Here is a 141,592-nt window from a genome sequence, read left to right on the forward strand (position 1 = left end):
CCCGTTTCCCTTTGTTTAACTACTTGCTAATGCAGGCCAGAGGCTGCCGAGGCTCCCGGCTCCTTCCTGGCCTGGCACGTTAGGGTTCCTGCAGTCACTGAGCTTCAGCACCGAGAGCGTGGACAGCTCCAGGACTCACAGCTCAGGGATCTGATCTGCAAGAAGAGAACCTGGCAGGAGTCTCCCTCAAGGTTTCATTCAGAAACCATTCTGCAGTTGGAGATGGTTTGTGAGGAAGGAATTCTCTGTTGTGGGGTACTGTGTGTCTCTGAAGTAGCCTCTGTGTTGTGTCTCAGGCGTCCTGGTCCTGTCCTGGTACCCACCTGGCATGGCTGATGATAATGGGGAACCCTCAGATGACCTGGTGCCCGCCATTCTGGACACTGCCCATCAGTACAACATCCAGGTGAGTCTCCAAGAAGATGTCAAATGCTCTCTGGCTGATTCTGGAGATGTCCCCTCCTCCGCCCACAGGGATAGTGCCTCTACCAAAGTTCTTGGCGTTAGCCCAGGTATACAAATACGTAGCAAGTGTGGTGTTGGGGGTAGGGGTCTAATAAATAATGCCTATGTCACTTTTTTTTTTGAATTTTATTTTATTTTTTATAGAGCAGGTTCTTCTTAGTTATCTTTTTTTTTTGTGTGTGGTACGCGGGCCTCTCACTGTTGTGGCCTCTCCCGTCGCGGAGCACAGGCTCCAGACGCGCAGGCTCAGCGGCCATGGCTCACGGGCCCAGCTGCTCCACGGCATGTGGGGGTCTTCCCGGACCGGGGCACGAACCCGTGTCCCCTGCATCGGCAGGCGGACTCTCAACCACTGCGCCACCAGGGAAGCCCAGTTATCTATTTGATACATATTAGTGTATATATGTCAATCCCAATCTCCCAATTCATCCCACCACCACCACCCCGCCACTTTCCCCCCTTGGTGTCCATACGTTTGTTCTCTACATCTGTGTCTCTATTTCTGCCCTGCAAACCGGTTCATCTGTACCATTTCTCTAGGTGCCTATGTCACTCATTTTTTGAGTTCTGAAAAAAATTTTTGGGAAAAATATAGGATAAATGGGAGACTAAATTAATATCACGGTGATAGAGGTTAGGTTGGAGACCCTGATCCTGGAGAGAGGGCAGGCAAGGGCCAAATAGGCCCACAGACTGAACTCCAGCCTCAACTCCCTAGGGGGAGGCAGTGCTGGGCCTCAAGGAGTAAAGCACAACACGTGCTCTCATCAGGCAGGCTCTTTCAAGAGGAAGGATGGAGCTGGCCAGTTACTTTTACCAATCAAGTAAGTCACTGCCCTTACCTGTGTGTGGCAAAAGAAGAAAAACGATGAAAACGAGCCCCACTGCTGTTCCTGAGCCCATCACTGGCACATTAAACAGATCATGGCACGTTTTCCTATGGACACGTCTTCCCACAGTTTCAGGCAGCTAGTGCCAACCACTGGGAGCTGGCCCATAAGTTGAAACCTATTGGCCAGCCTGCAACAGCCCATCAGAATGATTCCCAGAGGCCCTGCTGTGGGAGGTGGGAAAACTCACCCCTGTTTTTCGGGCCCTGAGGGCAGTGGTTGCTTTTATTTACACTGTGCCCGTGACTGCCAGGCCTCTCCTGAACTCAGCCTCTTCTCCAACCCGTAGTTGAAGCACGAGCCTTATGGCTTGTGGCCTCTGGACAGATACTCACCTGACCAATATCTCCTGTTTGTGGCAGGTGGCCTTCCACATCCAACCCTACAAGGGCCGAGATGACATCACTCTGCATGACAACATCAAGTATATCATTGACACGTAAGGCTGCTCTGGGACCTGGATTTTGGTGGGGATCTAAATGGGGGTAGGGCTAGAAGGCTTGGAGGCGCAGGTCAAGAGACAAAAGGGCAGAATGCCCGTGTCCCCAGCATCTAAAAAGAGTAAAAGAGTACTGGGCTTGGAGACGGCAACCTGGGTTTGAATCCTGGTTCTGCGGCCTCCATTCTGTGATCAGAGACTGGCAGTCCTCTTAACCTTTGAGTCTTGTGGCAGTTAACAGGAGCTAATATACGTGGAAAGTGGCTTGCAAATGGCTTGCATATATCATTCATTCGAGAAGTATTTATTGAGTGCCTTCAGGTGTCGAGGCACCGTCTGTCCTACGTCCCAGTTGTACAGCAGTGGGTAGGGCTACCAAAGTTTACATGCTCGGGCGGGTGTGCAGTGAGCAGATAGTGGTTATAGATGACAGATCAAATGGCGATCCATACTATGAAGAAGTAATAAGAGAATAAAGCAGGGTGTTAAGAGTGTGCCCAAGAAACAACTTCAGAATGGGTGGTCCAGTGAGCTTCTCTGAGGTGACATGTAAGCCAGCGCCTAAAGGAAGAGTCAGCTCTGCAGAGATCTGGGGCAGGCAGAAAACTCCAGGCAGAGGGCTGTCAGATCCAAAGGCCGTCTGATGGGACAAGCTTGACGGAAGCCAGTGTAGCCGGAGTGAAGCGACAGACGGGGTAATAGCAGGAATGGCGGTGGGCAGGGCCAGATCAAGTAGGTGGGGCCTTGCTGGTCTCAGTAAGGAGCAGTCAGATCTGATTTATGCTTTAAAAAGAGACTGGGTTATAGGGAGGTGGAAGTGGGAGCCTGGAGACCAGTTAGGTGGCTGTCGGTGCAGTCCAGATAGAAGATGGTGGTGGCTCGGCCTGGGGCAGGGAAGTGAGGCTTAAACAGAGGAATGACAAGGCTCGGATTAGAGGCATGACGAGTCCAACTGTGGAGTCCAACTGGATTCAAAATCGTGCTTGGACATCAGGAAAGATCTCACTCGTGGCCAGCCCTCCGGCTGTGCTGGCTTCTTTTCTCCTAGGCTGCTGGCTCAGCCTTTTCTTCCTCCTGCTCCTCAGGTATGGCTCCCATGGTGCATTTTACCGCTATAAGAACAGCATGGGTAAGAGCCTCCCACTCTTTTATATCTATGACTCCTACCTGACATCCCCTGAGGCCTGGGCCCACCTCCTGACACCGAACGGGCCCCACTCAATCCGCAACACCCCCTACGATGGGGTCTTCATAGCGCTGCTGGTGGAGGAGGGCCACACCCATGACATCCTGGCCGCCGGATTTGATGGCATGTACACCTACTTTGCCTCCAATGGTTTCTCCTTCGGCTCCTCCCATCAGAACTGGAAAGCTGTGAAGAACTTTTGCGATGCCAACAACCTCATGTTCATTCCCAGCGTGGGGCCCGGCTACATTGACACCAGCATCCGGCCCTGGAACAACCACAGTACGCGGAACAGGGTCAACGGCAAGTACTATGAGACGGCCCTGCAGGCAGCCCTGACCGTGAGGCCCGAGATCGTCTCCATCACCTCCTTCAACGAGTGGCACGAGGGCACCCAGATTGAGAAGGCCATTCCCAAGAAGACGCCGACTCGGCTGTATCTGGACTACCTGCCTCACCAGCCCAGCCTGTACCTAGAGCTGACGCGCCGCTGGGCGGAGCACTTCATCAAGGAGAAGGAGCAGTGGCTGATGTGAGGGGCCTGCAGGCAGGGGCGGGAGGTGCTGACGTCCCAGCCTCACTGGAAGATGTCACCACGTGGGGCTCGGCTGAGGTTGTGGGCACTCGCTCCCAAGTCAGCGGCTGAGTGCTTCTGAGGTAGGTGGGTGCCGGAGTGCCCTGCAGGGACAGGAAACTAGGTGGTGTTCCAGAGAGGGAACCCCAGGGGCTGGCCGGTGGCTGGGCTTAGCCCAAGGCAGCTCCACATCCTCAGTCAGAACACTTTAAGACAAGCCCTTCTAGCTTGGAACTCAGCTGGTTCGTGTTCTGGAGTCGCCAAGTCACTGGTCTTAGAAGGGTGTCAGGGCTCTGGGCTAGCATGCACCCTGCTCTCTGCCAACCTGCGTCCTCTCCAGGCCTCCTTCCCACGTCATCTGTCTTCCCCAAGTTAGGGAACCACATTTAAGACTTTCTAAAAGGGAACATTCTCAGTTTAAGCTCTTCCCAGTAGATTCCCGAACCCAGTTATCAGGAAATAATCCTGAGCATTCACACATTCATTCAACACATACTCTGCGAGCACCTTACCGCGTGCCAGGTGCTGGGGGAAAACTTGACCAGGAATGGCTCCTGTCTTCCGAAGCTTACAGGAGCCTGTTTTCCTAATTTGGTGTGGCCTTGTAGCTAGTGCCTAAGCACAGCTATAAGTTTTTCCTTTTTGCTGTTTTGCCCAGTGCTGGGAGTTCAGTTCTTTTTCCTCGAAAATACCTCTGCGCTCCAGAGCCTCCGTTTTCCTAGGTAAACATTTAGCTCCAGGGGGAGGACTAGGACACCCCCCTCCCTTTAGCTGCCTGAACTGAATGAGGCCCACTCACTAGAGCCATTTTCAGTGCGACTGTGATTTGTATTAAAAATGACTTGTTGTTCCTATTCTCAAATCAGCTTTCCTTTTGATCCCTTCAGGACCACAAACTCTTAACTCCTCAGATTCTGTGACAAATTGACACATGGGATGGGCTGGCTACAGTGTTAGCACAACGAAGAGTCGAGTTTGCTTAAGAAATGAGTTTCAACAAGATTTCTAGAGGGAATATTTAACAAACCAGTGCTTATTTACAAATAAACAAATATGCTAATTGCAGGGACCCTCAAAGCAGGCCCTGGGATACCCTCTTGGCAAAATTCTTAGGATCTACTTGAAAATATGTGCATTGGAAACGACAGTATTAAGAAGTTTATGGGCTCAGACTGAATCCTAGTTCTGAGAACTGGGGTGTGAGGGGAGAGGGGAGGACGTGAGCCCTACTGGTCACAAGGACTCCCAGCTCTAGTTAGGTTAACAGGTACTAAATCCCACCAACGGATGGGGCAGGCCTGGTCCCCTTGCTGTGACTCAGTTGAGGAAACCAAGGCAGGCAGGGACAGGTGAAAAGGGCTAGATGATGACCTGGAATAATTTACAAGGGAGTGACACTGAGGCTTCAGTTCACATATGCATATTTTTAAAAGTAGTAAAAGTATGGCCAGACCTGGGGGGCAGGGGCAGTAATTCTCACACACTGCTGATGGCAATGCAACTTGATTCAGTTCTTTTGAAGGCTAACCTCTATCAAGAGCCAAGAAAATGGCCATACACTTGGACCCAGTAATCCTACCCCAAGGAAATAATTCAAAAGAAGGAAAATAAAACCTTCACAAAGATGTTTAACAGCATTTTTTCTATTAAAGAAAAAACAAAGTTCAAATGCCCAACAGTAAGTATGTTTTTAACACTTGTATACATATGAATAAAGATAAAGGCTGCTGAGTAGACACTGCATTTAAATAAAGGTGTTGCAGGTATAATTCATTATAATTTGTATTACGAATAAATAAGAAAAAAGTGGCTGGACAGGACAGTAGAGATTTATTTTCCAATATTCCTTAATTTGGACCCCACCCCCAACCCCTGTGCCAGCTGAGCTTACTTCCCACCATTAGACCAAAATGGTGACTCTCCGCCAGGCAATTACAGCAAAGAACCAGCCCCCTGGTTCAGAGGAAGCAGTGTTTGGTCGATGGCTCTACAGTTTTTATTTTTATCCCAAACTGGTTCCAGCTTCAGAAGCATAAAACTCATGCACTTGGTCACTTGAGACTTTTGAAAAGCACCAACCAATGTGTTAGTTGATTTGGACCTTAAGTGCCACTACCCACCAGAGAAGCTCTCACTAGATTCCAAATCTGTTATTTATTTTTCAAAGATCAAAAAAAGAAAAAACTTATCAGAACAAGGCCATCCTCGGAATACTCTTAAAACCTCTATTCAGCTTTTGGCTCATATATGAAATTATAAATAAATATAACCTCCCCAACCAGGTGTGAGGCTTAGCCAGCAGCTTCTGAGGCCTGGTCTGTAGTGTTCAGAAAGAAACTTTGCCTTAAAAGGTCAGACTAGTAACACTGTAGCCCCAGCGGCCTCTGCCAATGAGGCCTTGCCAGCCACCAGCAGTCGGACACATAGTGTCCAGCACCAGTCCTTGGGCCCTCCCTCCTCCGGAGTTTCACAAGCAGGATCCACGTAAGGGGAGCAGCCCATACTTCTGGAGGATGGCCGAAGTACTTTCTAGGGCACTGGGGAGGAAATGGAGGACAGTTAGGGTTTGACTTCTCAAAGCCCCGAGCCCACCAGATTCTGGAGATCAGGGACCTCTAAACTCTTCGATCATACTATGCTCTGTTCATCAAACCCTTGATGAATCCTTTTGAATCCTGAAAAAGCCAGCGAACACTAGCAAACTGAGTTCCACTCCACCCACCACATCTCCAAACCTGCCCGCTCCCCTCAGGGCAAGACAGGAGTGACCACCTTTTTTTGTTTGCATCTCCCAACCTCCCTCAAATCCTATCCCTGTGCCACAGCAAAGAGACTCACCAACCCGGACGAATGATGCCAAACTCTCCAGGCACAGACAAGTCAACCACAGTTGAGCCTAGTCGACACTCAGGGCTCTGGTCGTCCCCAATTGGTCCCCCATCAATGACCAAGGACAAGCGAGGCCAGAGGTCCTGAAATTCCTGAGAAGAGGGAGAGGAAGAGCATGGACACCACCTCTGGCATCTGCAATGATGTCATACCGCACACAGGGCACCTAAGACAGAGATCACACAGCTCTAAACCAGCAGGCATCTTCCTCTAAGCAGGGTAAGGAACCTCATTTAAACTCTGGATCAGGGCAGGAGAGATGGGGGGGACTCTGCAACTGCAGGCCATTGGCACTCAATCCTTGGGCTATGGAAAGGAGTTCCCCCTCAGAACTGTGGCCTGAATTGTTACCTGAGCCAGAGCACCACTCTCCACCCTCACCCCACATGAAGGCACTGCAGTGGCAGTTAGGCCTGGGAATTTGCGATGGGGGATCATAAACACCAGTTACTGTGCTGGATAGGTAAGCTGCTTGCCAAAAAGGTAAGAATCCCCATCACCAATGCCTAAGATATAGCCACCAGGATCAAGTAAAGCCTGAGAATAAGAAGGGGTGCTGGGATCTCACTTTCCAAAGCCCCTGAACCCACTCTCTACGTCTGGGCATGGAAACACTTTACTATGAAAGTAAAATCACTTTGCTATGGTCTGCATTTAAGACCAGAAAGGAGAAAAGAAGTATGCTCAGTCAAATTTCCTTGTGTCCTCATTTGTTCTAAGCTACTCAGCCGAGACAGGATTAGGACGATCCTTCCTGTCTTTTTTTTTTTTTTTTTGGCCACACTGTGCGGCTTCCAGGATCTTAGTTCCCCAACTAGGGATTGAACCTGGGCCCTCAGCAATGAAAGCGCGGAATCCTAACCACTGGATGGCCAGGGAATTCCCGTGGGTGATCCCTTCTTTGACCTGGCTTGTGACAGAGGTAAGAGAACAGGACCAGGAGTCCCTGGGATAAGTGATTTAACTTTTCAGAGTCTTAACTTTCTTTACAGTAAGTTGTAAAGATTTATCACCCAACTGTATTCTCCAACGACTGCTATCCCAACAGAATGAGAAAAACATGTACTTATGATGTCTCTTACTGTTAAAAAGACAGCAGGAAAACAACACCAATTCTCCCCCTCGCCTCTCAAACTTTAAAATAAACCTTTTCCGAGATCATTCTGTATTCCCCCACCCCGGCCACCTAGGCAGACTTCCCACCAGCAGACCAAAAGGGCAGCTCCCCTGCCAGGCAATTCCAGTGAACCATCAGCCCCTCTGGTTCAGAGGAAACTGTGGCCTGGTGACATTTCCGGGGGGAGGACTGGGTAACTCACCTCAACATTCAGAGAGCTGGTCTGGGAGCTGAGGTTGGCGCTGGTGAGCGCAAGCGGTCCCCCAAACACCTGGGCCAAGTCCTGCATGAAGGCGTGGTCAGGAATCCGGATGCCTACAAGCTATGAGGCAAAGAGAAAGGGGATCATCAGGAAGGTTGAAGGGGTGGGAGATGGCTCTGGCCTGGATCCTAGCGAAAGCCAAACGGCAGAAGTCTGGGGACACAAGAGAAAATCTGACTCACAGGAGTGAAGGGGTTCAGGTCCTTGTTGAGCTCCTCCGAGCGTTCCATCACCAGGGTCACTGGTCCTGGCAGCAGGTCGTTCAGGAGCCCCTCAGGTACTCTCACACGGCAGTACCTGGGAAACAGAGGGGACACAAATCCAACCAAATGAAAGGCACCGCTGGTCCTATTCCAGACTCTAGGCAGACTTAGGAAAGGTGACCCGAGGGACTACAATGGGATCCGCCTGTCTTCCCTGTTCACCCCCAAGAGCTTGAGCAGAAAGCAGGGCTCCAGAGGACCGCCCTAGGCTTGGACCCGCAGGCTACAACAGCTGCACCGCTTTCACGCTCCACGTTTTACTTTCTTCAAAGCACTCCCTACTAACTTAAGCTACCGTGGTCCCCCCCTTTTCTCTTAAACCGTGGGCGTGCCCACCCCCCGCCCATTATCACAAAAACGCCAGAAGAATAGGGACCCCGCCTGCCTCGTTCATCGCTGCGCCCCCCATCTCGTTCAAGGCCTGGCAGACGCTAAGCGCTCCATACACGTTTCCAGTTCCGGATTCCCGGGTGAGCCTGGACAAGCCCCTCCCGCTCTCCGCGCCTCAGTCTCCCAAGCCTGTCACCGGAAACCCCTCCCGCGGTGCCGCCCCCAACAGGGCCGGGTCGGGGCGTCCTCACCTGTAGACGTCGGCCACGCGGCCCAGGCACACGGCCAGCGGCTTGGTCTCGCTGCGGCCCTTGACGCGGTACACGACGCCCAGTGCCTCCGAGCAGCTCGCCGAGCAGGCCAGGCCGTACAGCGTATCGGTGGGGACGGCCACCACGGCGCCGGCGCGCAACTCCGGGCGGAGCCCGCCGGCCCCTCGCTCAACCCTATGCTGGCAGCCACCGCGGCCCTCAGCCCCGTGCACGGACCCGCCGGAGACATCCGCCCAGGCCTGCTTCCGGGAGGAAGTGACGCGCCCAGTCATCTTCCGGTCTGGGAGGCTCCGCCCCACCACCGTGCTGGGCAACTTAAAGGGACCGCGACCCCCAGGAGGATTGAAGGAGACCGGTGGGGACGGGGCGGGGCGCAGCTTTGCGGAGCCTTAGCGCAGGGCTGGGGAGGGGGGGCGGCCGAAAGGGGGGCGGTGGTCGGGCCGCGCAGGCGGAGATGGAATGGGGCCCGGGCTCAGACTGGTCACGGGGGTGAGAGGGGGCCCGTTGGGGCGGGGGGAAAGGGGCTCTGACCCCGCGCAAGCGCCGGCCCTGACCGTCTGTCTCGCTCTCTCCCGGGCAGGGAGGCTGCCGGCGTGGACCGTGGGAAGGCGGGGCTGGGGCTCGGCGGGAGGCCACCCCCGCAGCCGCCCCGGGATGAGCGCGCCCAGCAGCTGCTGGATGCGGTGGAGCAGCGGCAGCGGCAGCTCCTGGACACCATCGCCGCCTGCGAGGAGATGCTGCGGCAGCTGGGCCGCCGGCGCCCGGAGCCGGCTGGTGGCGGGGTCAGTGCCCACCCCGGGCTGGGCCTGGGAGGTGGGGACTGCCCACTGGCCGCACTTGCTAAGTTCTGGCTTCCCCTGGAGGGTGGAAGAGTGTCCCCACCGCTTTATCCCCCACTGCCTTTCAGTTGGGCGAGAGGCTTTGAAAAAGTTAAGTGCTATCCAGATGCCAAGTGGCCATCTCTTGCAGGGCCTAATCGAAGGCCTTTCCTCCCAGCCTCACTTTTTTTTTCTTTCTTCTGTTCCAATCAGAACGTCTCAGCCAAACCTGGAGCACCCTCCCAGACAGCTGTCTCCGCCAGAGGTGGCTTTCCAAAGGATGCCGGCGATGGAGCTATGGAGCCCTGACCATCCCCGAGCCGGGCGCCCTGACTTCTCTCCCTCCCCAGGGCTGGTAGCTGGACTGTGAACAACTCCCTTTCAATAAAGGGGCCAGTCTTCACTGGCAGTGGCTGGTACTTGGCTCTCAGCCGGGGTGGCAGCTCTGCTAGCAGCTGGGTTCACTCCCACTTCATCCTGGCTGAAGGCAGTGCTGAGCTCTGAAATGTAGCCAACGAATACCGTCTGATTACCCAGATTTGGGCAGACCAGCAGTGCTCGCCAGAGTGGTTTGGCCTGCTTTGGGGGATCCAGGTCGTGTTACATGTCCATTTCATGCTTTGGGGGCTCCTAGCCCCACAGAACACTTTTAGCAGAGCCTTGATTAAAAGGAAACCTGCAGACTCTCCTGGTGACCGACCTTTCCTTTCTGTCCCCTCTCTAAAACTCTGATGGCTGGGGAGGGGTGAAGTGGTTGAAAATTGTCAACCATGGGTAGGGTTGGGAAGAAATGCCACAGATACTACCAGATTTAAATAAGCATTTAATTAGGATTTCATTAGTATTTAATATTGCTTTTTCAATTCCAAAAAGTTAAATTTTCACTTCTTAGCAGATATTTTAAAGTACAATATTAAGTTTATACAAAATGAGCAATTAAGCAAACACCATTATTTCACATTCTTCAAAAATACAAATTCATATTTATTCTTTTTTGGGTTTGGAGGTTTCTTCCTTTGGAAGTACTGAACCTGTAACGTTTTCATATCGCTCAGTGGAAGTCTGTTGTTCCCATGTTTCACACTTAAATAAATTTGATAGGCTTTTACATAATCCAAATAAAACTATTTGGGATTTAACCAAGACCTCTGGCCAATGACTAGTGTGTGTCAAAAAAAAGAAGGCTCTCGTGGGTCTTGCTTCTCCTGGCCAGAAGATCTGAGCCAGAGAGTCAGCAAAAACCTGTTTCCAGCCACCTTCCCCAAACAGGGACTAGGAGTTTACGGGGAAAGAGAACAGCTACCTTGAACTCTGACCCCTCCCCACCCGCACATTCTCCAAAACACAACAAAGGATGTAGACTGTTGAGTCAAAGAGCGCCCTGGGGAGGCCTGAGGACACAGGGGAAAAGGGCAAGAGAGGCCTCTCTGACTTGGCACCAGTATAAGGATAATAAGAATATTGCAGAAAACACCCCTGGGTTTTGGTGAAAAAAAAAAAAAAAAAAAGGTTTTATGAAAAATTTCCCCGTAAGAAAAAGTAGAACCTGCATTGAGCTGAGAAAGTGACACGACATCATCACCCAATTTGGGGCCCAGCAGGCACACCACCAAAAGGGCAGTGTGTGGTTTTAAACTTTGCTTCCAGTAAAAAAAGCTTTTACTATGTACACACAGACATAAAGATCCAGTTTAACTTGCATTTCTCAGTGCAGACTGAGAAGCCCTCTCTTGAACACGAGTAACAATGAGAAATGCCCAAACAGTGATCATCAGCTTCCCCAAAGGGTGTGAGAAGAGACAGGGGACCCTTTCTCTAGCCTCGCCCCCAACGTATGCCAGAGGAAACGGGCTAAACTGACTACCAATCAGAAATACGCATGATTCAGTTTTGTTGCCTCTCCCTCCCCAATATTTAGGAATGGTCAATTTCGGATCTATGTCACAGCAGAACCATTTGCATATTGGATCTATGGAAATCTTTCTGCTTTGGCTGAAGTATATTTTAAAACTCAGTTCTTCAGTAGCCTGAGAATTGGAGATAAAATGGGGAGGGGGAGAGGGGAGTGAGGGTCAAGGAAGAAAGTTGATAAAGCAGATTATTAACAGCTTATTGTTAATTGTTTACTGGATTCAATGAGGGCTGGAGGCTTTTGCTTAAAGAGCCAACAGGGGCGGTAGGGGGAGCAGTATGGAAATGGCTCATGTTGTCCCCGCCCCCCTCCGGCCCCACCCACGACTGCCACAACCTTCCCCAAACATATTTCTGATTGGTGGTATAGGAAAATTGTAAACTCATTAGCAATACTGTTGCAGTTCCACAAATCAATGGTTTCAGTGACTCTGGAGAAGTCTTTAGGATTAAGGACAATGAACGTGATTACAAATATAAAAGTCTAGAAGGTGCCAGGTGTCTACCTAGGAACAACCAGTTTCTTCCTTTCAGGCATCACTTTGTAATGGTGAAGAAGGGGGAAAAGATGGCAAGGGACCAAGAAGAAGTGATGAAAAAGGGCCTCAACAGCAGAAAACAGGACCCGCAGCAGTTCTTCAGAGAGCCTGAGGAGGCGCCCTTGGGCACACAGGGAAGGCTTGCATAGATTGAGCAGTTGCTGAGAATGCATAATAGTGTTTCCCTATGGACAGCCTCACGGCACAGGGCTGATGGAGTGGAAAAACGCAGCCAGGCCAGGGCCACATGGGACAACAACCATCAAGCTACACATATTGCACCAAGGTAAGTGCTTTTCTTTTCACACCTCAATTTAACTTTTTTTCTGAGCAAAAAATAAAACTTTGTGGAAAGTATGTGTGTGTGTGTGTGTGTGTGTGTGTGTGTGTGTATACACACACACACGAAAGAAATTGCAGCAATTGGGTTAAAGATAAAATAACGTAAAGTGCTTTTTTATTATTTCTTTAATATACCAATATGAGGTTCTGCAAACTTGTCCCTCTGGACACATTCAGCACATTATACGAAGTCTCTCAGGAAAACCCACCCACCCGTTATCCCCATCAGTCCGCTGCCTTGACCCTGAAAGTAAACTCTCCAATCTACTGACTCTCCCAGAGGTGGTGAAGAGAAGTCCCTTGCTTCTGCCCAGAGAAGCCTTCACACCTTAAGCCCCTCCTGGACTTTGTACCATGATCTCCTTCTGCGAGGGCGGAGGGGTAGGGGTGGAATTCAATGAATGACACCAATTCCTGTCATCAAACTAGTGATACCCCCACGAAGTTGGCCATACTGCCAGGAAAGGCAGGGCCACTTTCCCCTCAATGCCTCACCCACCTGCCTGGGAAGGACCAAATTCCCTAAGGCAGTTTGGCGGTGCCAGCCAAAGTTTCCTGCCACCTGCCAGGCCCGTGAACTCCACAATTCCCTAGGCTGACTAGCATTCTGTAAAGGGGCAGTATAACTGGAGATGCTAGTGGGAGCTGGAAGTCTCAATCTACAGGGTGAAAATGATTAAGGTTACCATGGGAAGAAAAAAGGCGTGATTTTACCTGAAGTCTGCACACCTTCCCTAGCCTCACCCTAGGTTCATTCGTGGGTTTGAAAACCACTCTCTGTGAAGGCTCTTTGTGGCTCCACTTTAGCCAGCGCCCTCTCTTCTCCAAGATCCTTGACACTAGGGGCCAGGCTGATAGAAGGGACAGGGGCGGGGAAGAGTGCTAGAAGAAGAAGGAAAGGAGAGACTGCCTATCCTGTGGAGTAAACGTACTCTTCACAACCACTCACTAGCATTTTAAGCACATTCTTGATGTTTTCAAAAGCTGATTGGATCTGATGGTCCCCCTTGTAATCTCTAGTACCCTCAAAAGGCAGATACTTCAACTAGGAAAATCTGTCAGCCCAAACACAGTTTCTTCATCACCCCTGATCTTTGGAGCAGAAAAGCCACTGACCTGGGTGGACCCCCAACACAAGCACAGCCCGGGCTGGCCGGAGGGAAGCAATATTTCAACCACGGCACTTCCGACGGCCTTCCCTAGGCTCCTGCTTTCCACCTCAGCTCCCAGGGAACCGAATCTCAAGTGAGCCTAGGACGGGCACGTGGGGAGGTCATTTGGGACCCACATGCTGCTCTCTATCTCGGAAGGTGTGGAGAAAACAGCCAGGGTCCTACCGCAAACCTTCCTATGGGTGCAAGGCCCGGAGACGGCCAAGAACAACCCATGCTCAGCAGCTGGTTTTCCAGGAAGATGAACCACTGCGGTAACAGAAGGTTCCTCCTGCCTTATCAACTTCTGCTGAGGCCAGTGGCCGCCAGAACCCACCAGCCTTTTGGACAGGAGAGTGCAGAGGGTCAAAAAAACCCCGATTCTCGTGACTAGACTCCTGCAATGAGAAACCACCAGCTGCCTGTAGATAAGCCCATTTCTCCTCAAGGCAGTAACATTTACCACCACTGCCCTCTTCTCCAAATCTGCCCCTGAACATCCTGTTAAAGGCAGGGCCTCTGGCTCCCAGGTAGATGATCTGCTCTGGATACTGTCTTGGCTGGCCCTGAGTAATGGCGCAGAGAACAGGAGAGTGACAGATCTCTCCACCTTAGGGACTGCAAAAGGAAGGCAAGTTACGGCTGCTTTCTGCCCGACAGCGTTGACTCAGAAGGGCAGCCCTGTTTGAGGCACCCTGCCCCTCGCTCAAGGCAGGGAAGGGGCCCTTGGGAGGCAGAGGCCCAGTCTTGACATTGGGCCATGCCTAGTTTCTGAGCTCAGTGAGTGGGGGGAGCACTCATGACTACACTGACATAGGCAGTTAAGAGAAACTTTCCATTTTAGTATGGATTGTATTTTATGTTTTATTTTAAGAGGCAATGACTGACTCAGAGCCAAAGGCAGAGAGATGGATATAATTCTATACACAAATCAAAAAAAATTTTTTTCCTATAATACAACTTAATGAAACATTCCAAATGAGATAACTTATTGCAACATTTCAGGCTTTTTGGTGGAAGGGGAATTTTTTTGTTTTACCCTGAGTAGAAGATCATCGCTTTGTGTTTTTTTTTTTTTCTTTTTTTGTTTTTTGTTTAGAAATCATATGACTAAGCTGAGCAAGTCACATCCTTCTTTGCACTGTACTAGGCTGTATGCAAAATCCAGAGGGGTGAGAGGCGGAGATGGGAGGGGCAACCAAAGGCCTGGCTGGAACCCGGAACCAGGACACCCGGCCTGCCGATGACACGCCACCTGAACAGAACTCCTGTAAAGCTGCACCTTCTGATCGGCAAAATGCAGCTCTTCTGCTCTGAGGAAGAAGATGCCCTTCAAGGAAGGCAGACCACCAGCCAGCGACTGGCCATAAACCACATGTCCACTCTAGGACAACGCAGGGATGTTCCCCGAGAAAAGTTCACTGTGATCTGCAAGCCCTGGCAACCAACGGAGAAAGAGAGAACCCGAAGGCAAAGACTGTGATCACATCACTAGAGCCTGTTCTGCACATGTGTCATGGACAGAGAGCAGTCAACAACTTGCCTGGGGTCCCTGCGGAAGCGGACCGTCCCCACGGCCTCGGGCCAGGCTTTCAGCTGCCCCTTTGGGCTGCAGGATGACACCTGCCATAGTCACCCTGAGCTCCACCAACACCAAGCGCAGACAATGAAACCGTCTCACGTGATCCCTGTGCAGCTCACGGCTGTCTGACCTGCCTTTGCCACTTCCCTCTCTGATGGAGTGAGGGTCTGGCCTTCCAAGCAAGGTTCAGCCTCAGACTCAAAAGACACAGGAGCGGCAACACCCGACACACTGAACGCTACTGCCCGGACTACAAAGACCCCAGTGCAAGTGATGGGCAGCATCAGATTGATGGAAACCACACCCTTTCATTCAGAATCTTTATGCATACGAGTAACCTTAATTTCCAAGTTCACATGACAATAAGCGAAAGTGACATACAGTGCAGCCAACAGTTCATTTATAACTTAGCTTTTTTTTTTGTTTTGTTCCGTTTTTGTCTGTTTTTCTCCAAAGATCAGTTCCTTAAAAATGGATGCTCCTGGGATATGAATAAAGAAAATTATGTCTGAAAGGTGAGGATTTCAAACAGTAGATTTCTTCCTCCTTCACACTGCTGACCCCACGATGGTAGGCATCGCACCTTCTGCCTCCTGTTCGGCCTCTGTTCCCGGAGGTGAGCACATCCGGCCAGGCCTTTCACTTGGAGAAGCTGCTGGTCAGGCCCATCTCCTCCTCCTCCTGCAGTAGTGCTTCAATGGGAATCAGATTAGACGGCGTGTCCAGGTTCTGGAGGGACAGAAACTCTGACATATCCATGGCACGTAACGTTTCTGTCTGAGGGTCTGAAGGAGTCACTGCTTGTCTGCTTCGCTCACAGGAAGAGGAGGCGGCAGAGGACGACAGGGGGATCGGGGGCGGGGAAAAAGTCTGCGGTGGTAGCTTCAGGCTGGGCTCATCAGGAGGCTGGGCGCTCAGCGCTGGAGCGGGAGGGGAAGGACAGCCCTTCCTCCTGCCGGCCGCCCGCTCCTTGGCGGAGTCCCGGCACGCACACTGACACTGACAGGCCTCCTCTTGTTTGATGATGATCACAGGGACGCTGAGGCCAATCTGCTGTACTGCGCTCCCTGCGAGAGGGCGAGAAAGACTGCTCTTCAAGTAGCCGCAGGGCAAGGGCAAGAAGGACAGAAGGGTGTAGGACTAGCTCAGCACCACGGAGGCGGGAACGACGGAAAGGGTGGATGCCGTGCCATGCTCCAGGGTTGGTTCTGCTTTAAACTGGACCACGTTCCTCCTCAAGTTAAGAAGGCTCTGACACTCCCCATCCCCTCCAAGACAGAAAAGCCACACACCATCTAGATGCACCCTGTATTTCCAGCTTCATTTCCGGCCCCTCTCGCAGGCACCCTCCACGCCAGCCACGGTGGATGCCTCCCTTTTCCTGCACGTTCTTCATAGCTCTGGGCTCAGGGGCTCTTCTTCCTCCCTAAACTCTTCTGGAGAACTTACTCTTACTTCTGAGCACCCAGCTCACCGCCCTCCTCTCCTAGCGTCTCCAGGCAGTGTTTGCGCACGTTTGTGCCTCAGGGCTGGCCCAAGGGGAGCTGCTGTGTGCACAGCTATTCCACACTGTACCGGGCCATTTGGTCCCGCCTGCCCCAGAGGCTCCGACCTCCTTTGGGACACCCCGCGCGCCTTCGCAGCCCCGCCTCAGACACACGGCCAGCCTTGCGCACGCGCATCCCTTCTCTTTTGCGTGTGTGTGCTGTACAGATGCACACCCTGAATTCACACAGGCTTTGTGTGTCTCAGAAGAGCTAGAGACCAAGGGGCTAAGAGAACAGAATAGGAGGGAGTCAGGAGGCCCAAGAACCAGTGCTTTGGCTTTGCCACAAACTCACTTATGAATTTGGGGGACTCATTTAACCTTTCAGGGCCTGAGTTTCTTAATCTATAAAACAAAGAGCTTGAGAGAAAGGACCCTTTAGCCCTATAAGAGTCTCTGACCCAGATGCTGTTTCTTCATTACTGTAATTAGAAGAGTCCAGTGAATTAACAGCTGCTCTCTTCAGCATTAACTGTGATGCAGACTTTTTTCTGGCTACATTAAAGCCTATATCTGTTTTTTTTATTATTTTATTTTTTTGGCCGTGCAGTGTGGCTTGCAGGATCTTAGATCCCCGGCCAGCGATGGATCCCAGGCCCCCTGCAGTGGAAGCACAGAGTCCTAACCACTGGACCACCAGGGAATTCCCTAAAGGCTATCTCTGAAAGGGAAAGAACCATTACTAGTTAAAGAATGTTAAATGTGGTATTTATGCTATAAGTCCAGTAACTTTCAATAGTTGTAAGAATATTAAATACTCTAATAATACAAATGTGATCAATTTAATTTAAAAAATGTCTGAATCCCGGGCAAAGCAACAATTAACTAACTGTGCCTCAAGGGGCCCAGAGAGTTGCCATCCTTTTAAAGCTAACACAGAATCTCATACCTGTGCTACTGGCTACTGGTACTGCCGTGGTAAAGTACACCTTCTCAACTTTAGATGCTTGCTGCTGGAAAAAAAAAAAAAAAATCACATTTATGGCTACTCAGATATGGCAGATCTCCAAGGGCCTAAAGCCTCCCCAGTTGTAATGGTCATCCAAGAGGACAGAAACCCCTCCGTGTTCAGGGATTTTTGTACTGAGCGATGTTTTTGTTTGTGCTCTGACATGAGGTCACTGCACTGTTTGACATTCAGTGCTGAAAATGTAGCCGGCTTTGTCCTCTCCCTACTCCTTGGCTGTCTCCCAGCTGCCTAATCCAGTAGGTTCTGTGCACCCAAAGGCTCCTCCAAGGTTGCTTTTCTCACGTGGATGGTCTTCTCAGACGGAGCCCCAGGGCTAGCTTCCCCTCTAAGCCCTCCACTCCCTGCCAGCCCCCAATACTTCCATGAGACTGGAAAGTTCTTTTTTCCCCTCAAGGACTAAGCTGCATGCTAAGAACAGGCTAAGACTCCCTCTCACAGGCAGAAGACCTCCTGTGAAGGCCCTGGGCAGTGTGCTGTAAGCTGCATGGGTCACGTGCTCAGGGTAGGCCCTGGACTCAGTCACACATGGATTCAAGTCCAAGCTCGGCCACTTAGTTGTTGAGGTCACGCAAGTAATTTAACCTCTTAGAGTCGCAGTTTCCTCATCTGTAAAAACAGGGACGCCAACCAAAGACTCTCCCAAAGGCCCCCAAAAGGATGAAATGAGATGATGTGTGTGGAGCCCAGGGCACACCGTGAGCATTCAGCAAACACTAGCTATTTATATGATTACCAAGTAGGACTATCGGGTCATGCCCAGAAATCACCCCTCACTTTATTACACTTCCGATTCAACTGGCTATAGGGTTTCTGCTTTCTTCAAGTCTTATATTAAGAAGGGCTTTATCTTTCATCCTTTCAAGGAACAAAAAGTGCCTCTAAGATGAGTCTAGGAGGAACGTGAAAGCCTCTGGCTAAGTTATAGGAGAGGACACTATAAAATAATGATGGAGAAATGAGACCCATGCTTAAATACATGAAAATGAATTGGGTGGAAAAGGAATGAGCTGTTCCATGCAGTTCCCCAGGGCAGACCCAGGAAAAGAAGATTAGAAACTACATGGAGGCATGTGGTTGCCAGAGGGGAGGAGGGAAACAGGTGAAGCAGAGTAAGAAGTGCAAAAACCCAGTTGCAAAATAAATGAGTCATGGGTAGGAAATGTACAGCGCGGGGAATACAGTCAATAAGTATGTAAATCTTAGGAGGGTGACATATCGTAACTAGACTTAACGTGGTGATCATTTTGAAATGTACAGAAATATCACTATGTCGTGTAGCAGGAACTAACAGAGGTAGGTCAATCATACTTCAAAACAAACAAACAAATTCATTGAAAAAGAGATCAGATATGTGGTTAGCAGAGGCAGGGGTAGGGTGGGGAGAGGGGGAATTGGATGAGGGCAGTCGAAAGATCCAAATTTCCAGTTATAAGATAAAGAAATACTAGGGATGTAATGAGCAATGTGATAAACATGATTAACACTGCTGTAGGTTAATATGAAAGTTGTTAGAAGAGTAAATCCTAAAAGTTCTCATCACACGCACACATTTTTTTCTATTTCTTTAATTCTGTGTCTGTATGAGATGATGGGTGCTCACAAAACTTGTGTCATTGTGCTGTACACCTTAAACTTATACACTGCTGTATGTCAATTATATCTCAATAAAACTGGAAGAAAAAAGAAAAAAATACCACTATCATAAATGAGAAAGTACGATCACTTTCTGTACATAGCCATCAGCAAATATATGAACAATAAAAATAATGAAAATAATTTTCTTTCGTTTTTTTTTGGCCTCGCCGCACAGCATGCGGGATCTTAGCTCCCCGACCAGGGACTGAACCCGCGCCCCCTGCAGCGGAAGCATGGAGTCTTCACCACTGGACCGCCGGGGAAGTCCCTGAAAATAATTTTGAATAATGAAAACAACAGTACCAACCAGAAAACCCAAATACATGGAGGCAGATTGATTGGGTCATAATGCCGAAAAGACCCTTCCAGTGACTCTGGCCACCTGAGACTGGAACTAGGCTGCCTGCAGAGGTGGTTGGCACCCACCCCATTTATGGAATTTGAGTACTCACTATTTAGCTCTAACCTACCTTTCCAGTTTGTTTGATTGCATCATACATCCACCCAGACTTTCTCCCACTTAGTATATCCTTTTATCCATCTAAATCCTACTCATACTTCAAGGCTCACCTGACCTGTATGCCCAACTAACAAGCCTTTAGTCTCTAAACCCCTCATCTGGCAGCACGATGTAGCAGTCAAGAGCATGGGCTCTGGGAATGGTCTGTCTGTAAGCTGTGCCACTTGTAAGCTGTGTGACCTTGGGCTAGTCAATTAACTTCTCTGGGCCTCAGCTCTGCACTGGTAAAATCATTACCTACTTCCTAGGCCTGTGGTGATTAAATCATTAAAAAGTACTTAGCATGGTGAGTGACATCTAGAGATACAGACATATAGAGACAATAAAAAGATCAGTGGCTGCTTAGGGAGAGGGGGAGAGGGAGATGGGATGAAGAAGTGAAGCAGAGGAGATTTTTAGGGTGGTGAAGCTATTCTGGATACTGTAATGGTAGATATATGACATCATGCATTTGTCAAAACCCACAGAACCATACTATACCAAGAGTGAACCCTAAGGTAAGCTATGAGCTTTAGTTAATAGTAATGCATCGATATTAATTCACCAATTATAACAAATGTACCACACTGATGCAAGATGTTAGTAAAAGGGAAAACTAGGCTGGCGGGGGCAGGGAGCAGGAAGTGTATGGAAATTCTCTGTCCTACCTGTTCAATAAAACCTAAAAGAACCATAATCTAAAAATAAGGTACCTAAGGTAATGACTGGCACGTTAGACCCCCGATTTTAAAAAGTGCTTAGTTAGCGCACTAAGCCTATACACATTAGTAAGGGCCCAATAAATTACAGCTATTGTTATTTTTTATTACCATTATTTTTATTTGACACTTTACCTACTGGTAGTGTTAACTTTCTTTTAGGCATTTTAGCCTTTTTAACTAGAATATAGGTTTTTATGAAAAAGAGATCGTGGTTTTTTCACTTTTCCATATCCCCAAGAGTATCCTGTGTGGTATCTGATAAATAGCAGGCCCTCAAAATATATTCAATTGAACGACCAAGTCATTTCCTTAGTCATCAAGACCAACACTTTGGTAGAAAATGGCACTACGGTGTGCTCCGGGAGCACAGATCACTTCTCTGACTTGGCTACTGCTGTCTGCTTCCATCTGATGGGGTCACATCAGTCCCTCATCCCAGTCTGGACTCTGCCTTGGATAAAAACCCGCTTTCCTGAAATGTTCTCAGGCTCCCCTGTCCTAGCTGACAGGATTAGACCACAGCTGAAATATCCAGGTAAACTTGAAGGCTGTTTCTCTGCCCCGACCCCTCCACTGCAGGTACTGACTGCAGCATTCCTGGGTTTATACTTGATTATGGGGAAATGACTAAGTGTTAGAATGACATGTTTCAGGGTGGATGTGACAGCCATTTTCCTTTTTGAAGTAAAAGCCTCTGAACATGTCACCCATGGAAATACACTTCACCCCACGGGATCCATTTCCACATAATACTTACAATTTGTTCTTGGGTGTGTGGTGAGCTGGTGGCACCATTCAGTATCCACTGTAAGTTCTGTTCTCCCATGACGAGGCTGGGCTGCAGGAGAGCCGTGCTGGGAGTCGGGGTGATGGTTATAGTGGGATTACTAGTCAGGACGGAGTTGGCATCCAGGGGCAGAGTCTGGACCATGGCCGGCAGGGGCTCAGTAGTACTCTGTGGTTGAGGCGGTGCTGCCATGGCTGACGCCACTGCCGCTGCTGACGCCAAAGCCCCAGCGACAACAGAAAGTCCCGGCACGATGGGCTGCGGTGCCTGGGGGTGCGGAAGAAACTCTTGATGATTAGCAGCGAACTGTGTGCTGTGGGGAACAGGCACTTCTGGAGGTTGTAAGAGAGCAGGGGGGTTGCCAAATGCAGCTTGCTGGGAACCAGTTCCTAGGGAGGGAGCAGGCAGAGGAGCAGACGGTGCTGAGGCTGGTAGTAGAGGCTGGGGTGGCTCGGAGATGCCAGGCTGCAGTATAAGTGGAAGAGATAAAGATGCTGAATGTCTTGTGGATGGCGGAACATCACTGACTGACTCTGCATCACCATTAAAGTTTTCAATCAAGGCAGCTGGCAAGAAAAAGAAATAGAAATATATATACATATTCCAAGACTTATATGAGCCACAAAAACACAGTCATTATGGGCTACACCAAAGACAGCTGAAGTCTGTTACAGTTGATTCCTCCAAGGCTGGCAGGCTGGCTTTCTGCTTTTCATTTAACAACCCCTCTGCTCAAAGCACCAGGCTTCACGATCAACCTCACTTTCTAAACGTGAAGACCTAGTATCGGTCTAACCGTAAAAAAATGTGTCCTACAGCTTTTCTGGAAAAGAGCTTAGACATCCTTTTCTTGGCATATGATCAGTGAACACACTTTCTGACTACTGAAAGTGAAGCTTCACCGACAGATTTTCATTCAAACACAATCTGATCTACACATCTGAAGTTTGGTTTGTGGATCCTGCCCACTCATGAACGGAGGTGTCACATCAGGAGAAAGAGCTCACAACTCCTCTCACTTTTTAAAGCCAACAAGAGCTTTTGGAAAAGGGGACCCTCTTCTTTTGAGGGTCCAGGAAAAGTAGATCCTCAAGTAAACCCTTGATGAGGGAAGTAGGGGAAAAAAAGATGGAATTGAACTGAAAAGCCCATCCTTTTCTGACCCCTCACTGAAAGTACACTTCATTAAAGGAACTGAAATATTTCACTGTGCTTGACATCTACACTGTGTCAACAAGTGTGAATTCCCATTCCCAGTGCAGAGATTTGGGCAGGAAGAGAGTCTGTATAACAAACCTGTCTGTTGAGGATCTTCCTGAATTGCTGGATCATCTGACTTCTGGAACATTGGTTCAAAGATGATTGCTGGTGAAAGTGTGCTGAAAGTGTTCTGGCCCTGTGTCAGAGACAGAGACAAAGGTGTAAGGCTCGCCATCCGAAAGCAGGTCTTCACCACGAGAGCACACAGAGCAGCAGAACTAGAATAATCTCTGGGGCTTCCCTGGTGGCGCAGTGGTTAAGAATCCGACTGCCAATGCAGGGGACATGGGTTCGAGCCCTGGTCCAGGAAGATCCCACATGCCGCGGAGCAACTAAGCCTGTGCGCCACAACTACTGAGCCTGCGCTCTAGAACCCGTGCGCCACAACTACTGAGACTGTGTGCCACAACTACTGAAGCTTGCGCACCTATAGTCCGTGCTCTGCAAGGAGAAGCCACCGCAATGAGAAGCCCGCGCACCGCAACGAAGAGTAGCCCCCGCTTGCCGCAACTAGAGAAAGCCTGCGCACAGCAACAAAGACCCAACACAGCCAAAAATAAATAAATAAAAAAATCTATTTAAAAAAAAAACTAAATTACGAGAATGATCTCTGGATATGCTTCTTGTTTCTAACTTCTCCTTTCCCAAGGTGACATTTATTTCCCTAAGCCTCAGATGCTGAAGATCTGGGTCCTCAAACACTCTAAAGCAGGAGTCGGCAAACTGACTTGCTGGCTGAACGTCTGTTTCTGTAAATAAAGTTGTATTGGAACAGGTACTTTCTGTTCCTTTCTGGATTGTCTAGGTTGCTTTTGCACTGCAGTGGCAGATTTGAGGAGTTGTGACAGGGGATGTATGGGCCGCAAAGCCGAAAATATCTGGCGCTTTACAAAAATTTTGTTAACCCCTGCTCTAAAAGACCAAATTCTACATAAAAATGGGGTTGTATAACTTTTATTACTTGGAACTTGCTTTTCTCATGTAATAACATAATAATAACACAATAATAACATATTGTGAATATCTTCCAAGGATACTACACAATGTCTATGCTATTCTAATATGTACACATGGTAGTGAATCAAACAATATAAGGAAACTTACAATGACAGACAATAGCCATGGCCTTAGACTCACTACTGTTTGTCACTGCAAGTTTCTTTGTAACTTACAACTAAGAAAAGGTCAGAGGCATTTATGAAAAAGTAAGACATGAGAAAACAAAAGAGAGCACCTAGTGACCCGAGGGCCTGACTGCTGACAGGCACCACCTCCAGGCTTACCTTCAGCTAAGGGAAGGGGGAAAACAGCAATTCTTTTCTCTGCAGCCCACCACCACTTCGCATTTTGTGCCGCAAGGGTGGCAAAGGCGACCACGTTCAAGAGCCCAGGGAGCAACAGAAAGAAGTGAAGCAGAGGGCAGGGGCTGTGGCAAAGCCTCGGCCACACTTGCGGGCTCAGCTGAGGGCGGCCACGGGCCACACACACGGGGCCACCAGAGCTCGCGGCCAGTTCAAAACCTGGACTTTTACATGAAACCTACTGATTTATAATTGAAAACAAGCAACGGAAACAATTTCAAAGCACGGTACAGACCGCACAAAACCTGTCTTCAGGCTAGACTCTGACCTGGTGCCAGCCTGAGCTTTAAGGACATTTTGCATCAGCTTTGCTTCTGGGAGGGGGAAGGATCTCTTTGGGGCTGGGCGGAAGCACGGCGAGTGGAGCTGTCCACCAATCTAGAGGGCCTCTGAGATGAACTGCCCACTTGAGCCGAGAGGGTCCAATTATTCCACCATGACTCCACAACTGGCAGAATGAGAGGGGCAGTTCAGTGAAGCTGATGGCCAGCATGGTAGAAGCTGAAGGCAGAAACCTATGTAAGGCTTCCAGCTTCTAGTCCAGAGGGAGTTAAGAATCACAGGCCAAAACAGTGCCTTCAAACTTTTCATCATGACACAAAGTAGGAAATATATTATATATAGTACGACTGAAACAAAACCCTGTGAAACAGATCCTATCCTTACTACGTGCAATGTCTTCTGATATTTTCTATTCTACTGATGTCCTTAAAGTGTTGATTATAAGCCACTATTTTATAACCCAATAAAGATGTGCCACCCACTTTGAAAAATGGTGAGCTAATGACTACCACTAAGCTATAATTACAGCTTTGCAACTCCTTTACGGTTGTTTTTTTTGTTCTACCTGTTTACGAATCATTATCAGGAACAACACTGTTAAAAAAAGGAATGAGTCCGTGTGACTTCAAAAGATTATGCGCAAGAATGTTTACAGCAGCACTCTCAGTGGCTCCAAACTAGAAACTATCCAAATGCCCAAGGGCAGTCGACCGAACGAGCCCTATTATATTCATTTCGTGTAATACTGTTCAACAATGAGAATGAATGATCTACTACTAAACGCAACAACGTGGATTAATTTCTCAAACAAAACGTTGCAAGAAAGAAGCCAGCACAAACGAGTATATACCACATGACTCTGATTACACAAATCACAAAAACAGAGCAAACTCATCTTAGGTTGTGAGAGGTATGACAGTCGTTATCCTTAGGGAGAGGTAATGGCTGTTAGGGGGACTGAGGGGGGTCTTCTGGGGTGCTGGGAATGTTCTGTTTCTTGATTTGGGTGCTGGTTACCTGGATATGATGAACTGTGATGATTCATCAAGGTGTACCTGATAGGTGTACTTTTCAGCATGTATATTATACCTCAATAAAAAGTTTTTCTTACTTAAAGGAAAAAAGGAAGGTGCTGAGGGGACTGTGACTCAGCCACTACCAGGCTTTAGGGCAACAACCCCGGGGGCAGAGTGGGAACTGCCCCCCAAAGTAGAGGAGACAGAACAGGCTAAGCCTCTGGGGCCTGGAGCAAAGAGACACAAGAACACTGAGCCGTCTGAGAACAGGATGGGCCGCTCCCCAGCACTTCAGCCCAAGTTCACTCCTAGGACACAAGCACGTGGCTGCCCAGGAAGCTGTAAAATGATGATCTCATAAAAATATATCATTTGATTTTAACAATTCATCATCTTTTTTTTTTTTTTTAAGCAAGCAGAGCAAAATTAATCCTATTACTTCAAGGAACTGTGGTCTTAGTTGAAAGACTAAAAATGAGCCTATTTCCAATTCTGGGATAAATGCTGGGTGACAAGGAGACAACATATAATTTGATTCCAAGGGAGAAGAGCAGGCCTCTCTCTTGCTGCTGTAAATTATGGCAGAAAAAGCTTTCCTTTTTTTTTTTTTTTAAACAAGTACTCAATGTCCCCTCATATGATTCCTCACCTGGTGACCCCAGGGCTTCAGAAAGCTCCTCAGTCATATGTCACAGCCCCAGCCAGGGAGTGGATGCCTAAACCATTTCATATGATCTCTTGAAATTAAGGAGATATTATACCCAGAAATTTTAGGTTGTGTGGCTTAGAGGGCAATCCTGGCCACACAGTGCATCAGTTTCATTTAGAGCATTAGCTCTGAAATGTGAATATGTCAAACAATCATATGAAGTGCTCCTTTAACGTTTTTCTTTGTTCTTCAGATTGGCTAATTTCTACTGATCTCTCTTCAACTTAACTGATTCTTTCTTCTGTCATTTCCAACCTGCTGTTGAGTCCATCCGGTGAATTTTAAAATTTCAATATATTTTCAGTTCCAGAATTTCCATTTGGAACATATTTTTTTTTTATAGTTTCTATTTCTCTGCTGAGATTTCCTATTTATTAAATCATTACAGGCATATTCCTTTATGTGCTTGAGTGTTTAAGAGCTACTTAGAAATGTCTGCCCACTAATTCTAATTTCTAGCTCATCTTGGGGTCAGTCTCCATAGATTACCTTTTCTCTGGAGTGGGGGTAATGTTTTCCCATGTCTTTTTTTTTTTTTTTAAACATCTTTATTGGGGTATAATTGCTTTACTAATTTCTAGCTCATCTTGGGGTCAGATTACCTTTTCTCTGGAGTGGGGGTAATGTTTTCCCATGTCTTTTTTTTTTTTTTTTTTAGTATTTATTTATTTATTTGGCTGCACCAGGTCTTAGTTGCAGCACGTGGGATCTTCGCTGTGGCATGTGGGATTTAGTTCCCTGACCAGGGATCGAACCTGGGCCCCCTGCACTGGGAGGGTGGAGTCTTAGCCACTGGACCACCAGGGAAGTCCCTTCCCGTGTCTTCTTATGTTCACAAATTTTGCATAACCCTGGACACTGCAAATGATATGTTGTAGAGACTAAGGATTCTGTTATACTTCTTGGAAGAGTATTTGGTGTTTGCTTTAACATTCCGGTGACTTGGCTATGCTCCAACTCCAAGCTCTGTCTTCCCTGCAGTGGATGGCAGCTGTAATCTTTGTCCAGCTCTTTAGCCTCAGCTGGGCTGCTTAAGTGTCTGCCCCACACACCCACAGTTCAGGGGTCAACTAGAGATTTGGACACAGCTTATACACAGAACTCAGGACGCCCCCCGTTGTGGCTCTCTCCTTTCCAGGCCAACCCCCCGACTTTCCAGGTGCTGTGGTAGCCCTGAACTCTGTCCTCTGGTTAGTCAAGCCAGTAAGAGGGAGTGTTTACTGAGCCTGGGCCATCTTGCTTGGTATCAACCAGGACTTGCCCTGAGATGGATAAACCATAAAGCCTGAAGACCCATCCAGTGCCTTTGCTGTCTTGCCAGTGGCCCCTTCTTCCAAGCGTTACCTCTGCCTGTTTGGGTTGCTCTCTGGTGCCTTCAAGTAGTTGTTTTTATATTTTGTCCAGCATGTACAGTTGTTTTCTGTGGGAGGGCAGGTCTGATAAGAGCAGTTCTGTCATTACCGGGAGAACCCAGGCCTTGGTGTGCTAATATAAAATTGCAGTGTCGGGTGCCCCTTCCAGAGGATACTCAGTTGGTTTGGGAGAGGCCCAAGAACCTACGTCGCAGAAGAGGCGCAGAGGACTCCATCATTCACAATTTGAGAAATACTTTTTCACAGCATTCCTGAGTCACTCAGTCTCTGTTCAAATCCTTCCTATCACATGGATTCCTCCTTATTTATTGTGCATATACTCACAGAAAATCTGACCTAAGCTATATTTACTTACCAGAGAGAAACAACAAAAAATGCACACTTAACCACCAGTGTCGGTGACCCAGTAAAGCTCACAGATCCTCTTGAAGGAGCATAAGCTCAGGACTGATGCGGCAGTTTGCAAGATACATCGTGGAGTCATGGCAATGGCAGAGGGAACCGAAGCAGGCAGATCAAGAAACACTGGTGTGGTCCCCTAGCAGAGGGCCTGTAGAGGAGGTCCTCCGCAGAACCCCCGTGCAGTGAGCTCAAAGAAAGGAAAAAACTGACTTCGGTCAGACTGGCAGGGCTTGAGAAAAGTCTGGAAACGGAATCCTGGCTCCCCCTTACAGTGGATGAATTTTAAGCTCCTCAAGGACAGACCACAGCTACTTCACCACCACCACAAGCTCAGCACCAGCACTCTGCCCGACGGAGTAGCCACTCAAGAAATATTTGCTAGATGAATAAAGACAGACATTTTCTGGGGCAGGAGGTTATCAAGTGAGTGATCTAGGTCAAAAGGCACTACACGTCAGAGAGAACAACCTCTCCAATGAGAGCTCCTACCAGGAAACAAGAGCAAAACACCCTGAATGGTTAGTAACTGAACACAACTCAATCTGAAAGACTTCAAAGACTGGCCCTCCTCAATTTTCCCACCAAAGGGAGGGCTCAATTCTTGCACTTATTTTAATGGCACCCATAATCACAGGTACACTTACTGTATTGGAATTTTCTTGAAATTCGGAATCTGTGGACAGAAGGCTTAAATTCCTCAGACAAAGTGAGTGATTTGTATCCTGTGAAAGAAAAAAAAAAATCTAATTAAGTAACAAAAAAAATCAGGATTTATAGTAGCCTATCAGGTAATAAAACACTTGATTAGAGTGTCCCTAAGGTTCCAAATGTCTAGAGAGTAAAAAACCATTCAAAGCAAGGGCTATGTGAATTATTTCCATTTTTAAAATCCTGATATTCTTAAGAAGAAATCTCTTACACTCTTAAAGATAGTTAATAGAGTTTAAGAATTATCTCATGACTCAGGCTCCAGAGTAACAAAAGCTATAATAACATGAAATGGATAGTATTTGTATAATTGGTCCTACCACTGATAAAGCAACTTCACATGACCTCATTTACTATTCATATAAACCTTCGAAGTATTACTTCACATTCCCATTTTAAGTATGAGAAAATTAATGCTAAGACTAGCAGTGAACTGTCCAAAATCACACAGCTAATTAGCATAACACAAACCCAGTGCTTCTGACTGAAAGTCCATCTTCCTTCCATTACATCACTGTGTCCCCAACATGGGCATCTCGGGGACCCTTACTCAGAGTGGTACTGAGGGGTTATTATTCATATATGGCTGTCTGGGCTAACTCTGAATTCTGGATTCCTAGACAGTTGGAATTCACATACTTCATGTGGTAACCCTGCTTTACCTCGTGGATCAGCTGTTCCCATCCACGCGTGCATTCAACAAATACTCACTGAGCATCTACTATGTATTAGGCACTGTTCCAGGCCCAGGGATACAATAATAAAGAAAACAAAGTCCCCGCCACCAGAGAGCTTACATTCTAGTGTGGGGAGGGGGTACAGACAAAAAAACCAAATACATATACAGTACACAAGATGATGATACGTGCTACGGAGGGTAAGCGGAGTAGGGAAGGCCAGGGTCAAGAGCTGCCCTTTTATTAGATTAGGGAAGGCCTCATAGATAAGGTGGCCTTTGATCAGATACTGAAGGAAAGAGGGCATGGGCCATGCACATACGTGGGAGAAGTGTTTCACACAGAGTATAGCAAGTACAAAGGCTTGGAGGCAAGAGTGGGCTTCCCTTGTTCAAGGAACCACAAGGTGGACGGTATGGCTAAAGTGAAAGGAAGTGATGTAAATGAGGTGAGAGAAGTGACCAGGACAGAGTGTCTAGGGCCTTCTGGACCACTGTAAAGATTCTTTTACTTTAAGTGATACAAGAAGCTACTGAAGGGTTACGAGCAGAGGACAGACATGGACAGAGTAGCAGTGGGGAGAAGAGTGGGAAACGTGCTAAGAAAACCACTTAGCAGGTGACTGCAACAATCAGGCCAAAAAATGACAGTGGTTTGAATGAAGTAATCACATCAGATTCTAGATATATTCTCAAGGTAGGGTTGATAGACTTTGCTGGTGGGTAGGGGGTATGAGGGAAGAAAAGGAGTCAAGAATGACTCTAAGATTTTTGGCCTGCTCCACTAGAAAAACAGAGGTGCCATTTACTAAGATGGGGTAGACTACAGGAGGAAGGCTTGACATGGGACATGTCAAGACTGGGAAACCTAGGTGACAGCTGGGTGGAGACATCAAGTGGAAGGTTAATCTGGGCTAGAGATACAAACTTAGGACTCAAAGGCAATCTCGATGACATTGAAAGACTGAGACTAGAGGAGATTCCCTCCCCTGGGGAGCGAACAGCCATCCAGAGTAGGTGAGGTCTGGGCGATGTGCCCTAGGGTCCTCCAATGCATAGAGACTGTGGCAAGAAACTGTCCTCAGATTGTTACAAAAACGAGAAAATTGATCATGACTGCATAAATGCAGCTTTGTACACAAAGACTCTCAAATCTTAGTATTTTCATCTGGTTTTACAGAGGAAGAGACTGAGGCGCAAAGAAGTCATTTGCCTAAGGTCATGTGACTAGTTGTGGAGCCTGGATGTGAGTTCACACTCTTCGCAACCAGTGCTGGGGTTTTTTTTGTTTGTTTGTTTTTTTGTTGTACGCTGGCCTCTCACTGTTGTGGCCTCTCCCGTTGCGGAGCACAGGCTCCGGACGCGCAGGCTCAGCGGCCATGGCTCACGGGCCCAGCCGCTCCGCGGCATGTGGGATCCTCCCGGACCGGGGCACGAACCCGTGTCCCCTGCGTCGGCAGGCGGACTCTCAACCACTGCACCACCAGGGAAGCCCAACCAGTGCTGTTTTGCCTCTTACGACATAGGGGTCAAGAACCAGGCTCTGGAATCAGCCTGCCTGCCTAAAGGGAACTAATTACAAGCTTTGGATATTTAGACAAGTTATTTAATTTTTCTCCTTGCCTCAGGTTTCTTTATCAGTGATATGGGAATAGTAACAATACTGGCCTCTTGTGAGTGAGATAATTCCCATAAAAACAGCACAGTGCTTGGTATATAGTAAAAATTCAGTAAATATTAGTTATTGTTACTAATAAAACATAGGGGGAGTTATTACTAATAAAACACATTCAAATCACAGTCCTTATAAAGGGATCCTTTGTTCTTTAAATATTAGAAACCACAGAATTAAATTATGCTGCCTTTCCCCAAATCAAAACTGTATTACATACTTTAACTGTATTACATACTTTAAGAACCGCATTATTCAAAAGAGGGTCAGTGTGCTTCAGTTTATCTATGAAATAGCAAAATAATAACAGTTCTCAGTTCCTGGGTTCAAAAGACATAAGGTAAGTTACCCAATACCATATCAGAAGTAATAACAGTAAAGTTATCCCAGGACCTCTCTGAAAAGAAGCTGTAGAGGAGAGGGAAATGTGGTGGAAGGGCTTGGTAAAGAACAGACAAAACCACCTAAAACTCTGCAGAGTCTTGTTCTGTGGTTCAGTGCCTTAAGGCGGTGGCTCTCAAACCTTTCGGTCTGCAGACAATTCAAAAGGGCAGGGGACCCCCCAGACTCCGCCTGGTTCTCCAATGATGGATTAATGAATGTGTGAAGCAAATCATTAACTCATGTCCCAAACTCAAGTGCAGATGTACCATTTTATAGACATGAATGGGAAAATAACACCCTTTGAGAGCACCTGGCTGACACTTTGGAAGCCATTCGGAGACCTCTGGGTCCAAGACATCTCTTCCACCATACCTGACGGAGGGGAGGTGGAGCTGAATCAGGGGCTGAAGCACAGGGAGCCTGGTGAAATTTCTGGCTTCCACCACCTCATCACAAAGACATAAGATCTCGACACTGATTTCTTCTCTCTCACTAACAGATTTAGAGAGAAGGCATTTTAACCTTTTATTCTGATATGCAAACAACGGTTGCTGTTCTATGGTGCCCAGATCAAAACGAGAGACAAAACATTGCACACCTCGGATCCACGGTGACTTAGAAGTGCACTGTAGGAATTTCCTTTGTTGTCGTGACCTTTCATGTGACTTTTGAGACTGTACTGAGTGCTGAATGTTTTCTCACAGCCATTGCTGGGGCAGAAAAAGGGTCTTTCACCTGCAAGAATGACAAGACGTATTACTTTTACCATAAAATCATTTCACTGGATTAAGACATGTACTTTCCCCTAACAGAGGGAAGTAAATATTCTAATAAGGGTTCAAGTAATAAGTTGGATAAATTACAAGTTAATCATTCCAGTCCTAAAATTTAATGTAGAGCAAAGCACTGAGAATGGCCTGCTCCTGGGAAGTTAAAAGAGAAGATTAGTTTTTTTTCCCCCCAGATTCTTTTCTGAGAATCTCTGCATTGGTTTTATTTCTTAAGGTTGGACCCCTGAGTCCAATCTTTAGATCCTTTTTAACCTCTGAAAGAAACTCAAACATTATAGGTGAAGGCCAAATGATGAGGCTTGCTCTCTCCACAAAGCTCTACAGGTCTCAATGGAAGTACAGATATTTACTGACTCAATGAAGGTTAAAAAATAAAAATTAGCCTAAACTCACCAGTATGTGTACGGACGTGAGTTTTAAGGTGGTGGCTTGCTGCAAATGCTTTTCCACAGCCATCATGATCACACCTAAGTAAGTTGTTTAAGCAGAGAGGATAGCAGTCATTAGCTAATAGACCTTTACCTTCAATATCTCTTGTAAATACAAACTTACATTAAAACAACTGCTCAGAACACTAAGATCAGCTCAATGAAACTGGTTTTACAGATGGGAATGATGACAGGTCCCTGGAAAAGTAAGGTGACAAATCTCGGATCAGAGGGAGAGGTACGCCCAGGATAAGTATTTCTTGTCCTACAAGTAAGGCACATGTTGAGAGCCCTAACAATACAAGCCTTCTGATGAATTACACAACAGAATTCTATTGACAATGAGAACACATATGGAAAATCTACTGCAAATGGAATATAAGGAACATCAGTGGTGGGTACAGAGGCTCTCACATGGGCATGGGGACTGAAATACAACACTAGAACAAAATCAGTCAGAACATACTGGCTGTAATGTAATTATCTATAATCTTCAGAGAGCTTCTCTCTTTTACTTTCTTGATAACCAAAGCTAGAGGTAATATTTCCCTCCTTAGAACTCCTAGGGCATTTTTCTATATGCTGCTTTTATGGCACCTGTCATTCCCAATCTTATTTTAGCTCTACATGTATACATTTGTTATCTGTTCTCCTAGATTATAATTCTTTTGAGGGAAGGGTCCATGTAGTTCTTTACATCTGCTGTAGTCTTGCACATAGCAGGCATTCAGTAACTATTTACATGAAAATGAATGCATTTTCTTATAAGCCAACATATTTTATTTCTTTAAATAGAAAGCTTCTCTAAAGCATTTTACTTTTTAAGTACATAAAATCATTGTGTCTAAAGCCCCATCTAGCATTCAAGAAAAATTAGCAGTTTTAATCATGACAAGAATGCGTGTGACTGAATAGAAATCAGAGTCCCCTTGACAGCCCTACGGGGAAAAAAGTAACCCAAGCTTCACAGCAGCTGGAGAGTAACCAACTAGAATCTAAATACTCTGGCTTTTAGAGGGGCCATGACTCAGGAATGCATCTGTAATTTTTGAAACACATTTCCATTTAATTGGTGTTTAAGAGTTGACTGTCCCTGAAGACGTTTCAATTTCTAGGTATCCTAATGAGATGAGTGATTTGAGAACAGAAAGGTAGCATATTTAATGCCATGCACGTAAGAGCAATCCCTCCTGTCAAATCAAAGACACTGTTTATGGGCCATTTTCAGTAACATATCTATATTACATTTAGGGGGAAATCCTTACAAACTGATTACCTTGTTAAAAATGTCATATAATCATCCCAAAGTTGTTCTTCAATCCCTGCTGAATGCCCAGAACCACGCTAAATGCTATGAGCAGAGGAGAAAGTAGATGATACAACTCCTTCCTTCAACCTTATATTTATACATGCATCAATTAAATATACATGTGTGTGTCCATATATATATATATATATATATATAACAGATAAAAATGGATTTTCCTATATGTTTGTATGTACACATGACATATTACAAAGCAACAACCGAACAAGTGATAAAAGAAAAAAATACCTGAACCAGTAGCCTAAGCATCCCTACCCCTCATTTCCCCTCATTTCCCCCTTCCCTCCTCACCTCTTCTTAGGTACGTATCCCTGCCTCTGTGCTCAAAGCTCTTTCAGCATCTCAAGTCTCAGATACTGTCTGGTTACTTGTGATTCTTTTCTCAAAAGGAGAGCTGGTATCTTAGTATTTCTCTAGCACTGATAAAAGTACCCACCACGTAAGTGAGTTTCAACAAACGTTTCTTGAAAATAAAGGGGTGGGGAGGCTCCCCTGGTGGCACAGTGCTTAAGAATCCACCTGCTGATGCAGGGGACATGGGTTCGAGCCCTGGTCCGGGAAGATCCCACATGCTGCGGAGCAACTAAGCCCATGCGCCAAAACTACTGAGCCTGTGCTCTAGGGCCGGCGAGCCACAACTACTGCACCTGCGTGCCACAGTTATTGAAGCCCACGTGCTCTGCAACAAGAGAAGCCACCACAATGAGAAGCCCGCGCAGCGCAACTAGAGAAAGCCCGTGTGCAGTAACAAAGACCCAATGCAGCCAAAAATAAAAAGTAAATAAATAAAATAAATACATTTATTTTTTAAAAAAAGGAAGAAAAGAAAGGGAAAGAATGAGGCAGAGAGGCCACCACCCGCAGAGTAGGTAGGGATGCTCTTGGAATCCATCGCCACTCCTCCAGTCTGCAGTAGTTGGTTACAACTATCCTGGGGAAAGCAAACACTGCCCAAAGAACCAGCGAAGGGAATTTCCTTTCCACTTTGACAAATTTTAGAGGACATCAAAACACTCAGCTGAAACCTCGTCAGTGACAAATAGAAAACAGCAAGACCCACCGAAATGGCTTTTCTCCTGTATGGGTTCGAATGTGCTTCCTCAGATCACTGAGCGTGGTGAAGTACTTGCTGCAGCCTTCAGATTCACAGTTAAACGTCTTCCCTGTGTGAAGCCTCTGATGTGCTTTCAGCCTGCAAGGTATCCCAGAGAAATCCCCTTTGTCATAATGTACTACAGAGCCTTCCCACGTCAGCTTAATGTGCATCAGGGTCAAGTGCATAAGAATTCTATAGCCATAATACATTAGTATCCAACATTTTGTGCTCAAAGAGAAATTCAGAGAAGTATATGGCGTAGTGGTGTGAGTGTGACCCTGGAGCCAGGCTGCCTGGGACTCAAATTCTGTTCTCCTCTACCAGAAGGGGGACCTTGAGCCAGTTACAAAACCTCTCCGTGCTTCCATTTCCTGAGCAGTGGCTGTGAGGGCCAGCACTCAGGACACTTCCTAGCACACAATGGGTGCTTTTTAAGTGTCAGCTAGTATTTATCATGTGTGCTATTTTATACGCAATGTTGAACACTAATATAAGTCTCTTGACACAAACGGTGGAAAAGGGAAATGGCTGAGTGGACCACTCCCCATTTCTTGGGGGTAGAAAAAGTTAATCTTTAAGGTGAGGCAGGGAAGGAAGTGAAAGAAACCTTGGTTCCAAGCTCCTGAGCCAACAGGAGATATTATTCTATGCTAAATACTAAAATCCTGAGGCCAGGATGGCATTCCAGGAGATATGAATCTGGACACAAATGGACTCTGATTTTTAACCAACCCAGTATGTGTCAATCTTTAAGTTACAAGTTCCTCTAATGAACTGTCAACAGTTGAGCATTCCTGTCCTCTTTAAAGCCCTGAAAGTGAACGTCTGTACTGTACAGGGAGAGCTCTGCAGTCAGAGCTGGGGTCAGAGGCTGGTGGTGCAGGGAGGGAGGAATGGGCTGACCTGTATAGCGTGTTGAACGCCTTCTCACAGCCCTGCACGTCGCACTCAAACGGCTTCTCCTTCGTGTGCACCCGCACGTGGATCCTGAGACTGTAGGAGGTGAGGAAGGCCTTGCCGCAGCCCTCCTGATTACAGACAAAGGTGTACTCTCCCCGGTGGGTCTTCTGGTGGGTGCGCAGGTTGCCTGCTGTGCTGTAGGTGCGGGGACAGCCCTCAAAGGTGCACTGGTACCGCTTTACCTGGCAGACAGAAGACACCTTGTCAGTGGGACAAAAGAGCTGCTCAGGGCCTAACTCCCCGCAGGGCTTGGCTCTCAGGAGATGCAGATGAAACACACAGGTTTTTATCATCAACACAGAAAACACCCTCTAACAGAAGTGGGGAAAATCTTCCCGTTGACCAAATTACACCCGGACGACAAATGATGCGAGTAATGCCCAAGAGACAAGCTCGTAGGTAGGTAAACACTCTAAAAGAATATAAGAACAGTGTTTTCGGACTTGTAAAAGTCTACTCCCATAGGTGGGCACATACTACTACACTTACCCATATTAAAATACAATTTGACTTTAAGGCTTGATTGAACATCCTGCCCTCTGGCACTATATCTTGATTGGAATTGACCAATGTTAAATTGACTTTAAAACACTCTGAAATTTATATACTCAGTCATAGGTATACTAGCACAGTTTTGTACTAGCATAATTTCCACTGCATTATTTTCAGGTCTACAGAATGAAAAAAATGTACCATGAATTTCTGGGAGTATTTGGTAGTACCACGTTTCTCAAGCTTCCAGCCTATTGGTCTCCTTCCCACCATCACACCCTTCTGGAAAGGGTGCTATCCACAGGTGCCTCCACCTCCCTCAATGCCCGTGGAACCACTTGGCCAGGTGGGCTTCACCGGACGAAACCATTCTCTTGAGCTTCCCGGTGGTAAAACTCTTTCCTCCTTCCCAATTTTCCTTTAGTATTTGAAAAAAAAATCTCATCAACAATGCCTTCTCCTTCTGAAAACTTGTCTTTCACCACACAGTCATTCTCTGGGGCTCTTTATCGTCTTCCCTGAGCCACTCACTCCTTTTCTTTAACCTCTAAATGTAGGTTTAGCCCAAAACTTCTCTCTCATCTCCCAAACCTTCCCCATCTCGCCACTGGTTCAGAGGAAGCATCGTAGCCTTGGCTGGAGAAGACTGAATTCTGGCACTTAGGTTCAGGACTTTGGGTGGGTCTTTTCACGTCTCTGAACTAAAGATTCTTCATTTCTAAAAGGCAAAACTGAATGCCTGCCCTGCCTGTCTGACGGTGCTTCTGAGCAGAACAAAATGAGATAAAGCATCTGTGGAAAGACTTTGTCATTGATCTGATGCTATACGTATCAGGGTGCTAGTTCTGCCTATTCTTCAGCTTTAGCGAACATCTTCATCCTTTAATCCTCATCTTTCTCTAAAGCTTCAGTCCATAGCTCTCACCACACTATTGGTATTCATTCAACAGTTAATGAACTACTATGTCCCAGGCAACAAGCTAGATACCACAGATAAAAAGGCGACCAAGACATAAAGCTCTGTCTTCAAAGAGTACCATTTTAATGAGGAAGACGCGCACAAATTATCATACACTGTGCTGAGTCGGACAACAGATACACACCCGCGGTGCTGGGGAAGCATGAAGAAGGGAAACCTAACCCCTCTAAGAAAGACTGGAAACGGTGAAGGCTCAGAAGCTGAGGCACTCTCTCTGAACTGAGGGTGTTTTCTGGTTTGCCTATTTGTCCATTTTTTAGGGATTAAACTGAAAAAGTGTTCCTCAGACAAACTGGAAGAGATGGGCATTCCAGAAAGAAGTAACACCTTGAGAACTACACTGGAGAGATAAATGAGTACGCCGGTACAGGGGACCACAAACACACCTGAGTAGGTAAGAGACTGGAAAAAGAATCCAGAAAAATAAGGTGAAGCCTCCTTAGTTAAGCTATGGAGTAGAGGAATAGGACAATGGGAGCCATCAGTAGGTTTTAACCAATATCGCAACACAATCAGATGTGGGGTTTAGAAAAGATCATTCTGGAAGCTATGGAAGACAGACTGGAAGGCTAATAGAAAAAGGGGTAGAGATTAAGAGAAGAGAGACAATAGTCCAAGATAGAGATGAGAAGAATCTGAACTAGGGAAGTGACAGTGGACATCATGAGAGATGAATTGCAGAGAAATTAAAAGGGGAGAAATGAGTGGCTGTAGTGACAACTGGGTGCATGGCAGTGGTCGGGGAGAGGCAAAGTCAAGATCAACTCCCGTGATTGGGGCCTGGATGACCAAAGAGATGGTCACATACCAATTTTGGACTGGATGGGGGCTGGGGAGAGACGATAAGTTGGGTTTGAGGTGCTGCCAGGTAGAAATGTCTAGTAGACAGACATATAGGCTGGAAGCTAAAAAGAAAGTCTACAGCAGGAGCCCCTGGTACACAGATAATAGATGACTTTACTATACACTAAAGCAGGCTGGTTCAAGCCCCAGCTCTGCCACTTACTGTGTAACCTTTGGAAAATTACTTAAGCTGAGTCTCAATTTCCTGTTTATAACAAGGAAACAAAATCGATCTTTTTGGGGTTGTTGTAATAATTAGGAATAATCTGCGTAAAGTATTTCAGTAACAGGGACTGACATATAGTAGATGCTCAGTAAAATCTTGGCTACGAGGACAAAGGACGGGCTCCTGAATGTCACCAGTGTTTAAGGAACTGGTCAAAGAAGAGAAGCCATTGATGGATGAGATGGATGAGTGGGAGACAGGGCTGGGGAATTAGGAAGAGAAGCAAAGGAGACGGATGTCACAGAAGCCAGAAGATAAAGAGTCTCAAGGAAAAGAGAATGATCGAAATGTTAAATGTCAGAGAAAACAAGGAAGATAGGACTGGGAAAACTACTGGATCCAGCAGCTAGGAGTTCACCAATGACTCAGCAAGGCTAGTTTTAATGGACTGATGAGGTCAGAAGTCTGGACGAAGGTGAATAAGGAAAGGCAGGGATAGAGACTGGAGATGGAGAGCAGTAGCACAAGTGGACTTCTGAGTTGATAAAGTGTTGTTTGTCTGTTTGAAGTAAGATAGGTCTTGAGCGTTATCTGGAAGGAGAAAGGTCCTGGAAAAAAGAAGCTGAGGATCTGGGAGGAACATAAAGACCACAAGGATATTTAAAAGCCTGGGTGGAGGGAAAAGCCTCAGGTAGGGGGAAGGACATTCAGTTTCAGAGAAGGAGGATCTGAGGTGAGGGTGCGTATGATTCAAGGGCCTTGTGAGCCATGCGGTCTCTCTCACAGCCACTCAACTCTGCTGCTGTATGTGACAGTAACCATAGACAATATATAAATGGACAAGCAAGGCTGTGCACCAAAAAACCTTTATTTATGGGCAATGAAATCTGAATTTCATATCATTTTCATATATCATGAAATAATGTTCTTTTGATTTTAAAAATAATTTAAAAATGTGAAAACCATTCTACAAAAACCGGCGTCTGTATGGACTTGGCCTGTGGACCACAGTTTGCCAAACCCTGAAAACCTGTGGGCGTGGGGAAGGGAGGGGCCCATCTCCCCTCTGGCTCCTTGTCCTTCTCTCAAAAGCCCATCTCCCGGGTGTGGAGAAAAGGGAACCCTCTTGCACAGTTGGTGGGAATGCAAACTGATACAGCCACTATGGAGAACGGTATGGAGGTTCCTTAAAAAACTAAAAATAGAACTACCATACGACCCAGCAATCCCACTACTGGGCATGTACCCTGAGAAAACCATAATTCAAAAAGAGTCCTGTACCACAATGTCCACTGCAGCTCTATTTACAATAGCCAGGCCATGGAAGCAACCTAAGTGTCCATCGACAGATGCATGGATAAAGAAGATGTGGCACATATATACAATGGAATATTACTCAGCCATAAAAAGAAACGAAATTGAGTTATTTGTAGAGACAGGGGCAGGAGAGGAATAAAGATACAGATGTGGAGAATGGCCTTGAGGACACGGGAGCGGGAAGGGTAAGCTGGGACGAAGTGAGAGAGTGGCATGGACATGTATACACTACCAAATGTAAAACAGATAGCTAGTGGGAAGCAGCCGCATAGCACAGGGAGACCAGCTCGGTGCTTTGTGACCACCTAGAGGGGAGGGATAGGGAGGGTGGGAGGGAGATGCAAGAGGGAGGAGATACGGGATATACGTATGTGTATAGCTGATTCACTTTGTTATAAAGCAGAAAGTAACACACCACTGTAAAGCAATTATACTCCAATAAAGATGTTAAAAAAAAAAAAAAAGCCCATCTAGCCTCTGGCTCCTTGTCCTTCTCTCAAAAGCCCAACCACCGATAGGATCTTGCACATGTCTTTAGGTTCCCCAGGCAAGTGCTCTCTCGCTCATTCATCCCTTTCCCTTCCCCATGCCACACAGGACATGCTCCATAAACATCTGCTGAACTGAACTACTGACCAGGCATTCTCATATCTCAGTGCCTAGCTTTGAAGCCAATCACTGCCAGATTTATTCGAAAACAGTGTCCCACATGTACCACCTCTCTGCTCAAATGATTAAGTCCCAATTCCCTAGCCTTGTACTCAAAGTCCTTCCAGGTCCTCTTCTGTCACCAGGCCAAAAGCAGGCTCTGTTGAGGCCTACAGGGGACGGTAACCCCTTCCCTAACTGCAACACTGAATTCCCACTCGCGTGCCTTTGTTCTCTCTCTTTTCTCTCTACTGGAAATGCCTGGTTCCTTTCTTCTCTGCTTTTCTGTGTCTCTCTCTTCCATTCAAGCCTCACTACCTCTGATGCCCGCCACTATCACTCCATATCTATGTGACAGTGCCCTTCTCTGAATTCTAATAATATTTAACTATGCCACTCAGTGTACATGGTTAATTATCCTCTCACACACATGTCCTGATTTTTCATCAAGACTAAAAACAAACCTCTTTGGTGCTGCAAGATAGAGATTTCAAAATGATCACTGACCAGGAAGGAGAACCAATAAAGAAGTCTGCATGTCTCCATCGTAGAGCTTACGACGACAGTGAATGACAAGAGCAGAATTTCATTCTTAAGACGCTACAGCAATTGATAACTTTGTAAGTAACAAGCACAACTAACTATCCCTCCCTGTCTCCCAGCCCTACCAACCCCTGCTCCCATCTAGGTTTTCTTACTTGGCCAGTTCAAGCTTCCATTAAGTGTTCCTTCCTCAAGGACCTCTTCCCTGACCGATCCCTACCCCCTCCCCAAACTAGAAGAGGTACCCTTATTACAGGTTCTCATAGCATCCTGTATTTCTTTAAAGCACGTAGATAATTTACATGATTATCTATTTGGAATCTAGGCACAGCAGTAGCTGGAAAGCAGGAGGCACTAAGTAGATATTTGTGGAGTTAAATGAATAAACGGCTACTCTCCAGCTGGACTGTAGGCTCCATGAGAGCAAGGACCACATCCGTCTTGTTCACTGCCAACAGCCTCAGGAACTAGCCTTGTGGAGAAGTAACTCAGATTTGTTGAGTGAAGGAATGGATGACTAAACGAACAAACAAAACCAAACCAACAGGACTTAGTGTTGAGGAAAGTAGTGGCAAGGACTATAAGTGACAAAGCAACAGAGTTTCAAGGAGGATGGTCAACCAGGTCAAATGTAGCAGAGGTGACTGAGGGAGCATTTCTTGGACTCAGCCAATTCACAAGGTCAGAACTGCCCCAGCAAGACTAGCTTCACTGGAGGGGTAGAAACAGAAGCCAGGACGTAACAGGCTGAAAAGTCAGGGAAAAGCGAGGAGCTAGAGACAATGAATGTACCTACTCTTTCACGGAACGGCTGAGGAGAGAGAGGGGAAAGTTAGGAGAGAGGACGAAGAGTGGGGAAGGTATTTATATTTAACGGGGGGACAGATGACCGTCAAAGCAAATGCTCCCCAACAGTATGCTGAATAAACGCACAACCCCACCCCATCTGGAGGAAGGCAGTAAATGGAAGTCTCTATACTGTGTCTTTCAGAATCGTTTCTAAACAGCACCACATTTCACAAAAAGGGAAAACTAAACCTCCTCAAACTGGATCAGAGGAGGAAGTTGCAAAAAACACGTTACACAGAGGAGGTGTTGCAACATTTGGTACATTTAAATACAATTTATTTTTTTTTGAATGCGTACATGCATGATAAACCTTATGTTCCAGGGATTATATCCTCCCAGGTGCTAGGGATAGAGAAAAAAATGGCCCCTGCTCTCAAGGAGCTCAAAGTCAAGAGGCAATTCAAACAGACAAGAACAATATGGTATGAGAAGTTGTATGGATACTAGAATATAGAGAAAAACTTAGGGAAAAAAAACTACAAAAAACTTAAACTTGGGGATGACTAAGAAAAGCTTCTCGAAGGAGGTGATACCCAAGCTAAATTTAAAGAACTTGAGGGAGAGGTGACACATAATAAATTGGCCTATCGAAATTAACTAAAGTATCTGTAATATGAACATAATGTCACCAAAGATTCCACTGGAAAACACGTTTCTCCAAAAGAGTTTGAGCACTGCATCACTTAAATGGCTGTCGATTACGAAGTTAAGGAGCTCAGAGACAGCACAGTTTGGGCTCACTGAGGACGGACCAGGTCTAATGCTAGGAATGGGCAGGAGGCATGAGCTTTCAGAGAACTAATGTTGATTCATAAAGTGTTCTGAGTAGTTCTAGAATAGAGAAGTATTTAACAAGGATGACTGCCCTGTTAACAGGATCAGAGGAGGAGAAAGATGAATGAGATAGGCAAAAATGAGAAAAACACTGGAACTCTAGGAGACAAAAGCTTAAAAAAATTCAGAAGAGAAAAAAGGCTGGGTTTCTGCTGGAGGAAAAAGAAATGAGTCCGAGAGAACTAGATCCTACACACATTAACAGCGCCATTCTCAATAAGGAAAGGGAGCCTCTGATTGTGAGCACCCAGCATCTGAACATTCTTATAAATAAATGATTGGCTTGGCCGTTACAGCTGTAGGAGCTGCCCTTTCCTTCCCATCACTAGGGACTTCCCATCCCTCTGCCCAGTACCAACTCTGTTTCCACACTGGCAGTGATCTCCTTTCTCCCACTCCATAATGTGCAACCAAAGAGCTCGAAGCAGGAATGGAAGAGCTCTGCAGTGACCTCCACTGCCCATCTCAGAGCTGAATTTACATAGCTGCTCCCACACCTAAATCCTTTACCCTTACAGAACTAATGCCATCCTGTTGCCCCTCATTTCTCAGCCCTTTTCATAGCTAACGGGTTTCAGTGCCTGATTCTCCTCTCTGTCTTCACAAAGGTGGTGTGTATGATAGGAAAGCACAAAGTCCTCAGTTCAAATCTCAACTCTACCACTTGCCAGTTGTATGTCTCTAAGCCTCCGTTTTCTCATCTGTAAAATGAGAGCTAACAGTACCTATTTTATAAGATTGTCATGAAAATAGCAAACGATCAGAGTCCCTAACACAGTGCCTAGTACACAGCAGGCACTCAGCAGGATGCTAACCATCGAATCCTCTTGCCACTGTCACTGCCAGCATAACAGGAATCCTCATTCTTTAGCTGTAAGAGTCCTCAGCTTATGAAGTAAGTCAGTCATGGGAATGTAATGTACAGCATGGTAACTATAGTTAATAATACTGTATTGTATATTTGAAAGTTGCTGAGAGAGTAGATCTTAAAAGTTCTCATCACGAGAAAAAAAAGGGCTTCCCTAGTGGTGCAGTGGTTGGGAGTCCGCCTGCCGATGCAGGGGACACGGGTTCGTGCCCCGGTCTGGGAAGATCCCACATGCCGCGGAGCGGCTGGGCCCGTGAGCCATGGCCGCTAAGCCTGCGCGTCCGGAGCCTGTGCTCCGCAACGGGAGAGGCCACAACAGTGAGGGGCCCGCGTACCGCAAAAAAAAAAAGATTGTAACTATGCGTGGGGATGGATGATAACTAGACTTACAGTGGTGATCATTTGGCAATATATACAATTACTGAATCATTATGTTATATAATGTTATATGTCAATTTTATCTCAATTGTAAAAAATTATGAATAATATTTAAAAAGAGCCCCCAGCTTTGCTTCATGCCCCAACTGCCCACCATGGAAGTAACTTTCGGGAGCCTGCTGCTATGGAAGGCCAAGAAGTCCAAGGGAGCAGAGCATGAGCATGGAAGGTTACCTGTGGCAAGGGCTGCACCTAGAACCCCTCCAGCGGGACTACCAACATGTTCCCCTTGCAAAACACGGTTCTAAGTGGTGGGTCACATTCCATAGCTGTATTAATATGACAGTTCAGCAAATTAGGGGTCACTGGGTTCCAGGGAACCCAAACACAATTTATAACCCAGTTTTAGGAGAAAATGCTTCCCAAAGGGTTTCTAACAAAGACAATTTTAACCTTTTCTTTAACAGAATACCTCCTTCCATACCTCCTTCAAGAACTATGTGGGCCTACGAGGAAGAGAAAGTAAATGAACATTCACCAAACAACCACCTTGCACCAGACACTATGCTAAATGTTTTATTTACCCCGTTATATATTTATAAATGAATAAATCTCATTTCACCGTCACGAAACGCAACGGGGTATTTTCATTTCAGTTTTACAAAAGAGGAAACAGAGCAGCTTACCCAAGGCCACACAGTATATGCCAGAACAAAGACGGAACCTAGGTCTAAATTATCCCTGAGCACATCACAGAAGAAACAATTTTAAGACTAAGCTTGATTTAAATAAGAGAAAAACATTAACATTCGGATTCTTTCTCCAATGTCCTACCACAGCAAAATTTTAGCAATACTCAACAGGTACAGCCTATGTAAAATGTAAATCCGAGAACTGTTATTCCTGCAGCATTATGCTGGAAAACTAGAATGAACATAAAACCACCCTTGTCCCTTTTCCAAGCCAGTGGGCCTCAGTGATGGAAATGCTGAATGCTGCACAGAGGTATGTGACACACATGCAGGCATGCAGGGGACAGCGCTCAAATGGCTTCGTCTGCTGGTAAACAGAAAATGCTTCCAGCCCTGGTTTCCTACCAAACCTCGCACATACAGCCTCTAGCGGTCTCCCTTCTAGACTCCCCTAGAGTCCCTCAGGGCAGGGATTATTTCTTTGTTCTTCCTGGTATTTGACAAATGTAGATACTCAATAAGCAAAAGCTTGTGGAAAGAATGAATGGATCCTTAACACTAGCTTTTCAAGCAGAAACAGTCTCTGTCCTAGTTCTGAAGGGCAATTCCGTGGGTATTCAGAAGGGAACCTGTAAAGGAATGTAATCACTGTGTGCAAAGACTAAAAGTGGGTGGGTCCCCTTTGCAGAGTCAGCAACAACCTGGTTTGTCTGAGTGGATCCTTCCACTGCCTGTGGGATTGATAATGAGGAATGAGATTGGAACTGGGTCTCCCAAGGTAAAGGGCATGTTGCAAAAAGGCTCTGAAACACTGGAGTCAAATTTTCCCCCTTATTTTTATACTTAAAATTTGTCACACTGAAAAAAACAGACCCCTTGGAATGTCACTGACCAACGCAGCAAGCAGCCTAATTCATAAAGCATCACTGTAGCTGTGCTTCTTGGTAGAAAAAGCTATTCTCTCCCAGTCAATACACTGGAATACTCTGATGCATCATGAAGAGCATATTTGGTATGTGATTCCTGGGCTTCTTCATGCTTCTTGGCCAACCATGCAGCAGAAAAGTGCAAGATCAGTTGGTGGAGCGGACAGAGGTAGATGAACAGATAACCCAACAGTCCTGGAAAGGTCTCAGGAAGGGCACAGACGCAAGAAAGTTTGGGAAACCATCGACTGCATGAACTGACTAAAGGAAATACAGCTCCTTAGAAATACAGCTGAGTAGAAAGGTTTTAAAAGAGCAACGCTTAAGAATGCTGATCCTGGACTTTCCTGGTGGCACAGTGGTTAAGAATCCTCCTGCCAAGGCAGAGGACATGGGTTCGAGCCCTGGTCCGGGAAGATCCCACATGCCACGGAGCAACTAAGACCACAAGCCACAACTACTGAAGCCCGAGTGCCACAACTACTGAAGCCCACACGCCTAGAGCCTGTGCTGCACAACAAGAAGTTACCGCAGTGAGAAGCCCCTGCACTGCAATGAAGAGTAGCCCCTGCTCGCCGCAACTAGGGAAAGCCCGCGTGCAGCAACGAAGACCCAACGCAGCCATAAATAAATAAATTTTTTAAAAAAAGAATGCTGATCCTCAGCAAAATGACAATGTTTTGGGTTTTTTTTTTGCGGTACGCGGGCCTCTCACTGTTGTGGCCTCTCCCGTTGCGGAGCACAGGCTCACGGGCCCAGCCGCTCCGCGGCATGTGGGATCTTCCCAGACCGGGGCACGAACCTGTGTCCCCTGCATCGGCAGGTGGACTCTCAACCACTGCGCCACCAGGGAAGCCCAAAATGACAATGTTTTGATCTGAGAGTTTTCAAAGCTACCAAATCAACAGGCAGACAGTAGTAAAGTAGCAAGTTCGAGAATAAGACATGTGCAATTTGAATGGGAATGACCAATGGCCCTGCGGAAGGAGAAGACAGCACCTGTAGCAAGGTTCTGGTTGGTTTATTTTTGCACAAGACAAGCACGAGGGGAAAAAAATGAAGTAATAGGTAAGCCAACCACACACTATAGGAAACAATGGAACAATCAAGGGTAAACAGGAAAATCAAGCAAAAATCTGACTCTGAAAATAAGCTGCTTCGGAAGCCAAGAAGACTAACTAGTTATCAAATGATCTGATTTCTCAAGAGTAACACCTGGGTGTAGAGATGGAGAAAAGACCAAGTTTTTTGTTTTTCGGTTTTTTTTAAAGGTGGGGGTGGGGGAATGTAAAGAAATCATGAAGAGTGTTATCAAATAGTCATAAACACTGGCCTCTTCAGGGCAATTAAATGGATTTAAATGCCAAAAAATAAAATAAAATAACACCTCTGTTAAAACAAAAGCTACGGTTAAGATGGTGCTTCAGGAAGGCGAGTCTCCTGAATGCCTGGTCATTTAGCAAAATTTTCAAAGGCTGAAAGCCACTGCTGCTTCTCCCTCAGTCCCCAACCAACCCTGCAACTAATGATTTCAAAAATAGTTCCTAGAACCTTCCGTGTAGGTCTCATGGATAGAATGGGAAAATGTGGTGAGAGGGAAGTAGAGTGAGCTAAATCCATGGCAGACTGAACAAGGTGCTTACAGTGCCCTTGACCTTGTCCTATTACATGATTATCAAGGATCAGAAGACATGAGTGGTAAACCAGGCTTGCAAGTAGGAGGAAGTGGGAAAAGTGACAGCTCATATCACTGACTGCATAATCATTCCTTCTCTACCCTCTCCTCCTTTTCTGCCTAGATCAGCATTTCCCAAAATGTGTTCCACAAAACACTGACTGTGGAAATAAGGCCCGAAACATGGTTTCCCAAGTTCAAAATATTTGGAGAATTCTGCATGTCCTTCCTTCTTAGTTATTATCAAAAGCTCTTGAGAAATCCCATACTAATAAGCAAAACTCTGTCTTGATTTAACTTTATGTTTCCCAAACATCTGCTCTTGAAACACTCTCACATAGTAATCATTAACTGAGGATGGCCCAAAGTTTAGGCCCTAAGCCATGTTCAAATTTTCTCTGCTAAAAAAATGATCCAGTCCCCTTGACTTACTACCGCCTCATCACTCTTCTTCCTCCAACTACCCTATTAGAAAAAGAAAAGAAAAAGCTGATGCTTCCTGCCTCCTGTTTCCTCACCGCCCACTCACTGCTCCATAGCTTGACATCTGCCTTCAGCCTCCAGCTCTCTAGCGCAAGTCTTCCCATGAGGTGATCAACTGCACAAGCAGAAGAACTAATGGCTCCTCTTCGGCCCCTCAATCCCTCTGCAGGGTCACTTCTTAAACCTCTCTTCCCTCAGCTTCCACAGCACTGCGTTCCACCCATCCCTGGGACCAAGGGAACTCTGGTTCCTCTTTCTCTTTCCAACCCTTAAATTCTCAGAACAATTCCTACTTCTCCCTTGGGTTGTTTGCCCACAGTTTGAACTACTGCTCCTTCATGGATCCCCAATTCTATTCCCCAGCCACTTCCTCAACTTCAGGTCCACATTTCCAAAGGGCTTCTCAACTTGTTCACTTTGCTTTTCTCCAAGGACTATACATTCATTATACTCCAACCATCTCATCAATTTCCTCACCAAACATTCTCCTCTTCCTGTCTTCTAGATTCCTGTTATGGAATCAACATTCATGGAGGGCAAGGGGGACAGCAGAGTCGGCCGCTTTCTCCTCAGCATGCACAGAGCACTCTGAATGAGCCTCAAAGTACCTATCACAGTGGACTCGAACTACTTAACTCACTACTGAGATCTGAAGCTCCATCAGTCACCCATGTTGCCCCTGTGCTAAGAGACAGAAGAAACTCAACACACTTGGAAAAACGGATGAATCCTTTGAGTCAGACTCAATTCATGGCTCATTCTTCAAACTCCAATAATATGCCAAGTTCTCTTATACTTCAACAAAAGCCCTGGATTCTTTCCACACCATCCTTCATCAGACTCAAAGGAAACCCCAAACCTAAACTGCAACTACCTCCTAAGCAGGCAATCAAGCTGCCACAGCGACCAGAGCAACCTTTCTAAAACACCACTCCAACCACGACACTTCCTGGCTCAAACACCTTCAGGGTATTTCCAGGATACAGTCCAGATCCCTCTGCATGCTATCACTGCTTTCCATGTCTGAATCTCTGCTGTACTTCCATCCTTCTCTGCTACGACTCCCTATGTTCTAGACTAAGGGTAGTCAGGGTAGCCCACTATTGGAATTATTGGAATACAGCTAACTGACATTTGGGGCCAGACAATTATTTATGTGTTGTAGGGAGCTGTCCCGTGCACTGTTGATGTTTACAGACCTTTGGGCTCTACCCACTAGATTCCAGTAGCACTTCCCCAGTGTGACAACCGAAAAACGTCTTCAGATATTGCCAAATGTGTCTCCTGGGGGACAAAACTACCCCCAGCTAAGAAACACCATTCTAGAGATTTCCAAGTGCCAGCTAACAGTAGGATGTTGTTGCTAATAAAATACAGACCATATCACAATTGTAGTACAGCGTCCAGATGAAGAGATAAAGAGTCGCACAGTATTCAGTACCAGTTGACTCACACTTGTGAGACTGTGCTCAATTACAAATTTTAAGGACTTTGGCAAACCGGAACTTGTGCAATCAAAGGTGACCAGGCTGATGAGAAACTAGAGGAAAATGTCATAAGAGGAACATTTAAGTAAATGGAGATGTCGAGCCTGCACAGGAAAAGATGTAGAGAAACCCATGATCTTCAATTACCTGAGGGGTTGTCGGGTGGGAGGAAGATTTAGCTTGCTGCTCAGAAAGGAAGCACTGGAGGCTTCCCTGGTGGCAGGGTGGTTAAGAATCTGCCTGCTAATGCAGGGGACACGGGTTCGAGCCCTGGTCCGGGAAGATCCCACATGCCATGGAGCAACTAAGCCCGCGTGCCACAACTGCTGAGCCTGCGCTCTGGAGCCTGTGAGCCACAACTGCTGAGCCTGCGTGCCACAACTACTGAAGCCCACGCACCTAGAGCCCGTGCTCCGCAAAAAGAGAAGCCACTGCAATGAGAAGCCCACGCGCCACAACGAAGAATAACCCCCGCTCGCCACAACTAGAGAAAGCCTGCGCACAACAACGAAGACCCAACACAGTCAAAAATAAAATAAATAAATTTTTTAAAAAAAGAAGAAAGGAAGCACTGGGACCAGCGGGCAGCAGCTGCAGGAAAGCAGATTTTGGCTCCATACGAGCAAAAGCTTTCTAACAATCAGATCTGGCCAACAAACTTTGTATTAGGCTGAACTGTGAAACACTGTGCTCTCGTCATTCTGTAAGTGTTCAAGCAGAGACCAGAGGAATTGGTGTCAGAGATGCTGCAGAGAGATCCCTACATGAGGTGGGAGGTAAGACAAGATGGTCTCACTAGGGTTCCTTCCAGCTCTGAGGTTCTAAGGCTAGCAAAGGAAAACCAAATGCCACGAAAAAAAAAGATTCTCCAGTTTCAAGACCTGAATTACAGCAAAAGAGAAAAATATCCTGCTAAACAATTTACCCAATGGCTGTTTGGTAACATCTTACATTTAGTCCCTGGCATTGCAACTACCAGGGATCGTTTTTTTTCCTAGTTGACCTGCAATTAGTACCCAGATAATGTATATCACTACCTTTAAACCACATCTTTTACTCTGCTAATTATCACCCCTAGTACAATTCGTACAATGCTTTACAGTTTTCGAAGCATTGCAATATGTGTTACCTTCCGCACATTAGCTAAATATGAGACGAAAACTTCTTTTAGATAACCTGCTCTCATTTACTGCCTCCTGCCCGAGTTTCTTACAAAAGAAAGCTAGCCTTGGGCTTCCCTGGTAGCGCAGTGGTTAAGAATCCGTCTGCCAACGCAGGGGACACGTTCGAGCCCTGGTCCGGGAAGATCCCACATGCCGCGGAGCAACTAAGCCCGTGAGCCACAACTACTGAGCCTGCGCTCTACAGCCCGCAAGCCACAACTACTGAAACCGCGTGCCACAACTACTGAAGCCTGTGTGCCTAGAGCCCGTGCTCCACAATAAGAGAAGCCACCGCAATGAGAAGCCCGTGCACCGCAACGAAGAGTAGCCCCCGCTCGCCACAACTAGAGAAAGCAGGCGCGCAGCCCACACGCAGCAACAAAGACCCAACTCAGCCAAAAATAAAAATAAATTAATCAATTAAAAAAAAAGAAAGCTAGCCTTTATTATCCATTAAACTTTCACTAATAAAGTATAGTCCAGCAAATACTTATCTCTCCAAAACAAGTCATTTTTACACAACTCAGAGATAAGCCAAATCCAGTTATTTCCACATTAGAGACACGGATTTACCTCAGTGAAATGTCTATTTTATTTATGATCTGGGGAAGATATTTGCAATTTAGTTTTCCCAGATTTCAATGCAGCCATACACACCAAAAGTTCCAGACAGCAGTCACAACAAAAAACATGAAGCATATACAGTAAGGAAAGCCATTGTAGGTCCTAATTCCAGGGGCTCCTATACTCCCTGGCTGAAACTGCTGATAAGAGTTGTGTAAGGGCTTCCCTGGTGGCGCAGTGGTTGAGAGTCCGCCTGCCGATGCAGGGGACACGGGTTCATGACCCGGTCCGGGAAGATCCCACATGCTGCGGAGCAGCTGGGCCCGTGAGCCATGGCCGCTGAGCCTGTGCGTCCAGAGCCTGTGCTCCGCAATGGGAGAGGCCACAGCAGTGAGAGGCCCACGTACCACAAAAAACAAAAAAAAAAAACAAAAAAAACAAAAAAAAGAGTTGTGTAAGGACTTCCCCAAAGCCAAACTGGGCCCTCACCCACTGCTTTACTTACTTCTTTACGTTTCGTTTCTGGACATTCCGACTGCAGTGTGAGGGTTGCACCTTCGATATTTCTTGGCATGGGCGTGGAACCAGGGTTTATTGTTAAATGAATCTGATCTGGTGAGATAATGTGTTGCACATAACCCTGGGACATTGCTTCATGATCTATTAGATGAAAGCCCTCTTCACCCCCTACTAGAAAAGGCAAGTGTTCTCCACACTGTCCATCGTCATCGTCATCTTCCAAAGTGCCAGGATCCTGCTCGATAAGAACAGTTGTCCTATCATAAACAGTTCCAGATGAGGAAGGCACCAGTCCATTCTTATACACAAACCTGAGCATCTTGTCATCAGGGGTCAGCTCATCTTCCTCTACCTCAAAGTAGCTGATGCTGTCATCTGGACTGTGTTCCCCCATGGTTCAGTCGTGCTCAGCCCAATTGTGAGAAATGGAAAGGTAGTGACCTGTCTGCAACAGAACAAAGCCAGAGTCAGAGCCATACCATAGGACCCAGGGACCTCCTCAGCAACCACAGGGCTCTTTTATCCTCTTCTTTCAAGAGCAGGACAAAGTAAATGAAAAACATCTTCCTTGGGACTTTTTTTTTTTTTTAGGTTTAAAACCATCAAGTCATTTTGAAGGAAAAACAATATCTTTTTTAATAAATTGAAGTAATGGGAATTCCCTGGCGGTCCAGTGGTTAGGACTCCACACTTTCACTGTTGAGGGCCCAGGTTCAATCCCTGGTCAGGGAACTAAGATGCCGAAAGCCGCTTAGCGCGGCCAAAAAGATTTTTAATCAAAATGAAGATAAAAAATGCAAGTAATAAGCAGCAGCTTATAAGACCTTCCAAATGTGCCTTACTGCCAAACACTGTGAAGGCTGGTCAAAACACTTAAGGGGAAATAGGGGCAAACTGTTTCAAAGCTGAGTTGCTATACATCTTAAAGCAAGGGAACTCCACCTAAATATCCCCCAAATCAGACCGTGAGGCAGTAAGTCTATGCTGGAAGGAGTAGGGCTTTGGAGGCAGGGTCACCTACCCACAAATCCCGGCTTTACTACATACTACTTGGGTAGCTTTCTGTGCCTCACTTTTCTCATATGTAAGGTAGAACTGGTAATTCCTGTTCTCAGGAAATTGTTATGCAGAGTAAAAGACACAATGTATGTTAAAGCACAATGTAAGACAACAGTAGAGAAATCAAGTGTGAATCTGTTCCCTCCTTCTGAGAACAGATGTTTCAGCTTCTGGGTAGTGGGGCTAATCTCTTATCAGGTATATGTAATGAAGATCACTTTATCTATTTATCTCCTAAAACAATCTGGTGTCCACTAGAAGCTATGCTTTACAGTGTGCTCTCTGCAATGAGGAAATGATGAGTCTTGTTTTTGTTTCTACTGCCCCTAGCACAGTACACTGACAGGAGGAGTTCAGGATATGTCAGTTAAATGAATGAAAGGCCTGCGGATATACTCTCTTGGAAAGATAAACTCTCTTGGGAAAAATACCAAATTTGAAGTTTTCCTGTTCTGGAATAGTGATTCTTCTTCTACCTGTAAACACACAGGTTCCACAAACGCGGGTTTGGCAGACATAACAGAGAATTTAAAAATAATCACTTTTAGTTTTCAGTCTGGCTTTGCACTTTATCTTTCTCTTCTGCTCCGGATTAGAAAGTGAACCCTTACTCGGTAGGGCGGTTAGAGTGGTAGTTACCAGAGACAGGCCAAGGGATCTGAGCCGGGAGGAACCGGCCCGACCCCTTGCTCTGGCTTACGCAACCCGGTAGATGCACATTTCGCTGCATCTGAGAGGAGAGATAAGAGCACCGGGGGCCCCATTGGGCTGCCCCAGCACCACAGGCGGCAACGCGGAGACCAACTGTCCGGAACAAACAAGACCAGGAGGTTTGAGGGTGGCAAACGAGAAATACAAACAGAGCACCCTCGAGAGGAGGCTGGTAAAAGGAACCTGTCTGGGACAGTCCCCAGTCCAGGGCTACACGGAAAAACCCGAAGTCAGGCTGGGGGGCTCCAAGCCGGGCGAAGAGGGGCAGGGTCCGGATCTCCATGGAAACAGGGGAGGGGGGCTGGATACCCATCCCCATGGAAACGGAGGAGGGGTGGGGTCCCTATGGTGACCGGTCTAGGGTCCCTACTGGAAAATGCTTCAGGAGGGAGCCTAAGTCCCGCGCCCCCCGGGAAGTCCCCAGCCCAGGCCGCGTCTGGTTTCGCCTTTTACCTCCGCGGCTCCCGGCAACGGCGGCGGCGGCAGCAGCTTCTCCCCTCCCCAGCGGCACCATGATTGCCCCCACCTTCCCCCGAACGTCACTTCCGCTTCCGCTTTCCGGAGGAAGGAGGAGATAGTGGCCCCCCCTCTCCCTGACGCTTCTGGTTGGTTTAGTCGGTGTGGGGGCTGAGCTCGAGCCTCCAATTGGCGAGCGGAAGGGGGGGGCGGGGTGGGCACCACGGAGACCTCGCGGGGCCACGAGTTCGTCCCGCGCAGGGCAGCGCCCGCCTTGTCCTCCACCTGGGGGGGGGGCGGGGGTTGCCTGCGGGGAGTCGGGGCTCGGCTCAAGAGGCACCAGACGCAAGGAAGAGTGATCAGACCCCCGGCCACTAATCCGAAGTAGCCCCAGCCCGGCTTGCGCTCCCCTCACCTTAGCAGCCACAACCGCAGCGGGAAGGACCCCAGTTAGCCGCCGAATTCGTACCCGGACCGCAAGGGGGAAGCCTGGAAGGCTGTGACATTCCGGGTTTCTCCTTGTGGCCCCAGCTTCCCCTTCTCACCTAACAAAGTTAATATGGGGAAGAGGGTCCCAGAAAGGAAGGCTGGACCCAAATGGCAGAAATGGGGAGTATTCCAAGCCTGGCCAGAGGACGCCACCACCTCTTCCCCACTTCACAGCCTCGCTTAAGACGCTCAACTCCCTTCCTCCTCACACCCCTGCCCAGGCCGTCTCTCCCGGCTTTTTCCCCTGCAGAGGACTGTCGGCTTCCATGGAACTCGTGCCCGGGCCAGGCAACGCCACCTACTGGCCATTCTTTCTTTAACCGTTCACATTGTCATCGTACCGGCCGGTATCTAAATCACTTACACTGCCAAGGAGTAGTGGTGATCCAAGAAGCGATTTTGCATGTGCCTTTACTCTGCTCCTGACCTGTAAATATCTAGCTGTCAGAACCTCTTAGCAGCCGCTGCCATTTTCCCCATAAGCTACTTCTCTAGAATATTAAAAGTGGAACAACCCTCAGAAACTAGATCAGGGGTCAAGGGGTTGGGGCCATGCCTGTACTATCTCTTGCTTGAAAAAGGTAAATAGTGGCTGTTATCACCAGACTGCCAGGCAAATATCTCTCTGGCCCCTGACCAGCTGCCCCAGTGCTTTTTTATTTTATTTTATTTTATTTTATTTTATTTTATTTATTTATTTATTTGGCTGCGTCGGGCCTTAATTGCGGCGCATGGGATCTTTGTTGTGACGAGCAGGCTCTTCGTTGCGGTGCGCGGGCTTCTCTCTAGTTGCCGCATGTGGGACTTTAGTTCCTCGACTAGGGATTGAACCCGCATTCCCTGCGTTGGAAGGCGGATTCTTAACCACTGGACCACCAGGGACCACCCCGCCCCAGTGCTTAAGCCACAATGTCCAGCTGCTGAGAGCTGCCATTTCTTAAAAAATAAAAGCAACCAACCACTGTTAAAAATACATTTATCATTAAAATATATTACACATATAAGAGAGGGGATGCATTATATACAGTTTGGAGGATTTGTTGGCCCAGAAAATTCCACTTGTGTCACCAGAACACCAATTTCTTCAATATTTTCATTTTCAAGCCACTACATTGCCCTCGGAAGCTGAGTGGCCAGCTCCAGAGTTGTTGAGCCATATCTGAGTGGGAAGTGGGGTAGGGTTTGCAATATGTGTACACACATGTCCTCAGAGAACTGGAAGCATCTGGGGTGGCTGTGGGCTCTTTATCCAGCAGCTTCCATTTGCATTCTTGCCGTCCAACTCATCCATCCTTCAGGACTCCAAAGTTTGTTCAAATATCTGATCATGGGGAGCCCAGCCCAAGCTACAGGGAAGGCACTATATGCCCTGGAGGCAGGTTGAGTGAGCACAAGAAGTACAATCGTTTAAACATTAAAAAAAAAAAAAAAAAGATCTATCTGTTAAGTAACTAAATTTGAACGTTGAATGTCAGTTTTATTGTGGTGGATTTCCCCTCATGTCTTCACAGCTCGCAGCAGCACTGAGTGTGGCAGTCATGGTGGGGAGGGCAGTCTGGGCTCAGGAAACAGGCAGCTGCCACTGTGGCATCCCAGTGGGCTCACGTGCTCTTAGGGAAGCTTTGGAGCTGAGACAGGTGGGGCTGGTAATTGGCTGCCTCAGGCAGAACAGGAGAGGAGATGGACAGGCTCAGGGTGAGTTGCAGAGGAACTGGTGAATAAATTCTTGAGCCTTCTTCTTCTCTGCCACTTCAAGCTTTTGGTGACCAGCTGGGTTTCGAAGCAGTAAGCTACCAAATATGCTAGCTGTATGAAAAACCCAGAAAACATATGATTCAGCATAAGAAGTACTACTTATTCTCGTGTTCTTAGGAGTGGGGAGGGGTGCCCCAAAGCAGTATTTTCTGCTTTAAAATAACGATTCGAGAGTAAACTTTGCTCAGAGCTTGAGATTTTAGTTCTACTGCAGTGGACTTGGGACATTCCTCAACCACATTTCTCTTATTAATGAGTCAGTCTGCAGAGATGCTTTCCACACACACTTGGTGGCTTACCTAGAATATTACCATCCAAATGATTTTTTGCTGAATTTTTCAGCAGTTCTTGCAAAAACGCCATCAAGTAGATGAAGACATTTCTGTGGCATGCGGGAAGGGTAGCAATGACCTGAAAGAGGGAGAACTGGGATTTGTCTTTTCGTTCATTCAATCGTTTCCCAAGTGCCTGCTATACTCCAGGAACTGAGTACGTGATCCGGGTACATGAGTAGTAGACTGTACACTGAAAACCTTGATCACCTGCCACAGGTGCCCAAACAGAAGCATAGATCAAGCGTTACATGAATTTAGAGGTCAAACTTCTAACTGCACGTTCTCAAAAGACTTAAGAGAACCGAAAACATTTTGGTTGCGTCTTGAATATAAGAGAAGATTGCACTTGCAGAGGTAAGGACTAGGGCATTTAGGGCAAAAGAAAGTGTAGAAAAGGCGAGGTAAGGAAAACAGTGAGATAAGAAGAAAGAACACATCGTGAGAAGTCAATTTTGGCAGGAGCACTACTGTTTGAACAGGCCCTGAGCTTGGAAGGGCTGATCAGGCTAGAATTCAATGAGTACTCTGGCTATCTGCATTTCAGAATCGGTTGGGAAGCCTGTACAAAATATATCCCAAAAGAGATTTTGAGGGACCTCCCTGGCAGTCCAGTGGTTAAGACTCCACGCTTCCACTGCAGGGGGCATGGGTTCAATCCCTGGTCAGGGAACTAAGATCTCGCATACCAAGTGGTGCAGCCAAAAAAAAAAAAAAAAAAGAAGAGAGAGATTTTGATTTAGTGGAGGTGGGGGGTAAGGCTCTGGATCATGTATTGTTAGCATGTTTTTTAGATTCTTCTTCTATGGCAGGTTACATATGTGAATGACTAGACTAGATCATAAAAAGTCCCTAACATTTGTTTAAGAAAATCCTTAATTGGCAATGGAGAGCGTTTCTGACCAACAGCAACATGACAAGAGCTTTAGAACCCCAAATCTAATGGCAGTACGCAAAACAAATCAGCAGAGGGAAAGCATGAATGCAGGGTCCTGAACCAAGGAAAGTGGAACTAGTACGGAAGACAAATGACAGAGCAAGGGGACTGAGCGTGTGGGAGGTGAGGAGAGGGGGAGTCAGAAATGACTCAGGTTTCTGGGTTGAGTCACTGGAATTAAGGTGATGCCATTAAAAGGAAAAGGGACATGAAGGGAAGAGCGGGTTTGGGAAGGAAAGACTTGGAGTCGAGTTTCTAAGACACTGAATTTGGGGGATGGTGCCCACTTTGTTCCCTCAGGCGCAATGAGACCCGGGGCTGCAACATGAACGCGCTGATGCTCCACGCTTCCCCTCACCTGTTTACTTGCTGTGAGGTTGCCAGAACATTCCAAGCAGTTGTGGTAGACGCTGTAACAGATGACGGGCTCTGGCAGGCTCTCCAGGAAAAGCAGCAGGGCTTCGGCTATGGAGTGATTGCTAGCAGCTTTGGGCCCATCGTTAAGGAATAGAGGATGCTGCTGCCATGGTCACGGTTAGGAAAAGCCCCAGGAGCCAGCATGTGCCAGAGTGCTGCCTGCCCAGCCAGGCTCTCTGCCTGGAGCTAGGATGCCGGGCTGACATCTTGAAGGGGCCAAGCTGCCTGTCAGCTTCGCCGGGCCCTCCTGAATTCCTGCTATATATTGGTTGCTTAAAGTTGTAAAGTCTTCTCTATACAAACTTTAAGTAAGAAAAACATAACAGCTGAGGACACAATATCTGATTTTGAGCCTTAAAATATCATCCTTTCCTTTTGCTCACCTCTCTTTCTCATATTCACACACACATACACGCGTGCGCGCATGAACGTCTGAAGGATACAGAGGGTATCAATCATTCCAGTATCCAAACAGTCCCTGATATGCTCAAATTCCAACCTCAGGCCTGGCTGCTGAAACAGATCTTCCTGAAAAAGGGAAGAAAGTCACAAAATAATTCTATTTTCAGAAAAGCAGCAATGATTTCCTGACCTAGAAATATAATCACCAGCAGGGTACGAAAGGGGGCAGCATGGTGAAGCCTTTGAATCACCCCACTAGACAATGTGATGTAGGCTGATATGGCTAATTCATCTTGCAGGCCTTCCCAGCCACGCTCCCACAATAGGTCTTCAGCACAAGACATCTATTAGAAGAGAATTCCCTGGCGGTCCAGTGGTTAGGACGCCGTGTTTCCACTGCAGGGGGTGTGGGTTTGATCTCTGGTGATCCAACCGAAGGGAAAACTTTAAAGTAGCTACATTTCCTGCAGTGTTATGGAGGTATTGACCAGAAAGAGAAAAAACTGAAGAAAGTATATCATTTATAAGATGGAGAAAGTTAACAAGGCACCTCAGTGCTTTGAGAAAATGAGATTATGGCAATAAAGTATTTCTATGAGTCCTAGGATCCCTTATATTTGTTTTATAAAATAACTTAATGTCCTATAACCGTGAACAATAACAAGATTATATGTATTGCTCAAAAGTTACACCTGAAAGGAGCTCTGTAGAGAAGGTAGACTAGCATAGTTCTTAAGAATGTGACTTTGGGCTTCCCCAGGTGGCGCGCAGTGGTTAAGAATCCGCCTGCCAATGCAGGGAACACGGGTTACAGCCCTGGTCTGGGAAGATCCCACACGCGGCGGAGCAACTAAGCCTGTGCGCCACAACTACTGAGCCTGCGCTCTAGAGCCCACTAGCCACAATTACTGAAGCCTGCGCACCACAACTACTGAAGCCTATGCACCTAGAGCCCGTGCTTCACAACAAGAGAAGCCACCATCATGAGAAGCCCGCACACCACAACAAAGAGTAGCCCCCGTGTGCCGCAACTAGAGAAAGCCCAAGCTCAGCAACGAAGACCCAACGCAGCCAAAAATAAATAAATAAGTAAAAAAAAAAAAAAAAAAGAATGTGACTTCTATAGACTCTCTGGGTTCAAATCCCAATCCTGCCCATCTGTTAGCTTTGGGACCCTGATCAAGTTACTTAACATTTCTGGGAATCTGTTTCCTCATCTGAGTACTACTGTGAGAACTAAATGAGGTAGTGCTGTAAAACACTTAGAACAGTGTTTGGGACATTATAACGCTCAATAAATCTGAGGGGAAAAGTGGAGAGAGAGTATCCTAAGAATGTATGTTGCTCCGAAGTGGCAGAGCTGTGGTAGATCAGAGTTTCTATTTATCTCCCTGGGACCCAGATAAGTGAGTCAGTGAAACTGACCAATCTGAGCTCAGAAAGCTCTAGAAATCAGGCTTCCTGAGTCCTGGCCCCGGAAGTTCCACCGGTCCCCTGCCTATCTGGCTTGTCAACAAGTTAGCTGCCCCTCCCATTCCTAGAAGCTGGCAAGAGTTTCCACAGAGGAGAGCAGCCGGACATCCTGAGACGGCTCCAGAGGGCTTTCCACCTGGGGGACCCCAGAGGACCAGGGAGGGAACATGCTGTGCTGGGAAGGCCCTGCTACGTGAGGCTGCCTCCCCTGGGAGGAATCAAGTGCTGTATGTAATAGCTGGGCCTCACAGCGGTATGGAACGTGAACCTACTGACCTTCACTCCCCGGGGTAAGAACAGCTTTCCACAGGTTCTGCAGGGGAAAAGCTTTTTGTGCCCGAAGTTCTCAGGGCTGATGGTTTTTCTTAAGGCAGCATGGCCTCTGCCAGGTGTGCCTGCTTCATCCACCTACCTGCTGGATGGCATTTCGGTACAGGTAATCAACCATCATCAAGAGCTCTTTGGGGATGTCCATGGGTCTTTCCAACTGGCTCCCATCATCTTCAGTCTGAAGTTGCATCAGAGTCTGAGAAGAAATAAAAAGCATGATCAGAAGGGCCACCAATAGACCTTCCGCCAGGCTGGCTTCAGGAGAACGCAGGACATGGAGACAGCAAACCCATGGAAGAACTTGGAAGTGTTTTGACGTCCCTAAGCAAACATTCAGCAGGCAAAAATGAAATCAGGTGACATGATCAAGGTACAAAGGGTGACTTTTGAGAACTGGGAGTGGCTTACGGCAAGCAGTTTCAATCAGGTGAAATATGCATCATCTTAGGAAAACATCCTGCCTATAGCACTTCACTGTCCGAACCAGAGAAATGGTGTGGTCTGGTGAGAAAAGAACACAGGCGTGGGAATACAAAAACCCAAAAGCAAGGTCCAGGTCCAGGGTTAACTCGCCAGGGACCCGTGACAAATCACGCCCCTCACTGGGCCTCTGTTTTCATCTATATAATGGAGAGGACAGAGTTCAAGAGTCCCTGAATTTAAAAAAATGCAATGGAGGAAAAAGGAAAGCATACCTATTGCCAAAAATCTGCTCCAAACTAGCTCCCTTGTATTAGAATTGTCTCCAGAGGAGCCTTTTATTTATTTATTTTTAAAATTTTATTGGAGTATAGTTGATTTACAATGTTGTATTAGTTTCTGGTGTAGAGCAAAGTAGTTCAGTTATACATATACACATACCCATTCTTTTTTTTTTTTGGCCACACCATGCAGCCTGTGGGATCTCAGTTCCCCCCCCAGGGATCGAACCTGGGCCCTCAGCAGTGAAAGTGCTGAGTCCTAACCACTGGAACACCAGGGAATTGCCGTTATGTTCATTCTTTTTCAGATTCTTTTCTCATATAGGTTACCACAGAATATTGAGTAGAGTTCCCTGTGTTATACAGTAGGTCCTTGTTGGTTATCTATCTTATATATAGTAGTGCGTGTATGTTAATCCCAAGCTCCTGATTTATCCCTCCCTGCCACGTTTCCCCTTTGGTAACCATAAGTTTGTGTTCAATATCTGTAAGTCTGCATAGGAGCCTTTTAGATCTCAGAAAATTTAGTTTAGGATGATAAACCAAGTGATGATTAAAACAGAAAAAGGAATAATACCATGGGCCAGGGACATTCCACCATCTTAGTATCTATGGCTGAGTTTCTCTAATATGTTATTATGAAAGACCGAAAAACATGGCAATAACATTTTGCAGCTTTTCCCATCAAGAGGTAGAGTCTTTCCCCATCCGGAATCTGGGCTGACCTCACAACTTGTTCCAACAAATAAAACGTGGCAGAAGTGGTACCATGCGAGTTTTGGAGCCTGGGCCACAAGGAGCCTTACACCTTCTGCTCTCAAACTCTTGCTACCACTTAGGGAAGCCCGGGCCAACCTACTGAATGACGAGAGCCCATGTTGAGGGAGAGGCCCAGTGAGCAGCCAACACCAAGAAAGTCAAGGAGGCCTCGTTGAACCCTCTGGCCATCACAGCTGCCGTCTGACTGCAACCCCACAAATAAGCCTGGGCGAGACCAGCAGAAGAGCCACACCGGAAACTCACAGTCATGAGAAGCGATAAGTTGCTGCAGTTTCAAACCACTGAAAATGTCAGGGAGTCTGTTAAACGGCAGTACACAACTCTACAGTAAGCAAACTACGGAGGCTGAAGAATCCTCAGGTCCCTGGGAAGGTAGGCACGCGAGTATCCTGTTTGATTGGCTTGGCTGCTACACAGTTCTGGATGTTTCCTTGTGGCAGGTAACTCACCAGCTCTCTAATACTTTCTAGCGGCAGGTCCAAGATTGGCTCCTTCATGTAGCACAACGTGTGAATGGGCGATCCAAAACAGCTGGGCAGGTAGTTCCCAGACACAGACAAAAAGTAATCCTTTCCCCTGTCCAAGTGTAAAACCAGAATGTCCTCGATTTTGTCTTCACCCGAGTTGAGCTTCGTAGCTGTGGTCTTATTTACAAAGAGCTCCAATTCAATCTCAATGGCAGAATCTGAAAAAAAACGTAAACGGTAACGCTGGTTGGCAGAAGGCCAAGAGTAAAGGGGAGAGAAGACGAGCGGGAAGAGGGTGAGGCATACAGGGTTAGGGGAGAAAATAAGAGGCATCAGCCAACCAACAAGAATTTACATGCTCAGCACTCAAAAGACACGTGAACAAGGAGTTTACAGTCCAAGAGGGAATATGAAAACAGTAAACAAGAACATGAATAGGTAGCTGCTATAAAACTCGTGTTCTAAGTAGCACAGCTCAAGCTAGAAATGATTACTACAATAAGAAGGCGTGGCTCAAAGAGCTTGCCCTGAGCCAGCTCATATGAAGACACCCTATCCAGTAGAAAATACAGCACACTATCAGACTGTGAACTGTCCACAAGACAGGCTTAACTCCCCTGCCTCACGGCACTACGGAGAGCGCCAAGGAGAAGTTGGGGGCAAGACACGGGTGGTACATCCTAGGGCCAGACATAATTTTTCTGGATGACCACCCTATTACCTTTGCCCACAAGAGCGGACAGTTGGGAGTTGATTATAGTGAGACAGAGGGTGAAAACGGCTCCTTTAACAGCAACACCTGCTTTACAGCACTCCTGTGCCTTCTCTCCCTGCGAAACTGTGGAACATCCACGCGACTGAGAATGCTTTTGAAACTGAACTCATGCTCCTTACTATTTTTTTTTTTTTTTTTTTTTTTTGCTGTACGCAAGCCTCTCACTGTTGTGGCCTCTCCCACTGCGGAGCACAGGCTCCGGACGCGCAGGCTCAGTGGCCATGGCTCACGGGCCCAGCCGCTCCGCGGCATGTGGGATCCTCCCGGACCGGGGCACGAACCCGTGTCCCCTGCATCGGCAGGCGGACTCTCAACCACTGCCCCACCAGGGAAGCCCCCTCTTTACTATTTTATATTTTATTTATGGATGGTTCATCCACAGGGCTTTGAAAAATGTTCAAGCAGACAACAAAACACTCAGACACAAAAAGCTTATTCCAGGAGAATGAGCAAAGATAGGGTAGGGTGTTCCCCAAACCAGCAACCAGGAACCTGGGAACGGAGGCCTTACCTGGCAGGAGGAACCCTCGGCTGGGGTTGGCGCTCAGCCACTGCTTACAGTAAGACTCTTCGTCAGGCTTGTTGATGAATTCAAACTGACACGGTACTTGTCCATTCCGAATGGTAAAGGACTCTATCTGCAGCTGCATGTACTTCACGTTCTGAAAACAGAACTGGGAACAAGCCCAGGACCAGTCAGACCAGTGCCCTCTCCTTGGCAACCTGCCTAGCCACCCCAAATGGGCAATCCTTGCCCTTTCTGGAAAGAAAACAAAGGACCATCTCTTTCAAATCATGTTTCTGCTTTTAAGTATTTACCTGGGAGGTCACAGCTACCATGAAAGACCAGCTGTCTGTGTTTAACTCAGAAATCCTAAACTCAAAAAACTCATGTTGTTTTATAAATAATTTCCTAACAGAATCCAAGTTTAAATCTTCTATACGCAAAGACCACATCCAAAACACCCTTCACACATTCTACTCCCAAAATCAAGCTCCTCCTTCCAAGTAGCTGGACATCTAGGGCATTAAAAATACCCTCACCGTAAGTCCTCACTTAACTGACTTTTTGGTACAGTGAATTCTGAACGATCTATGCTATGGCACGTCTATGAAACATCTTTAGCCCTAACTGGACTTCTCCCAACGCCCATTACCTTTCCGTACTGCCATCCTTCCCATCAACTCATACGTACCCAACATTTTGGACTCAATTTACTCTCAAAGCAAAGCATCAGTAGGAAGACAAACCCAGTGCAAGAATACACACTAGCTATACTAAGATCAAATGAAACACATTTTGGATCCTCTGTGCCTTATTTAACTCATGGATGGCCCACGTATGGGTAAAATATATGAGCCACAAAAGGTTACAGGCTTTTCTGGTTAAGAAGATCAGGAGGTGAACCAACAACCCCTCTCTTGTCAGCTGGCATCATCAGCCTCACTTTATCTAGAAGCAGCCGATCAAGACTACAGTCCAGTAGTCTGACAGGTGTCTCTTGGAATTCTGAACCCCAGCAGGTGAGATTTACGTTCTGTGAAGAGAAGAGCCTGATGCCTTAGCACGTCCTTCCTACCTCTCGCTTGGAGAGGGACACAGAAGGAATGCTGTCATTTTCCATCTTATCCAGGGAGCGAACAATCTCCTCCAGAGTCTTCCGATAAAGCTCTTCATTTACGACCCTCACCTGGAAGGGAAACAGCAGAGACTGAGTGCTTTGGCTTCTGCCCATGTCCTCTTTTTCAGTTTAGAGGACATTCACGGCCTTGGGAAAGAGCAGTTGATAGCAACACGAAAGTGAATACTAAATAGATTTAATTTAACGAACAAAGAACCCAATTAACAATAGATGTAGAAGGGTGCCCCAGAGGCAAAGCTTCTGGTAAAATCAACTGCTTCCTGATTAGCAGAAAACAGATGCGGGAGTGAAAGCTTGGCTGGCAGTTCTGCTGGGTCTTATGCCCGGGGCAGAAAGACGCCCAGTGCCTGGCTCTGCTAGGCTTGCTGCTGCCGGCAGGTCTGCAGTGAGGAGCTTCTCCAGGGCTTTGATTTAAAGCAGCATTTCTCAGGCTTTTTTAAACATGTACTCCATCAGCCAAGAAGATTTCGTCAGGCCTTCCCTTCCTTATTTTGAATTACAATTTTTGTCATTTTCCAGTAATAAAACCTTACCTATAACATTCATTAGGCTTTTTGCAAACCACCCCCACCCTCGTAGATTCTGATGTGCCTCTACCCGCATCCTTGAGAATTGGTAATATAAAGAAACACATAAGTCACTGAAGAAGAGATACAAATGGAGAATACATAAATAAAAAGATGTTTACTGTAAATCAACTATACTTTGATTAAAAAAAAAGAAAAAATAGATTACAGAAACGGAAAAAAAAAGATGCTCAGCTTCACTAGTAATTAGGGAAGTGTAATCTAAAATAATGGAGTATCTTTCTCTTTTGGCTCACTGGGTTGGCAGGATTTAAAAGATTGATAAAACCCAATATTAGGCAGGCTGTGGGAACACTAGCTCATCCAGAGTTGGTAGAAGTGTAAAATGGTAAGGGCTGTCGGGAGGATAATTTAGCAGACTCAAATAAATTTAGAATACATTTTTCTTTGAACCACGAATTTCACCTCTAGGAATTTCACTCTACAAAAATATTCACAATGGTACACAAAGATATATGTGAAGGGTGATCACTATAGCAATGAAGACAATAGCAACATTCTGGAAACAACTTAAACGATCAATATATATTGGGGTTGGCCAAAAAGTTCCTTCAGGGTTTTCCATAATGTTTTATGAAAACTCCGAAGGAACTTTTTGGCCAACCCCAATATATTACGGTTCATCCATACTATGAAATATTTTGCAGCCCTTAAAAATAATGAGGAGGGAGCTCTCCCTTTACTGACATGGAAAGATCTCTTAAAACATAGCCAGCGGGGAAAAAAGATGTTCTCAGAACAATATGCATGATATATCTCTTTTACAAAAAGGGAAAAACTTCCTCTATGCTATACATAGAATACTGACACACATTTGCATAGAAAAAGATCTAGAAAGACACAGTCCAAAGAGCAAAGGGGAACCTCCACGTATGTAGAAACATATAGTAGTAGTCTACAAAACAATTATGAATTAAATTTAAACAGCTTCCTCACACTCAAGGTAGGAGGAGGAGACCAGAAAGACAAAAGTGGTCTCAGCTGTGGGAACCAATTCCCTAGAGGATGATGACCAGAGGCACCAGCTGCCCACCTACCCCGATGTCAAACACTGAGCTGACGGGCTTGTGGTCACTGGTCTTCAGGGCCATGTGGCTCTGGTAGCTCAGCTGAGTGATGTTCTTCCCTTTCCAGAGGACCCGGTCACACCAGGCGGGAGCACGACACTTGTCGCTGAAACGCAAAGTCCACACTGGGAGCCCTCCCAGGCACAGCAGCGCCCTCACCTGGTGAGCTCCCTGGCTCAGCTAGGGGTGACGGGGCAGTCTCCCAGTCCATGCAGCCGGAGATCTGAGAGGGCAGGGGCGATTTGGGCCCACTGAGGGGTAATGTGTATCCTGCGGGTATCACGCCAAACAACTGCGAAAGCTCAGAGCCAAAACGCCATTCAGAATGATTCTCTGCACTCTACTGTCCTATGGGGATCAGGCAAGAGTCACAGCCATCTGAGGGTGAAGGACTCTGTGGTCCTCAAAAGATGGTGGTTAAAACAGGTCGTGAATTCCTACTGCCTGGGTTCAAATCCTGCTTCTATGCTTGCCTGCCTGGGAGGCTCTTGAATTTTGGGGGTTTCAGTTCCCCGATCTATAAAATGAGGATAGTAAATCACACCTACTTCAATGGGGTGCAAGTAAAGTGTATTGAACAGTGCGTGGCATCCCACAGGCACTAATAAAAATATGAACTACTAGGTAAAGGCCAAGTACAAGCTCGGTTTGCTGCAATCATCACCCTAAGCGTAGCTGGAAGGTAAACGAGTCTCAAGAATTCTTATGAAGCAAAGGCTAAGGCAGTCAACAAGATGACGTGCAGGAAGGCAGGCTGCTTAATGAACAGATACTCAGAGAATGTTTGACCTGAGTACAAAACATGGGGAAGACGTGACAGGAAACCTATCTTTTTCTTTAGGTCAATGAGGGCAAGTGCTTCCATAACTTTCTGAGTTTCCATCTGCTCAGCCCCCTGAAGCAACCTCTGACCTACCTGGTATCCCAATCGTCAGAGCCAGTGTCATACTTGTAGGTGGGCTGGAACGTGAGCTCACCCTCGTTGAAGCCTTCGAAGACAGCCTTTGCAGCGACCTGAGCTCTCAGCTACACGAAAGTACGGATAGAAAAAAAAAAAAAAAAATCTCAGGATAACTGCTATTTGTTGCATTTTCCCCTCTAACCTGCCTTCCTACGTGATAAAAGGGCATTCCCAGGACTTTGATAACACTAAAAAAAAAAAAAAAAAAAAAAATCTCAGGATAAAAAGGTCAAACCTTGGGCTTCCCTGGTGGCGCAGTGGTTAAGAATCCACCTGCCAATGCAGGGGACACGGGTTCGAGCCCTGGTCCGGGAAGATCCCACGTGCCGTGGAGCAACTAAGCCCATGCGCTACAACTACTAAAGCCCGAGCGCCTAGGGCCCGTGTTCCGCAACAAGAGAAGCCACCGCAATGAGAAGCCCGTGCGCAGCAACGAAGACCCAATGCAGCAAACAATAAATATAAGTAAAATAAATTTAAAGAAAAAAAAAAAAGATCAAACCTTAAATTAGCAGAGGAAAGGAAATCAATCTAGAATCCAAACTCTAACCCCAAAGGAAAGGCCCATGAGAAAGCTATTCTGCAAGATCTTGAGTTAATTAACTCCTAGGAAGAGGAGCATGCTAACCATCCCTCCACCCGTTATACAGTTTTTAAGGCTCTTTTATAAAAGTATACCCACATCCGAGGGGCCTGAGTACCACCTTACTGAGATGTCCCTAGGAGGATTAGGTACCAAAGGACATAGAGATTTTTCTCTTCCAGGTATCAACTGTGCTTCATCTGTGTAGCACAGTTGTTCCAATTATACAGAGGGATAGAACTGCATAGAACAAGGTCTGGAAAGAAACAATCCAAAAAGCAAAGGGGAACTTCCATGTATGCAGAAATATATAGTAGAGGTATACACAAACCATTATGAATTAAGTTTAAATTTAAATAATTTTTAAAGGAGTTTGTCAAATCAGTTATATGAACTGGGGGAAGCTCTATGCTTTGGTTTCCCCATCTGTAAAATTTGGATTTATAATAGAATCTGCCTCACAGGATTGTTGCAGAGATAAGCTGTCAGCTTAGAACACTGCCTGACACGTTACGATAGTAACTAGCACCCTTGTCACTGCAGTGATTCTAAGAGCTCCTTCTCAGCAAGACAGAAACCATAGGTGTTCCTGCCTCCTCCCTGGAGCACCGAGCTCGGCACTGTGTGGACTGGTGAAGAGCTGTCAGCTCCAACTTTGAGACAGAGTCAGCTATCCAGGGGACAGCAGCTGACAAACCCCAAAACGTGAATTCCTAAAAAAAACTATTAAGAAAAAAACAACAGGAAACTTAAAAAATTTAGGTATTAGTGCAAGATGATTCTTAAATGGGTAAATATAGACCGTAAAACCGTCTAGAAAGCAGAGAAACACACAGACTGGGTACCATTACTTAAGGAAAGACCAGAAAAGAAGGCAAGAGGAGGGACTTCCCTGGTGGTGCCATGGTTAAGAATCTGCCTGCCAATGCAGGGGACACGGGTTCAAGCCCTGGTCCAGGAAGATCCCACATGCCGCGGAGCAACTAAGCCCGTGAGCCACAACTACTGAGCCTGCGCTCTAGAGCCCACAAGCCACAACTACTGAAGCCCGTGTGCCACAACTACTGAAGCCCATGCGCCTAGAGCCCATGCTCCGCAACAAGAGAAGCCACCACGATGAGAAGCCCACACACTGCAACGAAGAGTAACCCCCGCTCGCCGCAACTGGAGAAAGCCTGCACACAGCAACCAAGACCCAACACAGCCATAAATAAATTAATTAATTAAAAAAAAAAAAGGCAAGAGGAGATGGTATTGAACTACCAGGGAAATGAGAATGCCGCAGTCCAGAAAACAGTGGCAAGAAATAGATAGTTACAGAACAGACTGGGTTAAGGCTGAAATGGGAATTAAAGAGAATAGTTTACTAAGGAAAAGAGTGAGAGAGAAAAATGGATCGATAAAGAGATTCCATAAAGAAAGACATAACAGACTCGAGATTTTCTTCTTCCCCCTTCAACTGATCTGCACTGGGGGAAAAATAAAGGACACAGAAAGATTTAGACTAATGACAATACAAAGAAGATTGAAAGGGAGATACAGGCTAAAAAGAAAATGGGCTGTAACATTCTGAACAACTCTGACCACTTGAACAGTTTCGAAATCTATTGAGAGCAGTAGCCTGAAGAAGGTCAGAGAGAAACAGATTTCTCTTGTCCTGGGAAATGGCCAGTGCTTTGAGAAAGGAACGCTAACCCAAACAATGGTGGAGGAGAGCACGATACAGAACTGCTTCCTGTCGGAAGTGAAGACAGCCATTCCGAAAAAGAGTGGTCACGCACACTGGACAGACCTGGTGAGGGGCAGGGGGAGCGGGAGGCCCATCCAAACCGTCAGTAAATCATCTTAAAAATACCAAGTATCTTCATTATGAGACGCTTGGTTCCCTTTGGGCCCCATCTTGAATGACCGAATGAATGGGCACGCCTGCGAGAGAAAGAGATCGGCTCTTGCCCCGGGGGAGATAAGCCTCAAGGGAACAGCCAGGTGGCAGACAACTGTGGGAGAGGGGAACGCAGATGGAAGGAAGGAAGGAAGGAATGATGGGACACCAGTTCCTCAGGGAAACCTCCCCAGATGAGCAAGAAGAGGCTGGAGTTGGGCAGCCAGGCTTTTCTGTGCCCTCCTGTGGAGGGACGGCTGCCTGAAGAGGGCCTAGGTGGCCATCGGTACCTGGTCATTCGCATACAGGGTTTGAAAGGCCTTCTCTTCGATGAGCTTTTTCACTTTTTCCACATCCAGCTCTTCTATTCTGTAGTTGAGGTCCCCCAGCCACAAGATCACACTGCGAGAACAGAGCACAAAGGTCACAGGGTTTAGGAGGGACTTCACCGGCTCCAGCCGGTGTGCTCCTGACAGAAGGGCCCCGAGGCTCAGCCTCTGGGGAGCTGGGCGGGGAAGGGACTCGGCTACTCAGGGTCTCTTTTCCTCACACCATCCCATTTAACACCGTGTCTAGCATGCTGCTTACTCAATCATCTTGGTCCAAGTTCACTGTACACAGTCTTGAGTTCTCCTTGACTATTTTATTCTTGTACGGCTGGAAAGATAGTCTAATAAGATCTAAAAGCAAGACAATAATTTACCTCTCTCCCGGGAAGAGGCAAAAAAGGTCAAGTACTGGGAGTCCTGTCAGTCACTCAGGGACCCCGGACCAGATGATGCCATGATGCCGCCTCTTGCCTCTACCCACCCTCCAGTCCACAAAACACACTCGCAGCCTTTGTTTCTGGAGCTGAGGTCCTCTGAAACAAAGCTCAACCCTTCCAGTGGAGTCTGGCTTTAATCACCACCGTATCATTGGTTGGCTCTTTCTGCAGAGTGTGACAGGTATTTTATCACACCTGCTGCTTTGGGAAAATGATGACTGGATGCTCCCAGGTGACATCGCACATCCCATGAAGACCAATACCGCTTTATTTGAAGCCAAGAACCAGGTCATGAGAGAAACCACGCGGCACCATACACACACCAAAATGAATGCATCCACAAGCTAAAAGCAGACAAACTGACATGCAAGCTGCAACCTCACAAACTAGGACGCTTCAGGGTCAGCGGAACGGGAGACACAGTCCCTGCTGGGTTCCCTGGAGAAAGGAAGCCATCCTGGCAGCTTTCCAGAACACCAATCAAGACAGGTCTACCACCACAGCAGGCGGACGAGAGGCTGGGCTCTGTGTACTCCCTGGCAGACACCACAGCCCCAGTGGCTTCTTCCTTGTCATAAAAGAAGGGGCACATGCTCCAGGTGGTACTGTAAAGTCTGAAATTCCAGTATGCCTTGAATTTAGACAGAGAGCAAGTATTGGAGATAAAGGAAATACAGAGAACAGACAAAAATCAGCGCCAGATGCTCCAAGCAGCTGCAACCACGGCTCTGTAAAGTTGAATCAAGAGGCAAAAAAGACTAAGTGAAGACAGAGAAATGCAGCCCAATTCTCAATTACACATGCTTCTGGAGAGAACAGGCAGACAGAATCCTGAAACATACTACCAAACCTGAGCTTGAGATGCTCACTCTGGGGTGGCTTTCCTCATGACACTGCATCCAGGCGGACCCATGTTAAAAATAAATCTTACACATTTTCCAGGAACAGATGGTGTCTGGGAAAGATTCTAGAGGTCTGCCAGATGGCAGGTTGGGAAACGAAAAATTTCCAAGAGAGGTAATCCCTGTGTAACTGAGAGTTGGCTGGAGCTCCCACTCGGGCAGTGGGAAGCCTCCCCCGGCCCCCTGCCTAACGAAACAGAGAGCCCGCAACTTGGCCCGTGGGGCCCGGTGCACCTTGTCGGGGTGGAAGGCCAGACTCACTCGTGCTTGCTGATGGTGAGAGGGGGGAGGCTTGGGTCAACCTGACGAAACTGCATTCGAGAACAAATGTCTTTGTAGTCTTGGTTCCTCCTCTCATACTCCTCCGTGTGGGCTGCCAGGTGGGAATTGACAACGCAGATGCTGGTGTTGTGAAACTGGAACCGGATTGCCACACCTCCTTTGTTACCCTGTGAAAAGAGTCCAAAAAAAGACCAGTAGTTGTTTAAACCCGAGAGGTTGCAAGATGTTTTCTCTTCATTAGTCCGCATCATAATCCTGGGAGGTAAGTAAAGCAGTGTTACAGTCCACATATTACAGGTAGGAAAACACATCCGAGAAGGTAGAACGACTAGCTGGCCAGTGGCAAAGGTGAGTCCACTTTTCAGTAAATCACAGGCAAACCACATGCCTCTCCCTTCCCCACGGGAAGCTACGCTCTCGCAGTAGAACCTAAAAGGATTTAACAGATTCTAGAAGAAGAGAAAACCGCAAACCTATTATTAGCATTCTTTCTTTCTTTTTCCTTTCTAAGCATTCTTTCTTTTCCTTGGTGACCCAGCACAGTTTCTGCAACATATGTCATGCATTAAATGGGAGGACCCACTGGAGGCTCTGGTGTGAAGTGAACACGAGGATTTGGCTAGTCGGGCAAATCAGCCAGCAAGTCACTAATATACAATTTCTGAATGGTCTGCTCCATCTAGCCCTGCTCGATCACGAGGGTACAGTTCACCTCGTACCGCCAGCACCCTCAAACTGGGACGTGTGCAGTCACAGTATCACGAGAAGTGGGGTCCAAATCTTAGGGACCAAGGCCCTCCATGTGCCAGACGTACCAACCAGGAACTCACCATCCTCCCCATGATTCCTGTCCCCACCGTCTCAGCTTCCACTTCTGAGATGTACGCTGCATGCTCTTGTTTGACATATAACAGCAGCATAATCCCAACCAGTCGGATGAGCTTTACCTGGAAGAGAGACAAGCATTCAAGTCATGGCATTAACTAGGAGTCAAAAGGAAAAGTAGTCCGGAAGCTGGCTGAGAGTATTACGGATCTCCTCCTCCACACCAGGACACAGGGTAATCACCCGAGTGACTCCGTGATAACCTCAACAGCCTACAAGTGCCAAGACCTGCCTCTTTCACACCCAGAGACGCCTCTTCCAGAGGGCCTGGAACTGAAAATCTCAGGATCATTAGGGCTGGCTTTTGATGAAAGTCGCAGAAGAAGTGAAAAGTTATCTTAGCATTTCCCTGCATTGCAACAAAAAATTAGAAGGTCCCCAACTCCTCTCTTACCTTTGCATATTTGGCATCTGGATGAAGACCCTCTGATACAGCTTTAAACCACTCTTCCTCCTTTGGGGTATCATGGAAGAAAAAGGCTTCTTTACTCAAATCAAGCTCCTGGAACCTATTAGGAGAAGCAACCAGAGAGTAGAGAAGGGTAATGTGTGAGATGGCACGTTCGCACGTTGGTTTGGGTGTGTAAGGCCTAGCTTTCTAGCTAAACTGCAGGACCCTCAAGAGGGAAGAAGAATAAACACTTCGCGACAAGGGACCAAGTTCCTCAGCCAAGGAACTTACCAGGTGCTTTCACAAGCAGCAGCCCATTTCCTCTTCATAATGAACCTGAAGTAGTTAGAAGAGTCTCCATTTTATATCCAAGATCACTAGCTCGCCCAAGCACCAAGTGGCAAATGGGTTCAAACCTAGGTCTACATAAATTCCAAATTCTAGGCCCTTTCCACTCTTGTACAGGCTTCTTTGCTGTCCCCTCCCCACCAATAGTACCCAGTGCAGTGGTGACAAGACAGCAGGTGTGAAAAAAAAAAAGACTGATGGATGGGGCCTTTTTTTTCTTTTAAGCTAACCTTCCTTCCCTGGCAAAAGATATTTTTGCTTTGTGACCAACAAAGTGTTGAATGTCTAAGTAATTAAATTCAGTTCAAGGTGTACCGATCTTAACAGAGGGCTGCACTCAAAATTACATGTTAGCATTCAAATGCCAAGCGCACCACTTGAACAGTGCCAGAAATTTGTCTACTGTGAGGAAGCACACCAACAGGGGAACAGCTGTTACTAAGCATATGCTCATTTTTCAATCCCTTCACCCGCTGTGAATTCTCAGTTATAGATCCATGCCCCCATCCCTTCAACCGCAGCTACACGTTCTGGAAAATGCAGAGGCAACTAGAAGAAAAGCACTCACCCCACACAGTATACATCTGGGGCCTGGATACCATGGCTGAGCCAGGGCTGGAGGCACTCCTTAGGGGACTGTCCATTCACATTGTATGTTCCCACAAAAAACCTGTTGCCAAAGACAATCAATGAGTCACTTGGGAGGACTATGGACATGACAGGGAAAGCACTGGATGCTGATTCTGCTCGGTGTCAGTCTCTCTGGACTGGAATTTGAAGCCTTAAGAAATGTCACATCTATCCTAGACCAGTGCAAATGGCACCAAGGGGTGACGTGCAGTCTGCCATGATATTTGTTGCTTTTGTGATAACTTCAGACAGTAGAGGCCCACTCCGAACATTCCTACTTAGCTTTAACAGCCATTAGAGAGCCGTAATCCACGAAATGACTGTTTACTGTGTGTACCAGTGAAATGAAAAAAGGAAAGTACCCTGGTAACTACTTTCCGAAAGAAAGCAACACCAGTGTTCAGACAATTCACTGTTTATATTCCTAGAAGCAACGTTACTTTGTGTTATAGTCCCAATGCAATGATTTTAAAAGATCTGACAGTCATAAAAAGGAACAAAATTGGGTCATTTGTAGAGACGTGGATGGATCTAGAGACTGTCATACAGAGTGAAGTAAGTCAGAAAGAGAAAAACAAATATCGTATATTAACACATATATGTGGAACCTAGAAGAATAGTACAGATGAACCAGTTTGCAGGGCAGAAATAGAGACACAGACGTAGAGGACAAACGTATGGACACCAAGCGGGGAAAGTGGGGGTGGTGGGATGAATTGGGAGAGTGGGATTGACATATATACACTAATATGTATAAAATAGATAACCAATAAGAACCTGCTGTATAAGAAAATAAAATTCAAAACTAACTAACTAAATAAATAATAAAAAGATCTGACAGAATCCTGCACCCTTTATTCATGTAACTTTCGCTTACCTTACCTAAGAAGATTACCAAACACTAACTTCCTCTGACTAATTTCAATTCAAATGACTTTCTTCAAAGGCCCCAAAAGGGGCTTCCCTGGTGGCGCAGTGGTTGAGAGTCCGCCTGCCGACGCAGGGGACACAGGTTCATGTCCCGGTCCGGGAAGAGGGATACACAGAGGGATAAGCAAAAATCAGGATCTCTCTCCTTCTTCTGCACATGTGTATCTCTTTAAATATTTCTGCAACCATTTGCAAGTTGTGTCACTCCCACTACACCACACCTCCCACAGTGCCTGGCCAGAAAAGGCACAGAATAAATGCCTGCTAAGGAAGAGTGAAAGGAATCACTCATTTAGAAAATGATGGGAGGGACTTCCCTGGTGGCGCAGTGGTTAAGAATCCGCCTGCCAATGCAGGGGACACAGGTTCAATCCCTGGTCTGGGGAGATCCCACGTGCCGTGGAGCAACTAAGCCTGTGAGCCACAACTACTGAGCCTGTGCTCTAGAGCACATGAGCCACAACTACCGAGCCTGCGCGCGCTGCAGCTACTGAGCCCACGTGCCGCGACTACCGAAGCCCGCGCGGCTAGAGCCCGTGCTCCGCAACACGAGAAGTCACCACAAAGAGAAGCATGCGCACCGCAATGAAGAGTAGCCCCCGCTCACCGCAACTAGAGAAAGCCTGCGCACAGCAATGAAGACCCAACGCAGCCAGAAAAAGAAAAAGAAAAAAGAAAATGATGGGAGGGACTCTGTACAGGATTTGCTTTCAAATCCAGGGTGTGGGGGAATTGCTTAAATTTCAGAGAGGTGAGTGATCATTTTGCTGCGGAAACAGTCTAAGACCCAGTGAGCTACCTGAAGTCCTGGATATAGGTATAATCCTCTTCTTTCTGCATTAGATGTGATTTCACGATTGTATCTCGCAGTCCAAACTTCTGCATGGATAAAATATGAGCCTTGTCTGATACTGTGATAGTGGAGGAGCGAACCATGTCAGTTATTTCAGATTTGGACTTATTCTGTCTAGAAAAACAAAAAAAAAAATTTTTATTAAAAAAAGTTTTTATCATATCTTGATGAGTCCTCCTTGACAGAGTACATGAATATAAAGCTAGACGTTTCCACACATCAGCATCTGAATTTCAGAAGACTTAAAAGGCTAAAGTAAAACTTATTTGCTAAAACAACACTATTTCTATGTAGAACAAAGTAAACTTATATGTTGTTGATTGTGTAGTACATTGGTCCAGAGATAATAGGTTTGTAGAATCTCGGACCAGAAGGAGACCTGGAAGATAATCTAATCTGATCCCTTCATTTTTCAAATGAGAAAAATGAGACCAGCATCGTCAATGACTCATGCGGCTGGGTGGTAGCAGAGTGTGAATCAGAACTGGGTTTAAACAGTGCTCTTTCTGGACCCTGGGCCTCACGTAACAAGACTATAGAACTATCTAGATCTTTTGACTTGATAATCCCCCTGAATCTCTAATCCACAGGAATACCTGAAATAAAAAGAAAGGCAATGAAAATTTATATTTTATTATTATTTGTGTAGTTTTCATAGTCATATTAAAAATTATTCAAATGCCAACATTTAAAGTTAAGCAAAATTTGGCATATGTACATAACAGAATCCTAATAAATGCTCAGAAAACTTTTGTTGAAGATTACTTAATGAATTAAGATACATAAAACACTTGAAACAATTTCTGACATTGAATAAATGCCACTAAAGTGCTTAATTTTAGATTGTCATGTACATGCTAATTAAAACTATGTAAAATGCATCTATGTATATCAGGAAGGCTCAAAAGTGAATTGAGAATGATAGATTTAGCTACGTTTCAAGTCCAGCGATTGTTCATTACTGTTTAAGTGTGTAATTTAAATACTGACACAAATAAGTTTTTATCTTGACCAGATGATTCCAGCTATGACCAGTAGGGGGCACTGGAGCACACACTAAATACAACCGCATCAGAAAAAAGAAAGGAGTAAATGAAAACGGGGAAAAAGAAGTATCTTCAGAGTCAGGAAACTCCTAAAAGAATGGGAGGGAGAGGGCTTCCCTGGTGGCGCAGTGGTTGAGTCCGCCTGCCAATGCAGGGGACACGGGTTCATGCCCCGGTCTGGGAAGATCCCACATGCCGCGGAGCGGCTGGGCCCGTGAGCCATGGCCGCTGAGCCTGCGTGTCCGGAGCCTGTGCTCCGCAACGGGAGAGGCCACAGCAGTGAGAGGCCTGCGTACCGCAAAAAAAAAAAAGAATGGGAGGGAGAAATCAAATGTTTCTAATCTACATTTCCGTGGTAGGGTTAGACTGCCAGTTTCAAATCCTAGATCTGCCACTTGCTAGCTCTGGATCTTGGGTGAGTTATATAACATCTCTTCTTCACCTGTTTCCTTAGCTGTGAAACAGAGAAAATAATGGTATCTACCTCTTAGGTTAAAGGAAGATAATCCATGTAAGTGTATGATGCCTGGCACACATAGTAAATGCTCAATAAAAGCCTAACATTTCCTAGGCCAGCGACTGTGGGACAATGGACGTCGCGCACAGCAATGGCCTCAGTTCTACAGTCAGGAAAACCTCAGCCCTAAGAGGCATAAGTGAAGGGAGAGCTGCATTACCTTGGGAGCAAGTTTTCTGGTTTATCCTGACCCCAGGAGCTTTGGTCCACAAGCAGACCTTTCCCATCTGGTCTTGACTCATCAAAGGAAGAACCACCTAAGGGGAGGAGGAAGGAATTAAAACATACTTACATATGCTTTACCATACAGACCACAGCTTCTCAAACTGTAGTCTGGGAATGACTGGTGGTTTACATATTGCTTGAAACCATAGGAAAGGCCTAGGCTGGTGTCTGGATGAAGCTCCCAGAGAGCAGGATAGAGAGGAGAAAAAAAAGTATTTCATCCAGATGTCTTTACTACTGAAAACATAACTGTCCCAGCTAGCTTGACCCCCTTTTCTTGGAGACGGAGTGCATTGTAGAAGGAACAAAAAGCTAAGAAATCTGCAGACCTAAGTTCTATCACCAGCTCTGCTATTTATTAACCTTTTGACTTTGCGCAAACCATCTAGCCTCTCCTGATCTCAGTAACTTGATCTGTCCTGCCTTCCTCTCAGGCTTATCGTAGGGATTGAATAGTTGACACGAGTAAGCACTTTGAAAGCCACGCAACATATTATAAAATATAACGTAGCGATGTTATTACCATTTACTGCAAGTGAGACTTAAATTCCGAGGAGGAAAAAGGCAAGGGTCAGAGAAGTAAAATTGGGAAGGCCCTAAGTGCTTGCCATTGTCAACGCAGCGCCTTGAAAACCAAGGAGCCCAAGGACCTGCAACAAAGAAATATTTGGGGAAAGTTGTTAAATCAAGACAAACTGGAAAAGGAAAATCAATCTGCCAATTTACTGCTTCTTTGCTCCTTAAAAGCCAGATCCCTTGTCAACAGGGAACAGCATGAAGAGGCCACAGAAAGATGCTGCTTTGATCCACAAGGTACAAGGAGCACCAGGGGCATGAAACATCACTAAGGAATTCTGCTCTGAAGACTATTACTAAACATGGATTTGTCAACCATGCATTCACAAGAACGAGAAAAAACAAACAAAACACTGGAGTTGAAAAAGAAAACACAATCATTTGAAACATGAAAATAGTTACATTTCAATGCCTCCAATCAATCAACAAGGGCTTTCAATTTTGCTTCCTAAATTGCCTCTCAAATCAATCAATATACTCCTATCCCCAATATCACTATACTAGCCTAGGGTTACCAACAATTCCCTGGAACTAGTTGAGGGAGACCTCAACTAGTCTCCCTGCTTCCTCTTTCACCCCACCCTCTCTAATCCAATCTCTACACTGTGGCCAGAGGAGTTTTTGAAAAAATGACAACATGGCTTAAAACCTTTTAAAAGCTCCCCATTGGATAAATCCAAGCCCCTTAATACAGCTGCCAAGCCTCTTCCCAGTCTGGATCCTGCCCACCTCTCCAGACACATCACTCACCACAGCCCCCTACCTCCTTGAATGCCATACTCCAAGTATAGTAAAGTTACTGCAGTTATACAAAGATCCCATCAGAAACCGACTTCCTTCTTCCTCACTCTGCTTTCCATGGCTAACTCCTACCCATCCTGTGGCCAGGAGTCAGCAAACTTTTTCTACAAAGGGCCAGAGGGTAAATGTCCTAAGCTTTGCAGGCCACATAGTCTCTGCAACTATTCAACTCTGCCATTATAGTGTAAAAGCAGCTATAAGCATCAGTATGCCAATAAAACTGTATGGTCACAGATGTTTACATATTATATAATTTCCACGTCACGAAATGTTATTCTCTTTTAATTCTTTTCAAACATTTAAAAAAATGTAGAAACTATTCTTAGCTCATGGGCTGTACCAAAGCAGGCAGCAGGCTGGATCTGGCCCAGGGGAATGTAGTTAGCCAACCCCTGGTATAGGTACATCTTAGAGGCCATTTCTTCTAAGAAGCCTTCTCTGATTCCTCCCAAACTGGTCAGATGCCCTGACACAGATGTTCCCATAGCTCCCTGTACTTCTCCCACAATAGGCTTGATTGCTGTGTGTTGTAACTGTCTCTCCAGTCAGCCAGTAAGCCTACTGAGGACAAGACTATGCCTTAATACTAAACCATTTGATATTAAATCTTATATATATTCATCGGTTTACTGCATGCTATTTCTGCTAAAGTGTAAGCCCCATGAGGTGGGGACTTTGTCATCTTTATGCTATTTCCCAGGGACCTGGAGCAGCACAGGTGCGTAGCAGGTACTCAAGGCGTCAAATTCAAGTATCAGGAAACTTAAGTTGAAGTCTAGCTCTACTATCATCTTCCTGTATGACAAGTTACTTCCTTTCTTCGGGTCTTACTTTCTTCATCTATAAAGCAGGTACTTAAAAAATATCTCATAGGGCTTTACAACGTGCAAAGGCAAACTTAGGAATAATGCTTAGGTGTTGTTTCCGCATGTCAGTGCTTTCTGAGGACTCCGTCAGGCCATCTCCTGGGGACAAGTGGTTTGTCCTGTGGACTGGGCTTCCTTCCAGGAGTGGGCAGTGTACTGACTGGAAAACCACCTTGCTGACCTGTGTCTCGTTGATGCCCTGACCCCATATCTCTCTCTGGACTCCGTCCAGCAAGAACTAGAACATCTTCATTCATGACTTCATGTAAGGAAATGTTAAGGCATGGATGGGGGGATTTCCAGCCACAGGGCAGTCTTCTTGGAATCTCTTCCCTCCTGAATCTGATACGGAAGCTGGCTGTCAGCAGCTCTTTACCAAGTTTACCATCGCACAGCCCCACAGTCCCCTCTCCGGCCACAGCCTCCTGCCCTTCCTCCTCTTCTGCTTCCCTACTGCAACGCTGCCCTTTTTCCAACCTCAGACCTGCAGTCCCTTGTCACCCAATCGAAGAGGTGACATCAGGGATTTTTTTCCCTTTCTTCCCATGTTCGGTCATCACGTCCTACAAATCGTCTCTCCTAAGTATTTTTATACCTGAACTTCTCTCCTATCCCTACCGCCATGCCTTAGTTTGGGCCCTTAATATTTCTGGAGAGCACACTCAGTGATTTCCCTGCCACCATTCTCACCCCCTCCAGTGCATACTGACAACCTCCAGAAGGAAACACAAATCTCAGCAGGTCTTTCCTGTGTGTAAAATCCCTTAATAACTTCTAACACGTTTGTAGTAAAACTCAAACCTCTAAGTATTACATACAGGGACCTTTATAATCAGCCCCAGACTACCTCTCCAGGCCCATCTTCCACCCAGCACTCAAACCACTCCTCTCTCGCCCGCAATCCAGTCACATCAAAACCATTTATTTTTTTAAGGGAATTCCCTGGCAGTCCAATGGTTAGGACTCTGGTTAGGTGCTTTCACTTTCACTGCCGAGGGCACGGTTTCGATCCCTGGTTGGGGAACTAAGATCCCACAAGCCACGCAGCGACTGGGGCGGGGGGCAACCATTTATCTTTTTAAATGTTGCCTCTTCACCACCACCCCCGCCCCGATGCTGGGCATAGTCTAACCACCCTCAAACCCACCTGCATGTATCAAACTTCAAACTCACCCTTCAAGACTCAGGTCAGGAGTCATCTCCTTCGAAAAGCCCTCTCTGGCCCTCTCCTTCTACTCTTACATACCCAGTGCTTACTTCTATCAAGGCATTTATCATAATCGTAACCATGCTTATTTAATTTTATTTGGCCGAGCTGCACAGCATGTGGGATCTTGGTTCCCCAACCAGGGATCAGACCCGGCCCCGGCAGTGAGAGCACCGAGTCCTAACCACTGGACCGCCAGGGAATTCCCTGTAACCGTGTTTAACTCTTTTTATCAATCTTTCCTCTTTAGCTAGACCACAGGCTTCTGGGAGCAGGGGCTAATGTTCTTCTTCTGTGGCCCCTGGCTTACGGCAACATGAAATATAGCAGGCAGTCAGTAAACACACACTGAGCAAACAACCTCAGGGCAGCGGTTAAGCTCACAGTCATTTCTGGGTGCTTTCTGATGACCACCTTTCACACCTACAACTGAAACCATTTCTGAGTAAGAGTCTACCTAATAGGGCAACCAGACCGACAACTGCAACCTTGATCTGGATGTACAGGAGTAGAGAGTGTTCCATTTCTCTTGTGAATTCTGTGCATGGCACTGCACACATTACAGAACCCAATCCCCTCTCACATGCCTGGTTAAATAGATAACACTGACCCTGGAGGCTCCTTCCTTCGCCCAGGCAGCACTATAACCTAATACAGACCCACAATCCCTTATCTGAAACCCTTGAAGCCAAGTGTATTTTGGAATTCAAAATTTGGGACATTTTAGAAAGATAATACATAACCTGTACAGTGTTCTACAGCACCCCAGCAGTCAGAGGCAACATCCAGAAACCAATAACGTTAGGAGTTCCTCAGCGCAACTTATGAGTGGTAACACTTAGTGGGATAAATAAAGCTTGTAAATAGTCTCCTGTCAGTTCAAGCAAATCTTACTGCCAAAGTGAGCTTGGGCCAAATTTACAAAATTTATTTTCCACCTTCAGAGCTTTTAGGACTTCAGAAATGCTGATAAGGAATTAAAGAGTGGTAGTTAAGAGTGTGGCCTATAGGCATCAGAAAGGATTGACATATGTGTCTATGTACATATATACCACATGTTCATAAATATATAAATTTAGACAAATACATATACAGATGGGAAAGTCTGGAAACTATACACTGAACGTCAACAGTAGTCATTTCTCGGTGATAGGATTGCTTTTTCTTTTTGCTTATAGGTACTTTCAAAGTTAGCTAAAATAAGATGTATTTGTATATATGTATATATAAATGTACTATAATTATGTAAAGATATATATGTAGTATATATATAAGATATATATATATATTATAAAGATATATATATCAATATATACAGGCTTTGGAGTCAGACTTAGATTCCATTTCTGGCCCTACTTACTAGCTGTATGACCCCGAACAAGTTATCTCACTTCTCTAAGCTTCTGCTTCCTGAACTGAACAAAGATAACAGTATCCATCTCCTGTGGCTGCTGTCTTCTTTTCTATGGTTAATCGAGGCCACCCCTCACTGCATGGCCAACAGGTCCTCTAGAAGCCAAACCAGACCTGTTGAAGGCCCAGATCTACAAAACAAAGACAGGAGGCATGGCCTCCATTTCAATGTTTTATAGCCAGGCCTGCCACTGACTTGGGGTCTGGGCTTTTCCAAAAACATGACATCACACAAGGAGAAAAAGCAAATTCACACCAAAATCCAAGTACTCTATTTCTTTTGAGAATTGCCCAAGAGGCAGCAACATTATTTCTTAATTCAATGGCTCCTTCTGTCTCCTACTCCTGCTCTGCTTCCCCGCTGCAGGTCCCCCAGTTATTTACAGGTACTCCCCAAGATCCAGACCAGTGCTACCCGATCGATGATGGAAACGTTCTACAACTGCACTGCCCAAAACAGTAGCCACTAGCTACACTTGAACAGTTAAAATGTGGCAAGAGTGAATGAGAAACTGAATTTTTTATTTACCTAGAGTAAATTTAAATAGCCACATGTGGCTAGAGGCTACAATACTGGCCAGTGCAGCTCCAGATCTTGTTCTTCTCTAATACAAGAACCATCAGCCATCACAGCCAATTCTAAACAGAGCTATCCAGCTGTGCCTGAGTTCAGGCCCTGCACTGTCCACTGGGTACTTCTACAAGATGCTCTGTGCACGGGTGGCTCCCAGGTAAAGCTGTGCTTTGACTTCTGGGCCTGCCCCTGAGCTCCCCTGCTGTCACCAGCACCATCATCACCCTGTCGGCCCGGTTTGCCATCCTGTCCTTTGCTCACCCCTCTCCTTAGGCCCCCAGAGCCAGTCAGCCAACCATCTCTTCGTTCTCACAGCTGCCTTCCTCCAGGCCATCCTCTCTCCTCACCTGTTACCTCAAGAGCCTCCCAACTAAGAGATCTTCCTGCTTCTCCCTACCCGATTTACCAATTTTGTCTTTGGACTTGGCCAGATTAGACACTGATTTCATCTCTCCTTGCTCTAACACTTTCAGTATTACACCACTACTTGCAGGTGAAGGTCCAAACTGGTTGAACACAAGAGGCCCTTTGCAAACTGGTCCTGCTCTCTCTCACCATCCACCACCCAAAGACAGCCAATTCTAAACAGACAGGTTCCCCATGCACACCGCCCTCACTCTTTCTGGCCCCTCTGCTTCCAAGTCCAGCCTCAATTCCTCCATCCTCCATCACCAAGCCCTCCTCAACCACACTAAAGCTCAGCAGTCATTTCTCCGAATTCTGAATGCCTTCCTGTCTACATGACTTGTCTGGGACTTTAAGGGAAAGTAGAGTGTTTTTGGAAAAGCCCTGTGGCTTTGGAATAAAATGACCTAGATATCTCACTGGCTCCACCCATAACCTCATAGGAAACCTCAAGGAAATTACTTAATTTGTTTAATTATTTGTCAAATGAGGACAACACCACTGAACTTACATAGAAGCCGAAAGGATAAACAAATGAAATTCTTTTTTTTTTTTTGCGCTACGCGGGCCTCTCACTGTTGTGGCCTCTCCCGTTGCAGAGCACAGGCTCTGGACGTGCAGGCTCAGTGACCATGGCTCATGGGCCTAGCTGCTCCGCGGCTTGTGGGATTTTCCCGGACCGGGGCACGAACCCATGTCCCCTGCATCGGCAGGCGGACTCTCAACCACTGCGCCACCAGGGAAGCCCAAATGAAATTCTTAATGGGTCAAGAGCCATGCACAATGCCTGGTACACAGCACCATATGCAGAAACGGTTAGTTCTCTTCCCTCTGCTCTACTTCTCCTCACCCCCACTGCTTTGATAATAATGACTGCCATTTATCAAGTCCCCTCGAATAGCTAGGCTTGTGCTAAGTACTTCACGTGTTATTTCTGATTACTGGCCCCCTTTTACAAATAAAGCCATTGAGGCCCAGAGCAGGTAGCACACATGCCCAAGGACACAGAGCCAGGCCAGTAAATGGCGCAGCTGATATTAAAAGCCAGATCTGCTAGACTCCACAGCCTCCCCTTTTGCCAACATGAGCACAACATCTTCAATAAAACTATAAACTCTTAGGGGTAAGTACTATATGGAGAGAAGGATTAAGTCCGTTTGGATAATAAAGTCAAAGTACCACCATGGTCTCCACGGGCTGTGTAAGTGTGTGGCTGTCACTACTAGGTGGATATCATGTCCTGCCCTTCCTGAGCATCTACTAGACGGGTCTCGGAGGCGGTGACCCTGCTTATCTCCTCAGTCACGGGCCTTGGCGTCCCATTTCCAGCACACTAGAAGAACTTGCAAAACCATGTGAGCTGTCTGTTCATATTTTATATTTCTTCCTGGTTCAGTCTTGGAAGGTAATACCTTTCTAAGAATTTGTCCATGTCTTCCAGGTTGTCCATTTTATTGGCATAGAGTTGCTTGTAGTAATCTCTCATGATCTTTTGTATTTCTACACTGTCAGTTGTTACTTCTCCTTTTTCATTTCTAATTCTATTGATTTGAGTCTTCTCCCTTTTTTTCTTGATGAGTCTGGCTAATGGTTTATCAATTTTGTTTATCTTCTCAAAGAACCAGCTTTTAGTTTTATTGATCTTTGCTATCGTTTCCTTCATTTCTTTTTCATTTATTTCTGATCTGATTTTTATGACAAACACCATGTGAGCAAATTAGCCGGCAGTTCAAATGAGCAGGATTAACGCTTCTCAATGCTGTGTACACACCACCAGGGGGCCGTCCCATGGCCTCTCCAAGACAGGGCAACACATACCAGTAAGAGATTCATTCACTTTACAAGGAGATAAACAGATCCCGATTCAGCTACCCAGAATCCAAGTCAGGCTGCGTTAATGATAACAATGATAGTAATATTACCATGAATAATATTAATAGCAAATACTTAAGGCTTACTGCATGCCAGGCATGGTTTTAACCTCTGTACGTATATTTAATCTTCACAACTCCTCCATGAGGTATGTTGCATTATTATCACCACTTTACAGACTGAGATAAACACAGAGAGGTTAAGTGACCTGCCCAAGAACACACAGCTAATAAATGGTACATCCAGGATTCAAACCCAGGGAATCTGGGTGAAGGGTCTGTGCTCTTAATCAAAAACTATATTAACTAACAGAAAAATGTGGGGTTCAGAAAGCATTTCTGGCAGAGAAAATAATTTCAGCACAAAGAGACAGCATTATGATGTGCTCAGAAATAAGTAACAAAAAGCAGTATAAATAAGTAGAAATGAAAAGTTTTGTTTGAGGAACATCAGGGGATACAAAAGAAGAGTGCTGGGGTTAGGGCTCAAGCATCAGATTCAAACAGACGACCTGAGTTCTATTCTGTCACTGACCTGGTGAGTGATCACAAGCATGTCACCTCCTCTCACCAAGCCTCAGTCTCTCCATCTGAAAAATGGACATCCTCTTACTGAACTTTTGCGCTCAGGTTGAGGCCCACAGACCCACAGTAAGTGCTTAATAAATATTAACTGCTAATGATAATAGTCGTAACAGTAACCAATTTTTATTTAAAAATACAATTTTATTTTTTTAATTTATTAGAAATAGATTTTTATTATATGTAAGGCCAAACTGTGAGACTTTGAATGCCACGTGGAGTTTGGATTTGACTCCAAAGGAGAGCTAAGTACATAGCACACACAGGGCAGGGATCTCTTGAGAGAAGCCCATACCATGGGGCACCCAGCATTAAAAAGAATGGAAAGAGGGCTTCCCTGGTGGCGCAGTGGTTGAGAATCCGCCTGCCAATGCAGGGGACACAGGTTCGATCCCTGGTCTGGGAAGATCCCACATGCTGCGGAGCAACTAAGCCCGTGCGCCACGACTGCTGAGCCCGCATGCCGCAACTACTGAAGCCCGCGCGCCTAGAGCCCATGCTCCGCAACAAGAGAAGCCACCACAATGAGAAGCCCCCGCTCGCCACAACTGGAGAAAGCCAGCGCGCAGCAACAAAGACCCAACGCAGCCAAAAATAAATAAATAAATTTATAAAAAAAAGAATGGAAACAGCCAATAATTCCTGTTTCAGCCTGGCTACCACCCCAAATAGTTCTGTTACTTTCATAACTCAAATAACCGGGGGCTTCCCTGGTGGCGCAGTGGTTAAGAATCTGCCTGCCAATGCAGGGGACACAGGTTCAAGCCCTGGTCCGGGAAGATCCCACATGCTGCGGAGCAACTAAGCCTGTGAGCCACAACTACTGAGCCTGTGATCTAGAGCCTGTGAGCCACAACTACTGAGCCCATGCGCCATAACTACTGAAGCCCGTGCACCTAGAGCCTGTGTTTCACAAAAGAGAAGGCACCACAATGAGAAGCCTGCACACCGAAACAAAGAGTAGCCCCCGCTCACCCCAACTAAAAAAGAAAGCCCACGTGCAGCAGCAAAGTCCCAACACAGCCATAAATAAATAAATTTTAAAAATCGAATAAGCATGCTTCTTAGTCCCTTTCTTCCTTCCCTCCTTCCCTCCCTCCCTCCCTTTTTTCTCTCTTCCTCACTTTCTTTTCATTTTAAACATTTCCCATAATCTCATGGCTTTAAAAAAAAGTACCACAGATTTTAACAATTAACATGGGCAGAGACATCTCTAAAAACACATCCCATGCCCTGCAAACTTGTTAAGCCCTGGACTCAGAATCCAAGTTGTCCCCTGTGCAAATCCAATTTAGGTTAGCAAGGACTAAATATCACTAGTTTAGCTCAAGGAGAAAGACGACGACTGTGCAATTACTTTTCAGCCACAGGCTGCAGTGGTCACAGGCTACTGGAGAGATGATTTTTTCCTCCAGGCTCTCTCTTCACTGGGCCTTCTGTGAACTGTCTGTGGTCTGGTGATAAAGCTGAAAGAGAAGTGGCAAGAGCAAACCAGGAAGGGTTGGGGGTGGAAAGAAGTACAGAGCCCGCTTAAAGAGGAAGGGGGCAGGTGTCCTTCAGGCGACAAAGCACTCGGGCTAGGACATGTATGGGTCTAGAGGGTTCGAAAGACAACAGATTTTTGAGCACCTACTGATGTACGAGGCATTAGGCTGGCATTTGGGGAGGAGAGAGGACGCAAAATACTAAAAGCAGCAAGTTCGAGCCTGTAAAAATGTAGCTGAATGAACAGCCAACAAAGAGATGAAAAAGCAGAGGGTTTTACCCGGAAATAATAAGCAGTCGGGTTTGAAGTAAGAGGAAATGAAGGTGAGCTGGGGAAGATAAGACTCGAGAAGGGGGGCTGAGGCCAGACCACGCAGGACTTGAATGCAGTGCTGAAGAATCTGAACTTCATTCCTCAGGCTACAAGGACTGGCGCAGCATTCAAGTTCACAAAACAAAACAGTAGGGCATGATAAAAGTCGTTCTAAGGCAAGCCCCAAGGGAGGAAGAGACAGGGGAGGAAGACTTGTAAGGATATCACTGCAGTAGTTCAAGTAAGAGGATACCGACGTGAACCATGGGGATTTAATTTTCAAAAAAAATTTAATTGCAGAAAAAGAATGGACAGAATTTGGTTATTAGACACAGGAGAGGGAAGAGTCAAGGATGACTGAGGTTTTTAGTGATTATATTGACAGAAAAGAAACTGGAGGGAGGGAAGGAGTGAGGAAGAGAATGAACGTAGTAATTTGGAAGAAACCAGCCTAGGAAAGGCCCTGAAGAGGGCAGCCAGTTTCTAAGCTCTTAGAGGTGGGCATTTGCAATTCCTAAATGTGCTTCCCAGAGGAAACCACCCCTAAATTAGCATTCCTTCGGTCCTGTGAGACCTTCTAGAAGGCAAACATTCACTCCCATTTTACAGACGGAAGAGAGGAAAGTCAAGAGACAAGTCCAGTATGATACCAAGGTGCAGTAACAAAAATAAATATTAAAGTATCCAGCCACGTAGACATACACTTTGTTCAAATCCTCATCATTCACATTTGGAGCTTTAGTTCACATATGCACCACTTGTAAAATCTACAAGTTTGTTACAGTAGATTTTAAGCCGCAAAGAAAACAAGCGAGCCAGTGAGCTTCTATGTCCCAAAACTGTCTTTCTGCTAATAAATATTGATGTCTCCCTCTTCCTGAACCTTCTGTCCCCGAGGACTTTTCTGTGCAAAGCACCCCTTCTAAGTGAACGTTTGTGGGTCACCTCGCTTGCTCTAGGCTCCCACTGTAGAATTCCACAACAAACTGTTTTCTGAGGGCAAGAAAAGTCTTCAGGGGGTTCTCCTGTTCTAGAAACAAACAAAAGGTTAGATGCGACGAAGAGGGAAACGGAGAAGGGAACAACAGAAGGAGGAAGAAAAAGGAACACAGTTCTCTTTTGTTTAAAGGAACCAAGTGGGCCAAATTAATTTGCTTAGGAGCCCGCAGAGCTTCCCAAAAAGGTGGAGATGATGGGCAAGATTTCCACGTGTAGGATAAACATCTAGGAAAATTCATTTTCTCTGTGCTAAAAGGGTACGTCGGTCACACAGATTTTACTTATTAAGAGACGGGGGAGCAAGGAGACTGACTAACCCAGGGGCTGTTTTTCCGACATTCTCACTGGCTTCTGCCCTGGTAATCTAGGTTACCCTTTATGCTACCCTGAGTTATAAATAGCATTCATTTCCTTTCTCAGGCCAGACAGACTTTAATGCTTTATTTCTTGGGTCCAAGGGAAAAAATACTCATAGCACATCTCATTCTGAATTTGAGTTACTACCAAGCTACCTCGCTTTGAATCAACCATGGAATAAGAAAACCACTTCAAAACATCAAAATTTGTTTGTTGTTTCCATGTTGTTAAATTAGCCCAGAAAAGCCCAAAGGGACTTCTGAGTAGCTGTTTCCTTTCTAGTACATAGCTCAGAATCCTCCAGAACACAGCTCCAGGTCTTTGCATGTGTCTGGGATGAGGCAGGTGAATATTTTACACAATGACATGGGTGAGTACTGAGCCCGGTGAAGGATTCCCCAAGGGATAAGAGCACCTTCAGTTGTTAGAGAGAAACAGGAAGGCATTTCTCCTTATTTCTTTTTAAGGAAAGAAAAAGCTACACCAAGAAGAGCAGTTAAATAAGTGAAGAAGCAGAAAAGCCCCTACTTGTCTGAGACCCATGCAAGGTCTAGGAGTCTGAAGAGGCCAAGAGAATCGGATGGAACAGCCTGCCACTCGACCAGAAGCTTTACATCTCACTTCAACATCACAACTTAGCTCAAATATCCCGGTTTGAACCTAAAATGACACCAACCCCAATCTAAAGCTTCTGCATTTCACTTTTCTGCAATTCCTACCAAGCTTGGCTTGACACTCCTGAATGCAGGAGAGACAAATCAAGGAAAAGAATGGACATTTTTGGAGAGATGCATCCAAGTGAGATCTTTCCTTTCTCTACCAAGACAAAGGCAAGGACTGAAAGCCAGCTTCACTTTGCCCCCCAAATACCTAGGCCTTTGAGGGGCTCTTACCCTTGGCTCACCTCACAAGGTCCCCCCGTCCTGCTGAGCCGACCCCACACTCTCTTACCTCTATGAATCACCAGATCCCTCTCTGTCAGACTGTCAGCTCCTCGCAGAAGCCCTGTTTCTCCTGACGTGCGTCACAAACAGCATTTTAAAGAAGTCTTTGGGTTGGTTCCCTGGGCTATCAGGAAGTGGGAATTTTGATCATATGCATATAGGAAGCATCAAATTCGCCGTTTCCCTTGGGGTTCAGGGACATCCAGAGGAGGCCCAAAGGGTTCCCCCAACCTGTTGTAGATGATGTGACTCTCCTCTGAGGCCAAAGCAACTCTGGAAACAGAGCTGACCGAAACAGAACTGAGGGCTTGGTGCCATTTCTTACCAATTTTAACATGAGCAACTTAGCATTTAGTAGTGTAACCCCACTTATTGTAGGTATTACGATGGGGACAAATCATTTCAAATTAAAAATGAAACCAAAACCTTGACAGTAACTCCTCACCAGCAACTGGCTAGTTTCGGATTTTTGAAAGGTCACAGAAGATTCTGAGATCACTTTGCATTTATCACCCAGCAGCAGATAACTGCTTCGGAGCTGCCCCAACTTCTCACAGAAGACCTCCCTCTACTTAGGAGATGAAGCGCTCCCAAAGGCTCTGGCGTGCTGGCTGAGAAAACAGAACCCACCTCTTTCTGCTGCCATCGGGCCTGTCCTCTGCCAACTGTCTGGATGCTGCCCTTTCGAAGGGGCAAGGGGAAGATATGTACTTCATCTTAAGCTCTCACCTGTCCCAGTACCAGAGCCCAGAATGTCATGGAAACTGATGCAACAGCTCCCTCAAGATCAGCCCTTCAAGTGAGCTAAGCCCACGAGAGATGCAAACTATCAGCACCATCGTGTGCTGCGACTGTATCTTGCAGAGGCTGCAACGGAAGAAAAGAACGAGCACGGAGGAAGTCCTCTGCTCGCTTAGTTTCCTCCCATTTTACAAACTTGTGCAACGTGCTATTCCCCCAGCCTCTCACAGTTTCCAAGTCTTTGAAGAGCAAGTGGAGCGCCGGCCCACACTTACACGGCTACTTGACAGTTCCCTAGCAAACGGCTGAGAAAAGGGGCACAAGTGGGTACTAGTGGTCATGCCAAAGCTCAGACGTAACAGGAGCTGCATGGGCACACCCAGGAGAAAAAAAATACCAGGGAGCCCCGGGCAGAAAACCTAGGAGCTAGACAGAAAACAGAGGTCTGCAGGTCCTCCCAAAGCACCAGCCTGACCCAAATTTCAGCCCTGGGCCTCTCACTCTCCAGAAGACAACCTCCTGCTCAACAATTGGTCTTTTGTGCTGTACAACGTTATCCACCAAGGGCTGGGTGGAAAAAAACCTAATCCCCTTCACCTGTAGGCTCATTGTGGCCTCCAGGCCAGGGTGGACAGGGCTCTCCTGGACTCCGGGTCTGCGCACAGCCCAATCTCTCACAGGGGCTGAGGACCGGCAGGAGAGCCAGGCAGCCCCAGTACACACACCAGTCCTCACCCAAAGGAAGGCTCTGTCATGGGGAGTGCACCTCCACAGACAAACTCGAAGGTCAGGATGGAGAAACTGAGGCTCAGAGAGGGGCAGCCACCCGCCCCAGGTCACACAGCGAAGTCAGGAACGGAGCTTTACTACTACCAAAACCCCGGCCTCGGGATTCCTGAGTACCTCACTGGCCCCCGCCTGCCCTCATCACGCCCGGCTAAGAATAATTAACATCCCCACAGCACCTCAGCCCCAATGTCTCCGCCTCCGTAGGGACAGGACCTTGGTCTTTGCCCCGAGCGTCCGCCAGCCAACCCACAGACCCTGCCCGCCCGAGGGTCTGGCCCGCCACCGCCCCGGAGCCCCAGCCCAGCGTCCCACCGCCCGCCGGACCTGCAGATTCGCGCTCCCGAGAGCCGGCGGCGGCGGACATTTCCCTGCCTGCTTCCTCAAGCTCTTCATCACGCCGCCCGGAGCCCCGCCCCCGTTCCACCACCAGAGGGGCCCGCCCCCGCGTGCCACCCTCGCCAATCAGAGGCCGGTCTGCTCCATAGCTCCGCCCCCAAAGAGAACGGGGCCCGCCCCTGAAGCCTGGCCTCCTCCAATCCCCTCCGCGCCTTCCGAGATCGATACCTGCCTCCGCCAATTCCAGAGCGCCCGGGCCGGGTGCCCTGGGCTGAGTTCCAGCCGCGCGGCGTGGGCGGCTCGGGCTCCGGCTCTTTGCGCCTGTAGCGAGACAGCCACAGAAACTTAGGGTCCAGGGCCGTGGGGTTGAAGGCTGTGGAAGGAAAAAGGAGGGAATACTGAGCCACGGACTTGAAGAGCCGGTTGCACCTCCGCAAGGTTGTCTGTCCGTGAGCAAATCGCTCAGCCTCTCCGGGGAGGCTCCAAGCCTGTTTCCCTGGCGCACAGTGTGGGCCTGAGATTCAAATACAGTAATAAACATGAAAACGAAAGTGCTGTACCAAGATAGACAAGCACCACTCCTGCGACCTGGTGGTAACTACGAGGTCTATGCTCCTTAATTCTCACAACTAACTTTAGGAGCAAGGGAACGATTATCCGGTGGCAACTATTATCCCATGGCAACTGAGCTCAGAGAGGTGAAGTCTGAGGTCGCAGAGTGAGTGGCAGAGTGGGAACTCAAATACATGTTAGTACTAGGGAGCGGGTTGGGGGCGTTAACTACCCATAATCTCCATCAGCAACTCGCAAGCCTCCCAAAAATACACACTCTAAGTAAAAGCAGCGTGCCTGCTATGAAATATGCCTTCAAGACGAGTCCTCTGGTTCTCTCTGAACCAGATTGCCACTCCTCCTTCCTAGAAATTCTTGGGTCTTCTCTGCCTCTCACTCAACCCAGGTCTGCCTGACTCCTAAACACTTGCTGTTTTCTATGCTATCCTGCCTGTTCTCCTTGTAGAACAGCATGAACCTGACCGAACTGAATTGGATTTGCAAGGGCATCGTAAATGAAGAGACTTGGGTCGTAGGACTCACTATGGCACTGCCAGACACAGCTTTTAAATTATTTTCAGCAGTTACATGCCATTAATCCATCTGATCCTCACAAAACTCTTGGAGTAGTAAGGCAAGTTCATATTTCCACTGTACAAATAATAAAGCCAAGGCTCATAGAAATAAAATATATTGTTCACATTCACAAGTAGGAAGTGGCAGAGCTGGGACCGGAACTGAAATGTCTGGACTCCATGCGCTTTGGAGTTATAACCTGGGGTTCCACACCTGGTCCTATTAACTTCAATTAATGAATGACCTCGGGTAAGTTACTAAAATGTCAGTTTTCTCTCTTGTCAGTTTACTCATCTGTAAAACAGGATACTCTTTAGTATCGCTCAAAAGACTAAACAGAAAAACATGGTTGTCGTGTGTTGCCTAGCTGTCTAGAAAAATATATGGCACACAGTAGGTACTCAATTAATGTTGGCTAATTCTTTCCTCTAACTGTGATCTTTTGACCAAGTCACTTCCACTCCCTGACCTTTTGTGCTGCACATTACCCACCAAGGACTGGGTGGGGAAAAACTAGTTCCTCTCACCTGTAACCTCATCCCGGACTCTGGTCCTTTTATCTGTAAAATGCAAGGGTTGGGCAGGTGGATTCCCAAGAGTCTGTCAGCTCTGAGAGACCCCTCTCACCCAGACCCCTCCCGGAGGAAGTCCACATCATGATAGCTGCTCAAAGAAGCTGAGTTAGTGCAGTTTCCCTGCTGGTTACCCCAGGTGTGGACCCCGGAAGGAAGAGCAGGGAAGGGAACCGACAGACAGATACCTAAGCCTAAAAGAGGGGAATCATCCTCAACTACTCCCTCTCTTTCATTCTCACAGCCGGGCACCAAGCTCTGTTCATCCATTCAACAAATACGTGTTAAGTGCCTACTACACGCCAGGCACTGTTGTAACCACAGAGAGTAAAGCTGTGAACACAACCCAAACTCAGGGTTCCCATGGTGCCTTCATTCTCATCGGTTTGATCTCTCCAGTCCATCCTCTCCTCCCCATCCCCATGACTGGGCCCTGGTCCAAGCCTCATTTTTTATGCCTGAACCACTGCAATACATTCCCATTGATCTCCCTGCTCTAGGTTCTCCCCCTCTGCACCAGTTGCCAGAGGAACTTTCCTAAAGTGCAAATCCTTCCTCGTTATTCCTCAGTTTAAAGCTCCATCAGCTCCCCACAAGCTACAGGGCAAAATCCAAGCTCTTTGATGGTTATTTAAGACCCTTCATGCGCTGTCTCTGCTGGCCTGTCCTGGTTCAGCTCATTCCACAGCCTCCTCCCACCCCAATTTCAATCCCACCCAGTGCTCTGCTCTTAACTCCAACTGTCTTTTTTCCCATGTTGGCTGCCTGGGAAAAAACCTCACTCATCCTTCAAGTCTCAGCTTAAACATCACCTCCTACACGAAGTCTTCCCTGAGCAGTGTAGATGGGATGGGTTGGCATGAGCTTAGGATGCATTAGCGCAAAACTCAAGAGCTCAGGCTCTGGAGGAGACTCTCTAATCCTGTCTAATCCTGGCTCTATTATTTACCAGCTCTGTACTCAGGTAAGGCATTTAACCTCCCTGAGCCTCAGTTCCCTCACCTGTAAAATGGACACACTGATAATACCTACCTTGAACGGCTGTGGTAAGAAAAATGAGATAATGTGCTGAAAAGTCCTTAGAACAGTGTCTAACACACAATAAGTCCACAATGAATGTTAGCTAAGGAAATATTTTTCTGAGCTCCTACTATGTGCTGGGCACTTTCACATGTATTACCTCATTTAATTCTCACAATTCCATGAGGAAGATATTCTTTACATATAGAAGTCTACAAACAAGCAAACTCATAGAAAAAGAGATCAGATTTGTGGTTACCAGAGGGAGGGATGAAGTGGGGGAAAAGGGGATTGGGTGAAGGCAGTCAAAGGTCCAAACTTCCTGTTATAAGATAAATAGGGAGTTCTCTGGTGGCCTAGTGGTTAGGATCCCAGGCTTTCACTGCCGTGGCCTGGGTTCAATCCCTGGTCGGGGAATTGAGATCCCGCAAACCGCATGCTACGCACCCCCCCCCAAAAAAAGAAAAAGAAATAAGTACTAGGGGTGCAACAACATGATACATATATTTAATACTGCTGTGTTATATGAAAGAAGGTTTTTAAGAGTGTAAATCATGAGTTCTCACCACAAGGAAAAAATTTTTTTTCTATGTCTTTAATTGTATATCTGTATGAGATGATGGATGTTCACTAAACTTATTGTGGAAATCACTTCATGATGTATGTAAGTGAAATCATTATGCTGTACACCTTAAACTTACACAATGCTGTATGTCAATTAGAGCTCAGTAAAACTGGGAGAAAAAAAAACTCTACAAAACCAAGGTTCAGAGAGGTGAGGTGGTTTGCCCAAAGTCACATAGCTAAAGACCAGCAAAGATAGGCTTCAAATGCAAGAGGTTGTATAGCTTCAAAGTCCATTCTCTTTGCTGTTACTACTGTTATTACTTCTACAACTACCAGTAATAATCATAAAACAGGTTATCCTCATTAGTTGAAGGTTTGGAGATAAATTTCCCCTGCTTTATAGAATCAACTCTTTAACTCGGCATTCAAGGCTGTATAATCTTGTTTCCTTTTCCCACATTGCCCAGTTTGCATCAACAGTCAGTACCCTTCCTGCACACCAGGCAAACTAAGTTGGAGCCCCCAGACATTCAGGCTCCATGAGGAGACCACGATAGAAGGGGAGCCCACCCCCGATTCCTGCAGAGCCAGGATGTTAGCTAGAAAGGAAATAAGTGACAGTGTTGGGTAAACAGCTAAGCCCCAGCGCCTGGTGGCTAGAATTTGCATGTTCTCTGGCTGATTCTCTGCTCTGAACAAACTCTCCTTTACCTGCCTGGCTGATCGCCCAGTCTAAACAAATTCTGCCTTAGAGGCCACTAACTTCTCACTGTTAAGTTAAAGCTAGACCATCTTCTCAGCTGTGGTGGGGGACAGAGCAGGGTACAAGGGCAGGAGAGCTCTTATGACAGACTTCCCTTGGTTCTAGCTGTGGTTGTCAGGGAGAGGGAAGGTGGGCCTCTAGAAGCTGCTGACCCTGCTAACTTGTAAAAGATTCTGCATGAGAAACACAACTCACCCCATGCAGCCCTGCCCAGAGCAGGGAGGGCAAAGGGGCCCTGCTGGAGTTCAAACTCAGGTCCAGAAATGGGAAAACAGAAATGCAAACACCATGGCTGGCTGGTGGCCTGCGGGCACGGTGGCCTCGTGCCAGCAGCTTTGAGAGGGCACAGAAACTGTAGAGTGTAAGTCCAAAGGGTGCAAAGTCAACTGGTGGTGGGGAGGTCAGTGCCCAGCCTCCTCTTCCCCCGGGAGCCTGTGGTCTTACCTACCTGGACAGGCCCTGGCGACTTCCTGGAGAAACGTTCTGGTTTGTGAACCAAAGGGGAGCTGGAATACGAGGCTGAGCTCCGCTGTGTCCAGCTGGACGGTGACATCTGAGCCTGCACAGGGGAGGCAGGAAATGAGCCCTTGGCCTCCAGGATGCTTAGGTGCATCTTTAGGCTGGAGCCCCCAGCATGGAACATCAGCAGCCCAAGCTCCCAAAGCCCCTTTGACCCTTAAGCTGGGGCAATAAGGGAGCCCTCTGTACCCCCAGCTTCAAATTAACATCACCCTCAGTCTACAAAGGGGGTGGACCTCAGCTCTGAAAATTCAGTAAGCCTCACCGTAGCCTTCTGGACGGAGCCAGAAGAGACCAACTTCTCAACCTGTAGTCTACCCCTGCCCCACCAGTGGAATGAAAAGCACACAGAGGCAGACAGGGGGGCCGTCCGTCAGTCAGTCTCCCTGACTGTGCCAGACACACGCTAGTCACAGGGAACACCACGCTGAAGACATCAGACATGGCCTTGTCTTCAGGGAGCTAGAGTGTGGATGGTGTCTGGCTCATAGGGTAACCTCAGCACCCAGCAGGCACATGGCGAGCACCCAAAACATGTGCTGAGCTAATGAATGAGTAGGAGCAATGCTGCAGACTGATCAAGAGCGTGGGCTCCAGAGACTGGATTCCGAGTCTGAATCCTTGTCCCACCACTTGCTAAATTACTTAATTTCTCTGGGCTTCCATTACCTCGTCCATAAAATGGGAATGAAAGCAGTGATGACCTCACAGCATTGTGAGGAAAGCACCATGTGATGTGTGTAAAGCTCGTTAGCATCGTGCCTGGCGCGAGGTCATCATTGATTAAATATTCATTTCTATGATTATTATTACTACCTCTGCTATTACGACTGCAGTCTAGCAAAGAACACCGACATTAGATAGGCCATTATAAATAATTAAATCACTGTAGGTGACAGAGAGGTGGTAAGGATGAGACAAAGGAATGTGTATGAGTGAAATGCAAACACTTTCGGGATACAAACACTCTCAGGAGTTCAACAAAGGCTTCCCGAGGAAAGTCAGTGTGAACTGAAGCCCTGGAGGATGACTGGCTATGCGAAAAGAGGAGTGAGGGCTTTCAAGAGGAGGAAGTAGCGTGTGCAGGGGCTCCGTGGCGAAAACGCGTCACGTTTGAGGTGCTTGGAATGCAGAGGGTTCCAAGTGCAGCAAGCAGGGAAAGGCGTGACTGGAGAGATGACCGGGGCCTGATCCTGCAGGGTCCTGCGTGCCACAGTAAGACGATCAGAAAGCGCTCTTACTTCACACCACTCTTCTCTCTGCAGATTCTGTTCCCCCTGCCCCAACTGGGACTCAGACTGAAAGGACCACTCACCAAGAAAGTAGACTTCACCATCCAGGGACACTGCGGGCAGGGAAACGAAAGGGCCCTTAGTAACTGAGCATCATCCTTCCTCCCAACGCCCCACCCCCAACAAGGGCAGAAATGACCCGGGAGCCCAGAGGAGAGGGATCACCCTGTCCAGCCCCCTGTGGCACCTTCTTCCAGAGCGAAATCCCGAGAGATCGGCACGATCTGGTCCAAGGAGACATCGTCCCCGGTAACGGCCATCCTCCGGTGTGTGTACAGGAAGAGACTGAGGGCAGGAAGCAGAGTGAGGACGGGGGCCTGTCGTCTAGTCGTCCCTCAGGCCCATCGGGGAAGCCTCGGGGTGCTTGCACTCTCTCCTTGGTTCCTGGGGCTGTGCTCATGCCTCTCTGCTCATGGCGCCCACCAGAGACTGTTGGGTCATCAAAGCTGAACTTGCCTCATTTCGGGGAGCCCCTGCCTTGTTAGTAAAACCCACGTTTGATCTCCCCCTTGTACGTTCTAGCACTGCAAGTGACAAGAACAGGGCAATCTTAGCCTCCCCCACTCCCTCCCTGAACCTCAGCTTTTCCATCTCTAAGGTGAGGGTGGTAGGTTCAAAAATGTCTAAGGCTCCTCCTTCCCAGCTCCGAGACCCTGAGGTTCACTTTCTGGCTGTGAGACCGTTGATAAATATTAATTATTCTCTCTCTGCTTCTGTGTAATATGTGGGTATTACTAGCAACATTTATGGAGCCCTTTCTGTGTGCTTCACGGCATTTTAAACACTTTACATGTAGTAACTCATTTTAATCTTCAGTCCAGACACACTGAGGTTTGCTCAGGATGACATGGCTCGGAAGTAACAAAGCCTGAATTTGAACCCGAGACAGGCCACGGGGCTCAAGATCTGGAGCAGTATGTTCAACCATCTTCTTGAGAAGTTTTCTCATCAAATTTTGAGGATTATATGAGCTAAGAATACAGAGGGCTTGGCCTATAGTGGTCAAAAACTATTAATTATCATTATTACAATTATTCTAGAAGCCTCAGACTCTGCCCTAGAGGGCATGAGGTCCAGCTGGAGGGACAGTGGAGAATAATCAAACCCAGGGCCAGAGAGGCAAGGACTGAACCAGTCACTGACGCATGTTCCTGGCCACCACGTTCCGGGCGGTAACACACGAGTCCCAGGAGGCGGCTCTGCCTGCTCTCTCCCTCACACAGCGCTCCTTGCACCGCCTGCAGCTCAGGGTCAAGGCAAACCAAAAGGGAGCCGGGCCCCAGGCCTCACCCAACCCAGCCCACCCCACCTGCCCTGCCCTGCCCTGCCCTGCCCCGCCCCGCCCTCACCCACACAGATTCACTCTGTGGTTTCACCTCTCCCACCCTTCCTCATCTGTGAAATGGGGAGAGTAACCCCCAACGTCACAGGGGGTGGGAGGATAACTGAGTATTTAAAGCACCCGGCAGAGAGTCCAGGACTAACTGCTTAGTATGTACAGGTTTCCATCTCCCCCTGAAGGCACAGAGAGAGGGAGGCAAGCAGACAGACACGTAGACACCTGCCATACCACTTCCCAAGGCCAGGCAGGGCAGGCCCTGGGGCTGGGAGCTCGGCACCCGCGGGAAGGATATGATGATGCAGTACTCCCCCTCAGCCAGGGTCTCCTGGATCGCCACAGACTGGTCCATGCTGGCCCCTGCTGAGCAGACACGCCCCGGGGGAGGGCAGATGGGAGCCCCTTAGGTCAACAAGTCACTCAGGAGGTTATGGAGCTGCCTGAGGGAGGGCTGGGGGCAGGGAGGAGGGGCTCTGTGCTGGGAGAAGGCGGAGGAGGCCCCATCCGCTCCCTCCTCCTCCCCCTCCCCCTTCCCCTGAGAATGAGCCTTTTAGTTTCTAGGGAGAGGGGCCATCCCTTTGCCCCCGGTGAGAGGTACAATTTGCTGTACCGCCCTTTGTCTTGAAGGGCATCCAGTCGCTTCTAAGTGGGGTCCAGTCTATCTGTTGGACGTGGGGTGCCTTGTCCCATTACTGGAGAGGAGGACAAGTCCTATTGCTCCTGGGATGGGGCTCTGCCTTCCTTTTTGGGGAGCAGTATTAGTCCTGCTGGCACCTCTCTGGGCAGTGTCAGGGGTGTATCTGCACGTATCTCAGGAAGGGAGCTCTCATCCTAAACAAGGACCCCAGTTCTGTCCCTTTTTCCCTGGAGATGGGAAAGTGTCCCGTTACTCCTTGGCCCTCCCCCAGCCCAGCAGGCCCCATTGCGTCAGCCGAAGGCCGAGGGTGTCCGGATCTGACAGCATCAGGACAGGGGTCCCAGCTCTTAGCTTGCCCAGCCCCTCCTGCCCAGTCCCGCCCTGGTTTCCCTGCTCCGCACCTGCTCCCACACCCCTGCCATCGCCGCCTACCTCCTGAGCTGTCACCGCTGCTGGGCGTGCGGAACACCGCGGCCCCGGGACCCAGCCAGAGACTACATTTCCCAGAAGCCCCCACGCCACACGACGGTCAGCCAGTCTGCAAGGCCCAGCCTGCCCACGCCAGTGCGGGGGTGGGGTGGGGGGGTGTCCTCCCTGCCCCCGTTAACTCCTTAGGTCTTGGGCTACCCTGGGCTCCCTATTCCGGAAAGCTTTTCCTGAGTACTTGCCCTCGGCTCACCCTCGGTCCTGGAAGTCGTGGGGCCAGAGCTCCCCTCCCAGGGCCTGGAAGGAAGATGGTCCCTTTAAGGAAAAACACTTTCTCAGTTTCATCCTCAACTCCTCTCACTCCAGGCAGGCCAACACTGGCCTCTACTGGAACGCTTCCTCCCCAGCTAACGACCCCATCCTAGCTTAAAGGAGAACAACGCTGTGAAGAACCACTACACCATTTTCCAGGTGTAGAAACTGAGGCTCAGAGACATTAAGCAATTTGACCAAGGCCTCGCACCTAGCAAAGTGGCAAAATTAGGCCTCAACTGAAAGTGTGACTCCAACTTCTGTGCGATGGACACTGCCACGTGCCTCCCTTTCCCCCACTAAGCCTCAGCGCTGTGTGTGTGAGGTGTGTGTGACAGGAGCACCTGGTCCCGCCTGCCTCATGGGGCCGTTTGGGGGTAAAGGATGAGAATGCACACCGTAAAGGGTGTGATCCTGTTCACATGCAGTGCTGTGCCGAGGCTCTATCCTCTCTCCTCAGGGAGGAAAGAGTCCAGGGGCGGCGGGGGGCCACTCAGCTCTCAGGACAGCCTGAGGCTGTACTTTGCTATTCTCCGGCCCCTTCCCCCAATTCACTGGCCACAGGCACCTGGGCAAGGTCTTCCTCCTTTGGGGCCTCGATTTCCCACCTAAGGTAAGCGGGCTGCTCCAGATGGACAGAAAGGGCCAGCTCAGAGCAGGGAGTCCGGGGCCGGTCTCTTCCAGCCTATTGGCCATTTCACTAAGCTGTAAGCTCCCCGAGGACAGGCTGTATCTTTTCCTCATCACCCCAGGGTAGTTTCTGGGACACAGTGGACCCTCAGAACATGTTTATTGAATCAGTGAATTATCTTAATGAATACTCTTTCTCTCAAGCTTTGACCCAAACTAAAGGGTAAGTGCAGGGGAAAGAGTGAGCATGTGACTTCTAAGCCATCCTCACTCCTTTTTCCCTAAGCTTAGAGTCGCCGCCTTAGTGACCAGTTCAAGTTTGTATACGCAGACCTCTTCCAGAAACAGACATCACCTTCTTCCCAATCTTCTTCTTTTCCTGGCAATACCCACAGCATAAATGGAGCTCAAGTTCATCTGAATTTGGTTTCAAAGCTGTGTGGGGGATGAGGAGAAAGGGGATTGATTTAGACCCTTAGAGATAAAGGGGGTGGTGGTCATTGCAGGAAAGCAGGGGAACCCCAATTCCAGCCCCCCTCTTTGTGTCAAAGTCTGGGGAGGATCTGGGAAAAGTAGACGGGACCAGGCATTTTTATAGATGAAGAAACTGTCCCTGCAGGACTTTGGGGTCCTCCTACTTGATGGGGGTCAGACAGGAGACTGTTCTGTTTTTCCAGACAAATCCCAGCCTCTCCTTGGGAATGGGGCTAAGGCCCTGCCCCCTTGGAGAGCATCGTGTTCAGGCCTAGGCCCTGGGAGCCTCTAGCACAGAGTTGTGGACTTGATAAATCCCCTTCACTAAAGATACAGCTACAAGGACTTCCCTGGTGGCACAATGGTTAAGAATCCGCCTGCCAATGCAGGGGACATGGGTTAGAGCCCTGGTCCGGGAAGATCCCACGTGCCGCGGAGCAACTAAGCCCGTGCGCCGCAACTACTGAGCCTGCGCTCTAGAGCCCACGAGCCACAACTACTGAAGCCCACGTGCCTAGAGCCCGTGCTCCGCAACGAGAAGCCACCGCGATGAGAAGCCCGCGCACCGCAACGAAGAGTAGCCTCCGCTCGCCACAACTAGAGAAAAGCCCACGCACAGCAACGAAGACCCAATGCAGCCAAAAATAAATAAATTAAAATAAATAAATATGTATTTTTTTAATTAAAAAAAAAGCTACAGGAATCAGAGCTGGGGGTGGGCCTGGGGACTTGCAGGGCCTATGGGACCTTCCTGCCTGCCGCTCCCTGACTGCTGAGCGAAGGAACCAGCAGCAGAGTGCCAGCCAGGGTCCAGGGCAGGGGGCTCCTTGTGGCCCCTGGTGCGGCCCCGTTGAAGTGGAGGTTCTCATCCAGCTGGAGGCAGCTGCCTGAGGCCGAGGCTTGGCAGCACTCCTGGTAGCAGGGCTGAGCCACAGCCCTGTGACACCTGGGCGTCCCTGTCACGCAGGCCTGGCTGCGCCCTGCAGTGTAGCCTCAGCTGGACCGTTTCAGCTGCAAGAAGAGATGAGACCATTCATCCTCCCCGTGCCTTCGTCCCCCATTCACAGAGACAAAAAATGTTAAGTTGGGTTGTGGGCTGAGCTGAACTTCCTTGGACCCCTCTCTCCACCCCCATGAGGCCAGCCAGCCAGTCCCCAGAGAACATACAGGGTGATCAGAAACAAGGGGGCATGTCACAGAGACGTGGAAGATTCCAGCCGCTGCCCTGGATTTCAGCGTAATGTGGAGCTCGGAGGGTCGAGCAGCCTGGCCCTCAGCAGGTCTAGCTCCAGCCCGATTTGGCTGCTGGCCCATTAGTCAAGCGGGGGAGAAGAGAGGCCTGCAGTTCTGAGGGAGGGCAGCACCCAACCTCGGAGCACTGCAGGGGCCCACCTCACAGAAGTCCAAGCCCTCGGGGCACTCGGCCACAGCTTTCTGCCTTGGCAGGAGATTTTCCCCTTGAAGAGAGAGTGAAGGGAAGGGTAAGGGGTGTGGAGCCCTGTGAGCTCCAGACAGAGGCGGGGCTGGAGCCCCATCCTGCCTGTCCCACTGGCCCCAGCCACAGCCACCCCTCGCTGTCCATTCCTGCTTCCACTTCCCAGAGCAGGCAGATGTGGACAGACACTCATGTTTCTCTTGGGGGCTGGCAGGGTGGTGGTCACCAGTGGTGGAGTGGGAAGTGTCTTTTCCTCTGGGATGCAGGTGGCCTAGGCCTGGGAGCAGAGCAGAGCTGTCTGGGGAAGGGCTATGACACGTCTGCTGGGAGACAATTCCTCTGCAAAGCCCCAGGCCGCCCCCCAGGGGAGGGCATCTTGTGTGTGGACTTCACAACCTGAAACTCTCCCATCTCTGCCACCTGGAGACGCACAGGAACTTGCTCTGGCTTCCTTGGAGCTTGTGGGGAGGAGAGCACTGGCCCAGCTGGGCGGGGAAAGGTGGCAAGTCGGAAGGGGAAAATCCAGAAGGGGTGGGGCACTGAGGAGGAGGGTAGACCTCAAAGCTAAGGGTCAGCCCGACAAGGTTTAGAGGTTGGGGTGTTGATAGAGGCTGGGGAGGTTGGGGAAAACAGCTCAGGTGTTGGGGGCCTGTCAGAGGGTGGGCTCAGAGCTGGGCGCTAGTGGGTGGGCAAGGCTCAGGGCTGGGGACAGGTGGGGCGGGGCTGAGAACTTATGGGGCCAATGGGAGGAAGAGTCAGAGTGGAGGGCAATGGAGGAGGGGCTTGGAGTTGGAGGACCACGGAGGAGAGGTTCAGAGCTGCAGGCTAGGGGGATTGTCTCACCCGAGGCCGACTGGTTGAGCTCCAGGCAGAGTGGGCCGCCACTGCAGCACTGCAGAGAGCCGGGTCCGGGGCTAGAGGCCTGCAGGTAAGGGCTGGGGCTGGTTTCATTTCTCCCCTCACAACTGAGGCTGCACCAGGCCATATAGTGGGAAGCGTTGAGTCGGATCAGCTGGGTAAAGAGAGTGCCTGCGAGTCCAGGGGGATGGAGGGTGGCCAGCCAGTCCTGGGCCATATCTCAACTCTCAGGGCAACCCAAACACCGACTCCTCTCTCTTCCGCTTCAGCACCTCCCTCCCAGCACCTTACTGGAGGTACCTGAATGTCACACCCCTTCCAACCCTGCAGCAGCCCCTCCTGGCAGCACCCTGCCTGGTCCCCCACAGCAGCCCTACCCCTGCACTCGCAGTAGCTCTCCCCTGCGCTGCACTCTGCTCTTTGGTTGAAAGGCTCTGCTTCCCGGTTTGCACGCCTCTCCATAGCAGTGGAAGCTATGGAACATCTGTGTGAGGGTTTGAACGCTGTGGCCCTCTTCCCACGGGTGAAGGCATCCAGGAGGCTCTCTCCTCCTCCACAGACTGCTTTGCCGCTTACCTGGACAGGAGCGGGGGTCAGCTGGCTTCTCACCAGGTTCTGGGCTACCAGTAGGACCTGCAGGAGGACTGGTAGGAGGAAAAGGAGAGAGAAGACCACTGCAGGAAGCAACCAGCTCAAGAGTCAAGGTTAAGGAAAGGTCATGCAGTGGTTAAGTAGAAGGGGCCATGACACAGGTGAAAAGAAGGCATAGCCTCAGGGCCCAGGAGCAGTCACAGGTTAGGGTTGGTCACCTGGATCAGGAAAGGCTGGGGTCCCTGGGCTTAGGACAGCTACCTCTGAGCAAAGCAGCCTGATGGCTACTACCGGTCACAGACATCTTCTGAGAGGTAGGCCAGGAGCCCGAGAGAGTGAGGGACTGGTCCTGGGCAGCCCAGGGGAGGGCTGCAAACAGAGATTCCCATCACTACACTACGCAAAGGAGTAAACTAAGGCTGGGAGCAGGGGGGTCAACTTGTATGGAATAAGGGGTCCCAGGGGCTGGGCTTTTGCTTCCTGCAAGTCATACTTTCAGAGTGACATTGAGGCAGGCACAAAGGGGCCTGCAGCCTGGTAACGGCCCCTTTGAGGATAAATGTTGTTGTTGGCATGGCAACAGCAGCATCCCAGGCCCGAGGGGAGACAGAGCTGGAGCAGGTGCAGTGACAGGAAATAGACATCCGGTGCCTCTGATGTGGCCTCATTTGCCTCTGACATCAGAAGGTGCTGGGGGTGGGGAGTGGCGGGTGATGGACTGCCTCAGAACCCAGGGCAGGGAAATGCTGGGTCACAGAGAGGGTCAGAAGTCAGGGCTCCCCTTGTCCAGATTCTTCAGGGTTCAGACCCAACCCTGTTTCTAAATCAGAGGTGAGCTAAGGGCAGGAGGTACCTCTCAGACCCTGGATAGCTGGATGCCAGCTCTGGTTCCCCCAGGATGAAGGGATCAGATCTGTAAGGGTCTGCTAAGCCCAGGTTCAAGTTTTTCCATGCAAGGCAGAAAACTGCTGGAGATGGGAGAGGGGGACCTTATTCCCATCTTCCCGCCCAACCCTGGGAGGCTGAGCACAACCCAGCCCCCAGATTTCCCAGGGCTAACAGGGCATGTTTCCCTGCCATCAAGGGTTGGCCCTCCATCAGCACTTGGATCTCACAGGTGATGGCTGCCAGGGTGATGTGATACAGAGGAGAGCCTGGACCCTGTCTGGGCTGGGCCCCTTCTGGCCATGGTCTTTAATGCATGAGTGGGGCTGTGCTCAGAATCCTGGGTGTAGAGGTGAGGCTGGGTAGGACCCCTTGGCAATAGGGGCCACCTCTCTCTCCACCCTCACCCCTCCTTACTACCAGGAGCCTCAGCCCCTCCACTGCTCCCTCCCCTCCAATGCTACACTCAAGAAGTGTTCTCATCCAGTTAACACCTCTCAAGGGGACTTCAGTCTCCAAAGGCAAATAGGTCAAGAGGGGGGCCCAAAGGTTCTCCCCAGCCCCTGTGTCCTTGTGAAAGGAAGGACCCAAGCCTCCCACACAGCCCCTTTCCCGCTTCCTGGCTGGGACAGCTGAGGCTGGAGGGACAGCTCAGGAGTGTGAGGGAAGCAGACAATCAGTCAAATCAGAAAGCCGGGCGAAGCTTAGACGGTTACTTGGTATCTGTGCTAGTTCTGGGCCATCTACTTTAGTCTGTGCATGTCTCCATAAATAGAACATTCCCAGTATTCCCTGAGCCCCACCCCATCCCAGCTGTAGACCTACCTGCGCACCCGAAGGTGTGGAGGGCAACCAGCGTGTGTGCCTGAGTCAGGGAGGCTGCAAGTGCAGCCCCTGGAAGCTGGTCGCTGCCCCTCCTCCCCTCCAGTCATCTGTTAGCTCTGGTAGTTCCCTCTGACGCTGCTGCCACCGGGGACACAGGCACAAGAAGGAAGCACAGCTGATGTCCAGACTGAAGCCACAGGGAGAAAATAAAGTCAACTGGCAGATAGAAGGACCCCACTGGAACGTGTCTTATCTGTGTAGATGAGAAACCCAGCAGGAGCAGGCTCTCAGAAGAGAAGAGAGGGATGGGAGGCCAGGGTCCTCCCAGGGCCCACCTGCAACGGGAGAACTCTGTCTGTCTGATAGTGGAAAGGGGAGTGGGTGGGGAGAGGTCACAGGCCCATTCCTCCCAAGAGAACTTAGAGGCGAGGCTGCCAGCAGGGCAGGATGGAAGGATGAAGGGAGAGGTAGTTATCATCCCAAGGATAAAAAAATGTAAAAACAATGCAGAGGGAAGACAAAAACCTCACCTTTGTCTGACGCTCACTTCCCAACACATGGGTTACTTTTAGGGTGCTCCCTTTGTAGAGCCTTCCAGCACAAGCTGACCCAGCGAGGGGAACAGAAGGGAAGTGGAGGAAAGGGATGACAGTTGAGGCTGGACACAGATTTACTGGCTTTCCTCTCAGAGGTAGGGAGAGAGGAGACTCCCGCTTCTGGGAGGTTCATCCCAAGATCAGCCTCTGGGTTCAGCAGGGCCAATCTGGGGTTCAAGCCCAGATTCCTGCCTGGGCTGGGAGGGGCAGGCAGAGTCCTGCATTTGCTCTGATGGAGCAGCTTTCCTCCTTGAAAAGTGAGCTGAATCATCTGTTCCTGGCAGGGAGTGCCCTGGCAGAGGTTCAGACGCCAGGTCTAAAGGAGGGATTCTCATAAGACTCAGGAACCAAGGATGCACTTCTGGGGATTCATGAGCCCCTGAAATTGTGTGCAAGAATGTATATGCAGGGACTTCCCTGGCAGTCCAGTGGTTAACACTCCCCGCTTCCACTGCAGTGGGCGCAAGTTTGATCCCCGGTGGGGAAACTAAGATCCCGCATGCCATGCAGCACTGCCAAAAAAAAAAAAAAAGTATATGCAAACATACTTTTCTAAGGAGAAAGTCCACAGTTATCTTTGTATTTCCAAAGGAATCTATGATCCTTAAAAAAGATTGAGAACTACTGACCTAAACCCAGGAAGAGCACCACTCCGCTCTCCGTAGCCTAGTCAGGGGGCTCAGCTGTAATCCTGTTCTTATAGCAGACCCCTGAAGGCCAGACTTCAGGGAGCCACCTCTGGGGAGAATCACTGCTTATTTATTTTAAAATATTTATTTATTTATAAAAATTATTTTGGCTGTGCCGGGTCTTAGTTGCGGCATGCGGACTTCTTGCGGCATGTGGGATCTAGTTCCCGGACCAGGGATCAAACCCAGGCCCCCTGCCTTGGGAGCGGGGAGTCTTACCCGCTGGACCACCAGGGAAGTGCCAAGAACCACTTCTGACTGATGCAAGTTTGCAGGCACCTCCTGAGTAACTCTGTGCCCCTCAGGGCTGGGTGGAGCTGGCCACACAACTCTTCCAGCTGGCCCAGGTGTTACTGCACCTCCTTACCTCTGGGTCTGCTCCCACCATCTCACATCCACTTAATTCTCAAGATTTGCAAACCTAGCTGTGCCTGGCACGTGGAAGGCACTAAAAAATATTTGGATGAATGTAACAAATGAACAAAAGGAGTCTCCGCCCCCGCAAGGGGCTTATTTCCTCCCAGGCACCTCTGGCTCAGTTCACAGGATGACTAGTTATCTGGGCAAGGATGATGGCAGGACTCCACAGAACCTGGTCCCACCGCCCCTCCACACTGTAAAGAAAAAAAACGGGCTCTTGGAACGCTCCATTGATTGACCTTGCCGTCCCAGGTACCCACTCCTGAAGAGGGGGCTCAGAGGAATGTGACAGTGGGAAAGCATCAGGTGTGTCCCTGGGGAGGCCTGATGCTGCTACTGTCCCAGCTGGAAGGCTGGAGAGACATCCCCTCCCATCTTTACCATTTCCCAGGCTTTAACTCTCTTCTCAAATGGCAATGTCTCCTTGCACTTCGGGCCTATTTTCAGTTATCAATGTTTTTAGTTGGCTCAATTAGGTTTTATTATCCATTCGCTCTGCTTTAGAAACTCAGGCTCTGGCGAGGTTGTCCAACTGGGATTTTAAGCAACTGGAGGAGCCAAAGTACAAATGAACATGTGAGGAGTCGCCCAAGGGATGGGTTGAACCGGTAAGGAAAATCCCAACCTGGTGGTGAAACCCTACTCATGGAGATAACTAGGGCAATAGATGAGTGTGAGGGAAAGGCCAGCTTTGGAGCTGGGATCTTTCCAAGCAGACGTATAAGTAGATATATTACAAACAAACTGAAGGTCTGGGTGCTGAGGGGCAAAGGGGCCCTCTGGGGAATCCTGTTCTGGACCCGGCCCTGGCCTTCAGATGACTGTGCCCTGGGCAGATCAGGGCCCCCTGGCTCCCCTAGTTCTTTCCCTTTGGGATCTGAATCCCTCAGATTCAGATCCTGAGGCAGCTTTCAACTCCACCCAAATCTTGGCTATCTGGGCTTGGAGAACACAAGAATATTAGCCACTTCTCAGTCAAGTAAGGATCCCATGGAAGACAAAGGTAGACCAAAGCCTCTTGTTCTGAAGTAGCAAGCAGGTGAAGTCAGTGCTGGGCTTAGTTTCACTGTGTGCCAGGCTGCTGAGGCTTAGAGAAGGGGCGGGGCAGCAGGCCCATTCCCAAACAGCCCAAGTCCTTCCTTTATGCAAATAAAAAGGCAACCTTGGTGCCACAACTTTGTCCTTAGCAGAGGTCCTGGCTCACCCTCCCCATCTTTCCCTAGTACAGTATGCGCACGAATGGGTGACTCAGCTAATGGGGTGATGCTCACTTGGAGAAGTGGCAGCAAATGGGAGTGGGGAGGCTAAGTCAGAATTACCCAGCATAATATATGTAACATAACAGGCGCTCATTAAACTTCAGTTGCTACTGAAGTTCGCGAGAAAGAGGTAGGGAGGTGTTAAGAACTAGAGGACTGAATTAGCACATAATCCCGGGCTTCAGAACAAGACACGTTCAGAACAAGGGCTGGTTTTATTTTCCAACAGAATCTTTTTTAATATAAAACAAAGATAAAACACACCTCAACCCTGCAATATGCCAGCATGCCTTGCTTCTACAAGATGCGTGCTAGTCCGTAAGACTAAGTAGCAAAGAGTCTTTAGGAGCATTTGGCTGGGAGAAATAGAAAAAGCAGATCTTAAGGAAGACTGGGCTAGCCCCACAGCTGAGAAACATCCCTAAACACTAGAGCAGTCCTTGTCTTTTCAGATCCTCGTACGTCTTCTTATTCACAACGTTCCCACTGGAGTCTTCATACTCTTCCTAAAAGGGAAGAGGAACACCATTAGCTACACCTCCTGGGGGAAATGTTTGGAGCCAACCTCTGGATACCTGAGCTCACCCTGGCCTGATTCCACGCCATTCGTCTAAGACAGCCTTTCTCAACTGGGGTTCTGCTCTATTGCTCACAGCACCTATTAGACATCTAGGATGGTACCAATTATGACCGATCCTTGTGGCTATCTGAGAAAATAGTTCATTCAAATCACTGTGTTTAAGATGAGGAACCCTGGTTGAGAAAGGCTCACTTAAGACATGGTTTTCAAATGGTTCCCAAGAATCCTAGGTTTCTGCCTAAGAGACCACTACAGGGGATGAAAGGCCAAGAAGGCTGAGCTTCTCCACATCCAGAGCAGTTCTGCTTTTTTCTATTTTATTTATTGGAGTTCTACATTACTGTCTGAAAAAGACTTTGCTGCTAAAAAAAGGGACACTGAAAACCACTGACCTAAAAGAGAAGCAGCAGCTACCATACCTCACATACACATCATTCCTCATCTCTGAAATCTGTTCAGGATGACTATCTCAAGACCAACAAGGATAGCTCCCCACCACATGAGAAGATCATGTCTCATCAGATGCTCTCCTCAAAGGATATCTAACGTATGACATGGAGTCTCAACTTCTTAGCTTATTAATCCTCACGGCAGGACAAGACACAGGGCACTCCTGCTTGCCACTTCAAAACTTCAGTGGGAGAATATAACCTGTCTTAAGACACAGATTTAAAGTCTGACACATTTAATTTAATATCACAAATGAATTAGGCTTACAAGTCAAGAGCCAATTATAGATATTGTCACATTACACTTGCTACTGCAGTGAACCAGGGACCATCTCTTACCTCCCTTCTACATGGTGAGGGAGCTCTGTCACTTGATGCTATCCCTGATGCTACGTGAGCACTCACCTCAGTGTCAGGCTGCCACCGTTCCGATGCCTTCTGCAGTTTCAGCTTGGCCCACACTGCAGGACGAGAAATGATCAGCAATCAGATTCCACTGAGTATCTACTGGGTACAAGGTGCTACAACACATTCCTCGTTAGGATCCCCCTGAGTGCCTGCCCTTGAGACTTCTACCTGCCCCAAACTGGAATTTTGGTTCTGGATCGCCTGTGGACAAACCCCTTTCATTGCAAAATTTACCATAATGTTTCTTTGCTGTAAAATAAAAGTTGGATCAAATCTAACCAAAGACCTCTTAGAATTGAGAACTGATACTCTCAAAGGAAAAAGATAATGTGGTACAACATACAGGAATTATTGGAAAAAGTGACCTTACTGTATTAAAGTTCATAATAGAAGAGACTGAGAACACTAGACTTTGTCAAATATGTCTATTTAAAGTCTGCTGCATAAGCTCTATTTACAATAGCCAGGACATGGAAACAACCTAAGTGCCCATCATCGGATGAATGGATAAAGAAGATGTGGCACATATATACAATGGAATATTACTCAGCCATAAAAAGAAATGAAATTGAGCTATTTGTAATGAGGTGGATAGACCTAGAGTCTAAAAGTCTGCTGCACATATTTCAAAAACTTCAGAGGAAAAAAAAAAAGTGAAATATCATGGCCAAAGAGTCTGAAAGATAAGATGGTTCAACAAACACTGAAGACATTAAAACGAGAATTCTGACAGTTCAATAACTAATTATTCCAAAGATCACGAAAAGGGGAAGACATCTACAGACACCATCATAGCTTCAGAGGGAGGGGATCAAACACGTACAAAGACAGGACAGATAACAAAACTAGGGAAAGAACAACTTAAACCTGTAAGAATGGTGTCAGGAAGGTGCACCCTTAGAACAAAGAGCTATGTGGAGCAGATGGACAGGTCTGCTGCTACAGAGATAAGATGATAAAATATTAACAGATTACAGTGAAAAGGAACAATTACTTGATTCTTATATCCTTTCACATTTCCCATCAAGTAGAACAATCTCTAAGCTTGACCACACTTTAAAAAAAAAAAATTTTTGGCCATACCGCATGGCATGCGGGATCTTAGTTCCCGGGATCGAACCCATACCCTCTGCATTGGAAGGCGGAGTCTTAATGACCAGGATGACTAGGGAATTAATAAACTTGACATGATTAGAAGGTATATCCTATAGAGGAAGTTGAAGTCTAAGATGGGTGAAGAAATAGTAAATGAGACAACATGTAAGAAAGTGCTTAGCTCTGTGCCTGGTGTACAGGCGCTCAACTAATCATCTTTTCCTTCCTTGCTAATTGCCTTAAATTAGCTGAAGTCTTCAGGCCCAGATAATATGCACATTACAAATGAATGGAGAATTTACCATGTGCCAGGGCAGGGCCTTATCATATTCTTTGTCCAGGCCATTCAGGAATCCAACCCAGAGTGGCTCGAAAATACCAGATATCAGAAAGGTTGTCATGATTTTCTTTTCTTTTCTTTCTTTTTTTTAAGACAGCGTGTGGGCCATCTCAGAAGGCGGGAGGCCCCGAAATATAGGGTGGTTAGTTTTTTTTAAAAATAAATTTATTTATTTTATTTATTTATTTTTGGCTGTGTTGGGTCTTTATTGCTGTGCGCAGGCTTTCTCTAGTTGAGGCAAGCGGGGGCTACTCTTCGTTGCAGTGCGCGGGCTTCTCATTGCGGTGGCTTCTCTCATCGTGGAGCACGGGCTCTAGGCACGTGGGCTCAGTAGTTGTGGCTCATGGGCTCTAAAGCGCAGGCTCAGTAGTTGTGGCACATGGGTTTAGTTGCTCCGCAGCATGTGGGATCTTCCCAGACCAGGGATTGAACCTGTGTCCCCTGCATTGGCAGGGGGATTCTCAACCACTGTGCCACCAAGGGAAGCCCCTGTCATTATTTTCTTAAAGAAAAAAGTGGATGTAGGAAACTGGAGCAGTGAGGGAGATGTTACTCTTCAGAGGAATCTGAAAACAATTAGAAAAAAATGGAACCACCTCTGGGCGCCAGCGTGGGTTCACTAAGAATAAGTGAGGCAAATTAATTTGAATTTCCTATTTTTGATGGGATAGTGCCGACCTGATAAAAGGTATAGACACAGGATATCATGATTTTAGCAAAGCGATTGCTCTCTCAGGCAATGTCCCTAGAGTTCATGAAAACATTGTAACTCTCATGATACTGCCATAAACAAGATGGTGTATTTGAACCTGATGCTATTAGTTTATTAGTTTAGTAGACTTATACCTGGTGAATATTGGTCAATTGTGACCAACCACCTAAATGGGGAATCTCTGGTGGCAATTCCATAGGGCTCTTTCTTAGCTGTCTTTTGTTCACCTTAAAAAAAATCATAAGTCTGGAATGATGGAATGATTAAAATAATAAATTTATAAGTGAAATCCTTCATTTAAGTAAAAAAAACAAAAAACAAAAAACCTACTGTAACTTAAATGACAGTACTGAATCTCTCCCTCCTGGCTAAAAGCGCCAAAAGGAAAACTTCAACAGAATGATCTAAAACAAAGACAAGCAAATCCAGTGTGACAGCTGTGTCAACGGTTACTTCCTTGCCCACTCCCATTAGGGAACACATCTTCCCAAGGTGTTCTGGAAGGAGCAGTCCTGGTCTAACAAGTAGCTATTTTTGCTGCCAGCTACTGAAAAGACAGCTGACTGGACTACAGATGTCACCTGACCCAGCTGCACCTACCTATTGTCTTTCCCAGATATTAGAAATTGGGACACTGAGAGACTGAGCTGGATGATGGCAGGCTCTGAAAACTGAAAAAGGTCATACAGGGCAAGGGCTAGAGTTGTCTTCATTGTGAGCTAAGGCTTAAAGAGAAGACACAAGGAAGTGGAGAAGGCATACATGTAGAGGGAAGCATAGCTGGATAAGCATATACTTGCTAACATGATGGAGGGCATGGAGTTAGGTTTTAATTGGTTCTCTTCCTCATAACCAAAAATCCTTAAGATGTCTAGTTTTGATGCTTTCAAAAAACCCCAAACCCAAAAACCACACACAAAATCCAGGTTTAATAAAAAATAACTATTCCACCGATAGGAAAAGAAGAAAAATTGCAGAAACTCTACAGAATAGAATTAACTTTGATTTCATAATTGATTGGCGCCTACTATTAGTGAGACACCTGAGATAAAGTCTGTCATGATCTTGTGGGAGTCAAGATACATAAAACCATCTATCTGTTACTGAAAGTCCTAAAGGAAGACAGAGAGTTAATCTAAGATACTTAAAGGGAGGAATAATCCCTGGGAAAAGAAAGGGAGGGGGAAGGTGATGATAAATTTGTAATAAACCTATAAATGATCTATTGGGGGGGATGAAAAGAGAAAGTGATATTGAGATAGAAGTGAAACTACAAATGCTATGTAGAGAACCTACAAATATTAGAACCTACAAATATTCAAGGGAAGTCATGATGGGTGGAAATGATACAATAAATCAAAGAAGTGGTAATAATAATAATATGCATATAACAGAAATTGATAAACCTAGACACCTCAATAAGGAGATAAATATTGAAAACAATATGAATAATGGAAAAATCATGAACCTGCCAATAATATTCTGGAAAAAAAATTAAGTTTTCTAAAAATCTTTGTATGGCTAAAGAGAAAATGCATAAAGTTTTTTCTGGAATACCCCTTAATGATCATCTCAAAAACATCTACTTGATGAGGATGATTTAAAAGAAGGCAGGATAGCACTGTGGAAAGAGAAGAGACTGCTGTAGAACAGACATGGGTTTGCTCCATGGCTTTCTTCCACTTACATGCTATGTGACTTTGAAAAACTTACCTCATTTTCCTCTTCTGGAAAATGTGGGGGACCTCCTACATCACTGGTTGCTCTGAAGATTAAATGAGTGTAAAAATCTCCTATTTACCTGGCATACACCAGGCACCTGGTAAATGGTAGCTAGTAATAGTAAGATTAAACTCCAAATGAAAAGATAAAGGTGACTTTGGATCTCACGCCTCAGACTCTGCAGAGGAGCCCACAAGTGAAGCTGATAATGATGGCAGCTTATGCTTCTTCACTGAATACATTCTACCCTGTGGTCAGACAGGCTGTAGCACTTGACCTGCACTATCTCATTTAAACTTTGAGACAACTCTCTGAAGTAGATATATCAATATTATTACCACCCACATTTGATGGATAAGGAACTAAAAGACCTAACTTGTCCTGTGTCCCATAGCCAGTAAGTAAGCGGTGGAGCCATGATTTGGACCCTAACCAGTGGCCTCTCCAGAGTGCACACTTAACCACCACGTGAAACTATATTAGGAATGTGGTTTTGAACCAACTTTACCCTTGAAGCAGAACATATGAAAACATATAAAACTTGACAGAATCCATCAACCAAGTCCTAGGGAAAAAGATCATGACAAGACATAGTGGAAGTAAAACCTACTATGCATAAAATAAATAAGCTACAAGGATATAGCACAGGGAACAGAGCCCATATTCTATAATAACTATAAATGCAGTGTGATATTTAAAAATACTGAATCACTATACTGTACACGTGAAACACATAATGTTGTAAATCAACTATACTTCAGTTTTAAAAAAGTGAAATAAAAGAGATAATGGCAATCTGAAAGCAGAAAAAACACTTTTTATAAACAAGGTGATAAGGATATTGATAGATATGAGATTAAACACATAATGTCTCCAGAATCACTATGAGGGTAAGACGTACAGAATTTACACTGCTTCAGGCCATCCAGATATAATCATCTCCTATAAAAAACTCAACTAATAATATATATTAATAATAATAGAAATTTGTAGTAGAAAGAAACTATTAGATGAAACATTAAACGACTTCCCTGGTGGCACAGTAGTTAAGAATCCACCTGCCAATGCAGAGGACACAGGTTCAATCCCTGGTCTGGGAAGATCCCACATGCCGTGGAGCAACTAAGCCCATGCGCCACAACTACTGAGCCTGCATGCCACAACTACTGAAGCCCACGCACCCTAGAGCCTGTGCACCACAACTACTGAAGCCTGCACACTCTAGGGGCTGTGTGCCGCAACTACTGAGGCCCGCACGCCTAGAGCCCATGCTCCGCAACAAGAGAAGCCACTGCACTGCAACAAAGAGTAGCCCCTGCTCACTGCAACTAGAGAAAGCCCGCACGCAGCAATGAAGACCCAACACAGCCAAAAAACAAAGAAACATTAAAGTTAGAAATGTTAGAAAACTACTCGTCAAAGAAATAGCTTCAAGTCTACTATATAATCTATGTAAGTGAGAAATCTAACAAGATAACCTTTCCAGCAAAGGAGTTAAATATAAATAGATCAATTAATACACATTGTAAAGAGCTTAATATCCCTATACAAGGATAAGCACTGATGACTGGGGTAAAAAAGAGCCCACATTTGCTGCCAAAATTTTGATAACTGGGGAAATGGTCTAAGTCTATTACAATAGAACAAACAAGCTATCAGGTAATGGGAATTTCGAAAAGAATATGGGAGTGATCAATAAGGTTACAATACAATATTGAGTTTATGTGGCTCAAATAACACAAAGTAAAATATACACAAAACTGGCAGAAATGCAAGAGACAAAGCTTAATTACAACTGGAAATGTTAACATGTCTTTATCAGAATTCAAAAGAAATAGATATAAGTATGAAATTAAAAACCTGAAAACTGCAGGAAATTTAAACAGCCTACAGGTGGAGAGACATACTTCCTTTCAGGCATACATAAATCTTTAACAAATCACTGACTATATACTTGGACACAAAGATAAAATACATTCTAAAGGCAGAAATTCTGTAACTTACTGCATGGACCAAGAAAAAAAAAAAAACAATGAAAGAATCAGTGCTTTTAAAAATAATTACTGAATTATTCTTTAAAACTCAGAAACAACCTCTTTAATAAACAAAGCTCTAAATATAACATATCAATAATGGATATTTCCAATGGATTCCTAACAGAATGATGACTAGTTCTAAATGCCTGTATTAGAAAGAATAAAGAACAAAAACAAGAAAGTTCTTGACTAACCAAAGCAATTTTGAGAAATAAAAATAGTGCTAGAGGTATCACACTCCCTGACTTCCGACTATACTATAAAGCTACAGTAATCAAAACAGTATGGTAGTGGCACAAAAACAGACACCTAGATCAATGGAACAGAATACAGAGCCCAAAACAAACCCATACACTTATGGTCAATTAACCTATGACAAAGGAGGCAAGAATATACAGCGGGGAAAAGATAGTCCCTTCAATAAGTGGTGCTGGGGGACTTCCCTGGTGGTCCAGTGTCTAAGACTCCACACTCCCAATGCACGGGGCCTGGGTTCAATCCTTGGTCAGGGAACTAGATCCCACATGCCGCAACTAAGAGCTCGAATTCTGCAACTAGAGATCCCGCATGCCTCAATGAAGACCTGGTGCAGCCAAATAAATAAATATATATATATCTTTAAAAAAGTGGTGCTGGGCTTCCCTGGTGGTACAGTGGTTGAGAGTCCACCTGCCGATGCAGGGGACATGGGTTTGTGCCTCAGTCCAGGAGGATCCCACATGCTGCGGAGCAGCTAGGCCCGTGAGCCATGGCCACTAAGCCTGCGTGTCCGGAGCCTGAGCTCCACAATGGGAGAGGCCGTGGGGGTGAGAGGCCCGCGTACCGCCAAAAAAAAAAAAAAAAAAAAAAATATTTTTTTTGATCTGTCTCCTAAGGCAAAGAAAACAAAAGCAAAATAAATTAAACTTAAAAGCTTTTGCACAGCAAAGGAAATCATTAACAAAATGAAAAGACAACCTACTGAATGGGAGAAAATATCTGCAAATGATATGACTGATAAGGGATTAATATTCAAAATATGTAAACAGCTCATACAACTCAACAGCAAAAAAACAAACAACCTGGTTAAAAAATGGGCAGAAGATCTGAATAGACATTTTTCCAAAGAAAACATACAGATGGCTAACAGGCACATGAAAAGATACTTAACATCACTAATCATCAGAGGAATGCAAATCAAAACCACAATGAAACATCACACCTGTCAGGATAGCTGTCATCAAAACGACCAGATAACAAATGTTCACAAGGATATGGAAAAAGGGAACCCTTATACTGTTAGTGGGAATGTAAATTGGTGCAGCCACTATGGAAAACAGTATGGAGGTTCCTCAAAAAACTAAAATCAGGGCTTCCCTGGTGGTGCATTGGTTGAGAGTCCACCTGTCGATGCAGGGGGCACGGGTTCGTGCCCCGGTCCAGAAAGATCCCACATGCTGCAGAGCGGGTAGGCCCATGAGCCATGGCCGCTGAGCCTGTGCGTCCAGAGCCACAACAGTGAGAGGCCCGCGTACCGCCAAAAAAAACACCAAAAACTAAAAACAGAAGTACCGCATGATCCAGCAATTCCACTCCTAGGTATGTATCAGAAGAAAACAAAAATACTAATTCAAAAAGATACATGCACTCCCAACATTCATAGCAGCATTATTTACAATAGCCAAGATATGGAAGCAACCTAAGTGTCCATCAACATATGAATGAATAAAGAAGATGTGGTGTATGTATACAATGGAATACTACTCAGCCATAAAAAAGGATGAAATTTTGCCATTTGCAACAACATGGATGGACCTGGAGGGTATTATGCTTAGTGAAATAAGTCAGACAGAGAAGACAATTACTGTATGTTATCACTTACATGTGGAATCTAAAAAATAAAATAAAACAAGTGAAGATACTAAAACAAACAGATTCATAGATATTGAGAACTAGTGGTTACCAGTAGGGAGAGGCAAGGGTCGGGGAGGCAATATGAGGATAGGGAATTAGAGGTACAAACTACAATGTATAAAATAAATAAGCTACAAGGACATATTGTACAACACAGAGAATATAGCCAATATTTTATAACTTTTCTTTTTTTTGCACAGCTTGTGGGATCTTAGTTTCCCAAAACAGGGACCAAAGCTGGGCCCTCAGCAGTGAAAGCATGGAGCCCTAACCAATGGACCACCAGGGAATTCCCCAATATTTTATAACTTTAAATGGAGCATAATCTATAAAAATTTTGAGTGACTATATTATTCATCTGAAACTAATATCAACTATACCTTGAAAAAAAAGTAAGTTCTTGATTATAGACTTAAAAAAAGCACAAAGAAACAAGATTGAAGAAAATAATAGTGAAAATGAAATAGTAATGGGGTGGTGGTGGTGGGATGAATTGGGAGATTGGGATTGACATATATACACTGATATGTATAAAATAGATAACTAATAAGAACCTGCTGTATAAAAAAATAAATAAAATTCAAGTCAAAAAAAAGAGGAAACAGTAAAACTCAGAATAAAAATATTGAGTTTCCTACTTTAAAAATATTGAGTTTCATAATAAATCAAGGAATTGTATTGGCTATTAACTAAAGAATCTTCTCAGAGTGGTCCCCTTGTATGAAGAAGTAATCTCTATTTAAAGTTTCAAATGACAGAAGAGAATGTAGCATGTAATCCCATTGATTTTATGACAAAAATATGGTTTTGATCACTAAATCTGACAAGTGTCTGAAAGGAAAACAAAAAGCACATCTTTTATTTATGAATGTAAAAACAAAACTTCTAAAAAGAATCCTCCCAGGGTAAATAACTGCATTAGGTGGTCCAGTGGTTAAGAACCCACCTCCCAATGTAGGGGGCGTGGGTTTGATCCCTGGTTGGGAAACTAAGATCCCACATGCCGCGGGGCAACTAAGCCCGCACACTCTAGAGCCCACACACCACAACTACTGAGCCCGTGTGCCGCAACTAAGACCCGATGCATCTAAATAAAGAAAGAAAGAAAGAAAGAATGGGTACAAGTCTAATACAAATACCACTAAAGAAGATGCACAGGCTTCCCTGGTGGCGCAGTGGTTGAGAGTCCGCCTGCCAATGCAGGGGACACGGGTTCGTGCCCCGGTCCGGGAAGATCCCACATTCCATGGAGCAACTAGGCCCGTGAGCCACAACTACCGAGCCTGCGCGTCTGGAGCCTGTTCTCCGCAACAAGAGAGGCCGCGATAGTGAGAGGCCTGCGCACCGTGATGAAGAGTGGCCCCCGCTTGCCGCAACTAGAGAAAGCCCTCGCACAGAAACGAAGACCCAACACAGCCACGAATAAATATAAAAATAAATAAATAAATAAATAAATAAATAAATAAAGAAGATGCACAGATGGGGATTTCCCTGGCGATCCTGCATGGTGTGCAGTGTGGCCAAAACAAAAACAAAACAAAAAAAACTGCATTAAAAGAATATCTACCACCCAGTATGAAATAATTCAGGAATGCTGTTTTATTCAAGGCCTGATAAAAGTAGTAAAAATGTTGTCATCTTTCTTTTGAGGAATGTGATAATAAAATCATAAGCCAGTTTTAAAATTAGCGTAGCTGCATCACCATGGTCCTTTAAAACAGCATCCAGGGAAGGACGACTTATTGCCTGCTTCTATTTAACGTAAGACTTGGGGGCAATGCTTAGGAAAAATAAATACATGGAACAAAATTAATTAAAACATCCCCTTTGTTTTTGTAGTTGGCATGATTGTAAGCCTAAAATAATGTAAATAGTTCAATTACAAGGCATCAGAAGTAATAAATTAACTCAGGCAATTTGCAGGACATAAGGAAATATACACAAGGGACCTCCTTGGTGGTCCAGTGCCTAAGACTCTGCACTCCCAATGCAGGGGGTCCGGGTTTGATTCCTGGTAAGGGAACTATGTGAGCCACAACTACTGAGCCTGTGTTCTAGAGCCCGCAAGCCACACCTACTGAGCCCGCGTGCTGCAACTACTGAAGCCCGTGCACCTAGAGCCCATGCTCCACAAGAGAAGCCACCACGAGGAGAAGCCTGCACACCACAACGAAGAGTAGCCCCTGCTCACCGCAACTAGAGAAAGCCTGCACGCAGCAACGAAGACCCAACGCAGCCAAAAATAAATACATTTTTTAAAAAAAGAGAAAATACACACAAAAATGAACAGTGATCTATTTACTAGTTATATGCAGCTAGAAAATACATCTAAAAATGAGACTGCATTCAAAATGCAGCATTATGGTTCTATGACATTTCATTATTATTTTAATTTCCTCCCAACAGAGTAAAGGGTAAAAAATGAAGAGGCTAACTGGATAATCTGATAACAAGATACATTTAAATTCTGATTAGAGGAACTGTATATCCCGACTTGTAAATGAATAAAGAGACAAAACAGCAAGGAGGTCTTCCCTGGTGGCTCGGTGGTTAGGAATCCGCCTGCCAATGGAGGGGACATGGGTTCAAGCCCTGGTCCGGGAAGATCTCACACGCCACGGAGCAACTAAGCCCGTGCGCCACAACTACTGAGCCTGTGCTCTAGAGCCCGCGAGCCACAGCTACTGAGCCCGCGTGCCACAACTAGTGAAGCCCGTGCGCCTACAGCCCGTGCTCCGTAACAAGAGAAGCCACCGCAATGAGAAGCGTGTGCACGGCAACAAAGAGTAGCCCCCACTCACTGCAACTAGAGAAAGCCGCGCACAGCAATGATGACCCAATGCAGCCAAAAATAAATAAATAAAATAAATTTAAATTTTAAAAAAAGTATTAAAACAAAACAAAAAAAAAACAGCAAGGAGGAGTCTCCAAAGCTGACTCACACTCACACAAAATACTCAATGAAAGAGTCCCCAGAGTCCACAGGTTAAATCAGGGATCGGGGAGCTCTTTAGAAGGTCATTTCTACTTGGCTCTGCCATGGAGGATTTGAACAACCCCAGAGCTGGGAGCCAAAGGAGTTAGCTGAACAGGCAGTGAAGTAGTGTGATATGCACACCTGAGAGGGAGTGCCTGAAATTTAACAAAGTGGAGTGGTAAAATTACTTTCTTCACAGTCTAACCCACGAACAGTGAAAACATGACAGAGAAGCGATAAACTAGAAAGAAAATAAGAAGGCTGTGAGAAAGATGGCAAAAGCTACCACTGCCAGGCAAACAGGAAGCCTGACTGAGGTCCCTGGGTGCTTCAACAACACACTCCTGGACACACGCTGCACTTGGCTTTTTCTCCAAGACGTATTTTGCTGCCGTATTGCTGGGTATCTGCCCTGTCACCTCAGAAATAAGTTTACTGAGACCATTTCTACTTTTTCCTTCATATCTGCAGTTAACATAGTAAAATCAATTCAAAAAATATACATAAACCCATTCACTCAAAATCTTGCATACAGGAGAGTTCACAGACCCCAGTTAAAAGCCGTTTTAGGGAATTCCCTGGCAGTACGGTGGTTAGGACTCCGAGCTCTCACTGCTGAGGGCCCAGGTTCAATCCCCGGTCGGGGAACTAAAATCCCACAAGCCGCACGGCACGGCTGAGGGGGAAAAAAACAAAAAGTTGTATTATAGTCAGCACAGAGCTCTTCTCAAGGGAGAAGAATCAGTACTACTGGCTAATTCATCCCCTCAATAATCAGTGAATGTATGTAGGACTGTAGTAGTTTGTACATATCCACAACCTGCTGCCCTTGGGCCTGGACACACCAGGGTTATCGGGACAGTGAACTGTAGGTCTGACCTCGGGAACAATAAAGCTTACTTACAGGAGACGGCGTCTTCAATCTGTGTCACGTTAGCAAAGTGGGCGGTGTTTGGGATGCCCAAACACCTCATGCCATGAGCATGACGCCATTCCTGGGAGAAGCAAGAGGACAATGTGAAACGGGATGACTGAACATTGAGCATTAACTCCATTCTACTCATAAGCCCTACCCTGACCCTTTGCAAAAGGCTCCACCTAAAGGCAGCGATCCTTTTGTGGCTCTTGTTTGTAGACAGCTGGCTGTGACTGACAAGAGGCCGTTACTTCAAAGCAGCACTGCACTGTTTGCCTCACTGGGCTGGTTTATAAAAAACCTAGATCCAGACAAAACCTGTGTCAAGACCACAACTCCCCAGTCACCTCCCAAGCAACCCCCCCCCCCACCAGCATGAGTAAGCGTTACTGATGGCTCGTCAGTGTCATCTTTGGAAGTAAAGGAGAAGACTGTTTATCAGATATAGGCAAGGGTACGAAAGAGACCAGTAAGAGACGCTGATGCAATGACAGTTCTGGCTCAGGGACAGCAAATGGCATGGGCCCTGGATGCCAATTCTAATTCGCTGGAGGTGGTGTTGAGAAAGATTCAGAGAGTACTCAGGAGCTTGGCGGGAAAGACCCCAGGATCAGTTAGATCTGTCTGAGGGACAGAGAGAGGAGTTCATATAAATTCGCCATCCTTGGCTACATCTAGCAAGTCTTCCATTCTGTAAAATTTCCTTCCAAGTACTAAGAATTGAAGACAGAAACAAAACAAGGGTGAATTCACTTACTGGAGTACCACCCAGATAATGCTTTCTCTCAAGAATAGCTTGATAAATGTCATCCCTTTCGTTTCTTTTTTTCAAGAGGGAAAGGCCCATTTAAGACCCAAAGAAGGAGGCGGTCAGCCCTTTCTTTGGTCCTGAGTACTAGCAACAGGATAGAGAAATGACCAAGGAGTCAGAAAGGCAAAATGAAAACTAAAGAGCAAGCAAGAGAAAACAGAAATGAGGTTCAAACAGCAGAGTGGTGGGCTGCCTCCAGAAACCATCTCAGGTACTACCCAAGGCTGGCACTGGTGCCAGAGGCCAAATGCCACATGCTGGACTTTAGATCCACTCCTTCTCTGATTCTCTTAGGCTCTGGGCACTAGTGATCCTCTCAGGCTGCTCCTATCCTCTTCTCTAAAAGACTCATGTTTCATGCTTCAACATCCAGGAGAAATGGCTCTGAATTCCTTACAGCAAAATGCCGCTGGAAGGCCTTGGGACCTCGGTAGGTGTAGTTTCCACAGATCTCACAGTTATAGTTGATATTCAGGCCATGAAGCTTATACAACCAGTAAGGAATGGGCTAAAAGAAATCAGATAAAAAACAGTATTAGACTAGTCTCTGCATCTGCTTCCAAAATGGGATATGAGGGAAAGATGGTAGTGTTGGGACTGACTTTGCCATCCCAGCCAAGGGGCAGGTTTTTGGGGTTGTAAATGATTTCGTTCTCTTCGTCTTCACTTTCGCTCTCGCTGATCTGCTCTTCCTCCTCCTCCTCTCGCTCTTCTCCGGTTCTTGCCTGCTTGCGCTGTACATTTTCATGAGTGAGATGTCGCTGTTCCTAAGTGAAGCCCATAAATGAAAAGGGAAGTCAAAGAATAGTGCAGGACAAGAAGGGAAATTTCCTATTCTGCTATAACCCTTGCTGACCCCTCACTTCCAAGGATTAGGTTTTCTTCCTTGTTGAACAAAGAGAAAGTCTTGTCTTCAAATCAGAATTCCTCATCGGCAGAGGAATAATTCTCCCCTGATCTTAAAGGAAAAAGTCAAAGGTTTTATAAAGCACTTGCCTAAGTTACTCGTCTGAGCCCACGAACTATCACAGAACAACAGAGAACAGTCTCTTCTCTTCTGTCTCTAAAATATCTCCTGAACCGGTCCTTCCTTCTCCTTCCCACTGTTATCGTCCTCACCAAGATGACAACCTTCTAACTTGCCCTGAGTCTCTCCTCATTCCAGTCCAGCTTCCACGTTGTTCTCAGATTTTTCTGCTCAAAAAAACCAATCTAATGGTACACTTTGCTTAAAGAACTTTTATTGGCTTTCTGCTGCTTAAAGGACAAGGTTCCAATTTCCAACATAACTTTTCAAATTTCTCTGACCACTCCCGCTCCCTTACAAGGCACACCCATATACACTGGTTTCCTCATTATTTCCTTTCATCGTATTTTACCTTCTTGCTTGCTGTTTCCTCTACCTGGAACATTTTTATCTCCCTCTTTCTACTTAGAACACTCAATCTCAATGTATTACAGCATGTGTCACATTATACTGCAGTTATTTGTAGTCCTCAGCCACAAAGTGGGCTTTTCGAGGGCAAGAGGCTGTGTCATATTCACTACTGTATCCAAAGATCTAGCATAATGTCTGGAAACCAACAGGTGCCAATAAGTGATAAAATAATGGTAAAAATAATATCAGTACATAACAAGAGCAACGTCTAGAAACCATTTTTGGCTGGAACTGGCTGGAATTCCAAAGACAAGAGTGCCACCTCCTGGCAGGGAAAGCAAAATGCTCTCAAAGGAGGGAGAAGTAGTGGGCACGCCTGTGTCAGGGGCACAAATCTGCCTCTCAGTCTTCTTCAGAGGACTGGCAACACAGACTGCTGCCCACCCTAGCACAGCGCAGGTTTACTGTGGAGAATATAAGCGCCCCCAGTATCCAATGTCTGGCTAGCCTCCTCTTATCAAAAGCAGTTGTTAACAGAAGGAAACAAAAAGATGAATCTTAGTTTTATAAGCTATTACATAAGTGGTCCTCAAACAAGGGCAGAATGAAAATGTCCATGGCAACTGACAGAGACACGCAGACCAGCTATCTGCGCCGGAGCCACCTGCTTGCTCAAAGCACCATGTGAGCACTTGTAGAGGCAAAGGCTCAGAGTGGCTGAAAACTACACAAAGCAGACAACCAGAAAGGCCAGTCCTCCGCAGGACTCCCAGAGACACTGACCACCTTCTCTGGATGAGTGGTGCCCTTTCCTCCACCTTCTCTTCCCTGAAAGAGTCATTTCCTCCCAGTTGTCCCTTCTTTCTCTCCGAGATAAGCATCGTGGTCAGGTTAGGCCTTTTTCTACCCACAACCCCCACTTCAGCTTCTTCTTGAAAGAATATTCAGAAAGGAGCTGCTCACAGCCAGCTCTGTACCACTAACCTCCCGGCCCTAAGAAGTTTCACACAATCTTGTGAACACGTAAGGAATGCCTTTTCAGAATAAGTCACATCTGAAAAGCTACTCTTATCTGCCTTTTGGGTCTCCCCTGGGTATACTCCAGAGCTCAGGCAAAGAATCTGGATACTAAGGGGAGTCTATTCTCTCTGTCTAGCCTCATGGGATTGGGCAACCTTGGGAATATCACCTAACAACAGACACCTAAGAACAGAACAGCACCTCAATAAAGGGCCAAGTACCCTGGGAGAACCCAATTTTCTGCTGAAGTAGTTTGATATGTATCTTTCCTCTTGCAATCCTAAAAAAAAAAAATCCTACAAATTCATATTTCTCTTACTTCCCCAACTTGTAGCATTTACAGCCCTCAGCAGAGTCAGTTACTCACCCCAAGAATCTCTACATATTCGTAGATCTGGGCTTCTAGGAAAGCAATGTCTTTGTTCCTCTCAGTGTCTCTGAAAATAAGAAAGAAACTGTATCACTCAAGGGTTCTTTTACCCAATGCCCTGTTCCGTATATCTGGGAACATTTATTCCATGGGTGCATTAAAAATTACAAGCATGTGAGAGATACCACGTTGTGAAAGCAAATGCTCTGTTCAGCTCAGGACTCGCTGACAGAAGTACTGAGGTTATTTCTTAGAATGCATGGAAGCGTCCTCTTTGACCTCATTCTAGAAGGTGAAAGATATATCCAGGTATTTAAATTTCCATGATTATAACATACAAAGGAAATGTGGTACAGAAGAGCAAGCTCTGGAACCAGCAGACTTGGGCCCAAATCCTGACCTTGCTCCTTAGTAACTGTGAGATAACAGACACACTTCATAACTTTTCTAAGTCCTTATCTGCAAAAAATCAGGATAACTTTTTGGGATTGTTTTGAGAATTAGGAAAACCACATATAAGAAACACCCTGTACAGGGCTTCCCTCGTGGCGCAGTGGTTAAGAATCCACCTGTCAACACGGGGACACGGGTTCGAGCCCTGGTTCAGGAAGATCCCACATGCTGCAGAGCAACTAAGCCCGTGCACCACAACTACTGAGCCTGCGCTCTAGAGCCAGCGAGCCACAACTACTGAGCCCGCAGGCCTAGCACGCGTGCTCCGCAACAAGAGAAGCCACCGCGATGAGAAGCCTGTGCACTGCAACGAAGAGTAGCCCCCGCTCACGGCAACTAGAGAAAGCCCGCACGCAGCAACAAAGGCCCAACGCAGCCAAAAATAAATAAAAATAAAATAAATTTATTTAAAAATAAAACCTGTACAAACTGTCATTAGTAAAAATGTACTTAGAAAAATAGTTTTGAACCTACTTAGTTTCTATAAGCTACAGAGGTAACAAAAGGTACCCAGGGCACAGTTTCAACTTTACAGACATCACCCACTCTCAGTCAGCTGAGTACAGACTGTCTTTGGTTTATAATAACAATGAGAGCACGCTCTGCCATTAGCAGAGAGAAAGAGCTGACTGGCTCTCGATGGATCAATAGTGGTGATAAAACAGGCTTTAAAATTTCTGTTGTGGTAAGAATTCTGCATGGGAATAAAAACTTTAAAGTGTCAGCAGAGGTGCGGCCCCAGCCACTCACCGCTTGGTGCCCTTTGACTTGGGATTTTTGGCAAACAGAGAGGTGTCGAGTGACTCCAGGGACTTTCCTTTGGTGCTGAATAGCCTCTGGGCTCGCTCTTCTAGGGTCCTAAGGAGACACAAGGGGCAAAGGAATTCAGGACTACTTTATACGCCTGCTTATCTCTGCAGTGGGGGGTGACAGAACAAGGGAATCAGAGCCACTTAGAAGATCGTGAAACACACAGTAAATGAGACAGTTCTGATAGAAAAACCAGCCTCTTACCCGCCACACTTCAGGCCTAAAGCTAAGAGTGCAGATTTCAATCTGTCCAGACCCAGGGAGGCCAACTCCTGTATGAAAGAGACAAGTTACAATTTTATATAAATAGACTTGGAGAAACAACAAATGCTGAAACTTCATCTTTGCAGGCTGGGGTGTGGGTGTTCCTAAAGCTGTGGCAAGACCACACATTGCACAGCCAATCTCCTAGCAGTACGCCCCAACTCTCCAAAGAGGCCTTGGGGGGTTAAGTTCATACATAACCATACTGGTGGTGTTCCATTACCTCCACTACAGCTTAAGATGGTTAGAATTTTTAGTTTATGGTTTTCAAAGAAGTTGGATACACTTTTTATTCTTTTTATCTTTCTACATTCTTTGTAGATGCTTGGACCCAAGAACTGATGTCTTATAAGTTTATCACATTAAAAACAGGAGACTGAGCGATCCCTCTGAGGAGTGAACAGGCAAGACCAGCACAGTGGATAAAGAAAACATACCTCCCAGGAGGAGAATGCAGATAGGTCAAGATGGGCTCCGGCATGGGTCAGGGCACTGCTTGTCTCTTTCTGGAAAGAACGATATGATGTTTATTAATACCCAGGTTTAGAATGAAGGCAAGGGAGTCATCTAAAGTACAGGCACACCTCAGAGACATTGCAGGTTTAGTTCTAGACCATCACAGTAAAACGAGTATCACAATAAAGCAAGTCACACGACTTTTTTGGCTTCCCAGTGCATATAAAAGCTATGTTTATACTATACTGTAGTCTATTAAGTACACAATAGCATTATGTCTAAAAAAACAACGTGCATGCCTTAGTTAAAAAATACTTTATTGTCGGGGCTTCCCTGGTGGCGCAGTGGGTGACAGCCCACCTGCCAATGCAGGGGACATGGGTTCGAGCCCTGGTCCGGGAAGATCCCACATGCCACGTAGCAGCTGGTTCGTGCACCACAGCTGCTGAGCCTGTGCTCTGGAGCCTGTGAGCCACAGTGCTGAGCCCTCATGCCACAACTGTGGAAGCCCGTGTGCCTAGAGCCCGTGCTCCACAACAAGAGAGGCCACCACAATAAGAAGCCCGTGCACCACAACGAAGAGTAGCCACTGCTTGCTGCAACTAAAGAAAGCCTGCGAGCAGCAATGAAGACCCAGTGCAGCCAAAAATAAAATAAATAAAACAAATAAATGTATTAAAAAAAAAAAACTTTATGGCTAAAAAATGCTAACCGCCACCTGAGGCTTCAGTGAGTCTTGGTAGTAACAAAAATCATGGATCACAGACCACCATAACAAAATGAAAAATGGCACTAATAGATTTGCTTGACACAGGGTTGCTGCAAACCCTCCATCTGTAAAAAAATGCACCACCTGAGAAGTGCAAGAAAGCAGAGTGCAGTAAGATATGGTGTTCGTTATCAGGTAGGTGCTGGTTGGCCCCTTATACACATGTATGAATGACAACCAAATGTCTACAAGAGCAGAGCAAAAAAAAAAACCAGACTGAAAAACTCTCCCAGAGATTTCAGGAAAACTCAAGTCTGTCCCCAGGAATGAAAACATAAAGATTTCTAGCATATAATTATATCAGTTTTTGGTCAGTAGGAACCACAGAGCAGTAATGACATGGTTGGTGAAACTCCTGGGCCCAGCCAATGGCAAGTGGGCCCTGACAAATCTCTTTCAAAGTACACAGAGAAAACCCAGCATACTTCGCAGACAACATCTCATGGCCATAACTGATCTCAAGGGATCAGCACCTCATGCCCTAAAGCAGAGGCTCAAGATTACAGTAAAATAATTAGTTTACGTCCCTGGCATGTCCTCCACCCACACCCCCACTGGAGCTCACCGGCCATCCAGGAAAAGTACCATTCTCCCACTTCTTCTCAAACTCATTCTGAATTTTCCCAAAAAGTTCATTCTGATCTTGGAGAGGTTTCACTCTATCTGTGTAATCCTGAAGGTACTCAAGCAGCATCTCCAGATATCTACAGAAGAGTAAATAACACAGAGACAGCAATGTTTCTATTTTTGATATACTGTTATGCCCTGTAAAACATACTTATAATTCCAGTGAAACTAGTTTTTTCAAGTAAAAATACTACTTTAAAAAATGAGCTTACAATTGGCTTTCTCCTAATATGTCTTTTTTTTTTTAACATTTATTTATTTGGTTGCGTCAGGTCTTAGTTGCGGCAGGCAGTCTCCTTAGTTGTGGCTCACCGGCTCCTTAGTTGCAGCTGGCAGGCTCCTTAGTTGCGGCATGCATGTGGGATCTAGTTCCCGGATGAGGGATCGAACCCGGGCCCCCTGCTTTGGGAGCACGAAGTCTTAACCACTGCACCACCAGGGAAATCCCTCTCCTAATATGTCATCTTGATTCCGACCTTTCCTATCTTCTTTCATCCTCATGATACAATTCCAAATACTAAAGTCTTAACTCACATTAAAAGATTTTAGGTAAAAAGAAAATGAGAAAAAGAGAGGAAGGTAGAGTACAGATTACTAACCAGGGGAATAACAACACAAACAAAACTTAAATCTGTACATCAGACCCAGGCACTTAACTTCAATCACAATCTGAGAAAGTCTAATTTTTTCCCATTCAACTCCAAAGACACAGAGCCACCTGGATGGGAGACTTCCTTCTACAATGAGACAACATTAAGAACAGTACGGGTCTAAGATCGCGGATGTGCTCATAGACACACATTCTTCCAGAGCCAGAGTATTATGGTTTTGAAACCATGTCATTCAAAATTCCTATCCTCCAATAAACCTGGAAGTCATTCATATATGCCTTTCATGCAACAAAATTCAAAACTGCCCTCAAACCTTCTCATTAAACAATCTTCTAGTTAAATCCAGTAGAGGCCTAGAAACTAGTAATGGCTACCTCTTATACTCTGCATTCTTCCTTTCTTTAGGAATGTCAAACAACTGGTCGAAGATTGACAGGTAAGTGATATAATCCAGCTTCTGGAAAGAGAAAAGAAACGACAAGCGATTCAGTTAGGTGTTTGCATCAAGTTGCAATATAATCTCCAATAAATGAGATTAACAAGGTCCAGCTCACTTTAGTCTTCCCCCCCCCAATATTTAATTCCTGCACTGAGTGTTAATTCCACTGGACTGAGCAGAATATGATACACAATTAACTCTGTGAAATAAAGATCAAGTCAATACACCATAAGCTAAAAGAAACATCTGTTGAACATTAGCATTGGGTTGGCCAAAAAGTTCATTCAGTTAGTGAATATGTTTTTCAATAAAGTTCTTCGTGAAAATGAAAAATGTCCTTTATATTTACTTAAAACCAAATGAACTTTTTGGCCTACCCAATATATACAGGGCACCTGTTTAAAGACTGACACCCACTACATCCTAAAATAAGGTCCCAGAAGGTGCCATTTGTTCACTCATTCAATCACTTACTGAATATCTTTGGACCAAGTACATGGATACAGATGAGAACAAGACAGATGCAGGACTGTACTCATGGAGCTGAAAGTTTAGTCACAACTTTTGAGACATGTCCTCACAACCCCAAGAGAAATTTCATCATGTACTTCCTTGTGACCCTGAGACTGTCACATTAAACCTCAGCTCTTATGGTAAGTTATTTTCTAATACCTTTTTAAAGCTATTAAATAGCCCTCCTGGCAGAGATTATGTTTTTGTATCTTTCATGTACCTACTACTCTGTGTGCCTAACACAGAAGCTTGATGTGTACTTGTGAGTTTAAAAATTTTTTTTATTTTTACAAAAGCAAAATAAGCTTGTTGCATTAATAAAACAAAATTTATTGATAAGTAAAATATGCTTATTGTATTGACTGTAGAAACCTGACTTTCACTTTGAAAAGTGTTTCATTCCAAGAAAGCACATCACCTCTTTAATACTAACATAACGGTTCCGAACACAAGGAAGACACTCTAATTGTTTCAGGTCTAGTAGCCCCAGCCCAGTGTCCTGACTCACCCCTAGAATCAGAGCCACTCTCCCCTCTCCTGGGTCTTACCTCAGAGGCCTTCAGGTTAATGTATTTGAGGTAACAGTCATGGAGATCAAGGTAACGACCATATCCCTCTTCATCTGTGAACTCCACCAAATCTGAAGGAATCAGATGTCAAGATTCAGATACTAAAGACCACTTTCTTGGACTTGGCTTTTCAAGTGGACTGCATTGTTTCATAACGCAGCCCTTCAGCCAAATATCCTCCCTCTAGTCACAAAGTGAACAGACCTCGCTTTTCCAGGCGAGTGAATTTAAGCTGGGCTAGCACAAAATGACTATTTTGTCCAAGGCCGATTCAGGATGACAATCTAGTCCAGACTTTTCTCTAGTCTAGCAAAGAGGAAATCAGTAAGGGAACCTGGCTATAAATTTCTCTGGGGCCATTTTCCAGGGCTCTGAGGGCAAATCTGAACTCAAATCTGAACTCTGGTCATTAACCTGTACTTCTGCTAGTGCTGGATAGAAACATTAAACGCTACTTACTTTGTGCCTCTTCACTTGGATTCTCTCGAGCCTTCAGGAGCTCCTCAAATTCCACTGACATTGGCACACAGATCTGATGGGAAAAAGAGGAAAAGCTCAGGTGGCTTTTTCAACATAGAAGTTGCAATATCACAGAATGGACTATATAGAAAGTTGGATTTCTAACACTATATTTGGCCTTGATTTTTCATTAGGAGCTTTCTTCTGTTTTCTAATTACCTTGCTTTTTCCTTTTCCTTTTTGCATTAACTAAAAATCGCTGAAATAACACATGCTCACAAAAACTCAAATAACACAAAAAGACAAAATGAAAAAAAAAATCAAGGTTCAGGGCTTCCCTGGTGGTGCAGTGGTTAGGAATCCACCTGCCAATGCAAGAGACATGGGTTCGAGCCCTGGTCCAGGAAGATCCCACATGCTGCGGAACAACTAAGCCTGTGTGCCACAACTACTGAGCCTGCGCTCTAGAGCCCGTGTGCCACAACTACTGAGCCCATACGCCACAACTTACTGAAGGCTGCGCGCCTAGAGCCCAAGCTCCCAACAAGAGAAGCCACCACAATGAGAAGCCTGCACACCACAACGAAGAGTAGCCCCCGCTCGCCGCAACCAGAGTAAAGCCCACATGCAGCAATGAAGACCCAACGCAGCCAAAAATAAAAATAAAACAAGTAAATTTATATGTATATTTTAAAAAATCAAGGTTCCCTTGGACTTCCCTGGTGGCATAGTGGATAAGACTCCGTGCTCCCAATGCAGGGGGCCTGGGTTCAATCCCTGGTCAGGGAACTAGATCCCACGTGTGCCGCAACTAAGAGTTCCCATGCCTCAACTAAGGAGTCTGTGTGTCGCAACTAAGGAGCCCACATGACGCAACTAAGACACCTGGTGCAACCAAATTAATAAATATTAAAAAAAAAAAGCAAGGCTCCCCTTTAATAATTCTCCTGGGAATAGCTAACCACTGTCAACAGACCTTTTTCATTTTTTAAATTTTTTATAAATTTATTCATTTATTTAATTTTTGGCTGCATTTGGTCTTCGCTGCTGCATGCGGGTTTTCTCTAGCTGCTGAGAGCGGGGGCTACTGTGTTGCGGTGCGCGGGCTTCTCATTGCGGTGGCTTCTCTTGTTGCAGAGCACAGGCTCTAGGCGCACGGGCTTCAGTAGTTGTGGCTCACAGGCTTCAGCAGTTGTGGCTCACGGGCTCTAGAGCGCACGCTCAGTAGTTGTGGTGCAGGGGCTTAGCTGCTCCGCGGCATGTGGGATCTCCCTGGACCAGGGCTCGAACCCGTGTCCCCTGCATTGGCAAGTGGTTCTTAACCACTGTGGCACCAGGGAAACCCAACAGACTTTTAAATGTCAGCCATTCCCAAACTCTGCTGCACATAAGAATCACCTGGGAGAGTGCTAAAAAATCCTAACGCACTTGATACCAAATTTAATCAGAAGTGGTGGGGAGGTATCAGTACTTTTTAAACACTTCCAGAGTCAAATGCACAGCAAAATTTGGAAACCACTGCTCTAGGTATTTAAATATATATATTTGTGCAAGTACATACAGGCAAGTGCAAGATTATTATTTTGTTTCTTACATAATTAGACTTATTTTTTTTTCCCTTAGTATATCTTAGGCATTCTTCCAATCATTTATTTAACCATTTATTCCTCATCACCTTTCCATCTGGGCTGGGATAAGGTTAACACACCAGAATGGTACTTGTGCCTTCTGTCTAGATTACCAAAAGACTTAATACTCTACCTTCCAAAGGGGATGAGGAGACATAGGTAGGTGTGTGAGTCCATTCATGTACCTCCACTTAACTTCAATAAATAGCCTCTCCTGTCTGCTATTTTCAGTCTCTTCATTTTTCCATCTGCTCCTTGAAGTATGTATGCCTTCCCTATTTTCCTTGTGATCCTCCTGCTTCTCCTCTCCTTTTTTCTGCCAGTCTTTCAAATGCATACTAAACACTCCACACTACTGTAACCTCATTATCTATTTGTGCCTCTGTGACCAGATTTCCACTCCCACTTCTTCAACAGAGTAGCAACCCTGGCAGTTACCAATCAACAACAGCTGAGGGGCTTCCCTGGTGGTGCAATGGTTAAGAATCCGCCTGCCAATGCAGGGGACACGGGTTCGAGCCCTGGTCTGGGAAGATCCCACATGCCGCGGAGTGGCTAAGCCCGTGTGCCACAACTACTGTCTAGAGCCCACGTGCCACAACCACTGGGGCCCGCGCACCTAGAGCCCATGCTCTGCAGCAAGAGAGGCCACCCCAATGAGAGGCCGGCACACCACAAGGAGGAGTAGCCCCCACTCGCCGCAGCTAGAGAGACCCCACACACAGCAAAGAAGACCCAACACAGCCAAAAATAAATAAATAAATAAAAATAAAATTAAAAGACCTATGCAGTAAAAAAAACAAATAAACAAACAAACAAACAAAAACAACAGCTGATCCCAGTAACTTCCTTTGTGAAACTCATTGGCTGAGCTTCAGTAAGACATTACCTGGAGCTGCCATTTGACCTGTGATGGATGGCTTCCCAGGCTCCTTTTCAGTTAAGTACCTTATTAAGAGTGTGCCCCAAGGCACACAGAAGCTGACAGTCTCCCTTCACACTGTCTCTCCCTCCCAGAACTCTATGATCCATGGCTTCAACCATCAAGTACATGTGGTAATTCTCAAGCCCCAGTCACCTAATTTCAACTGCTCATGGGACACTTCTACCTACATATAACATCACCTGAATATCTACATACATAAAAATTCATTTCCACTACAAGTGGGTTACCTCTTTCTTCCTTATTTCTATCAAGGGAACAACTTTTTAGTTACACAGTCATAAAAGCTCAGAGTAATCACTGACCTATCTCTCTCCACTTCTCCTACAGCCATGCCTCGCTCCCCCTTCCCCCAGAATTCCTTTGGTCAGCTGTGTAAGATGCTTAGTGGATTCTTCAATAACTGAGATGGAATCCCTGCTCCTTATCATTTTACAATATAGTGGGGCAGACGTTCATTTTCATAAAATATGACAGAATCATAAAGACAGGAAAGATTAATTGGGGGAGTAAAGTAGACTAGGAAGGAATTTTCATGAAAGAGTAGGCCTCTGGACTGAATCATGAAGGTGTAATGATCACTGGAAGCGAGTAAAGCCTTTTTGTGTTAGTTGGATCCTCTAGGTAGCAGATTTTAAGAGAGAGGAGCGCAAGTGGTTTATTGGGTGGGTATTATCCATTAAAGATAAAAAGGAGAGAGGAGGATTGGGCAGGGAGAGCCCAGACCATGATGAAGATAGGACAAAATCTTGACCAACCCAATGAGGAACTCTGGAGCAAAGATTACTCACTAGAAGAGTCTCACAATGGGCAGAAATAACCAGGCCATGGTACCCACACTGTGCTCAGTCACTGGCTGGGGGCTGCCCAGGAAGAGAATGGCCTTAGCTTAAAGCTGAGGGAGATCCTGAAAGCACTGGAGTTGCAGGATGTCACCTAACTTCGCTGCTTGCAGCTAACTGGCGAGTTCTTTTTTGAAGGGACACCTGAGTGGCAATCTCCACTTTCCTTACACCTTTCCTTTGTACGCTCTTTGGACAGGTTTGGAGAAAATACTTTCTGAAAATACTTTCTGAGGTCATACCTCATTTGGGTGCTTCCGGTGGAACTCCTTTATTTGTTTGAGTCTATTATAGAATTCAGCAAATTCATTGGGTCCTGAAATGGCATTGAGCTCCTCCTTTCGTAACCTGCAATTTCAGAAAAAAAACAGAGAACACGGAACACAAACTTAGTCCTTTAACCATGGCTCCTCAAAAGCAGTAATTCCTGGATTGGCTGTGACTGTCACTTACCCATCCTTATCATCATACAAATCCCTCAGGTTCCCACTGACTTCCATATACCTCTGAAAGGCAAACACAAACCCATCAGTATGAAGCAATCTGTACAACTTAGACCCAAGCAACCAACAAAGGCTCTCTTGTCAAAGCCCAAGGAAACCGCAAGAGATATGGTGCTAAAAAGTTCCTGTTCTTTCTGGTAACTTTAACAGACAGCACTGGTTCCTAGTTACTTTTTAAAACAGGTCATTCTGAAGATTAAGTGATGTGATTTGAGGGGTGGCAGAAAATTCCTATATTTAACGTTCCCTAGAAGTGTCATAAAAGAGAGCCATTGTCACCCTTTGGTAAACAGCAGTTCCCACCTAAGACACTCAAAGATAAAAGGGCGGTCCAAGATGATTTTCACTACTTCAAAAGGCTTGACTGAGGAGTACACAGACTAAATAAAACATCACACAGTTTCTTTTGGATTCAAACTCAGGATGGTATGAGTACGTAGTCCCTTCTTCAAAACTTTTGGGACCAGATTTGTTTCAGAATTTGGAATTTTTAAGTTCAGGAAGGTACTGCATGCAATATCCCTAGTGGAATCTGGAACACATGTTAATAGTTCTGCAGTGAAACTTATGCATTACTTATTAAATGTGATAAAGACCATAAAAAGCCTCCCATCTGTTCAGATCAAGTCAGATTTTTGCCACTAAACAATTACCAGAACAAACAAATAAAAAACCTTTTGTTTTCAGAGTATTTCAGATTTGGGAATTTAAATAAGGGATTTGGGGCTTGTAATATTAATTACCTCCCCAAAATTAGAAACTCTGTGATTAGGTCTTTTATTCTTTTCTAAACAGATTTCAAACATGCAAGAGTAGAGAGCATGGTATAACGAACCTCCATTTACCTACCACTTAGCTTTAACATAAAAACGTATCAGTATTTTGACTTTAATTACTTTTCTAAAAGTAAGAAATTGAACTATTACTAGGAAAATGCAGTGTGGTAGGCAAAAAGTACTTCAAATGCTTCAATACAGTGTTCTGGGAGGAAAACAGTAATACACAGCATTCTCTTTTGGGGAGAAGGGAGAGTACCTTCTAAGCCCGAATGGTTGACTCCTGGTAACTACTCATTGCACATCCATGGGATACAGAATGCTCTAAGGGGCATCTTTCCAAGTAATTAAGAATCAATAAGAGTTCCCCATTCACAGAAGCGAGCAAGGGTGGTTAAGCACCCTTTGGCAGGCATACAAACCCTCGACTGGCCAACCCGGTTACCTTTGTCCAGGGCTCCAGGTGACCCCCCCGCCCCCTTCTTCCAGCCCATCGCGACCCAAAGAGAAGTGGACAGCGGGGCACTCACATCTTGCATGGCCCGTGTGCGGTGGTCAGAATTGATCTGGTCCCGGAGCTGAAGAAAGGCAAACGGTGACACAAGACACCGTTAGTCGGAGTTCTGGAGTTGGAAAGGCCGCCCAAGGGCGGAGCTTATCCGCTCAGGTCTTAGTGGCCCAAGCAGAAAGGCCTCTGGGCGCTGGGCCCGGGGGAACGTTACCTAGGCCAGAGCTCGGGTAGGGAGCCCCGGGAAGCGGCGGGCGCGGGGCAGGTCTGAGGACCGAAGAAAACTCTCAGAGGTTGAACCCGGGCATGGGGCCCAGCCTCAGGGGTAGCCCCTGCCCAGGCCCCACTCACCGTGGACTTCTTAGTGAGCATCTCTTTAGCCATGACGTCCATGAGCCGTTCCTTCTCCTCGTGATAGCGCCGCTGCTGCTCCAGAATTGTCTCCATCTTCCTTCCTCCGCCGCCGCCTCAAATCAAGCTAGAACACCGACACTGCCGGAAACAACTCCTGCTGCCTTGCGCGCCCGCGTCCCTAAGCGGCGCGTCCGGCGTCACCCAAGTTCCGCGGCTGCCGGAAGTTCTTCGGGGACTCGAGGAAAAGTGAGCACCGCAGGAGACCCAGTCAGTGCTATGGAGACGGCTGCAGTGCCCCTGCTGGCCGGGGGTGTGTGGCGCGATGCCGAACGATTTACAGGTGCCTCTAGGGGGCATACAGAAATCCACCAGCCTGGCAGTAAGGAATCTGACCTGGCTTCCTCGGCCGCGTGGCCGGGCGGGTAGCGACCTGGACTGAGTAGTTGAAGAGCATGGATGAGAGCTGGGGAACCGGAACTTGTGTCTCCGGCTCTCAGTGTGACCTGTGACAACGTTTTTTCCTTCTCGAGACATCGGTGTCCTTGTCAGTAAAATGGGGATGATAGCGGGTTTCTTTTCTTCTTCCCTCCTTCCCCCTCTCTTTTTCTTTTTTGATACATGGAAACAACCTAATTGTCTATCAGCAGGGGACTGGTTAAATAAAATATGGTACATTCAAGCAGTAAAATGCTATACAGCTATAAAAAAAAATGAAGCAAGTCTATATGTCCACTTCTAGGTGGAGAAATGAAAACGTATGTCCGTGTGTTCAGACGTTCATAGCACCATTATTCATTATCAAGAAAAACAGGGCATAACCCCCAAAAGCTATTAACTGGTAAATGTACAAACCAAATGTGGTGTATCCATACGATGGAATGTTATTCAGCAATAAAGGAATGTTACAGTATGGATGAACCATGAAAACATCATGCTAAGTGAAAGAAGCCAGACACAAAGAACGACATTAGTGTATGTCGGGATGGCAAATCTATAGAGACAGAAAGTAGATGAGCGGTTGCCTGCTGCTGAAGGTGAGACCGGAAGTAACTGCAAAAGACGCAAGAAATCTTTTGGAGGTGATAGATATGTTCTAAAATTGGGTTGTGGTGATAGTGGCACAAATCTATTAAGTTTGCTGAAATTAATTGAACCGTACACTCAAATTGGGTGAATTTTATGGTATGTAACTCATACCTCTGTAAAACTGTTTTAAAAATCTGTATGAACTCAGATGGAAATATGGCCACACAGAGTGAAAAAAGCTAGAGGCACAGCAGTGTATATAAAAATAAATACACAAAGAGATTATTTCTGGAAGGATATCCAAGTAACAGTAAACCATTATTGTTTATGAGGAGACAGACTGGAAGATCTGGTATGGTAGGGACGGTTTTCTTTGTATATGTCCAAAGTACAGCATGAAAATTTTTTCATAACATATACATGCATTACTTTTTTAATTTAAAAACTTCATTTAAAACTAAAAATGAAAATACATATACGCACATGCCTGCTTAACAAAAAAGAACTAGGAGGTTATAATCTAACAAGGAGGGCTTCTCTGGTGGGGCAGTGGTTGAGAGTCCGCCTGCCGATGCAGAGGACATGGGTTCGTGCCCTGGTCCGGGAAGATCCCACGTGCCGGGAGTGGCTGGGCCCCTGAGCCATGGCAGCTGAGCCTGCGTGTCCAGAGCCTGTGCCCCGCAGTGGGAGAGGCCACAACAGTGAGAGGCCCGCGTACCGCAAAAAAATAAAAAAACAAGGAGTTATTAGTGATTTACCTTCCCTTTTTGGAATTCTCCAATTTTTCTACAATAAGCATGAATTGCTTTTTGTTTTTTAAAGTTTGAAAAATAACTGAGATAATGATTTCTGTCCTGCCTGCTCATGGGGTGTTGTGAGGGTCATATTTATATCTAAAAATTTAAGCAAGACCTCAACCTTAGGGAGAGGACCCCTGGACACAACTCCTCCCCAGAAGTTTTTCCTGCACCTCTAGGAAAGAGGTAAGAAATTTATTTTCTGGATTGCGGAGACAGCGCGTGTATCTTTTGGGGGGTAGGGTGGGTGGTGGGTAAAGATTTGGGATCTACCGTATTTCATCGAATATGAGACGCTATTAAATGTTAAAGCCACCGTTATTTTACGGTCGACTAAGAAAGAAAGAACAAAAATTGTCAACTAAACTATGTCACACTTGATTAGACGCTGCGTCTGGGTTTCTGAGATGTTAAATCTGAAAGATGTTTATCCTGAAATCAATGACACATTGTTGTACTTGCACATCCCTTTCCTCTTTTGTGGATGGACCACCTAAGCACCATCCACCTGATGTCTGCCTTCCCCGAAAACCTTCTCCTTCCCCATTCTTTCAAACCAGTCACCAAGTCCTGTCTTTTCCATTCCTGCTGCCACCTGTCTCATTATCTCTCACCTGAACCACTGCACTAGCCTCCTAGTCAGTCTGCTCATCTTACCCCTCCAATCCATTATTCACGCTGCAGCGGAGTGATCATCTCACACCCTTGCTTAAACATTTCCACTGGCTGCTTTACCCGCAGGGTGAGGTCTGTTTGACTTGGCGTTCGGCGTTTCATGACCTGGCCGCTGCCTGACGTTTTAGTCTCTTGGCACTTCCTCCGAATGAAATTACTTGCTGCTTCCCCAAAGCACACCATATGTTTTTTCAGGCCTCCAGGCCTTTGCACTAGCTGTTTTCTATGCTTGGACTACTCTTCCTCAGCAGGTATTTATTGAACATGTAGTAAGTGCCTGAAGCTGAGAGTGGAGGGGTGAGCAAGGCAGGCGTGAGCCCAATCCTCAGAGGCTGGTGGAAGAAAGAGACAAAAAATGTCGACATACAATCATTAATTACAAGCACACATGGTGGGCATTCGTAAAGGTTTGTAGAAAATGTCCACCACGGCTTCAGAAAGTTTAGGATTCGAATTGGGCCGGGGAGGCAGTGTGGATCTACCTATGTGACTTTGGGGAACTAACGAGTGGAGTCTCCACCTCCGTGAAATGGAAAAACGCCCGCCCCATAGGATTTCTGGGAGAATTTCTTTTGAGATACATATAATCACGCGGTTCTGCCGGACCGGAGGGCCCCTCCCCCACAGGGCGCCGAGGGTCCGCCCGCCCCGCGCGCGGGCCCCCACCCGGGAAGGCCGCTGGCGGTACGTGAGCGCCTCAGCCTGCGCCGCAGCCAGTGCGCACGAGTCGGGCTCCGACGGCCTGGACCGCGGAGCCCAGACCGCAGGCCGCCGAGAGAGCAGGGTCAGGGGCGTCGGACGCCGGGAGAGGGGAGCAGCGCTCCGCCCCATCTCCCCATTTTGGGGGATAGCCCCCCTCGCTCATTCCCGCCCCCGCCCTTGAATCACGGGGAGGCGGGGCCATGACCCATTCATGCCGGGAATCAGATCCAGATGTTCCCGTGGCGCGTGCAGCTGCATCCTTGCCTTTTTTGGCAAAAAACGTGCGGCCGCAAGCGGATCCCAGGCCGCCTCCGCTAATCCTCGGGAAGAGGGGGAAGGGGGCTGAGGGTCTGGGCCCAGATTGGGGATCCGCACCCGGTGCTCGGCGGGGTTTGGGGAGGGATGGTAAGGGAGGGGGGCGATTTGTACCCGACGGAGAACCCAACGCCGTCGGCCCGCCCTGCTCCTGTCGGGAACCTCCCCCAAACCCCTCCCTTCCCCACTCGGAGGAAAAAGCCCTTTGCCAGCAGGGGGGAAGCCAGCTAAGCCTGAGAGGGACAGTAGCGGCCGCGGGGATCCCCTTTCTCGGGAGAGATTTCCCACCCCGCCTGGCAGCTTCCTCCTCTGCCCTGCATGGAGGAGGTCGAGGTCGGGAAGAGCCTCCGAGTCCCGTGGTGTGAGAAGGAATCCTCCCTGCCCCTCCACCCCCAGACAAACACACAGAGGCCTTCGCTTCCTCATACTGCTTTATTGCAGAATCTAAAAGGGGGGTGAGCCAAACCCACCCCTCTGCCCATCTCTGGGCAGAATGGAGCTGAAATGAAATGAAACGAGAAAACACTCGACAGCAAGGGCTGGGCAAAACCCTGTACCCTAGGACCCCCTAACCAGTGAACCCCTGATGTGCTGCCCAGACAGCCCCATCCCTGGGAATAGCGGTGGGATGGGGGTGGGGAGTGTCAAGCCTGAGTACAGTCCACTTCTGAGGACTTCTCAGGCACCCATAGGAGACCTAAAGTCTTCAGGGGAGAAGTCTAGATTGAAGGGGGCTGGGGTCCCAGAGCTCTGAATTAGGGAGAGGGCTTCATCTGGGAAGCCGGACCATAGAGGAGAGGACTGAGTTCTGGCGTTCAGGCTTGGGGAGGGGATTTGAATGATGGAGGCTCCATAAGAGCCCAAGTTTGGGGGCCCTGGGTCAAGAAGTACCAGACTGGGGATGTTGGAGTGGGGAGGCTGAATCCTGGAGCCCAGGGGTAGCCCCAATTTGGGGAGGGGCTGGGTCCCAGAGGTGGTTTGGAAAAGGAGCCTTAGTCCTGGAGCCCTGGTTTGGGAGGGCCTGGGCCCAGGAGCCCTGGCTCAGGGCCCCGCCTGGCTGCAGCCCTGGCACAGCACTTGGTCTCCGTCCGGCACGAAGCCCTGGCCCACCAGGGAGGTGGAGCATCGGGCGCAGGAGAAGCAGCTGTGGTGCCAGTGGCGGTCTTCAAAGGACACATACTTGCCTTCACCGAGTCCTGGAGGGAGGCTGGAGGTTAGCTCTGCGATCTGGAGGGTGGGCGGTCCTGTCCCTCGGCCTCACCCAGTACCAGGTCCCATTCCCTTGCCTACACTCTACCCACTCTGTCCTTTGACCCTTTGTCCCACCTGTGATGGGGCGCTTGCAGCTGCTGCACTTGGGTGCAAAGAGTTCTCCAAAACAGGCCACACAGTAGGGATCGTCATCTCGGGAGGTGAACTGCTGCCCTGCCAGGGGCGTCTGGCAGCCGGTGCAGACCAGGCATTCCCGATGCCAGGGCTGGTCACGGTATGTCACGCCACCCTGCGTCAGTGTCTGTGGGGCGGCGTCTGTCAGCAGGGGGAGTGGGGATTCCTACCCCACGACAGAGCCTTGCTCACCCCACCCCTGTGTGCAGTGGAGCTCGGCACCCCCGCCCCGCCGGCCCAGCCCCCACCTTGCTGCAGCGGGCGCAGCGAGGAGCAAACTTGTTCTCATAGCAGGGCACGCAGTAGTGAGCACCCTTGTCGG

The 141,592-nt window shown here is 46.8% G+C and overlaps 6 protein-coding genes across 12 annotated transcripts in view; 2 read left to right on the top strand and 4 right to left on the bottom strand.

Moving 5' to 3' along the window:
• Positions 1-335: 335 nt before the first annotated feature.
• MANEAL (mannosidase endo-alpha like) lies at positions 336-6,010 on the top strand. Its single transcript, XM_024738901.1, has 2 exons — positions 336-406; positions 2,880-6,010. The coding sequence occupies exons 1-2, from the start codon at positions 336-338 to the stop codon at positions 3,514-3,516; spliced, it is 708 nt and encodes a 235-aa protein (XP_024594669.1). The 3' UTR covers positions 3,517-6,010.
• A 2,838-nt stretch (positions 6,011-8,848) lies between these two features.
• CUNH1orf122 (chromosome unknown C1orf122 homolog) lies at positions 8,849-10,193 on the top strand. 2 transcript variants are annotated; one of them, XM_024738898.1, is made up of 3 exons: positions 8,849-9,042; positions 9,268-9,469; positions 9,719-10,193. In XM_024738898.1, the coding sequence occupies exons 1-3, from the start codon at positions 8,864-8,866 to the stop codon at positions 9,812-9,814; spliced, it is 477 nt and encodes a 158-aa protein (XP_024594666.1). In that variant the 5' UTR covers positions 8,849-8,863; the 3' UTR covers positions 9,815-10,193. The 2 variants fall into 2 exon arrangements, with proteins under 2 accessions (XP_024594666.1, XP_024594667.1); XM_024738899.1 differs by having other exon boundaries at positions 9,041-9,176.
• Positions 10,194-10,393: 200 nt separating this feature from the next.
• MTF1 (metal regulatory transcription factor 1) lies at positions 10,394-53,353 on the bottom strand. Of its 2 annotated transcripts, none has more exons than XM_024738897.1 (11): positions 53,284-53,353; positions 51,047-51,505; positions 35,578-35,816; positions 34,639-34,770; positions 32,217-32,290; positions 31,631-31,767; positions 28,237-28,314; positions 22,486-22,585; positions 21,160-21,755; positions 17,466-17,526; positions 10,394-16,097 (listed from the first exon to the last, which is right to left on the bottom strand). In XM_024738897.1, exons 2-11 carry the CDS (start codon positions 51,452-51,454, stop codon positions 15,670-15,672), a joined length of 2,253 nt encoding a protein of 750 aa, XP_024594665.1. In that variant the 5' UTR covers positions 51,455-51,505; positions 53,284-53,353; the 3' UTR covers positions 10,394-15,669. The 2 variants fall into 2 exon arrangements, with proteins under 2 accessions (XP_024594665.1, XP_024594664.1); XM_024738896.1 differs by having other exon boundaries at positions 17,466-17,529.
• Positions 53,354-54,734: 1,381 nt separating this feature from the next.
• INPP5B (inositol polyphosphate-5-phosphatase B) lies at positions 54,735-90,972 on the bottom strand. Of its 5 annotated transcripts, none has more exons than XM_024738811.1 (18): positions 90,890-90,972; positions 76,578-76,674; positions 74,801-74,968; positions 73,010-73,111; positions 72,097-72,211; positions 71,648-71,764; positions 70,797-70,984; positions 69,158-69,269; positions 66,358-66,467; positions 65,412-65,547; positions 63,725-63,835; positions 62,656-62,806; positions 61,352-61,587; positions 59,504-59,617; positions 57,660-57,744; positions 57,158-57,285; positions 55,830-55,941; positions 54,735-55,581 (listed from the first exon to the last, which is right to left on the bottom strand). In XM_024738811.1, the coding sequence occupies exons 1-18, from the start codon at positions 90,927-90,929 to the stop codon at positions 55,466-55,468; spliced, it is 2,238 nt and encodes a 745-aa protein (XP_024594579.1). In that variant the 5' UTR covers positions 90,930-90,972; the 3' UTR covers positions 54,735-55,465. The 5 variants fall into 5 exon arrangements, with proteins under 5 accessions (XP_024594579.1, XP_024594582.1, XP_024594580.1 ...); XM_024738814.1 differs by lacking the exon at positions 90,890-90,972 and adding an exon at positions 89,765-89,869 and having other exon boundaries at positions 62,656-62,818; XM_024738812.1 differs by lacking the exon at positions 90,890-90,972 and adding an exon at positions 89,666-89,710 and having other exon boundaries at positions 62,656-62,818.
• A 17,358-nt stretch (positions 90,973-108,330) lies between these two features.
• Positions 108,331-136,641, bottom strand: SF3A3 (splicing factor 3a subunit 3). Its single transcript, XM_024738886.1, has 17 exons — positions 136,367-136,641; positions 136,038-136,085; positions 134,682-134,734; positions 134,471-134,576; positions 130,816-130,888; positions 130,336-130,427; positions 129,210-129,292; positions 128,163-128,301; positions 126,810-126,878; positions 126,313-126,380; positions 126,049-126,156; positions 124,843-124,912; positions 122,680-122,844; positions 122,475-122,585; positions 121,255-121,345; positions 109,573-109,628; positions 108,331-108,644 (listed from the first exon to the last, which is right to left on the bottom strand). The coding sequence occupies exons 1-17, from the start codon at positions 136,460-136,462 to the stop codon at positions 108,567-108,569; spliced, it is 1,506 nt and encodes a 501-aa protein (XP_024594654.1). The 5' UTR covers positions 136,463-136,641; the 3' UTR covers positions 108,331-108,566.
• Positions 136,642-140,301: 3,660 nt separating this feature from the next.
• FHL3 (four and a half LIM domains 3) overlaps positions 140,302-141,592 on the bottom strand; it is a 5,880-nt gene continuing 4,589 nt past the window's right edge. Inside the window, exons 4-6 of the mRNA XM_024738856.1 lie at positions 141,519-141,592; positions 141,211-141,397; positions 140,302-141,080 (exon numbers count right to left, since the gene is read on the bottom strand). The exon at positions 141,519-141,592 is cut by the window's right edge and continues 96 nt beyond it. Coding sequence (XP_024594624.1) covers positions 140,926-141,080; positions 141,211-141,397; positions 141,519-141,592 — 416 coding nt within the window. The 3' untranslated portion in view covers positions 140,302-140,925. The remainder of the gene's footprint in view (positions 141,081-141,210; positions 141,398-141,518) is intronic.

This window comes from Neophocaena asiaeorientalis, unplaced genomic scaffold (genome assembly GCF_003031525.2).
Source record: "Neophocaena asiaeorientalis asiaeorientalis breed wild unplaced genomic scaffold, Neophocaena_asiaeorientalis_V1.1 scaffold106, whole genome shotgun sequence".
Taxonomy (NCBI): domain Eukaryota; kingdom Metazoa; phylum Chordata; class Mammalia; order Artiodactyla; family Phocoenidae; genus Neophocaena; species Neophocaena asiaeorientalis.

Bases quoted from the DNA above. Each gene is read 5' to 3' on its own strand.
- MANEAL (XM_024738901.1), top strand. From the start codon at position 336: ATGATAATGGGGAACCCTCAGATGACCTGGTGCCCGCCATTCTGGACA. The intron at 407-2,879 runs GTGAGTCTCCAA...CCTGCTCCTCAG, and splicing joins CCCATCAGTACAACATCCAG to GTATGGCTCCCATGGTGCAT.
- CUNH1orf122 (XM_024738898.1), top strand. From the start codon at position 8,864: ATGCTGGCAGCCACCGCGGCCCTCAGCCCCGTGCACGGACCCGCCGGA. The intron at 9,043-9,267 runs GTGGGGACGGGG...TCTCCCGGGCAG, and splicing joins AGGAGGATTGAAGGAGACCG to GGAGGCTGCCGGCGTGGACC. The intron at 9,470-9,718 runs GTCAGTGCCCAC...TGTTCCAATCAG, and splicing joins CGGAGCCGGCTGGTGGCGGG to AACGTCTCAGCCAAACCTGG.
- MTF1 (XM_024738896.1), bottom strand. From the start codon at position 51,454: ATGGGGGAACACAGTCCAGATGACAGCATCAGCTACTTTGAGGTAGAG. The intron at 21,756-22,485 runs GTTTGTTATACA...TTTTCTTGCCAG, and splicing joins GGAAGATCCTCAACAGACAG to CTGCCTTGATTGAAAACTTT. The intron at 16,098-17,465 runs GTATGAGATTCT...GCCCTCTCGCAG, and splicing joins ACCAGTAGCCAGTAGCACAG to GGAGCGCAGTACAGCAGATT.
- INPP5B (XM_024738811.1), bottom strand. From the start codon at position 90,929: ATGTCCGCCGCCGCCGGCTCTCGGGAGCGCGAATCTGCAG. The intron at 73,112-74,800 runs GTAGCTCACTGG...CTTTGGCAACAG, and splicing joins ACCTATATCCAGGACTTCAG to GTTTTTTGTGGGAACATACA. The intron at 57,286-57,659 runs GTATCCTTCAGA...ATGGGCCCAAAG, and splicing joins TGGAATGATTGATACCCTCT to CTGCTAGCAATCACTCCATA.
- SF3A3 (XM_024738886.1), bottom strand. From the start codon at position 136,462: ATGGAGACAATTCTGGAGCAGCAGCGGCGCTATCACGAGGAGAAGGAA. The intron at 124,913-126,048 runs GTGAGTGGCTGG...TCTTATTTTCAG, and splicing joins AAGTCAAAGGGCACCAAGCG to AGACACTGAGAGGAACAAAG. The intron at 122,845-124,842 runs GTGAGTAACTGA...GGCTTCACTTAG, and splicing joins AATATGTAGAGATTCTTGGG to GAACAGCGACATCTCACTCA.